Raw genomic sequence first — 117,394 nt, 5'->3', positions numbered from 1 at the left:
GAGAGAGAGAAACTGATTTCTCTCATATATAAAGGTTTCAGAGGAAATTAGTACCAGGTAAGAAAGATGGATGCCCATTCACTGGCAGTTCAGACTCCTGCCTCTCTTGTTGTCTGTCTATCCATTCAGTCATACATAAATACATACTTCTACCTAAACACTTAACTGTATTTCCTAAGGACAAGGCATTCTCTTACATAACCTTAGTAAAATTATCAAAATCAGCAAATCTACAAACCTTAACAGATTTCACCAACTGTCTCATTACTGACCTCTACAGCAGAAGAAAATCTCTGCTCACCTGTTCCCTCCAGTTGTCTTTTTCATTCCCTTCAATGGGAACAGTTTCTGAACATTTGTCTTTCGTGACCTTGACATTTTTGAAAAATATAGGTCAGTAGTTTCATAGAATGTCCTTTGATTTGGGTTTGTCTGATGTTTCCTCACGATTAGATTCAGGTTATACATTTTGGGCGGAAATACCACAGAAGTGGTGCATCTTTCTCAATTAGTTCCATCGCTAGCAATGTTAACCTATTGCTCAGAGGTACCTGCCAAGTTTTGCACCTTAAAGTAACTATTTCCTCCTCTGAAATTAAGAGTTGTCTTGGGAGGGACTTTGAGACTTTGCAAATATTCTTTTACTCATCAAACTTTCCATTCATTTACCATCCATTCTTGTCTGAATCAATTACTACTCACTGGGCATTTTTAAGAAAATCAGAGGATATCACACCCTCTCATTTGTAAGTACTCCACTTTTTATCTTTAAAAGAAAGCAACACTTTTTTTTTTTGTTTGTTTGTTTTTTCAGGGCCACATCCTCAGCATATGGAAGTTCCCAGGTTAGGAGTTGAATCAGAGCTACAGCTGCTGGCCTACACCACAGCTCACGGCAACACCGGATCCTTAACCCACTGAGCGAGGCCAGAGATCAAACCTGCAACCTTGTGGTTACTAGTTGGATTCGTTTCTGTTGAGCCACTATGGGAACTCCAAAAGCAACACCTTTAAAAAAAAAACTCAACTACAATGCTGTGATCATACTTATCAAAAGTATTAATCTTAAAATTTCCCATCTTTCTCAGTTTTTTTTTAATTGACATACAGTTGATTTACAATGTTGTGTTAGTTTCAGGAGTCAGTTTTCTTTTTTAACATTTTGATTGAGTCAGAATGGGGTCCTCACATGGCATTTCATTAAGGAATCTCTGAAATATTGTTTAACAAGTTTGTTTAACCGGGTTAAATTTAACCCGGTTAAACCTATTTAACCTTGCTTTACAAGATTTCCTCTCCCTCTTGTTTTTTTTTTTTTCTTTTTCTAATTCATTGGTTTAAGAAGTCAGATTGTTTGCCCTGCAGTGTTTCCCATAGTTTGGTACTGGCTGAGGTCATTTAACATGTTCTTTTGTCCCCAGTCAAATTCAGGATTGATATTTTGGGTTTCAAATCTTCCTAGGTGGTGCTGGAAACTTTCACCAGGAGAACATGGTGTCTGACTCTCTCTTTTAGTGAGGGCTAAGACTGATCAAGGGGTTCCCATGCTTTCAGCCTGATCCTGTCGCATCTCTAACTCTCTGAGCCACAAGGGAACTCCAATCCTGCCTTTATAAATTCCCAATCCAACTGTCCCTTAACAGTTTGATCATGTGTGGACTCTTACCTGGACCTGTCATTTCATTAGGTGTCTTCACAGGGTTTCTAACCTACCTCCTCATCCTCACATTCTGGACCATGTTCCTCATTTGTCTACAAAGCAAATGTACTTCCTGAAATTCAGATGTCTGACATCTACCGCCTTTTCCTATATGTCTTGTCCAAGAATTGTTAAATCTGTCACGAAAGGGAAATGAAGTTGGGTGGATATGACTCAGTGTCAGCGTCATTTGCGGTGTAAGTTTCAAGGGTGCATACTCCGAAAGACAAAAAAAAAAAAAAAAAAAAAAAAAAAAACGAATCTCCCATCCAATCCTTGACAACCCAAGTGGACTTTCAATAAGTCATTTGACAAGTCTCAGCTGGTTTCATCATCTGTAAAATGAAATGGTAGGTTAATAATCCCAACCTTGAATGCAAAATGGCACTGCCACTTTGGAAAGCAGTTCAGTAGTCTCTTCAAAAGGCAAACACAAAATTACTATGTGACCTAAAAATTTTACTCCAAATATCTACCCAAGAAAAATGACCACATATGTCCACACAGAGACTTATATGTGAATGCTCATAGCAGCACTCTTCATAATAGTCCCAAAGTGGAAACAATTCAAATGTACATCAGCTGATGAATGGATCAACAAAATGTGGTTCATCCATACAATGGAATATTTTTACTCAGCAATAAAAGAAGAATAAAAAAGGAGTTCCCATCGTGGCTCAGTGGAGACGAATCCGACTAGGAACCATGAGGTTGAGGGTTCGATCCCTGGCCTTGCTCAGTGGGTTAAGGATCTGGTGTTGCCATGAGCTGTGGTGTAGGTTGCAGACGAGGCTTGGATCTGCCATTGCTGTGGCTGTGGCATAGGCCAGCGGCTACAGCTCCAATTAGACCCCTAGCCTGGGAACCTCCATATTCCGAGGGTGTGGCCCTAAAAAGACAAAAAAAAAAAAAATACTAACTCACATAATAACATGAAACTCACAATGATTATGCCGAGTGAACGAAGTCAGACCCCAAATATCACAAATTGTATGGTCCAATATATGAAATGGTCCATTGTATGAAATATCCATAAGAGGCAAATCTATAGAGATAGAAAGTAGATGGGTGGTTGCCTGGGCGTTGGAGGTAGGAATTAGGATTAACTGGAAACAGGCATGAGGATTCTTATTGAAGTGATGGAAATACTCTAAAATTGGATTGTAATGATAATTGTACAATTTGGCCATTTACTAAAAAACATTGATTTCTTTGCTTAAAATGGGTGAAAATTTTGTGGTATAAAAATTTTACTTCAATAAGGCTTTTAAAAAAAATGCTAACCTTTCAAAATACGTTTCGAACACTCTATTTTATTTCTACCTTCAGCAATCTTATATTCCAGTAGGGGAAACAGACCATAAAAGTAATTATATAATATAATGTTAGGAAGTTTCCATTACGGAAAACAGTATGGAGATGCCCCAAAAGATTAAAAATAAAACTATCAGGGGTTCCCATTATAGCTCAGCAGGTTAAGAAACTGACTGCTACCCATGAAGATTCAGGTTTGATCCCTGGCCTGGCTCAGTGGGTTAAAGAATCTGGTATTGCCACAAGCTACGGTATAGGTCTCAGATATGGCTTGGATCTAGCTTTGCTGTGGTTGTGGCGTAGCCGGGCAGCTGCAGCTCTGATTCGACCCCTAGCTTGGGAACTTCCATATACCACAGGTGAGGCCCTAAAAAGACAATCAATCAATCAATCAATCAATCAATCAGTCAAACTATCATATGATCCAGCAATCCCTCTTCTGGATATATATTCAAAGGAAATGAAGTCAGTATCTTGAAGAGGTATCTGCACTCCCATGTTTATTGCAACATTATTCATAGTAGCTGAGATGTGGAAACAATCTACGTGTCCATCAATGGAAGGATGAATAAAAGAACATGATACAGCCATACGCATATATACACAGGGAATTATATTCAGCCATAAAGAAGGAAATCCTGCCATTTGCAACAATATAGATGAGCCTGGAGGACATCATGCTCAGCGAAATAAGCCAGGAAGTTCCCTGGTGGCTCAGCAGGTTAAGGATCTGGTGTTGTCACTTCTGTGGCTCCTGTCACTGCTGTGGTGCAAGTTCAATCCCTAGCCCAAGAACTTCTGCATGCTGAGGGTGTGGCCAAAAAAAAAAAAAGCCAGGCACAGAAAGACAAATCCTGTATGATCTCATTTACAGGTGAAAACCTAAAAAAAAAATTGAACTCACAGAAGCAGAGAGTAGGATGGTGGTTGCCCAGGGCTGGGGGATGAGGGAAATGAGGAAATGTTTGTCACTTTTGACCAACTTTCAGTTACAAGATGAATAAATTTTAAGGATCTAATGTATAGCAGGATGATTAAAAAAAGGCTACCAGGGAGTTCCCGTCGTGGCGCAGTGGTTAACGAATCTGACTAGGAACCATGAGGTTGCGGGTTCGGTCCCTGCCCTTGCTCAGTGGGTTAATGATCCGGCGTTGCCGTGAGCTGTGGTGTAGGTTGCAGACGCGGCTCGGATCCCGCGTTGCTGTGGCTCTGGCGTAGGCCGGTGGCTACAGCTCCGATTCAACCCCTAGCCTGGGAACCTCCATATGCCGCGGGAGCGGCCCAAGAAATAGCAACAACAACAACAAAAAAGACAAAAAGACAAAAAAAAAAAAAAAAAAAAGGCTACCAGGTGAGGTGATGGAGGTGTTAATTAATTTGGCTGTGGTTATTATTTCACAATGTAGACAGATATCAAATCATCACATTGTAAACCTAAAATGTACGCATTTTATTATTTTTTAATTTTTATTTAATTTTTATTTTTTGCTTTTTAGGGCAGCACCCGTGGCATATGGAGTTTCCAAGGCTAGGGGTCAAATCAGAGTTACAGCTGCCAGCCTATACAACAGCCACAGCAACACCAGATCTAAGGTGCCTCTTCGACCTATATCACAGCTCACGGCAATGCTGGATCCTTAACCCACTGAGCGAGGCCAGGGATAGAACCCGAAACCTCATGGTTCCTAGTCGGATTCGTTTCCACTGTGCCACAAAGGGAAATCCTAAAATATACGCATTTAAAATTTTTTATGGCTGCCCCTGTGGCATATGGAAGTGTCCAGGCCAGGACTAAATACGAGTTGCAGCTGTGGCAACGCAGGATACTTTAACCAATTGCACTGAGCCCAGGATCAAATCCAAGCCTCTGTAGTGATTCAAGCCACTGCAGTTGGATCCTCAAGCTACTGCACCACAGTGGGAGCTCCCAATACAGGCAATTTTTATTTATACTTCAATAAAGCTGGAGGGAAAAATGCTTTTTTTTTTTTTTTTTTTTTTTTTTTTGTCTTTTTGCTATTTCTTGGGCCGATCCCGTGGCATATGGAGGTTCCCAGGCTAGGGGTCTAATCGGAGCTGTAGCCACCGGCCTACGCCAGAGCCACAGCAACGCGGGATCCGAGCTGTGTCTGCAACCTACACCACAGCTCATGGCAACGCCAGATCCTTAACCCACTGAGCAAGGGCAGGGACCGAACCCGCAACCTCATGGTTCCTAGTTGGATTCGTTAACCACTGCGCCACGACGGGAACTCTGGAAAATGCTTCTTAAACTTTCACAGTTGGGGAGTGTGTAAAAAAAAGAAAATAGAGAGCTACTTGAGCCCTACCAGGGCTCCAGAGAATCTGACTCTAGGGCCTAGGACTCTGCATTTTTGCTCTGTACCCTTCCTGATGGGATCCATCCATGATTTAACCTTTTTTTTTTCTTTTTAGGGCTGAATTCGAGGCATATGGAGCTTCCCAGGCTAGGGGTCAAATCAGAGTTACACTTGCCGGCTTACACCACAGCCACAGCAACACCAGATCCAAACCATGTCTGCGACATACACCACAGCTCACGGCAATGCCGGATCCTTAATCCACTGAGCAGGGCCAGGAATTGAACCCGAAACCTCATGGCTACTAGTCAGATTCATTTCCATTGCACCACAGCAGGAACTCCCATGACCTAACCATTTTAAAAATGCTGATCTGGGGCCGAATTTCAGCTGTAGGATATTACCCAAAGGACATACGGCTGGGACAAGACCATTGCATTATCACTTCCACATGGCTAAATTGGTCCCTCTCTTCCAGGGTGACTCCACGACCCCCAGAGGACATTTGGCCATGTCTGGAGACATTTTTGGTTGTCCTTCCTGGGGGTGGGGGGATGCTGCTGGCATGTAGTGCGTAGAAGTCAGAGATGTCCCTAATCATCCTGCAATGCACAGGACAGTCTCCCGTGACAAAGGCTTATCTGGCTCCAAGGATCTGAAGGGCCCAGGTGGAGGAACAGTGCCTGCCCTTCTGGTTCCTTTCATCTGATTCAATTGGGAATGTGGGGATGCCCCGCTTGGAATCCCTCTTTGCCAGGTAATTGTAATAACTTGGTGATTGCCTTTGGAGAGGCAGTGGTGGTTAATTAGCAATCATTTCCGGGAGGGAGGGGCTTCAAATGAAGCCCTTCTGATTTAATGGCCAGGGCAGGCCCATTTCTCATCCCTGCTCATTGTGGTGAGGACGATTTTTTTTTTTGCCGCTCGGGAGCTGACGTGGTGTGTTTTCACTTTGTGTCTTGGGAGGTAAGTGATGCCTTGAGGTCTGACCACTGTTTTTCTCTAGGGTTAAGTGGCTGCGAATGAGTAGTGGCTAGGGGAACTGGGCAGACTCAAAAGGATGGGGGTGGGCTGAGGAAGGCAAAGCAGGACATAGTTGTCTTGGAAGGAAGAAAGGAAGGAGGCCCAAGCTTGGAGTGAGTGAGTGAGGGAAGTAGGGAGAAATACCTGGACCAAAGTACCCATTCTGGGAATAGAATTACCGGGTCAGAGCATAGGAGTGCCTTTGTAAACATTGCCGAATAATCTCCCACTGTGGCTGTACCATTTGGGGCTTTTCCAGCAGCACAGGAGAGTTCTGGTCTTACCAACACTCCCAAGCTTTGGCCACCTTGGAGTGTTAGGTGTATGTGAGAGCTGATAATCACACAGAGGCTTCATTTCACAATGAAGGTGAGTAGCTTCCCATTCGAGTCTTGGCCATTTGGATGTCCTCTCTTTTGACGTGTCTGTTCAGCTCTTTTGTCTACTTAATAAGAAAGAGATTGCCAGGCTTCTTATTTAATTCTATACGTATTGTAAGAATAAGTCCTTGGTTGGTGGATCTATGTCTGACTTTTCTTTTAGTGGTATTTTTCGCTGAACAAATTCATCTTAATACAGCCTAACATATTTTCCTTTATGATGAATGTGATTTTGGTCCTACTAAAGTAACACTTGCCTACTCCAAAGTCATGAAGATACTCTGTGTTATTTGACTTTTTTTCTGTGTGTGTCTTTTCTAGGGCCGCACCCATGGTATATGAAGTTTCCCAGGCTAGGGGTCTAATCAGAGCTGTAGTCGCCAGCCTATGCCAGAGCCACAGCAATGCGGGATCCGAGCCCATCTGTGACCCACACTACAGCTCAGGGCAATGCCGGATCCTTAACCCAATGAGCAAGGCCAGGGATCGAACCCACAACCTCATGGTTCCTAGTCAGATTTGTTAACCACTGAGTCATGATGGGAACTCCCACCCTGTTATTTGAAAAGTTTTCTTGGGAGTTCCCACGGTGGCTCAGTGGGTTAAGAACCCCACATTGTGTCCATGACGATGCAGGTTCAATCCCTGGTCTCGCTCAGTGGGTTAAAAATCTGGCATTGGCACAAGGTGCAGCATAAATTGCAGATATGGCTTGGATCCAGCGTTGCTGTGGTGTAGACCACAGCTGCAGCTCTGATTCAACCCCTAGCCAGAGTATTTCCATTTGCTGCAGATGTGGCCCTAAAAAGACAAAACTGTGTGGAGAGAATTAAGGGATTCAAGAGAAAAGGAGGAAAAGTGCCCCCCACCCAAAAACTTTCTTGACTTGGCTTTTCCCCTTAGATCCTCAAGAGAGCTGGAATTGGGTTTTGTTTATGGTGTGAGGGTAGGGATCAAGTTTCACTATCTTCCATGGAGGCTTTCTGTAGATCCAGACCATCCCATTGCCAATGCTCTGACAATTATTTTTGTGTGATGTAGATAATATAGACAACATGGTCCAGCATTCAAAAAGGGCAAAAAGATTCTGAAAAATTCCTCTTCCAGCAGCTCTCATCCTGCTAATTAACATTCCTTATTTCCAGGAGTTTATCCATTTCTTGTTTCTTTCCCAAGATTTTAAGTAAGAACATATAAATAAACATATTCCTTACATTTCCCCCTTTTTATGTAAAGAGTAGCACACTATGTATTTTACCCTACTTCTTTTTCTTTTCCACTTACATACAGGAAACAATCTCTAGGATGTTATGTAGAAAAATATCCTTTTGTTGTTGTTATTGTGGGGATCTGTCAGTGTATGAATGGAACAAAATTCCTTTAGCAAATCCCCCACCGATGGAGAACGAAGTTCTTGCCAGTATTTTTCTACCCACAAAGCTCAATGAAGGGCTGTGCTCACTTCTCATTTTGCACACGTGTGTGAGTATCTCTTAGGAGAAATTTCCTGGAAGTAGAATAGCAGAATAAAAGGGTTGTGCACTTGTGGTTTTGATGGATGTTTGCAGACTAAGCATTTAATGTAGGGGAAGAGACATCACATCGTCATCCAGGCAGGGCTCCATGAGTCTTTGTTGTATGAAGGCTACATCCTGGGCACTTTACTAGGTGCTAGCAGAAAGCTATCACCCCAAACTGTGTGATCAGCTGAGGTAAATACTCTGTAAGAAAGAGCTGTCAGACACCTGATAGGATTGGAGGAGATCAGGAAAGCTCCTTGAAGGAAGCAATGGGTGATCCAAAATAGGAATAATGACTAGCAATTCTCCAGGCAGAAGTGGACACAGGAGCAGCAGGGCTTTGCAGGCTAAGAGAACAGCAAGTGTTGAAACCTTGCAATGATTGTTTACAGCTGAGCAACAAAAAGCTCCACAGTCTAGTGGCTTAAAATACCGCCACCCATGTATTCTCTCTCAATGGTTTCTGTAGGCTGGGAGTTGGGAGCAGCAACATGAGCAGTTCCAGCTTGAAGGGTTTCTTGAGGTGACAGTCATATACTGGCTGGGGGCTACAGTCATCTGAAGGTTTGACTGGAGCTGGAGAGCCACTCTCAAAGCCGCTCTCTCATATGGTTGGCAGATTGGTTCCTCTTCCCCAAGGGCCTCCCAACAGGGTGGCTTGGGCATCCTTACAACATGGTAGCTACCTTCTCCCAGGAGAACAAGGTGGAGCTGTGTTTTATGACCTAGGCTTGGAAGCCCTGCACATTCACGTCCACCATATTCTCTTGGCCATACAGGCTGGCCCCGATTGACTGTTGGAGAGAATTCCTCAAGGACGTGAATGCTGAAGGACAAGGGATATTGAGGCCCTGTTGGAGGTTGGCTACCACAGCCCTTAGGAAGGGGCTGGGAGGGATTCAGGATGCAGCTCAGCTGGGCTGAGCAAAGGGCTGATGTGGGCAGGGCTAGGCCTAGAGGGGTGGAGTTGACCCTGAAAGAGTACTAAGAAACCATTCAGGTACTTTCAATGGGGGTAGGGAGGCAGTGAGATGATCAGATATGGATTCTGAGAAGATGCTTCCCACTTCCTTGTGGAGAATAGTGGGGAGAGGGCTGGATGGTGTCCAGGAGACAGGGAAGGATGACCTGAGCCGGGGCCGTGGCCCCGGAGGGGCAGATGTGTTAACTGACTCAAGGGTTGTTTGAAGGAAAACCCTGCCAGGCTTAGCAGCCAGCCTCCTTTGATCCCAGAGAGAAAGCTCTTACCCTGCTCAAGGGCCCTGCGAGGAGCAGGCGGGCCTGCCCAGCACACTCCAGAGATGGTTTCCCGTGATCCGATTCCTGGTCACTTGAGCCTGGAGAGAGAGCTTGCTTGTGAGGCCTGCCCTCATGGTCTTCCTGCCTGGCCACCTGCCCAGGGTGAGAGTGGCAATGTGTCCCTGTTGAATCTTTGAGTGCTGCTGTCACTGCCAGGGCCTTTGCTGGGCCAGTACCAAGTGAGAGCTCAGTGGCCGTGACTAATTCCCTAGTGTGTGGCGTGACTCAGCCTTGGCCTTCTGACTGACTGTGGCTCAGGACACGTGGCCATCCCTCCACCAGCCCTCTGGGCCGCCCAGACCTTGATCGGGTGGACACCCGACCTCTCCTGGTCTCTGGAGGGTAGCCCTCCAGCTGGAGGCAGGAATGGGGTGGGGGGGAGCAGGGAGCTGAGGTCTGCCAGGAATCATGAAGGGTTTGTGAACGCTACTGAGAGGTGAAGGCAGAGTAAATGCCTGCAAGGGCTGAACCTGGCTTGTTCTGGAAGTTCTATTTGTTTCTTATGGGATCAGCCCATCATCTCTAGGTGGGGAAGGGGGGAGGTGTCTGATCCAACAAATCACTCTGGAGGCTCCTGGAAGCCATCCCTAGCCCTTCCCCTTGACCTTGGCTGACAGTTTACTGGTCGGGTAAGTTGAGTGAAGCAGGTGATTGAGGGACTAGAGACAAAACCGATCAGGTTTGGGCCTCACTTTCCCTGTTTGTGAAAGGGAAATCACATAGTTGGCAGGGAAGAAAAGGGCTCTACACCTACCAACATTTGCGTCAGGTGCTTTCAGAGTGCGACCTCTCATGTCCTATAAGTTTATTCAGCTGATACTTGGATTCCTACTGAGTGAACCTTAGGGGGGTCTGCCTCATTTGCATCTCTCTTTCCAAAGTCCTTGCCCTTTGGAGCCTATAGTCTCTGTAGGGGTCAGCATGCTAAGGCCCAGATTTTTGGGAATAAAGTTTTATTGAAACACAGCTATACCTATTCATTTGCGTATTGCCCATGACTGTTCTCATGCTCCAGTGGCAGTGTTGAGCAGTTGTGACTGAACACATGATCCTCAAACCTAAAATATTTACTGTTGGATCCTTTATAGCAAAACATATGACGTTCCACTCTGCTCTAGTGGAACAGAAAAATTACGATAGAAAGAATCTGACAGTGGGAAATGCTATTTGGCCACTGGGTAATAGGATAGAGTAACTGGGGTTGGGGGGTGATGGGTTTCTCCCACGTGGCCAGGGTGAAGCCTCTGGGTAGCAGCAATATTTGAGCTGTGAATCTCCCAGAAAAGTGGCCCAGATAGATGTGATGGCAAAGGCCCTGGGGCACTTAAATAGCTTGAAAGACTGCAAGTGGGTCCAGGAAGCTGGAGCTCATTAAGGTGGGGGAATGAGGGGAGTTCTGTCTTGGCTCAGCGGAAACCAACTTGACTAGCATCCATGAGGATACAGGTTCCATCCCTGACCTTACTCAGAGGGTTAAGGATCCAGCATTGCCGTGAGCTGTGGTGTAGGTGGAAGAGGCAGCTCTGGTCCCAGGTTGTTGTGGCTGTGGTGTAGGCCGGGAGCTGTAGCTCCAATTGGATCCCTAACCTGGGAACCTCCATATGCCAAGGGTGTGGTCCTAAAAAGCAAAAAAAAAAAGGGGGGGGGAATGAATTCTCTTCCTTCCCTTCCCCTCTTTCTTTTCCTTCCCTTCCCCTCTTTCTTTTCCTTCCTTTCTTTTTTTCCTTCCTTCCCTCTTTCTTTTCCTTCCCTTCCCCTCTTTCTTTTCCTTCCCTTCCCCTCTTTCTTTTCCTTCCCTTCCCCTTTTCCTTCCCTTCCCCTCTTTCTTTTCCTTCCCTTCCCCTCTTTCTTTTCCTTCCCTTCCCCTCTTTCTTTTCCTTCCTTCCCTTCCCCTCTTTCTTTCCTTCCCTTCCCCTCTTTCTTTTCCTTCCCTTCCCTTCCCTCTTTCTTTTCCTTCCCTTCCCTTCCCCTCTTTCTTTTCCTTCCCTTCCCTTCCCCTCTTTCTTTTCCTTCCCTTCCCTTCCCCTCTTTCTTTTTTTTTTTTTTTTTTTTTTTTTTTTTTTTTTTTTTTTTTTTTTTTTTTTTTTTTTTTTTTTTTTTTTTTTTTTTCTTCCCTTCCCTTCCCTCTTTCTTTTCCTTCCCTTCCCTTCCCCTCTTTCTTTTCCTTCCCTTCCCTTCCCCTCTTTCTTTTCCTTCCCTTCCCTTCCCCTCTTTCTTTTCCTTCCCTTCCCTTCCCCTCTTTCTTTTCCTTCCCTTCCCTTCCCCTCTTTCTTTTCCTTCCCTTCCCTTCCCCTCTTTCTTTTCCTTCCCTTCCCTTCCCCTCTTTCTTTTCCTTCCCTTCCCTTCCCCTCTTTCTTTTTTTTTTTTTTCTTTTCCTTCCCTTCCCTTCCCCTCTTTCTTTTCCTTCCCTTCCCTTCCCCTCTTTCTTTTCCTTCCCTTCCCTTCCCCTCTTTCTTTTCCTTCCCTTCCCTTCCCCTCTTTCTTTTCCTTCCCTTCCCTTCCCCTCTTTCTTTCTGCACGTGGAAGTTCCCAAGCAGAGGGATCTAATTGAAACTGTAACTGCAGCAACACTGGATTCTTAACCTGCTGTGCCACAGAAACTTCAACATGCTTTTATCTTATACCAAGGGCACTGGGACAGTCTAAAAGGTTTTGGCAAGGACAGGGCTGGTTTTTTTGTGTGTGTTTTGTTTTTGAGTTCTGGTTGCAGTGGTCTGGGAGACTGGGAAAGAGGCTGCTAGAATACTCCAGGTGAGCCATGATGGCAGCCTAGTGGATAAGTAGGAAGACCTGGGTCTAGTTCAAAAGAAGAAACAGATTACTGAGAGGAGGAGGAGAGGAAAGAGGTGGAACCTGGCTGGAGTTACCTTGTAGCTCAGTGGGTTAAGGATCTATCAGTCATTGCAGTGGCCTGGGTCTGATCCCTGACCCAGGAACTTCCAAGTGGCCATGGGTACAACCAAAAAATAAAAAAATAAACATAGAGGTGGAACCTGGCTTTCTGCCTCTGAGCAACTCGAGGAGTTGGGCTGAGGGCCCTGGAGCAAATCTTTGTCCCTGAGGCCTTGCCCTATCTGTAAAATAGGTTGAATCATCCCTTGGCAAGGGGATGACAAAGAGAATCTACCTGAAAGGGAGACTCCAGTAAATGCAGCTGCTCTCCTGTGAGCTGAGGCTCCTGAATGGGAGATCTGTTCATCTGTCTCCCCTCCTTCTCCTATCCTGTCCTCCCCTTTCCCAAAGGTGGGTTAGGGGCCCGGATCCTGATGCCAGCTTCTGACAGGTTTATGGGGCCTGAGCCTCCATCTGGTGAGACTGTTCTCTACCTGCCATCCCTTTTCTGCCCTTTCTCCTTAGTCCAGTTTCCCCCAGTGTTGTCTCTAGACCTCCTAGGGGGCCCAAGAGCTGGCCACACTGGGGTCACTCTTGCACATTCAGGCTCTGGAGCTAGACACCTGGATCCATGGTCTCCACTGCTTACTGAGCCTATGGTTGTGGGTAAGCAGCCTCTGAGCCAGACTTTTTTAAATCTTTTTTTGTTTTTTTCTTTTTTGGCCACCCCAAGGCATATGGAGTTCCCATGGCCAGGGGTCAGATCTGAGCCACAGTTGCAACTTAAGCTGCAGCTTGGCAATACTAGATCCTTAACCCACTGTGCTGGGCCAGGAATTGAACCTGTGTCCCAGCACTCAAGATGCTGCTGATCCTGTTGTGCCACAGTGGGAACTCCAGAGCCAAACTCCTCTGAAATAAATATCCTAGGCCATGCAAAATACAGGTCCTGATACCTCCCTTTATGGTGGTTAATGATTCAATTAAATAACTCTTAAAAGAACCTGAGACAGTAAGCACAGAAGTGCTGATTAACTATTGATAGCTTTTTTATTCCTAATATATCAGTTCTCTGGGATCCTGCTTTGGGTTGGTAACCCATAGCAACCAGAGGGCCTGAGGTCCACTTCTGGCCAGAAACTCTTCACCAGCTGTTGCAGGAAACAAGTTTGTGTGTCACTTGTAAATTGTGTAATACAGAAATGTAAATTTTTATTTTTTGCTTTTTAGGCCTGCACTTGCAGCATATGGAAGTTCCCAGGCTAAGGGTTGAATCGGAGCCATAGCTGCCAGCCTACGTCAAAGCCACAGCAGATCCGAGCTGCGTCTGCAACCTACACCACAGCTCATGGCAACGCTGGATCCTTAACCCACCAAGCAAGGCCAGGGATGGAACCTGCGTCCTCATGGATGCTAGTCAGATTCATTTCTGCTGAGCCATGATACGAACTCCAAAAAATGTAGATACCATAACTTGGAACTCCATTTCTGATGCTTTTTTAAATTGAAGTGTAGTCAATTTCCAATGTTGTATTAATTTCTGCTGTCCTGCAAAGTATCTCAGCTATACATGTTTTTTCATTTTTTTCCATATGGTTTACCACAGGATAATGAATAGCATTCCCTGTGCTATACAGTAGGACCTTGTTGTTTGCCCATTCTAAATGTAATAGTTTTCATCTACTAACCCCAAATTCCCTGTCCATCCCTCCCCCACCCCCTGATGTTTTTTGGTGGTATTCTGGCAGAGTTGCTTTTTAATTTTATTAACGTATAGTTGATCTACAATGTTGTGTCAATTTATGCTATACAGCAAAGTGACCCAGTCATACATATATACATTCTTTTTCTCATTATCTGCTATCATGTTCTATCACAAGTGATTGGATATAGTTCCCTGCGCTGTACAGCAGAACCTTGCTTATCCATTCTTAATGTAATAGTTTGCGTCTACTAACCCCAAACTCCCAGCGCATCACTCCTCCAGCCCCCTGATGCTTTTTTGTTGTTGTGGCAGATAGTTTTTTGTTTTTAAACTCAGCCCTAACTTATTAATGGTTTGTTTCTTTACTGTAGTAAGAAACACAGAGCATTTACCATCTCAACCATTATTGTACAGTACAGTAGTATTAACTGCATACATGTCCTTGTGCAGCAGAGCTTGAACATGATTTCATTGTGTAAAACTGAAACTCTGTTCCTATGGAACAACTCCCCGCTCCCCCTCCCCCTAGTCCCTGGTCCCCCCCATTGCTCTTTCTCTAAGAGGTGACTAAATTAGATACCTCGAATAAGTGTGATTTTCCCCCCCGCCCCAGCATTTGTCTTTTTGTGCCTGGCTTATTTCGCTTAGCATAATGACCTCAAGTTTCATCCAGGTTGGCGCAAAAGGACAGGGTTTCTTTTTAAAGCTGAATAATCCAGTGTATGTATATGCTGCATTTTCTTTATTACTTCACCTATCCAGGGACATCTGGGTTGCTTTCATCTCTTGGCTATTGTGCATAAAGCCACTGTGTAGACTGGTGTACAAATAATCTCTTTAAGATCCTATTTTCTATTCTCTTGACTATATATTCAGAACTGGGATTTCTGCATCATATGATAATTCTATTTTTAGTTCTTTGAGGAACCTCCACACTTCTACCGCTGCTGCACTACTCTTAAATCCCCACCAGCAGGGCACATGGGTTCTAATCTTCGCGTCCTTGTCAATCCCTTTTGTTTTTGACAGAGGCTACCCTAATGATGTCAGGTGACCTCATTGTGGTTTTGATTTGCATTTCCCTGATTAGTCATGTTGAACATCTTTTCATGTGCTTATTGTCCATCTGTATCTTTATGGAACTGCTTATTCAAATCCTTTGCCAGTTTTTTAAAATCAAGTTGTCTTTGTCGAGTTGTAGGAGCTCTTGATGTAGTCTGGATATTAAGCCCTGATCAGATGCATGGTTTGTAGACATTTTTCTCCCATACTATGGGTTGCCTTTCCACTTTTGATTCACTTGCTGTGCATAAGTTCACTTAAAGGTAGTCCCATTTGTCTGTTAGCTTTTGTGGCCTGTGCTTTGGGGTCATTGTCAAGCCCAGTATCCTGAAGCTGCCCCTTCTCCTCCCACATTTTCTTCTAGGAGTTCCATAGTTTTAGGTCTAGGTTTAGGTCTTTACTCCATTTTGAGTTAACTTTTAAAAAAATATAAGTATAATTGATTTACAGTGTTAATTTATGCTGTACAGGAAAGTGATTTCAGGTATATATTATACTTTCTTTTTTTTTTTTTTTTTTTTTTTTTTTTTTTTGCCTTTTTGCCTTTTTGCCTTTTTGCCTTTTCTAGGGCTGCTCCCGCGGCATATGGAGGTTCCCAGGTTAGGAGTCTAATCAGAGCTGTAACCACCGGCCTATGCCAGAACCACAGCGATGCAGGATCCAAGCCGCATCTGTGACCTACACCACAGTTCACGGCAATGCCGGATCCTTAACCCACGGAGCAAGGCCAGGGATCAAACCCGAAACCTCATGGTTCCTAGTCGGATTCGTTAACCACTGAGCCACGACAGGAACTCCTTTTTTTTTTTTTTTCTTCTTAAACCAAGGCTGCAGCATGTGTAACTTCCTGGGCCAGGGACCTGGGCACTGCAGTGGCAAAGCCAGATCCTTAACCTGCTGCACCACAAAGAAACTCCTATACATTCTTGTTTTCCATTCTTTGCCATTAGGGTTTATCACAGGATGTTGAATATAGTTCCCTGTACTATAGACTAAGACCTTGTTTATCCACAGGTAGCAGTTTGCATCTGCTGACCTCAAACTCCCATTGAGTTAACTGTTTTACCTAAGGTGTAAGTTAAGGGTCCAATTTTATTCTCTTGCATGTAGATATCTGATTTGCTTAGCACTACTTTTTTAAATGGCGGCACCAGCTGAACCTGTGCCTCCACCAGACACTGGAGCCGCTGTAGTGGGAACTCCCTCTCAGCACCATTTGTTGAAGAGACTATCCGTTTTAAGCACCCTGGGCTGTGGCAGTGGCCCAAATTTCCCTGCCCTGTGGGATCTTTGGTGCCAGCTATTTTGTGCATCCTCAATATTTTCTGGAGTGTTATTAGAGCCTTTTCACAGACATAAGGAAACTAGGGCTGGATCCAAATGACCTGCCCAAGGTTGTTATCGTGAGCAAATAGGTGTAGGTTGGAACTGAGTAATTGAACTCTAGAGCCCACACACGGAAATCCCATGGGGATACTCCTCATTTTATCCCTAGCTTGTGGGAAAGAATGAATGAATGTCTCAGGCAAGGCTCCCAGCAAACAGAAGCTTGGACCAGCCCACTTCTCCGCGCGGGGGTGCGCGCCCGCCTCGCGCATGCGCAGCCCCTGCGCACAACCAGCTCCACTGAGTCGGCCCGCACGTGGTACGGCCTCTCTCAGTGTGGTACGTCCCGCCTTCCCCCACGCCTGGGCCGGGATGGTACGCGCTGCCTCCGCTCGCCGCCCCTCCCCATCGGTTTCCGCGCGAAAAGCCAGGGCTGCCTGTGCTGCTGCTGTCTCTGCTGCACCTTCCAAGATGCCTGCCCGTACCGCCCCAGCGCGGGTGGCCGCTTTGGCCTCCCGGGCGTTCTCACTGCCTGACGATGTCCGCAGGCGGTAGGTGCCGCGGGGGACTGCGAACGTGGGAGGGTGGCAAGGCGGTGGGGGTGGGGGAGTTGCTTCCCCTCGGGGTAGCCCGTGGCCGCTGACAGACGGGCGCGCATGCGTGGGATGGCGCGGCGCGCGGCGGCAGTTGGCGCGGGCAGGGTGGCACTTCCGGTCGCGCGCGCCCTTGGCCGTTTGGCGCCAAAATGGGCCGAGGCCCCTCACGGCTCCCTGATGACTAGGAATTTGGGGTCTCTTCTGATCTCAAAGTAGACCAAGCTTTGGGTTTGCCGTGGGGAACCCCCTTTCCTGAGTAGCCACGGGCCCGGCCCCTGCCGCCAGCCTGGTCGCGCAGGAAGTGGGCAACCCGCGGCCTCAGGATACCCCTCAGGCCCAGCACTTCGGCCTCCACTTCCGGTGCCCGGTCTGCTGGGGGGTGGGGGTGGTCGGGCCATCCAGGTCCCTGGGGGCATTTGGGGGGGCCCCCCTCAGCGCCCCTACACTACGCATCCTGATGGCAGCCTCCAGAGACCGACGTCGCCGGTTGGGTCCCGGGCGCGGCCGGCTCAGGTTTGCGAGCCCTGTCTTCCCCGGGGGGCTCCCTCCATCACCCCACACAGTTAGGGAAGTAGCATCCTAGAAGGAATTCTGACCATGCAGTGAGAGTCGGGCTTGGGCAGAGTGAAAGCGGAGTGGTTTCTGCTAGTAAATCTGTGCCTGTGAGCTGTGGGCAATAAGGAAGCCTTGCCAGGGAGAACCGACCAGTTTCGTGTGTGTAGGGGGAGTGAGACGGCAACACTTAATATATGGACCCTGCTACAGCTATTCGGTGCACATGGATGGGCCGAAAGACCGTTGAGCCCCGGCTTCATGTTCCTGAAGGGCATCAATTTCACTCCTGAAACTTGCAGATCTCACTTGGAGCCCTAGTCTCAGGATCCTTGACCAGCCCCAAACACTTCCCAACCAGATTTGTGAAACCTGATTTTGCCATTCCCACCCCCATCCCGTGCTTGTTTCCCATAGTTGTGCCAGGCCAGTTCTGATTTGGGCTTTGGGGGTGGGAAGAGTAGGTGTTGGGAGAATTTGGCTCTCCCTTTCAAGTGTCAGGCCACTTCTTGATGTGTTTGTGGGAGAAGGTGAGCGCCACGTCTTACTCTCCGCCATCTTTTTTTCTTTCTTTTTGCCTTTTCTAGGGCTGCACTCTCAGCATATGGAGGTTCCCAGGCTAGGGGTCTAATCAGAGCTGTTGCTGCTGGCCTGTGCCAGAGCCACAGCAATGTGGGAACCGAGCCACGTCTGTGACCTACACCACAGTTCATGGCAACGCCAGATCCTTAACCCACTGAGCAAGGCTAGGGATCAAACCCGCAACCTCATGGTTCCTAGTCGGGTTCATTAACCACTGAGCCACGATGGGAACGCCTCCTCTGCCATCTTGATCCTTTCCCCAGACCACCTCTTAACCACAGTTAGAGGGTGGTTCTTTTTTTTTTTTTGTCTTTTTAGGGCCACACCCAAGGCATAGGGAAGTTCCCAGGCTAGGAGTTGAAGGTTCCCAGGCTAGGGGTTGAATCGGAGCTGCAGCCACCGGCCTATGCCAGAGCCACAGCAACGCTGGATCCGAGCCGCGTCTGTAACCTACACCACAGCTCACGGCAACGCCGGATCGTTAACCCACCGAGCAAGGGCAGGGACCGAACCCGCAACCTCTCGGTTCCTAGTCGGATTCGTTAACCACTGTGCCACGACGGGAACTCCTAACATGGGCTTTAAAGTGGTGCTGGATTAAATGACAATCTGCCCTGGCACATGAAGCCCTTCATGTTAGCACTGTTAATTGACTAATCTGGTTTTTCCCAGTTCTGCTAATTGTATAAAACATTTTATATTATCTCACTTAATCCTTAAGTGTTCTCTAGAGTGGTTGCCATAGGAGCTCACTGTGAGGAAACAAGGATTCCCACTGAGGTCTGCTTCTTGTCAAAACCTTTCCCTTCAGCTATGGCTTTTATTGGGCAAGAGAAGTATTGTGTTTGGCTGAATTTGAATGTTTTTAGGCGAGTGTTACAATCCACCATTCACCCTAGGTTGCATATTGCTTTGAACTAGAATTGCGTATTTTAGGTATGGAGTTTTGGGTTTCTGCCTCAGAGCATTGACATTGTCAGCTTATGTGACCCTCTCAACAGCTTAAAATTTTGAATTTCAGTGTACCAAACATACACATAAACATAGCATTCATTATTCCCTTAAATCACTTCCTTAGTGGAGTTCCCATTGTGGCTCAATGGGTTAAGGATCCTGTGAGGATGTGGGTTCCATCCCTGGCCTTGCTCAGTGGGTTAAGGATCCTGCGTTATTGTAAGCTGTGGCCTTGGTCAAAGATGTGGCTCGGATCCCATGTTGTGGTAGCTGTGGCATAGGCCACAGCTGCAGCTCCGATTCAGCCCCTCGCCCAGGAACTTCCATATGCCGCAGGTGCAGCCATAAAAAGGGAAAAATTCCCTTATCTCCTTGTTAATGAAGGTGTAACTCTTCTCAACTGATGGAGTTTCCTGTGGCCTAGCAGTTAAGGATCCACCCTGGTCACTGCTGTGGCTCAGGTTGGATCCCTGCCTGGGAACTTCTGCATGCTGTGGGTGCAGCCAAAAAAGGAAAAAAAGGAAAAGGAAAAATTCTAGAAGCGGTCTATATAACATGAGGTACCTAAGTCCAGTAGAATACTCTGGGAACAAAATCTAGGCCTAGTCCTCAGTGAGGTATTTGTCACTTATACTAGTGTTTATGGCAGCATCTTTTTATTTATTTTTTTGCTTTTTTTTTTAAAAGAGTCTTTTCTTGTCTTTTATTTATTTTTTGTCTTTTGCCATTTGTTGGGCCGCTCCCGCGGCATATGGAGGTTCCCAGGCTAGGGGTCTAATCGGAGCTGTTGACGCCAGCCTACGCCAGAGCCACAGCAACGCGGGATCCGACCTGCATCTGCGACCTACACCACAGCTCACGGCAACACCAGATCCTTAACCCACTGAGCAAGGGATTCGAACCCACAACCTCATGGTTCCTAGTCGGATTCGTTAACCACTGCGCCACGACGGGAACTCCTATTTTTTTGCTTTTAGGGCTGTACCCTCGGCATACGAGTTCCCAGGCCAGAGGTCAAATTGGAGCTACAGCTGCTGGCCTATGCCACAGCAGCGCAAGATCTGAGCCTCATCTGCAACCTACACCACAGCTCATGGCAATGCCGGATCCTTAACCCACTGGGCAAGGTCAGGGATCGAACCCATATCCTCATGGATACCAGTCAGGTTTGTTGTCGCTGAGCCACAACAGGAACTCCAATGGCAGCATCTTTTAAAAGTCAGTTACATTAGGTGTGTAATGATACTAAAAGGTATTTTTTACACTTGAATTTTTAAATCTAACTTTTTTGAAGTATTTTATACCCTAAGTCTTGTAAAAATCATGCCTTTCAGGACAAATCACTTTTTTTCCACTTGATTTTTCTTACTAAGCCACCGTCTTTGTATAGAAAAAGCAATAATCTCCCACTTGTCCTTCTATTGCTACTCAGGTCTGTTTTCTTTAAGTGGAAACCATGATCCTTTACAACCTAAGTTGATTCCAAAGGTTTTCCTGCCCTACAAACTGCCTGGTGCACTTGGCCTGAAGTCCAGGATCTCTGTCCATTGCCCTGACTCATCTTGTGCTCTTTTCCTCACAAGCCATGCAAGCTACCTTTTTAAGTTCTTAGGGCCTGAGGCCATGCAAAGCAACCAGTGTGACAGTGGGCTCTACCTATTGCTTCCCCATGCTGGTTACTGTCCATTCATCTGTAAGAATGTTCAGAAAGACAGTCCTCTTCTCATGGGGTTCCCTGGTGGTCTAGTGGTTAGGATTTGGTGCTTTCACTGCTGTGGTACGAGTTCAGTCCCTGGTCTGGGAACTGAGATCCCACATCAAGCCACTGCACGCACTGGTCGAAAGAAAGAAAGACACTCCCCTTTCCTGCCTGAGAAGGATGTCAAATTCTGTCAGCACATCCAGTTTGCTGCCTTTGTAGTTTTGGAGTTGTTTTGTTTGAGCATGTTTGCCTCATACATCGCATCTGCAGCTTGGTGTCTGGTAGACTCTTGAATGCTTGTATGCCAGTCTTTCCCCTTCAGTGAAGCCTGGATTTACATATTGTTTCCAGCCACCTCCTTGCACAACTGATTTAACCCTTGTAATTTTTTTTTTCTTTTGTCTTTTCAGGGCCACACCCATGGCATGTGGAGGTCCCCAGGCTAGGGGTCTAATCGGAGCTACAGCTGCCAGCCTACGCCAGAGCCACAGCAACACCAGATCCGAGCCGAGTCTGTGACCTACACCACAACCCATGGCAACGCCGGATCCTTAACCCACTGAGTGAGGCCAGGGATCGAACCTGCAATCTCATGGTTCCTAGTCAGATTTCGTTTCTGTTACGCCATGATGGGAACTCCTAGCCCTTGTAATTATGATAGTTTTCTTTTCTGCTAGCCACTCTGATTAAATTAGGCTGAGTGTTGAAGTTCATGTCTAGTTCCATGGCTCCTGGGTAGATACAGAATAGGGCAAAACTAACCTACCGTTTCTAGTTGTCCCTGCAGTAGGATTCTAGAGGCACAGATTACTGGGGTTTAATTAAATCTTGCCTTACCATTTGCCAGCAGGATGACTTGAGTCGTCTGACTTCCTGGTGCTTTTTTTATTTTTATTTTTTGTCTTTTTGCCTTTTCTGGGGCCGCTCCCGCGGCATATGGAGGTTCCTAGGCTAGGGGTCGAATCGGAGCTATAGCCACCGGCCTATGCCAGAGCCACAGCAATGCAGGATCTGAGCCGCGTCTGCAACCCATGCCACAGCTCACGGCAACGCCGGGTCCTTGACCCACTGAGCAAGGGCAGGGATCGAACCTGCAACCTCATGGTTCCTAGTCAGATTCGTTAACCACTGCACCACAACGGGAACTCCCAGGTGCTTTATCTGTAAAATAGGACAGAAGTGCCAGTTCCACTGGGGCTTTGTGAAGTTTGAGCTGACAGTTGTAAGCATTATAGGAGAGCACCTCAACAGAAACCACCTTCACTGCTTACCACATGGTCAGCTGTATGTTTCATTTCCATGATGGGGGAGGGCATAATTTGAAGGACCAACATGCAGATACTAAGGCACATGTTAATAGAGCAGTGTATGCCTGCTTATCATTCTGACCTTCCTATTTGCCTGGCTTCCAATAAAATGCCTGGACTTGCTCTTTTTGCTGCCACCTTAGCTTAGCTGTTGTGCTATGTACCCAGTCCTGCCTTTGACCAAGCAGACTTTAGTTAAGGTGGCTTTCTGTCCTTTTTCATCCCAGTATCTTACTACTTAATTCTTTGTATCCTTGTCTCTTGTTTACTGCCTGTTTTACTTCCAGGGAGCCTCTTCCCTGATTTCCTCCACATCCCTTTTCAGGTCTTGGACTTTATTGTCTTCAGTCTTAAAGACTTCCACTTCCAGCAGTTGGGGTTGCCAGGAGGGGTACCTCTTTGGAGAGACAGTTCTAAAAAATGCCATGCCTTTCTGGAGGCTCTGGGGGGAGAATCTCTTACTCTCTCTTCCAAGTTATTGGTAGAATTCATTTCCTTGTGGTTATAAGACTGAGGTCCCACTTCTCTTGCTGGCTCTGAGATGAGAGCCATTCCCAGCTCCTGGAGGTGATGGCATCTATTGGTTTGTGGCCCCATCTTTAAGGTCAACAAAGCCTGTTCTCGCATCGCATCTTTTTTGGGGTGTGGGGGGATGGCTGTGCCTGCAGCATGCCGAAGTTCCTGGGCCAGGGATCAAATCTGCACCACAGCAGTGACCAGAGCCACCGCAGTGACAACGGGTCCTTAACCCTCTGTGCCACAAGAGAGCTTCACATTACATTGTTTTGACCCTTCTGTAGTCACACTTCTTGAAATGCAGCTGGGAAGTTTTCTGTGCTCTGTTAAGTGAAGATTTAAGTGATTTGATGGGGCCCACCTGGATAATCCAAGATAACCCTCCCCATCTCAAGGGCTATAACCTTAATCACATTTGCAAAGTCGCTTTTGCCATGTAAGGTAATATATTCACAGGTTCTGGGGAATTGAGCATGGACATCTTTTGGGGGGAGGGGTGTCTCTTATCCTTCCTGTCACAAATTCTATCTCCGGTAGCCCTGCACCACTCAGAATGCAGCCAGTTACAAGAGGCAGAGTTAATGGAGCTTTGTAATTTCTCCAGCATGTTCTCAACTCCTGCTAAACCATGTTATAGACCAGCATTTCTAGTTTAGCTTAGATTAGATAGGGTAGTTTAATCTTATCTTTTTCTATCTAATCTATATTGTATATTTATGCCAGATTTTTTTTCCATAAAGCATGACTATCATATCTTGGGTTCTACATCCCCTTTGACTTTTTTTTTCCCTCTTTTTAGGGCCACACCCATGGCATATGGAGGTTCCCAGGTTAGGGGCTGAATCAGAGCTGTAGCTGCTGGCCTGTGAAATAGCCATGCGGGATCTGAGTTGTTTGTGAGCTACATACACCACAGTTAGCAGCAATGCTGGATCCTTAACCCACTGAGCAAGGCCAGGAATCGAACCCACATCCTTGTGGATACTAATTGAGTTTGTTAACTTCTGAGCCACAATGGGGACTCCCCCTTGACTCTTCCAGTGATGTGTTAATATGGAACAAAATCAGTGATTTTTAGCCTGACATTTCTGACCTCTCTCAGACTAGTAGCCAGCCTCTTTCTCCGAACTTGCCTTTCTTACCCTGTGAGTTTCTTGGGTTTACTCTGAGCCAGCACCCCTGCTATGCTGCTCCTATTCAGGCAGCTCCCTTTGCCCAGTATCCACCAAGCTCTCAACTTCCCAGATCCCTCCTTCCTGATGCTGTTGATACCCTTTCTCTTCAGAAGCCTCAGAATTGGAGTGTATTTAACTTCATGGTTGTCCTCTGTATATTTTATCTTTAAAGAAACTGCTCTGAGGGAAGCAGTTAGTGAATGGTGGGATCTGGAGTGGAAGGGTGCTAAGATTTCCTCTTTAGGCTGTTCTCCATGACTCATCTACCTGGTCCTCCGTGTCCACTGCTAATTCTCCTGGCTATGAACATAAAGCAGATGGGAAGTGATGCCTCCAGTTTTTCTGAGGAAGGGGGGGGACTCGCCAGTGAAAGCCTGGGTGTCAGGAGAGACACATTGGCCATCCTTCTTCTTGCCACACCTCTGGCTCTTCAGTGCCTGCCCTGGGCTTGGACCTTTCATTCTGGGACCAAGCAGATTAAATCCAATCTTCACAGGGCAAGACATTTTATTTTATTTTATTTTATTATTTTTATTTTTATTATTTTTTTTGTCTTTTTAGTTATTTCTTGGGCCGCTCCTGCAGCATATGGAGGTTCCCAGGCTAGGGGTCGAATCGGAGCTGTAGCCACCGGCCTACACCAGAGCCACAGCAACGCGGGATCCGAGCTGATTCTGCAACCTACACCACAGCTAACGGCAACGCCGGATCGTTAACCCACTGAGCAAGGGCAGGGACTGAACCCGCAGCCTCATGGTTCCTAGTCAGATTTGTTAACCACTGCGCCATGATGGGAACTCCCCGGGCAAGACATTTTAGATTTTCTGAAGGTCTCTTTGTCTTTCTGCTCCTTTCTGTCAGGCTGAATATCCCACTTCATAGGACAGGTTCAAAGAACTCAGACTCACAGATTTGTCTCCTGCCCAGATATAGGAGTTGTCAGCATTGTAGAAATGTCCCTTTGATGGGTTCAGTCTGAGTGTTGTCCCTGCCACCCGAGGTGACCTGGTTGAGGTTGGAGCCATGTCTTGCTACAGTTTTGTGAGCAGAATGACTGAAGGCAGGTAGATGTAATGCTCCTGCAGCAGCATGTGCACCTCTGGCTCTTGATTTCTGCAGTTGTCTGCAGCTAAGTTTCTCCCAGGACCCGACTTACTTGAAGGGGCTTCTTTTGCCTGGAAGGGGCTCCATGTGCTTCTGGAAAGCTTGACTCTGAATCTCAGTCCAGGTTACAGTGATAATATACCTTATGTTACAATGTTGTATATCTGTAGGCTGCTAAGTCTTTTCTATAGAAAGGCCTTTCCTGACCATCTAGCAAATCAGGAGGTCCCTGCCTGGTAGTGCCTATATCTCATCACTCAGCGCGTTGCCTGGCATAGGTTAGACACCCACTGATGGGAATGGTTGTTGAAGCCAGAAGCAGGGTCCACATGCACACACAGTAGACACTGTCATTAGTCTAGCAAAGCCTGTTGCTCAAATTCCTGGCTATGCTGCTTACACTTGCCCTCTAGGAAGGCTGTCCTGGAAGAGCTCTGTTCCAACCCTTTGGGCTTCTGATTATGAGGTACTCTAGTCTGGGTGCCAGAGGAGAGGACCCACAAATGGTAGAAGCCTGGTCCCTGCCCAGAGTGCTCCCCCTCTGCTGACAGACACTTGTTAGCTGGTTAGACCTGTTTTTGCCCCACTGCCCACAGTCAGCACCCAGGCTTAGAACAACACAACAGCCTCCCTACTTTTCTCAGTGTCTTTTTTTTTTTTTTTTTTTTTTTGCTTTTGCTTTTTAGGGCCTCACCCGAGGCACATGGAAGTTCCCAGGCTAGAGGTTGAACTGGAACTACAGTTGCTGGCCTATGCCACAGCAACGTGGCACCTGAGCCATATCTGTGACATGCACCACAGCTCATGGCAATGTCAGATCCCTGACCCACTGAGTGAAGCCGGGGATAGAACTCGTATCCTCATGGATACCAGTGGGATTCGTTTCTGCTGCTCCACAATGGGAACTCCCTCTTGTTTTCTTTATTCTTTTGCTCTCTTCCCCCCTAAAAGAATGATACTAATACCCAATAATCTGTCAGACCATTACTTTCCAGCTAAACTCCTTTGATAGTTTTCTGCACTTCTGAATAACTTGGTACAAACATTTGGGAGGATGAGATATTGGGTGAGGTGCCAGCCAGCTTTTCTAACTTCATTTATCTCACCTGTGTGTGGGCAAGCCCCCTGCCCCAGTACCTTGGCTCCATTTTATATATTCCTCATCAGAATGCTGCCATCCTGGCCTTTGGGAGTGTTAGCTGGCTGTTCTCCACAGTATCCTGTGGCCCTGGCCTCCTTGTTCAACCCTTCTGTACCCTTCTGTGGGATCTCGTCAGGTCCAGTTGGAGGAAGACCATCTGTAGTTCACTTAACTTGGGAAGGATCCTAACTGTGTAACCTGTTTCCTGTTTCCATTGTCTTTTTTTTTTGCTTTCAAGGGCCGACCTGTAGCACCCAGTGTCTTCTAAAATAACATTGTATTATAGAGCTCCTCTGTCATCTCTTATCTCCATCATCATCAGAATGCCCCCCCCCCGAGTGGCACAGTGGGTTAAGGTTTTGGCATGGTTACTGCTGTGGCGTGGGTTTGATCCCTGGCCTGAGAACTTCTACATGCTTTGGGCATGGCCAAAAAAAAAAACCCCTTCCCCCTACCCCCCAGGGAAATTGCATCCTGATTGTAATGTGTAGGCATTACGGGAGGGCATTCTAGATGTTCCGGGTGTGAGAGAGGAACCATTGTATTTCTTTCCTAACATTGATGTTAAACTTATTTCCCAAGTTCTTTAAAACTGTGGTGTATTAGGTAAAGAACATTGCTTAACAAGTGTTTCTTTCTTCCTTTTTTTTCTTCCCTCAGGCTCAAAGATTTGGAAAGACATAGTTTAACAGAAAAGGTAATCTCTACCTTAAACAAAACTTATTGTCAAATGTAACTATTGGACAGATACTCTAGCTCATAAAAACAAGTTTAAGTGGAATTGACCTTTTCCCTAAAGTTTTGAGGGTAACTTGGGCGTTTTTGTCTAATGTGCTGTATTAATATGCTATTCTTAGTAGGCTTTTGGTAACTCAATGAGTTTCCCAGTCTAGGTTTCATACAATCAAGTCTGGATTGTAAGTTGTCCTGGTTACCCTGTTTTTGAAAGCATAATTTTGGTCCAGTATACCATTGTGTGTGTTTTCATCTCAATCTGCCCATTTTTCACTACTCTGGAGATGGTGTGACATGATCTTAAAGGAAGCATCACAAATGTGTTTTGTGAATATTTCATTTTCTTTTTCGCTGACTTAGCATTGCCTGCCATTCAGTCATTGTTATGTGACCAGGTAGTATAACTATTTGTGTATTAGGCCCCTAGTTAATAGCTTGGGAGCATGGGGACTTCTAAACCTATATCCTTCCCTTAGGAATGCGTGAAGGAGAAATTGAATCTCTTGCATGAGTTTCTGCAGACAGAAATAAAGAATCAGTTATGTGACTTGGAAACCAAATTACATAAAGAAGAATTATCAGAGGTAAGTATTCAGCATCCTGGTGTCTAGAAATTTCCTCTCATGTAACCTGTCTGTGACCAGGGAGGCAGAATAATCCCAATTCTCCTTGTTACCTGACAGTTATAAAGGAAACACATGTTTCCTTGTTCTCTCATTGCCACTTGTTTACATTCACTGCTACTTAAATTATCCTTTCCTGCTGTAGGAGGGCTACCTGGCTAAAGTCAAATCCCTTTTAAATAAAGATTTGTCCTTGGAGAACGGAGCTCATGCTTTCAGTCGGGAAGTGAATGGATATCTAGAAAACGGGAGCCAGACAAGTGGTGAGGACCGCAGAGTGGAAATGGCAGAGGAAAACAAGTCCCCCAAACCTGTTTCCAAACTTGGCCCACCCCGGAGAAGCAAGTCAGATGGAGAAGCAAAGTGTAAGAGCACTTGACTTGTCTGACCTTGATGGAGACCGGTACCACCTAAGGGGACAGTTAGACTTGGAGCCATAGGTGCCCCCCTGCCACGGACAGTGTTTCTTGTGTATACTTCTAACTAGCTCGGATATATACTCCCTTCTTTTTAGGGCCACACCCATGGCATATGGAGGTTCCCAGGCTAGGGGTTGAATTGGAGCTGTAGCCACTAGCCTATACCACAGCCACTGCAAACCAGATCCAAGCCGCACCTGTGACCTATACCACAGCTTACGGCAATGCCGGATCCTTATCCCCTTGAACGAGGCCAGGGATAGAACCTGCATCCTCATGGATACTAATCAGATTTGTTTCCACTGAGCCACGATGGGAACCCCTCGATGTATACTTTAAATTTTGTCTTTGACCAAGTTATAGAGCATTAGATCGCCAAACTTGGCTGAAGTTGAGGTGGAAGTTAACAGGGGTTACTAATAGTTATTACGTCTAATTGATATACTTGTTTTAGCTAAACAGTTATTCTTAGACTCTCCCAATTGGTAGTCAGAGTTGACTCTTTGGAATTTTTATTTGGAATTTTTAAATAAGAGCATGGGGCTTTAAGAACATGGGACTTGAGCTCAGGTCAGGGTCTTGGCCACATCGTCTCGTGAGAATACAAGCAGAGGTTGTTTCCTTGTCTGTCTCAGGATTGGGCCCCTCGTATAAGAGCTAGTGTTAAATGGCTCAGCACATGGGCAAGTGCTAATTGGCTGATTTTTATCAAGATGGTGGTTGCTTAGAATAAGAAGAGAAGGATACTTAATCCTCAGAACCTGGTCTCTGCACCAGCTTGGTAATGCTGAAGAACTGTACCTTCGCTGTGAACTTTTTCATTCATAGTGGCTTTTTTTGTTTCCTTTTCTTTAAGCAGCCGAAGTCTCATCTAGTCCCAGGATTACAAGGCAAACTACCAGGCAGACCACCATCACATCTCATTTCACAAGGGGGTCAGTATATAATGAATGGACAGCCCCCCTTTTAGGGGCCAACTGTTTTTGGTAAAACACGTATAGAATGCGTTGGGTGTAACCTAGTAATCCTTCCACATTACATAGGCTTTCATTTTGAACTTTGGTTCATCAGACATTCACGAACGTTTCTGAAGACCTCGTCCATTTTTACTCTTAGCAGAAACTTCAAATACATGTACACAAAATTACTGAAGGTAGTAAAGAACCCCTGAGTACCTTTCACCCAGTGGCAGCAGTCAACAGCTCCTGGCTGTCATTTCTTCTTATACCCCTATGTGCTCCAACTGAATTCTTGCAAATGGATTACAACTCCATACACACCCATGTTGCCCCAGTTGGATTACTTTGAAACAAATCAAACATGTTATCCATAAATATTTCATTATATTTCTAGATGACAAGGTCTCTTTGAGTTTTTTATTCATATTTTGCTGTAATTGCCTAAACTTAGCAAGTGGTCTTTTTAAAAAGACAACTATGACTTAAGCCTTATAATGTAACTGTCCCTTACTACCAAATAATACATAGCAGTGTTCACACTTTCCCACGTGTAAGAGTTTGGTTGATTTTAAGTTATATAGAGTCCTTATTTTCTTGCCGTTTATTTAAAGAAACTAGGTCATTAGTCTAACAGTTTCTAGATCTGACTGCATCATTACAGTGGTTAATGTGTTCCCTTGTCTCCAGTTTCCTGTAAACCGGTAGTTAGGTCTAGAGATGTGATCAGATTCAAGCTTTTTTTGAGACTTGACTGGTGGTGTGGGGCTATCCAGAGGCATGTAATGTCTCTTCAGTGATGCTAGTAGCTGTTGATCAAAATCTAGATCCATGATTTCTTAAGGTTTGCAAAATGGTGGTATTCTAAACCTGTCCTTCAAAGAAACATTAGACCCGAAGCCTCTTTTAACCTGTTAACAACGAGGGCTTCTCCTTGGAGGGAAGAAAGTACCCATGCAGTAGATCTTCCTAACAGAGGGTACTCTTGGTAGGGAGAGATGTTAAGTTATTTCATGCCCACTGGAGGTCTAGGGTCTGGCCAGGCTAACAATTGGCTTTACTGTGTGTGACAGCCCTGGCAAACGGAAACCTGAGGAAGACACTGCAAAAGCAAAACCAGACAGTCCTGTCGAAGAAGAAGAAAAAGACCAGGTAAGGCTGGCATTGAAGTTTCTTTTTTCTTTTCTTTTTTTAATCACATCTGTAGTTGTATAATCATAACAATCCAATTTCACAGGATTTCCATCCCATAACCCAAGCACATCCCCCCACCCCCAAACTGTCTCCTCCAGAGACCATAAGTTTTTCAATGTCTGTGAGTCATCATCTCTTCTGCAAAGAAGTTCAGTCTGTCCTTTTTTCAGATTCCACATGTCAGTGAAAGCATTGGATGTTGGTGTCTCATTGTATGGCTGACTTCACTTAGCGTGATAATTTCTAGGTCCACCCATGTTGCTAAAAATGCCGGTATTTCATTCCTTTTAATGGCTGAGTAATATTCCATTGTGTATATGTACCACATCTTGATCCACTCCTCTGTCAATGGATATTTAGGTTATTTCCATGTCTTGGCTATTGTAAATAGTGCTGCAATGAACATTGGAGTACATGTGTCTTTGCGAGTCATGATTTTTTCTGGATAGATGCCCAGGAGTGGGATTGCTGGATCAAATGGTAGTTCTATGTTTAGTTTTCTGAGGAATCTCCATACTGTTTTCCACAGTGGTTGCACCAATTTACAATCCCACCAACAGTGTAATAGGGTTCCTTTTTCTCCACACCCTCTCCAGCACTTATTGTTTGTAGACTTTTTTTTTTTTGTCTTTTGTCTTTTTTGTTGTTGTTGTTGTCGTTATTGTTGCTATTTCTTGGGCCGCTCCCGCGGCATATGGAGGTTCCTAGGCTAGGGGTTGAATCGGAGCTGTAGCCACCGGCCTACGCCAGAGCCACAGCAACGCGAGATCCGAGCCGTGTCTGCAACCTACACCACAGCTCAAGGCAACGCCGGATCGTTAACCCACTGAGCAAGGGCAGGGATCGAACCCGCAACCTCATGGTTCCTAGTCGGATTCGTTAACAACTGCGCCACGACGGGAACTCCGTTTGTAGACTTTTTGATGATGGCCATTCTGGCTGATGTAAGGTGGTACCTCATAGTGATTTTGATTTCTCTAATAATGAGTGATGTTGAATGGTATTGAAGTTTCTTAACTCTGCCTTATTTTGGTGCACTTGCTAGTAATGGTGAACTTAAACTTGTTATGTCCAAATGGGCTTAAAGTGAATGAGAAGGTTTTGGAACACATGCCTGGACCCAGGGAGTTAGACGTATATCACAATTGGACCCAAGAGCTCAGCAGGCCCCCAACTTCAGTCTGTTCTCTGCCATCTACCTTCCTACCTCTCTAGCAGTCAAGATTTGACAGTCAGACCCCAGATAGGACGTATCTAAAACATTTGTTTCTGATGTTAGATAAATTCCTTTCCCACATCTAATTTCTCTTTTAAAGGAAGGTTGTCATGTTACATGTATTATAATAATGCTGCATAGACTTTAGTAGTTTGTTGTAGGCTAATAAAGAAAATGTCCATCTCTGGCACTGTCCTATGTGATTTGAGGGGCAAACTTAGAAAATACTAGATGTTCAGACGCCAGCTATTTTAGTTCTGCCATAGGATTAGCTATGTAAGTTGGGAAGTCTGTTTACAGGTCGGGAATAGATGCCTTCTTGCTACCTGCTAAAGATGATTATCCATGGTTGACTCTAAGGCAGCGTTTCTCAGCCAAGGTGTTGACTTTTGGGGGCAAATAATCCTTTGCTGTGGGGTGTCAGTCCTGCACATTGTAGAGTGCTGAGCAGCTTCTCTTCACCTCTGCTCACTAGATGCCACTAACATTCTCCTTCTCCCTTCTCAGTTGTGACCACCAGAATCACCTTCAGACTCATATGACCATATGTCCCCTGGGCGGGGGCAGAATTTCCCTAAGTGAGAAGCACTGGACTCAAGGCTACCGGTATCATTGAGGTAGACTTGAGATCCTGTTGTAAGACATGCTGATTCTCCTGTTTTATTCTTAGAAATTGGATGTCACTGTTTGTGGTCTTTGTTCAGATGTCTGTAGTTGGGTTTGGTTGGTTTCCCACCTATGAGTGGGTAGTCTAAACAGGGAAACAGCTTGTCCAAGTGACATGGCCAAGTTTCTCGCCTCCCAGGAAAACATGTCACAGGGGAAAGGAAGTTGACTCTTACGATACCGATAAGTCTATTTTTATAAATGTACCAGTTCTAGAGTTGTTTCTTGCACGCTAATCTTTTGGAGGGCTCACATAGCCTTTTCTGGCTTCTAAAGAAACAAATCAGGGCACTGTGTCCCAAGCAGGAAGCAGTTTCACTTGCAGTGTGTGAGGCCTCGGGGACTGTGAGGAGTAACACTGGTAGGAATAGGGTTTGTTGGAATGTACTAGAGTAAGATTAGGTGCACGAAATCGGTGCTATTGCATGGTATTGGTTGGATAAGTACTAATACAGAGGGAATCTTTAGTCAACTTAAAAGTTGAGATTTTACTGTGTTTTGAAAAAAGGGGTATTACATGGCATTGGTGTAACGGTGCAAAAGGCTGTTTAGTACCTAGGGTCACTCCTCCTTCCTGACCTTCCTTCTAGAGACAAGCATTTATCAGCTTCTTCTATATTGTTTCAGATTATGTATATATACTAGTTAACATAGTATAACATCTATTTTAGAGTTCTTGAGAGAAGTAGAACCAGTGATAAATATGAGATAAACTTAAGCAACTGATTCACATGATTTTAAGCTGGCAAAGTCTGAAATAATGCAGGACAGGCCAACAGGCTAGAGACCCAAGGGAGAGTTTTTGTAGCTCAAGTCTATAAGGCAGTCTGGAAGGCAAAATTTTACATAGATGTGTACATGCAGATTTATATATACATTCCATATAATAGGTTCTATGTAACTCACCTGACATTCTCCAGTGGTAGTTTCTCACATAACTAATACAATAGCAAAATCAGAAAATAGACTTTACCGATTTTATTCATATTTCGTGTTTTCATTATACATGTATAGTCACATGTATGCATGCATGGGTTCTTGTAATAACCTCCACCTCAAACAAGACGCAGATCTGTTTCATCACAATATTTTTTATCCCTTTAAATACATAGAGATATCCTAGAGATGGCAAGTGTTGTGAATGTGAATGAATACGCTAATGCACTATTTACCTGAGATGACCTGGGGTCCAGTTTAGCTTGTCATCATCACTTCCTAATGTGAATCCCAAACTACCACTTTGCTTTTCTTCCTAATATTAAAAGAAGTCCTAACATGAGATGGATCTTTGATTTTACGTAGCAATTAGGCAACCTCTAGCACAGATATATGCAGGGCCAACTCCTGGGCCTCCCCTTTGTTTTGAGGGTGATGGGACATCAGTACCAGACTTATGGTTGCCCAGATCTCCCCCAAACCCAGATTACCCCCACCCCCATTTTTAACCATATCAAATGTGTATAATACTTTAACTCATGCTTTTGGTTTTGATCTTGTTTTAAAATGAATATTCTTGTCTTTTTCTCTTCCCTTCTCTTCACATAGGAGGAAAAGAGACGTAAAGTTACATCCAGAGACTCGTAAGAATAATATACCTTTTTGTTTTGTGCAATATAATTTTGATTACTGAAAAGTACTATTCCGAAATGTTTTAAAGAGAACTTTATGCAGAACAGAAACAGCCTCAGACTGTGAACAACTTATGGTTTCCAAAGGGGGCAGGTGGAGAAGGGGAGGGATGGACTGGGGTTTGGGGTCGGCATATGCATCCTGAGGTATATGGAATTAGCGGCCAACAGGCACCTGCTGTATAGCAAAGAACTCTACCCAGTACTCTGTGATCTATGTGGGAAAAGAATCTGAAAGAGAATGGGTGTGTATATGTATAACTGAATCACTTTGTTATACAGCAGAAATGATGACAACATTGTAAATCAACTACAATAAAACTAAAAAAATGAAAAGAAAAATAAAAACTTTATAGTGAGTTATAGGGTGACATAGGTAGCTTAAGGATGCCAAGTATGGGGTCAGATTATTAACCTTTTGATTCAAGTACAATTTTCATTGCCAAGAATGAATTGAGAACAACTGGGGAAATTGTTTGCAGAACGATATATAAAGGTCATAGTAAGTGCCTGTCAGGGCTTCTGAGATGAAAATTGATTTGGGGGTAGGAAGGAAGACCTTATGAAAACTGCTTCTGGGGAGGAGTCCCTGAGAGTCATCCTTTGGGTATGTTATTTTGCTTGACAGAGTTGCCGGACTGCTCCCTACAGAAGAACCGGAAAGAGTAAGACCAGGAACTCACATGGAAGAAGATGATAAAGTAAAGCCTGGTCACCTCTGAGTTTGTCACTTCCACTTTAGTCTGAGTTCGCATTTGGTTTTAAGAACGGGGTGGGGAAACATGTAGGAACAGAATGACTTTAATGATCAAAATAACCTTAGGAGTTGCCTGGTGGCCCAGCAGTTAAAGATCTGGTGGTGTTACTGCTGTGGCTCAGGTTACTGCTGTGATGCGGGTTCACTTCCTGGTCCAGGAACTTGTGCACACTGTAGGCACAGCCAAAAAAACAAAATGATCTTGACTTTGGCTAAAATGCTCTTCAAACTTTTCTGCTGATTCTCTATGTGGAAGGTGGGTTATGCAGCTCTAGTGATAGTAAGTACATCAGTAGTAGGCCCAGAGATCAGCTGGACCTCTGATCCTAGAACAACCAATCAGAGCTTCGGTCTATCCCCTTGCCTTCCTGCCCCTCTTCCCTTGAGATCTTTATGAAGATCTCATTCTCAAACACATGAGGTGCTAAAATCCTATAGCGTCATCCAGATAAAAAGGTGCATTCTTAAGATTAGACCCATTCTTTCCTCAGACCCCTAGCTCCTTTGTAAACTCAGAGTTTGTTTCTGTGAAATACAAATGTACCACCAGAGCAGATAAGAAAAAAAAAAATTGGGGGTCTAATACAGGAAGCTTTACCACTGGACAGCACTGCCTATGTTACAAAGGGCTGACATTGGGCAGTCACAGGGGGTGAAACTATATTGATCCCCTTTGGGTTTTAAGACATTGGTTAGAATTTTCTTGGAAATGTGAATGGAGCGCCTGTTGCAGAGGATGAGTGTTTGTTTTGTTCTAATGGGGGAATCCACTAAAGTATGATAATTACCGATAAGTACGATAATTGTTGAATCACTTGATGCTTAAAAGTAGTCTTGGAGTTCCCGTCGTGGCGCAGTGGTTAACGAATCCGACTAGGAACCATGAGGTTGCGGGTTCGGTCCCTGCCCTTGCTCAGTGGGTTAAGGATCTGGCATTGCCATGAGCTGTGGTGTAGGTTGCAGACGCGGCTTGGATCCCACGTTGCTGTGGCTCTGGCGTAGGCCGGTGGCTACAGCTCCGATTCAACCCCTAGCCTAGGAACCTCCATATGCCGCGGGAGCGGCCCAAAGAAATAGCAAAAAGACCAAAAAAAAAAAAAGTAGTCTTTAATCACTTCCTTACCCTGATCCTACTTCAGATTAGCAGCAGTTAACGGTTGGGACACATGTTGAATTCGTTTTGAGAACAGGCATTTCTAGTGGGCTAGCTCCATCACCACCTTTCCAAGAAGGATCTTTGGGCAAGATTGAATCTCCTTTCTGTGGCCAGACTTCCAGGATCTCTTCTTGGAGTAGGAAGGTCTGCAGTGTGTTTCGACATCACCAGTGTTTGTAATCCCCTTACAAAGTGTGTGGGGTTCTTGAGGCTGACCTCTCTGGATAGGTGTGTTTAGCTCTCTAAATTCAGGCTCAAACAATTTGTTGTCCATGTTTGAGACAGAGCTCTTGTTGAGTTTGTCATTCTATTTTGTGTGTGTGTGTGTCTTTTTAGAGCTACACTCACAGCATATGGAAGTTCCCAGACTAGGGGGTCTAACTGAGCTGTAGCTGCCAGCCTACAGCACAACAATGCCAGTTCTGAGCCTCATCTGTGACCTACACCACAGTTCACGGCAATACCATATCCTTAACGCACTGAGTGAGGCTAGGGTTTAAACCTGCATGCATGCCAGTGGCGTTCGTTACTTCCGAACTCCTTTATTTCATTCTTTTTTTTTTTTTTTTTGTCTTTTTGCTATTTCTTGGGCCGCTCCCGCGGCATATGGAGGTTCCCAGGCTAGGGGTCGAATCGGAGCTGTAGCCACCGGCCTACGCCAGAGCCACAGCAACGTGGGATCCAAGCCGCGTCTGCAACCTACACCACAGCTCAAGGCAACGCCGGATCGTTAACCCACTGAGCAAGGGCAGGGACCGAACCCGCAACCTCATGGTTCCTAGTCGGATTGTTAACCACTGCGCCACGACGGGAACTCCTATTTCATTCTTTTATTAGATTTCTAGTTATCTATGAGATTGTCAACACTCAGTCATGACAGGTGATAGTATTTTACCCCCAAATCCCTCTTAGACAGTAGGATTGAGAGTTCATTTCCTGCCCACTTAACCCTGCCAAAGAGATTTATTATCTTGAAGGAAGAGAATCTTTACACCCACCAACTAGACTGTAGCTTAGGTTTAGGTATTTTATTTCCATAAAACTTTTTAGTAGGAGGTCCCATTGTGGCTCAGCTGGTTAAGAACCCAACACAGTGTCTGAAGATGGGGGGTTGATCCCTGGCCTCACTTAGTGGGTTAAGGATCTGGTGTTGCTGAGAGCTGTGGTGTAGGTCACAGATGCGGCTCAGATCCTGCATTGCTGTGGCTGTAGTGTAGGCTGGCAGCTGCAGCTCCTGTTTGACCCCTGGTCTGGGAACTTCCATATGCCACAGGCGTGGCCTTAAAAAGGAAGAAAAAATCTTCCTAGAAAAGGTCAGAATCAAATGGGGAAAAAATTGACTAGTCCTTTCCCCCCCGCCTCCTTCCTTCTCCTTAGGAAGAAAAGAGACTCAGAAGTCAAACCAAAGAACTGTAAGTATAGTTAACATGCCTTGTACTTTGTGAAGCTTGTTGCTAAAATAAGTGTTCTGGTAAAAATAATGAATTGGACAGCATAAAGTGCATTGATCACACATGTAATATGTGGTTTACTTGTGCTTCACCACAGTGAAGGCTGAGGTCAGCTGAGGTTTAGCTGACCTTCACCCCAGGCCCTTCCTCAGTGGTGCTTATACAGCAGTTTGTCTGGTGGTTATAGGGTATCGAGCAGCTGTCTCTTTGCCGTGGCTGCAAAGATGATGTATAACAAACTGCCCCAAAGCTCAGTGACCTATGATAGTAAACATTTTTTGAACTTATATGTGGAGCTTAGTGGCCACCAGCTGATCTTGGCTAGGCTGACCTGCTTTGGCCCCAGCACTTGGCAGCCTGGGTGCACTGTCACGGCAGTGGCAGCATGTGAGGGCAGAAGTGGAAAGGAGCCCCTGACATGCAATGGGCTGAAGCAGATGTTGAGACTGGGTGTCCAGGGTGGTTGAACCAAGTGGCTGGGTGCTGGCAGGAGAAGTGAAGATACCCCTTGTGCATTCGGCTTGCCAAGGTTGCTGGTGCAGGCCATACATCAGGCCAGCTTGCAAACCCGCATAGGAATCCAGCTCTGGCAGGATTCCCACCAGGTTACAAGAAATCAGAAGAGCCATGTGTTTTTGCTTTTTTTTTTTTCCTTGTGGTATTTTTGAACTACTGCGTGTCTTGGCAAAATGCATGTGAGGTCTTGATGACACTTATGAGATCATTAAGTTCTGAAGTAGTAAATGCCTTTTGGGTTTTTTGCAGTGAAGACTTGCCCTATAAGTCTGGGGAGGAGACCATGCTTTAAATGGAGTCAGGGCTCTCTGAACTGACTATTTTGTTTTGTGGCAGAACACCTAAACAGAAGATTAAGGAGGAGCTAGACAGAAGCACGAGGCCTGGAGGAGCTCAACCTGAAACGAATGAAGAAGACAAAGTAAGACTGACTTACTTAACTACCTGATCCTTATATTCCCAGTTGGTTGGGAGAAATGGCATGGGGTAGGGGCTCTGCATTCAGACCAGCCCTGCCTCCCTAAGGGGTGGGTCTGAGCAGTTATCTGCTGCGCCTTGCAGGGGTTGGTGGTTGTCACCCCATGTCAGTGCTTGATACATAGTGAGTGTTATCTATTTATCATAATGGTGGCAAGAGCCCAAGTGTGCCTTGATTTAGAGGTGTGGAACCAGTTTCTCTTTAGAGCCTCTGCATTGAATGGCCTAAACATGTCACCCCACATACATGTGTCATCACGTCTGTGCTGCCTTACCAGCCAGTCTCCTGAGTTCTTCTGAGTTCAGCTCCTCCCATCCCCACCAGCTTCCCCACTTTAGCTAAATGAATACGCTTAAACCCTAAAATGTTGTACTTTGAGCCGGGTGGGCCAGTGTAGAAGTATTCGGTGGCAGGCTTATCCACAGGGCTACCCTGCTCCCTGAGCACTGGGAGCAGTTGGTGGCGGGGGGGCGAGCGGGGGAGGTGGAATACATGTGCTGGGGGCCACAGCACAGGAATCTTATGTCCTTATAGCACTTTGGTCCCTAAGAGAAGACTGACTTGGGTAGTCCCAGGGTCTGTCTGAGGTCTAGAGAGCAGAGCCTGAGGTCAGACTTACTGGGTTGTGAGCATTTCTTCTTCCAGCCTGGCCGGCAGTGGACACCCCTTGTTCTGTGGCAAGTGATCCTTTCAGTGTCGCCTCCAGCTTGCGCTAAAATCTTACTGTCTCTCACCTTTTCTATTTGGACGTTTGTTACCTTACTGTCAGCACTTGCCTGGGATCCCTTCACATCTAGAGAGATCTTAGTGCTGGTGTTGAACCATCCATTCTCGGCAACTGGCAGGAGTTTTAGACCACACATTTGCCTCATGGCAGGAGAGAACAGAAGGATCAAACACTGGATTTTGTCTAGTACTGTTGAATTTTCTATTTTATTTTAGTCTTTTCCAGAGCTGCAACCGTGGCATATGGAGGTTCCCAGACTAAGGGTCTAATTGGAACTGTAGCCACTGGCCTACGCCAAATCCACAGCAATGCAGGATCCTAGCCGTGTCTTCGACCTACACCACAGCTCACGGCAACGCTGGATCCTTAACCCACTGATTGAGGCCAGGGATTGAACCCGCAACCTCATGGTTTCTAGTCAGATTCTTCAACCACTGAGCCACGACAGGAACGCCAATTTTCTTCTATTTTAACTTGTATATCTCTTGCTTTATAAAGGTGACATATATCAGACAGGTATTTTTTGTATGCAGGCTCAGCCGTTTTTAATGAGTTGGTGACCAAGTTGGATTTCTATTTCTTTGCCATACTAGATTCCAAAGTTTAATGTTGTCAGTCCCCCCACTCCTGCCGTCCCTGTCTATATGACATCTTCACCCCTCACCAAGTGATAGGTGGAGCTGTAGGCATTTTGGCCAAGATAAGCAAAATGACTATAATATTATGTTAAGCCACCTTAGGACAGAGGTTGGTAAACTAAGATCCAAAGACCCTCTGCTTATTTTCATAATTGGAACGCAGCCATGCCATTTCACTTACATATTGTTTCTGGCTGCTTTTGTGCTCTAATGGCAGAGTTAAGTAGCTATGACAATCTTCTGACTTGTAAATCTGAAACTGTGTTTTTGGCCTTAGTCTGCCAATTCCCGGTCAACTGTTTATAGACATTAGGGACCCGAGTTAAAATTTTTGAAGCCTCACCTCTACTCGGGTCTACAACCCGCCTAGATTTCTCCTGTTCTCTTGTTCCACAGTGCTGCAGTCATTAACTGTTACTTTGGGGTTTTGTCTCAACTCTTGCTTGGAAACTAATTCCCCCCCCCTTATTTCTCCACCCACACTTTCCCCCTCTCAGGATGAAAAGAGGCACAGAAGTCAACCTAAAGATCTGTAAGTGGTTAAAATGCTTGCGCTTTTCTGCTATGCTTTATGTAATTTAAATTACGAAAGTAACTGTTGGAGACCTGTGACATAGAGGTTTACAGGGAACTGCTTGTGCTGTTGGAAGCTTGGATCAGTTTGAGTGGGGTTGGATAAGAAATCAGGTTACCTCTGCCATGTGGGTCACTGCCACCCGCCCTCCCATCCCTGCAGTCATGTGTCTTAGTTTCCAGACCTCCTCTCATCAGGACCCACATGTGAGGGGTCACATGGGGCTTCCAAAGGCCTTGTTTCAAGATTACAGGTTAGCGATGTGCCTTCAGAGCCACTGTGACAAAGGGACTTCCTTTTTTGGATAGGAAGAAAGTGTCTGTTCATCAGTTCTCTTCTGAATATTTTGCTTTTCTTGAGGGAGGAATTAGTTTGTCACTTTTGATGTGAACTAGCAATTTAGTTTTATGTGTGTTTAAAGCTAATATTTGGCTAATTTGTTTATTCAATAGAGCTGGCAAACGGAGACCTGAAGAAAAAGAACCTGAAAGAATAAAACCACAAGTTTCTGATGAGAAAGATGAGGATGAAAAGGTAAGGCCTGATTTTTCAGTCCTACTGTTTCATATATCCCATTGGCTGGGCTATGTTAAAGTGATATTAAAAAAATTTTTCTAACATTCAGACGTAGCCAAAAGTAGGCACAATGGGGCAGCAAACCCTCAGTTCTCAGTCTTCAACAGTTATCAACCCGTGACCAGGAGTGTTTACCCACGCCTTGCTCATTCTCCTTTCTCTCCCTCACAGTGATGATAAACAAATCCCAGACATATTACTGAAATGTTTATAGAAATGCCTCTAAAAGGAAAGGAATCTTTTTAAAACATTACCACAATGCCATTACCATAACACAATATCAAAATCTAATCTGTGGTGGAGTTCTATTGGGGATCTGGTGTCCCTGCAGTGGCTTGAGTGGTGTGGGTTCAATCCCAGGTCCAGGCATTTCTGCATGCCTCGGGAACAGCCAAAAAAAAATCTTATGTTCAGATTTCCCTGATGATGTCCATTTTGTTCTACAGTTTGATTCAGGACCTCAACAAAGTCTGTGCAATCTACTTGCTTGCTCTTTGTCCTCAGTGTGTCATCTCCAGTTTCACCTCTCTCCTCTTACTCATTTATGGAAGTAGCCAGCTCACCAGTAGCATTTGCAGGTTCTCAGGTTTGGCACCTCCCTTCAGTCCTATCTCCCACAGACTGGTCATTAGTTCAGAGGCTTTACCAGAGCCAGGTCTCTTTGGTTCCCAGAGGACTTCATACCGGAAGGCAGGGTTGTTTCTTTAAGGTGTGAGGTGACCATTGGTTTTAGTTGCTGTCTGCCTGGTGTATCCATTATAAAATTGCTTTCAGCTTTGGAGTTATGGCACAATGGGTCTAAGGTTTCAACATAAGAATTTGGGGGGAGATGCACACAACTCCATCCATGGTTCTCCTCATCAGTTATATACTTGAGGTACCACTTGTACAGGAAAACTTTAGTTTGAAAAAGAAAAAACAAAAACAAAAAACTGGTCTCTTATGAGTCTTTCAAGGAAGTCTTTGGTTATAAGAATTTTGTTGACAAGACTAGATACTGGAGATGGCTTTGGTCCTACTGGTTCTTTGACTGCCTTCCTTCTTCCAACTAGGTTTTGTGATAGCCGTGTGTGTGTGTATACACAAAATTCTTAACTCAGAGTGCCCTGGTGGCACTGGGTTAAGACCTGGGTTAAGACCTGGCATTGTCATTGCTATGGCTTCGGTCCCTGCTGTGGTGTGGGCTTGATCACCGGCCTAGGAACTTTTGTAGGCTACTAGTGTAGCCAAAAGAAATAATTCTGAGGCAGTAGCCAGATGTAAAATACTTTTTTTTTTACCCTTTACTCTTTTGTTTTCTCCCTTTAGGAGGAGAAGAGACGTAGAACTACATACAAAGAACCGTAAGAACTTATTTTTCTCTTTCTACAAAGCGCATCATTATAGTAAAATAGCTGTCGTAGAAAGAGTGATAAAGAGGTTTTTAGTGAATTCCTGGAGCAGCCTTAGTTTAGTATCTGGCTTGTGAGCACAGGCCCAAGATACCCTAATTCTGCCGTGTGAGGCAGGTCCCCTCCGTTTAGTAAAGACATGCTTGTGACCTCATGCCTGGCCCCTTCATGTGACAGATGGTGCTCATCTGTCTAGATTAGGTATCACATTAAGATCCTGATAGGTTCTGAAATGGCTTAAAAAAAAAAAAAAATCTGCTTTGTTCCCAGAACTGAGAAGAAACTGGCTCGAACCAAAACGGCAGTAGTGTCCACCAAGGTAAATGTCAATCTGGGAATAAAAGTAGTTGTGCAACACTAGTGGGACTGCTTAGAGCTGCTTTCTGAGCACTGTCTGTGTTCATGCTCCACAGGCCGACCCTCTGAAGTGCGTTCAGTGTGGACAGTACCTGGATGATGCTGAACTAAAATATGAACAGCATCCTCCTGATGCAGTAAGTTTCAGCTCTGTGTTCAGCCTTCTATTTCTGTCTCTCATGCCTCTACCTAATGGTCCGATGTCTCTCAGGTAGAAGAGATACAGTTGTTGACAAACGAGAGACTGTCCATCTTCGATGCCAATGAATCTGGCTTTGAAAGTTACGAAGCTCTTCCCCAACACAAACTGACCGGCTTCAGGTAACTGATGTGCTTCTGCTTCGCTGTAACAGGATGCTTCCAGAAAGACAGCCAAGTTTTTAATAACCTAGTAAAGTTTTTAGCACCTAACCCGCAATGTTAAGCTGCTAGTCCTTCATGGATAAGGGGCACAAAGCTGGTAGACGTGTAGTAGATCTTTCCTGGGGTTTGTTACTAAAACTGCATATGTTAGGGAATTCCCTGATAGCCTAGTGATAAAGGATTTGGCATTGTCACTTCTGTGGCTTGGGTTTGAGCCCTGGCCCAGAAACTTCCTCATCCTACAGTCATGGCCAAAAAAAATAAACATGTATATACATGTTAGATCTTCTGTAGAAACATTCTCAAAGGTTATTCATTCAAATGAGGGCCAGCTGTGTGCCAGGCCCCTGGTTTCATGGAGGCAGAACAAAAATTAAGCCTGTTAGGTAGTAACAACTTTGACAAATGTGAAAAGCAGGGAGAGTAGGTGGGAGAAAGCTGTTCAGAATGGAGGGGGAGGGACTTGAGCAAAGAGCTTGGTGGCATAAAAACAAGCCGAGGGGACAGTGAGGGAAAGGCATTCAGGAGGAGGGAGCAGCAGGTAGAGGCTGGGAGGTGGGTGATGGGCTGTGAAAGGCTAGGTGATCAGCTGTGTGGCTGGAGTAGGAGTGGGGGTGAGTGGTAGCAGATGTGGTCAAGGAGCAGGAGCCCGGGGAGGGGACTAGATTCTGCAGGGCTTTGCAGGCGATGGCAGTGATACTGGGGTTTCCTGGGTGGAGGTCCATGTGCTTGGACTCTACCTTTGGCAAGGCTCAAACAAGCCTGTGACCAAACAGAGTCCCTGTGCTCTCCAGCTCCCTTGGTTCAGTTCTCTCACCACCACTGGAGGTGTTTCACTTTGCTTCTTTGTGGGAAGTGGCCTGGCTCCGGGACCAGCCTGTGTCTCCTTACAGGCCTTGGCACATGCTTTTCCTCTTCTTGGACAAGAGTGGTGGGAGTGGCAGGACTGCCTGTTGTAAGCCTTATGTGGCGTTGTTTATGGCCAGCCTTTCTGACACTCCTGTCCCACAGCGGGTTGGGGGCCTCTGAGTCCAGGGAAGCCCAGTATGTTTCGTTTATGGTATTCTATACACTCACTGTGGTTGGTGCCATCTCCCACCCCCCACCATCAGGATCCTGATCCGTACTGTGATTTCTGTCCATCTATCAGGAATCCCCTGGCTCAAACTCTGCCTGACAGCATAGATGAAGCATACTATTGGCTCACTGATGTTCACAGCTTCCCTGTGGCATTCTGGGACAGAGGCTCAAAAGAACCAGGGCCTGGAGCTGCTGCAGTCATGAACATCAGGGCGGTGGGGACTCTTGGTCACCTCAAGAACAGGGTCTGCCATAGACTCATTCATATAGGTTGGGAGGGTGGCAGTAAGGACACGCTTCCCAGGAATGATGGACATGTCTTTTAGCATCAGGCTACTGCAGCCAGACCACCTGGGTTAGTTAGGGACTCTGTTTACTTCTGTACTTGGGCCGAAAGTAGCATGTGGAGACAAATCCATCCTGTGAACCTGCTTTTGGGACTAGTCATGTCACCTCTCCTGAGGGAGCCCGAGGACACCCCATCAGGCTGGGCAATGTATCCTCCCCTTCTGTGTGGCAGGTTTTTTTTTTTTTTTTTTTTTTTTTTGTCTTTTTGCCTTTTCTAGGCCTCTCCCATGGCATATGGAGATTCCCAGCCTAGGGGTCTAATCGGAGCTGTAGCCGCCAGCATACACCATAGCCCCAGCAACGCGGGATCTGAGCCATGTCTGCGGGATCTGAGCCATGTCTGCGACCTACACTATAGCTCACGGCAACACCAAATCCTTAACCTACTGAGCAAGGCCGGGGATCGAGCCTGCAACCTCATGGTTCCTAGTCGGATTTGTTAACCACTGAGTCACAACGGGAACTCCCCGGATCCTTACCTTCTGTGGGTCCGCAGCGCCCTACTCTCCCTTGATGTGTGTCCATCTTTCCTGCGTCCTCAAGTCCTGAGAGCAAGCTGTGACCCATGTCTGTCTACCATGCCTGGTAGAGGAACTTCAAAGTCACGTTTAAAGTGTTTAAAAATTTTAGGAAATTCCATGAGAATTTTTGGCTTCCAAGGGCTGAGGCTGTGTAAGTGTGATGGAGCTGGTCTCAGACCTACCTGAATCCCATGCGACCTGTCGAGGACTCTCAGGGATAGCACAGCACCTCTGGTGCAGAAGGGTGGTCCTCGAGGTTGGCATGGTCCACACAGAACCTCCCACCCCATCATGTTAAGTTTGGCATCCTGCTTAATGAGGTGCATTCTCTCAAATATCAAAAAGCATCTCTAGGTAGTAGATGCCCTTCAACTTGAGACTTCACCCCCAGAGGGAGGTGGAAGTCCTCCTTTCCCATGTCCTTGATGCCCCTTGCTTTTTATTCTGTTACATGATATGCTTTAAATTATCTTTTGAGATGAAAGTCATAGAACAAAATCAAATATGAAATATTGTGGAAGTTCTTGTTGTGGCTCAGCAGGTTAAAAACCCTACATACTATCCGTGAGGATGCAGGTTCAGTCCCTGGCACTGCTCAGTGGATTTAAGGATCCAGCATTGCCATCAACTGTGGTGTAGGTCGCAGATGTGGCTTGGAGTCTGCATTGCTGTGGTGAAGACCAGCAGCTGCAGCTCCGGTTTGACCCCTAGCTTGGGAACGTCCATGTGCCGCAGCTGTGGCCCTTAAAAAAAAAAAAAAAATTGTGAGTAAGCAAACCCATAGAAACAAAGCAGATTGGGATCAGTAGTTGCTGGGGTTGGGGAAGGAATAGGGAGTGATAGCTTAATGGATGTGAGGTTTTATTTTTGGCAACAAGGACATTGTGGAGCTGGAGGTTATGGTTGCACAACTCCGGATAGAATGTGCTTGAAAAGCCAGTGTTTCTCTACTAGCAACTCACCGAAGGGGAGTGTACCTAGTGGCTCCCCTGTGAGATTTCCTGTCATCCCACTGTCTTGCTTATCTCTGTTTGTTGTCTTTTCAGACTCTTAGACTTTTGATGCGTGGGTGGGCAAATCAGGGAAAGCTGTCTGGGTGAAAGAACATGTGTTCTGGCAGCCAAGTAGATAACTGAGGCTAGTAATTGCATGTAGTCCACCTTGTGTCTGAGCTTGACTGTGCTTGGACCCGCCTTCGCTGGTCAGCAAGTAAATGCTCTCTCGCCTGTCTAGCGTGTACTGTAAACGTGGTCACCTGTGCCCGATCGACACTGGCCTCATCGAGAAAGATGTCGAGCTCTTCTTTTCTGGTTCAGCAAAGCCAATATATGAGGATGACCCGTCTCTTGAAGGTAAATGGAACATTCCAGATTGTTTGGGACAGATAAGTTTACAAACAACTCTCAGAACAATATTCAGCTGGGACTACCACCTCTTAAAGTTAGGGCTTGAAAGCTGTACTGTGAACAGCTACAAGCAGACTGGCTCTGATTAAGGACTGCCAGGTCAGCTGGTAAGAGATGACACCTCGGGTGGGCCTTCAGTGCCACTTTGACATTTTGGGTTTTTGAAAGTCTACTTCTTTCAGGAAACTTTCTCCCCTCTTTTAGGTGGTGTTAATGGCAAAAATCTTGGCCCCATAAATGAATGGTGGATCACTGGCTTTGATGGGGGTGAAAAGGCGCTCATAGGCTTCAGCACCTGTAAGTATGTGACTACTTGAGGATTGTTCTGGAATCTGAAAGGGGCCTTTGCTCCTGTTCCCCAGGGGGTATGGGGTAGGCTCTGGAAAGTCTCATGCTCACTTGACTGTGTGGGAAGCACATCAGGTTTGACTGGGATGGCCTCTCATGAGTTACAACTGGCCCTGGAACTGAACCTCCAGTATAAGAGCAGGTCATGTTCTTACACCTCAGACCCAGACCGAATTCCAAGCACCACAGACGAGCTAAAGAAAAGCCACTTGGCCAGTTTTGTTCTCTAGCTGACTCGGACAGGCCCCTTCTGAATGAGCTAACTCTGATTGTACTTCATGTGTTTTGACATTGGGTATGGAACGACACTTAGATGTTCCATAAGCCTCATCCCTACCCTTGGCCACTGTAGCTGCCATCAGGTTCAAACCACTTTTTTAAAATGTTTGTTCACTCCAGGAGTTCCCGTCGTGGCGCAGTGGTTAACGAATCCGACTAGGAACCATGAGGTTGCGGGTTCGGTCCCTGCCCTTGCTCAGTGGGTTAACGATCCGGCGTTGCCGTGAGCTGTGGTGTAGGTCGCAGACGTGGCTCGGATCCCGTGTTGCTGTGGCTCTGGCGTAGGCCAGTGGCTACAGCTCCGATTCAACCCCTAGCCTGGGAACCTCCATATGTCGCCAGAGCGGCCCAAGAAATAGCAACAACAACAGCAAAAAGAAAAAAAAAAAGACAAAAGACAAAAAAAAAAAAAGCAGCAACAACGACGACAAAAGAAAAAAAAAATAAAAAAAATAAAAAAATAAAATGTTTGTTCACTCCAGCATTTGCCGAGTATATTTTGATGGATCCCAACCCAGAGTATGCACCACTGTTCAGCGTGATGCAGGAGAAGATCTACATAAGTAAGATAGTGGTTGAGTTCCTGCAGAACAACCCTGACTCGACCTATGAAGACTTGATCAATAAGATTGAGGTAAGATGGAGTTCCCGTTGTGGCTCCGTGGGTTAAGAATCAGACTAGTATCCATGAGGAACCAGGTTTGATCCCTGCCCTCGCTCAGTGGATTAATGATCTGTCATTGCCACAAGCTGTGGTGTAGGTCACAGACGCAGCTCAGATCTGGTGTTGCTGTGGCGTAGGCCAGAAGCTGCAGCTCCTATTTAACCCCTAACCTGGGGGCTTCCATATGCTGTAGGTGTGGCCCTGAAAAGAAAAAAAAACAAAATTGAGGAAAGAGGTTTAAGTTTTTTGTAATCTGAGATACACACCTATTTACATGCGATACAAATGTGTGAGGAAACATGTCTAGAGTCAGCAGAAACAGTTTCTGTTCAATGTAGACCAGTTTTGCATAAGCCTACGAGAAAGTTCTGAATTTTTTTTTTTTTTTTTTTTTTTTCAGACCACTGTTCCTCCTTCTGTGCTCAACCTGAATCGATTCACAGAGGATTCTCTCCTTCGACACGCCCAGTTTGTGGTGGAACAAGTAGAGAGTTATGATCAAGCTGGGGACAGTGACGAGCAGCCCATCTTCCTGACGCCCTGCATGAGAGACCTGATCAAGTTGGCCGGGGTCACCCTGGGGAAAAGGTAAAGGACAGAGCAAGAATAAAACTGAAGATGTGGGACAGAAGTCAGGAGGGTTCTGTGCTTTCTTTCTAACCTACCTCTCTCTCAGGCGAGCTGAAAGGCGGCGGACCATTGGGCATTCTACCAAGGAGAAGGACAAAGGCCCCACCAAAGCCACCACTACCAAGTTGGTCTACCAGATCTTTGATACTTTCTTTGCGGAACAAATTGAAAAGGATGACAAAGAAGACAAGGAGAATGCTTTTAAACGCCGGCGGTGTGGCGTTTGTGAGGTAACTTTGCCTAAGCCTGCTCTTCCACCCCAGAAATGATCCAGCTCCCTTGTAATCTCTTGAGGAATTCTTTTCTTTCTTTCTGGCTTGAGATTCTCATGCTCAAATGTGACCCCTAAAATAGGAGCTGGGAGAAAGAGTTGGTGATCTGGGGGATTTACTGATCTAGGGGATTTACATGTCTCAGGGCACAGATCGACAAGACAGCTGTGGAAAGAGGTGTGCTCTGGCACCTTGTTGTCATTGCCACTATTGTTGCTACAGAACCTGGTCTCCTGGGTGCCTTTGCTCTGCCCATATCCCACTATGTCCAGAGACCTTGGTGTGAGGGCAAGGGGAGTGACTACCCCAAAGGCTGCTTCCTCCCACAGGAGACCTCCTCCCAGGAGCCTGCCTTGTCTCATGTTATAACTTTCCCAGGACTGGGACCTTGTCCTACTTAACTCTGAGGGCTTCAAAGACCTCTATTGGAGTTGCCATTGTGGCTCAGCAGTAATGACCCCAACTGGTATCCGTGAGGATGCAGGCTTGATGCCTAGCCTTACTCAGTGGTTTAAGGATCTGGTGTTGCTGTGAGCTGTGGTGTAGGTTGAAGACATGGCTCAGATCCTGCATTGATGTGACTGTGGCATAGGCTGGCAGCTGCAGCGTCAATTTGACCCCTAGCCTGGAACTTTCATGTGCCGCAGATGAGCCCTAAAAAGTGCAAAAAAACCAAACTTTTGGAATTTAATATATATTTACATCACTCTAGAAGAATTAATCCCCTTAATTCTGTGACCTAGGGATCAATGTGTTTTGGTATCTATTTGACTTATTTTGGGTGAAAACACAGCAGCTGCCTTCAGAACCACCCTGTGTTCACGCTGGATTTGAAGCATCTCCTTTGTTTTGGTGGCTGCACTTAATAGGAATTTGCCTGTTCTCACCATTGTTGTTTTGCTTTTACTTTTCATCTAGCACATGTACCCAAGCTCTGAATTTTTTTTAATTGACATCTTTCAGGAGTTTCTGTTGTGATTCAGCAGCTAAGGAACCCAAATAGTATCCATGAGGATGCAGGTTCAATCCCTAGCCTTGCCCAGTTACTGGAGGATCCAGTGTTGCTGTGAGCTGTGGTGTAGGTCTCAGGCACAGCTCAGATCCCATATTGCTGTGGCTATGGTATAGGCTGGCAGCTATAGCTCCGATTCGACCCTGAGCCTTGGAATTTCCATATGCCTTGGGTGCAGCCCTAAAAAGCAAAAATAACTTTAAATTGACATCTTTCATAATTATATATTGATAGAGGTCAACACTTAAGCATTCCACAGTATTTTATTATGACTCTCCCAACTTAATACTATAAACAGTGCTATAGTGACGTCCTTGGATGAGGCTTCTTGTGACTGCTGAGGAGTTGCTGGGGTGTAGGTCATGTACTTAACTTTGACACAGAAAACTGTTCTCCAGAATTGTGGCAGCAGTTTAATTCTTTGAGGATCTTGAGTTATTTTCCCACACCTGTCCCAATGCCACATGTCAGGCTTAACTTTTGCAAATCTCATATCTCCTGACTCTTACTTCCCTAACTTCTAATGAGGCTAAATATACAACTTTTTAAAATTCATCAAAAACTGGTTACCAGCTGTTACTAATGGCTGTTTTATTCACTTTTAAAAAATGTGTTTTAGGTTTGTCAACAGCCTGAGTGCGGAAAGTGTAAAGCCTGTAAGGATATGGTTAAATTTGGTGGTAGCGGACGCAGCAAACAAGCTTGCCAAGAGAGAAGGTAGGTTTGGCCAACACTTGACCTTGAAGTAGAGAAAAATGTCAGCTAGGCCTTTTGTGGTTCGGCTGGGGTGACATGTACAGAGCAGGCAGGATCCCTTTGCCCTGCACTGTCACCAGCCTTTGCTCTGTTTTCTGCCTAAAACACCTTTAGTTGGCTTTACTTGTAAAGGGGACCTTGCTTATAACAAGTGATTTTGTAGGTGTCCCAATATGGCCATGAAGGAGGCAGACGATGATGAAGAAGTTGATGACAATATTCCAGAGATGCCGTCACCCAAAAAGATGCATCAAGGGAAGAAGAAAAAACAGAACAAGGACCGGATCTCTTGGATTGGAGAAGCTGTCAAGGTGATCCTGGCCTGGCTCTCATCTTTGTGCTGCCCTTCATAGAAGCAACTTGTCTCCTGGTGTCTTGCTGCCAGGTGTCTTGTGCAGCCTGAGCCCTTGAGCTGCGAAACCTGCTCATTTGCCCTGTGAGCAGAGCAGGGCTAGCCGAGAGGCTGAGGCCCATGTCAAGCACCACAAATGCATCTTTGCTTATACACCCAAACACTCAGCTTTCCTCATGCTCCAGAATGGGCGTTTTGATACTGTTTTAGGGCTGTCAGGCTGGTTCCCCGTCAAAGCTTATGTAGCAGAGAGCCATCACGGCCCTCTGGCCTGGGAGTAGGGGTTCGGGAGCAGTAGCAGACTGCCTCTCTGTGGTTCTGTGGTCACCTAAGGGTCAAGTCCTTCGTCAAAGCTGGAGAGAGTGTCTTCTCAGCATTGTTCCCTTGGTGGCATAAGTCAGGTACGGTCAGTTCCTCAGTGGCGTGAGGCCTACCCCTGCTGGGTGTGCTCTAGGCCTGGACATGGCTACGCTCCTGCCTGTGACACATGTCCTGTCAGGCAGGTGGGGGGAAGGAAGGAGGCTGGGCCCACAAAGGCTTCTTTATGAAGGTGACGTTTGGCTGAGACCCAAAAGGTTGAAGAAGAGCCAACTGCCTGAAGGTCTCAGGAACAGGGCACGGACCTGAGGTGGGAACCAGCTTTCCTGTGGGAGAGAGGGAAGGAGGTCTGTGTGGCTGAGGGAGGATGAGGGGTGGGATGCAGTGCTGTTAAAATCGAGTGCTGGATCCCGTTGCTACTGATACAGGAGGGCAGAGCTGGCAATGGAGGGATGCGAGCGCCTGTTGCTGCAGCCAGGGGAGGACGATGGTCTCTGTAGTAGCTGGCTGGTAGCACCCATGCCTTCTTGGTGACATCATTGTGAGTCATGCTTTCCCGTAAAGTAACAGGAACATGCAGGTCCAGCCTGGCACAGACCTTCAAAGCCATCCTCACCTAAAATTAAGCTCTTCTTTACAGACTGATGGGAAGAAGATTTACTACAAGAAGGTATGCATTGACTCAGAAACCCTGGAAGTGGGGGACTGTGTCTCTGTTATTCCAGATGATTCTTCAAAACCGCTCTACTTAGCCAGGTTTGTATCCTTCCCTCTGCTTGACCTCAGCCCACACTTTCTGTTGAACAAGTAGGAGATGCCTATTGTGCAGGAACACCAGCAGCTCTTCACCCTAGACTAAACCCACAAATACATATCCCCCTAAGTAGGCTCGGTCCCCCTAAGTAGGCTCGGTCCCCCTAAGTAGGCTCGGTCCCCCTAAGTAGGCTCGGTCCCCCTAAGTAGGCTCGGTCCCCCTAAGTAGGCTCGGTCCCCCTAAGTAGGCTCGGTCCCCCTAAGTAGGCTCGGTCCCCCTAAGTAGGCTCGGTCCTGATCTGCCACTCGGGTTAGAACTTTCATCCCACCCCTCTCTGGCTCTAGGGTCACAGCTCTGTGGGAGGACAGCAGCAACGGGCAGATGTTTCATGCCCACTGGTTCTGTGCTGGGATAGATACGGTCCTCGGGGCCACATCGGACCCCCTGGAGCTGTTCCTGGTAGACGAATGTGAGGACATGCAGCTTTCATACATTCATAGCAAAGTGAAGGTCATCTATAAACCTCCGTCAGAGAACTGGGCCTTGGAGGTGAGTGCCTGGCGCCTCTCATGGGCCCCTCCTCACTTCAAGAGGCTGTATCATGGCTGACAGTGGCCTTGTCCCCAGGGAGGCATGGACCCCGAGGCACTGATGTCGAAGGATGATGGGAAGACCTATTTCTACCAGCTGTGGTATGACCAAGAGTATGCAAGGTTTGAGTCCCCTCCAAAAACTCAGCCAACGGAGGACAACAAGTTCAAGTGAGTGCCGGGCCTGGGCTTCTTGGGGCCGCTCCTTGGTGCTCTCTGAATCCCTGTAGCTTTTCCTGTGGTTCTGTCTGCTGGGTTTGTCTTCCCTACACCTCTGATTGTCTTCCCAAGCCCACTGGAGGCCAGCCTCATTTGGTTGCAGTGGCTGCAAGTGTGTGGACCACCTGGTGGGGAGTTAGCCTCATGAGCAGCTGTCCCATCCAAAGACAGGCTGTGTCCTGTGCTTCTCAGTGTGTACCCCAGGTCTTGTCTTTTCTCACCAGTGAAATCTTTGATTCCATTTTATCCTAACTGGTGGTTGAATGCTTTTAGGGAGCCTTCCTAAAAAAACGTTTAGTGCCCCCTGCCTTCCATTTTAACCTTGGTACCTCACTTGGTTTTGACTAAAAAGTGGCAGCTGGCACCTGTAGAGCAAGCAACATGTGGCAGTAAGGCTGATGGAGCTGAAGCTTGGAGGGCTTACTGAGATGCCTCTGGTGTTTCTCCATTCATCCTGGGGCTGCTTTTTAGCTTGATCTATTTTAAAACAGTCTCTAGGGAGTTCCCGTCGTGGCGCAGTGGTTAACAAATCCGACTAGGAACCATGAGGTTGCGGGTTCGGTCCCTGCCCTTGCTCAGTGGGTTAACCATCCGGCGTTGCCGTGAGCTGTGGTGTAGGTTGCAGAATCAGCTCGGATCCCACGTTGCTGTGTCTCTGGCGTAGGCTGGCAGCTACAGCTCCAATTCGACCCCTAGCCTGGGAACTTCCATATGCCACGGGGGCGGCCCAAGAAATGGCAAAAAGACAAAAAAAAACAGTCAATCTTCCTTTAAGAGTTTATTAACCAGAAATCACATTAAATTTTACCAAATAACCTTTCAGCTTTTAGGGATAAGTGTGAGCCTCCTGACGTTTTGAGTTCCAAAACTTTACCACTGTGCATTCGCATTTAGAGTTCTTAACCATATTTTTAGATTGTTAATGCCTTGGGGATTTTTGTTTGATTTGAAGCTATATACTTTAGGGGGTGGGGGTGTGTGGCTGCAACACATGGAAGTTCCTGGGCCAGAAATTGAACCTGCACTGCAGCAGTGACCCAAGCCACAGTGGTGACAACACCAAATCCTTGACCTGCTAGGGTTTGTTTTATCTTTTCAGGGCCATACCTGTAGCATATGAAACTTCCCAGGCTAGGGGTTGAATTTGAACTGTAGCCTCTAGCCTATACCACAGCCACAGCAACACAGGATCTGAGCCTCATTTGTGACCTACACCACAGCTCATGGCAATGCCAGATCCTTAACACACTGAGTGAGGCCAGGGATCAAACCTGCGTCCTCATGGATGCTAGTCAGATTAGTTTCTGCTGAGCCAGGACAGGAACTCTAAGTCATAGGGTTTTTAATAGCAACTACTCAAAAAAATGGGCTTAGCTTGTCATTTTCCTATTAAGTGTATCTTTCAGCTTTGGTACCAAGTAAATGTGAACTTAAAAGTGCAGGAGTTCTTATTGTGGCTCAGTGGGTTAAGAACCCGATGTAGTGTCCCTGAGGATGTGGGTTCAATCCCTGATCTCAGTGGGTTAAGGATCTGGTGTTTCTGTGAGCTGCAGCAATGGTTGCAGATGCACCTCGGATCCGGTGTGGCGTGGCATATGCCGGCAGTTGCAGCTCCCTTTTGATCCCTAGCCCAGGAACTTTCATGTGCCACAGGTGCGGCTGTAAAAAGAAAAAGTACAGGAAGGCCAGTTCCTTCTAACATCTGTAAATACTTCTTTTTCATCACCAGAGTCTGGATTAAGCAGGTGGCAGCTGTTGCAGTCACTGCCAGCCACTTAAGGGCTTTTGATTTTTGTCCTTCACTACTTCAGGTTCTGCGTAAGCTGTGCGCGCCTGGCTGAAATGAGACAGAAAGAAGTTCCCAGGGTCATGGAGCAGCTTGAGGACCTGGATGGCCGGGTTCTCTACAGCTCAGCCACCAAGAACGGCATCCAGTATCGAGTGGGTGATGGCGTGTACCTCCCCCCTGAGGCCTTCACGTTCAAGTGAGTCATGGCCAGGAGCTCTGGGTCTGCACAGGACTGGCTCCACAATGTCACCCACCCCACATCCCAGTACAAGCTGCTCCCAAGCCATCACACTGTCATCTATCATGGGCAGACAGTATCCAGCTACCCAGTGCAGAGCAACTAATTTTGTGGCAGTGAAGCTGAGTCTGTGAAAGAAGTCATAGATCCCGCTGGCTAAGGGAGGGTGCTGCAGTCAGTGGTGGGTTCCTGCCCAGCTGGTCACGGTAGAGACCACCCCCTCCTAGTTCCCATCTATCAGATGGGAAGAGGAGTAGCCTGTCTGCCAGGCCTCGAAGGAGTAAGTAAGTAAAAGAAAAGTGCTTATTAGCACAGTGACTTGGAGTAAAGGCTGGCTGATTGAATTTCTTGGTAAATAGAATTGCATCAATAAGACATGCATATCAGGAGTTCCCCTTACGGCGCAGGGGAAACGAATTCTACTAGGAACTGTGAGATTGAAGGTTCAATCCCTGGCCTCGCTCAGTGGGTTAAGGATCTGGTATTGCCGTGAGCTGTGGTATAAGTTGAAGACACGTCTCGGATCTGGCGTTGCTGTGGCTATGGTGTAAGCTGGCAGCTATAACTCCACTTAGAACCCCTAGCCTGGGAATATCCATATGCTGCAGGTATGGCCCTAAAACACACAAAAAGACTTGCATAGCAGAATTGAGGCTCTTCAGGGAAAAATCAAAGCCAGTTGTTTTCCAGACTTGATCCGTTCCTCATTCATTCTAAGGACTAGTATGTGGTTGGATTTACAACCATCATTTTCCTAGCTTAGCTCAGTTTCCTGGTTTGCAATTCTGTTTTTCTAGAGTCCTAATTGGAACCCACTCCCCAGGCCTCAGTTCAGTCACTGAATTACAAAACCTCCATCCTTCCAGACCCCCACAGTGGGTGTGTGTCGCCCCTTTTAGCAGTTCTAGGTGTGGAAGGGAAGGGGAGGACTCCTTGTGGTGGTCTTTACCATGTGCTCCTGGTAGAGCCCAAGGGAAAGCACAGGTCCTCAGATGTGCCGTTGGAGCCGTCAGACTGTGGGAGGCTTGGTGGGAAAGCACAGCAGCTGCCTTCCAAGTGTGCAGCCCTGCAGTCTCTGTGGCTGAATCAGATGACTGGCTTTACTGCAGTATGTGGTCAGGCCAGATTCTGCTTGCCCAGACTGTGAGCCTTCTTTCCATGCCTCTCTAGCATTGCCTCTGGTTCAGCACCTCAGCCAGAGTGCAGGTTATGCTACGGTGACAACTCTAAAACCACAGAAGTTTACTTCTTGCTTATACTGTGTGTCTGCTGTGGTTCCGGGCACTTGGACTGACAGAGCCTCTGCCTTCTCAGAAGTTGCTGGTCAGAGGTGAGGGGAAGTGCCTTGGAGGCTCTCCTGCCAGTTGAGTGCTCCTGCTCCAAGTGCTTGGGCGTCACCTCTACTCACAGGCACGGAGCTGAGCGGAATCATGTGCCAGGAGGTATAGTCCTCTCGTGAGGCTGAGAGCGGGGAATATTTGAATTTAGCAACTATAGCCAGGGCACAAATGGAGAAATACCCCTTTCCATCTGTATAGAATGAGACTTAATCTCTAAGTCTATTCTGAGGTACTTAGCTGTGTTAGTTTAGGGTGTCTGAATTTAAATGGTTGTCACTGATCTGTCATGTTGAACTGTTTATGGCTTCATGTTCAGTCATTCACAATGGTTGCTTCTCTGTAGCATTAAGCTGTCCAGTCCTGTGAAACGCCCACGGAAGGAGCCTGTGGATGAAGATCTGTACCCAGAACACTACCGGAAATACTCTGACTACATCAAAGGCAGCAACCTGGATGCCCCTGAGCCCTACCGAATTGGCCGCATAAAAGAGATCTTCTGCACCAAAAAGAGCAATGGCAAGCCCAATGAGACCGACATCAAGATCAGACTCAACAAGTTCTACAGGTTGGCGAAGCCTCTGCCTGACCCGGGGTTATAATGTAGCACACACAGGGCTGTTCTAAGAATTGGGTAGAAGTAGCTATTCTTAGTGTTTCTGACTATCTCGTGGGTACGGTGACTATATTTCATAGCTGTGCTTTCAGACCTCTATCTTAGAGCTGCAGAGCTTTGTCCTAAAATCCATGAGCAGAAGTCCAGAGTGTGACAAAAGCAGGCGAGGAATGTCCTGGGCACCCTCAGAACCCCCGTTTTGTTTACAACTGTCTGACTTCTGAGCCTCCACACCCCACCCTGCTGGTTCCCAGTTTTCCTGTTCTGGGCTTCACTCGGTCTTTTTCTGGGATCCTGATAGTGGTTAGTAGCTAATCCATACAGAGGGAGCTAAAGGCACTCTACTTATTAATTAATGTACATGAAAGATTGTATAAAGTCTTTGTAATAATCAGTTCAATAATGAGAAATAAGAAACTTGCTTAGTCTAGGTGAGAGAAAGCAGCTCTAGACAGCTGCTGCTTTTTTTAATTGCTGCACCCACAGCATATGGAAGTTCCTGGGCCAGGAATTGACTCAGACACAGCTGTGACTTACACTGCAACTGTGGCAACACCAGATCCTTTAACTCCCAGCACCAGGCTGGGGAATCAAACCTGCACCTCTGCAACAACCCAAGCTGCTGCAGTTTTTGTTTTGTCTTGTTTTTTTGTTTTGTTTTTTTTGGCCTCCCCAAATCATGTGGACTTCCCTGGCCAGGAATAAGATCCAAGCCATAGTTGCAACTTGAGCCGCAGCTATGGCAATGCAGGATCCTTAACCCACTGTGCCAGGCTGAGGACTGAATCTGTGTCCTAGTGCTCCCAAGATGCTATCAATCCCGTTGTGCCACAGTGGGAACCTCTGAAGTTGGATTCTTTTGCCTTTTCTAGGACTGCACCTACAGCATTTGGAGGTTCCCAGGCTAGGGATTGATTTGGAGCTGTAGCTGCCAAGCCTACGCCAGAGCCACAGCAACGCAGAATACGAGCTGCATTTGCAACCTACACCACAGCTCACGGCAACGCCGGATCCTTGACCCACTGAGCAAGGGCAGGGATCAAACCCGCAACCTCATGGTTCTTAGTTGGATTCGTTAACCACTGAGCCACGATGGGAACTCCTGCAGTTGGATTCCTAACCCACTGTGCTTCAGTGGGAACTCCAAGAGATGCTTATTTTTTGGCTGTGCCCAAGGCATGTGGAAATCCTCAGGCCAGAGATCAAACCCGCACCACAGCTGTAACCAGAGCCACAGCAGTGACAGGGCAGGATCTCCAACCTACTGAACCACGAGGGAACTCGTAAACATACCTCTTAACAGGAAACCAGCAGCTGTTCTTTTTTGGGCTATGTGGGGGCACAAATAGCAGGCAAACCATTTGTTGAGTTCATGGCAAGAAATCACTTAGTTTGTAGAGTTGAGTGCCAGCTAAGGGGGTTAGTAATCAAGGTGACTTATTTGGGGAGGGGCATGGTGTTTACCCACTCATCCTCTGAGGAATGTGTAACAAAGACTCTTGAACTCGCAGGCCAGAGAACACCCACAAGTCCACCCCAGCGAGTTACCATGCAGATATCAACCTGCTTTACTGGAGTGACGAGGAGGCCGTGGTGGACTTCAAGTCTGTGCAGGGCCGATGCACCGTCGAGTATGGCGAGGACCTTCCTGAGTGCCTCCAGGACTTCTCAGCTGGTGGCCCCGACCGCTTCTACTTCCTTGAGGTGATGCCCTGGGCTCACTGGAGGGAGAGCCTTCGGGTCAGACACAGCCCCTGAGAGAGCAGTTTAATTATCCAGAGAGTAAATCTATGATGTTCAAGCTGTTCTGGAATTTAATACATTAGCTTAAAACAAAATATAACACTTGATTGTCCTAATGGAACTAAAATTTACTTGAAGACTCTTAAACAGCCTTTGCTGACCCACCCAGTACCTCTAAGTTAGGCCATGGTGCCCCTGCCCCCAGTCCCTCCAGCCAGGCCTCTCTGTCTAGGCCAGGGCCATATGGCTGACAGGTGACCTGGTTATGGAGAGAGGAGCCAGGAGGCTGTTGCTGAAGCGATTTGCTTTTAAATTGTTGCAGCGTGGCTTTTCTGTGTTGGGTTATCTTAAAATGATCCATGTCTGTTTCCCCCAGATTCCAATGTGGACAGCTTAATTTTTACACTTGCCTATTTTTTTTTTTTTGTATTTCTGCCTTTTCTTGGGCCGCTCCCACGGCATATGGAGGTTCCTAGGCTAGGGGTCTCATCAGAGCGGTAGCTGCTGGCCTACACCAGAGCCACAGCAACGCTGGATCCGAGCCGCATCTGTGACCTACACCACAGCTCATGGCAACGTCAGATCAGTAACTCTCTGAGCAAGGCCAGGGATTGAACCCTCAACCTCATGGTTCCTAGTCGGATTTGTTAACCACTGAGCCACGACGGGAACTCCTACACTTGCCTATTTTTAGAATGTGTAGTCCATGTACTTAAAATAGCAGGAATTTCAATGTCAGCCACATAAAATGTTTGTGCTTATAGAATTTCTTTTCTCCATTGTAATAAAAACACTCTTATTGGTGGTTAATTGCTTATGACCATATTAGGGAGAAATTAAGTAGATCTTTATCAGGTTAACTTAAATCCTCTGGGGACCAGTGTTTTTTTCTCCAGACTACTGTGGTTCTTTCCTTCTCAGGCCTATAATGCCAAGAGCAAAAGCTTTGAAGATCCTCCAAATCATGCCCGTAGCCCTGGAAACAAAGGGAAAGGGAAGGGGAAAGGTATGTTGCTCCATGGGCCTCTTTTCAAGTCCATCTTCTATAGCTCAAGCTTCTCATGAATCACTCAGTATAAAAGAACAGCCTGTGGAGGTTACCATGTAGTAAAGCAAGTTAAGGCTCTGGCCACAACTGTGTCTTGGGTTTGATCCCTGGCCTGGGATCTTCCACATGCCTTGGGTGTGGCCAAAAACAAAAAATCCCCAAAACAGCCTCCAATGTTACCTCGCTCTGTTGCTCTCAACTCAAAACACGGCTATTCCTGAATCACCACGGTGTCGGAAGAAAGCATTTTAGGGCCCTGGTCTGACTTGTGGCCTGTCTTCTGCAGGGAAAAGCAGGACAAAGTCTCAAACATGTGAGCCGAGCGAACTGGAGACAGAAATAAAACTGCCTAAGCTGCGGACCCTGGATGTGTTTTCTGGCTGTGGGGGATTGTCAGAAGGATTCCACCAAGCAGGTACGCTCCAGGTTTTCTCTCCTCATGGCTAGTGCAGCTGGATTGAGCAGGCTCTGCCTGGAAGACCTTTCTAGCTCTGGTCACAGTTCTGCCTAAAGAGTCCCATTTGAGGGGGCTCACGGCACATCTTTGTCCTTGTGTCCACAGGCATCTCGGAAACGCTGTGGGCCATTGAGATGTGGGACCCTGCAGCCCAGGCCTTCCGGCTAAATAATCCTGGGTCCACGGTGTTCACGGAGGACTGCAATGTCCTGCTGAAGCTAGTCATGGCCGGGGAGGTGACCAACTCCCGTGGCCAGAAGCTGCCTCAGAAGGGAGATGTGGAGATGCTATGCGGTGGGCCACCCTGCCAAGGCTTTAGCGGCATGAACCGCTTCAATTCTCGTACCTATTCCAAGTTCAAGAACTCCCTAGTGGTCTCCTTCCTCAGGTAAACGGAGTAGAAACCTCTCTGCGTTCAGGGCTGTGACTGGTGTCGCAGGTGTGCCAGGGCTGAGCACTAACTACCTTAGCTTCCCCTGCTGCTTTAGGTCATGCCCTAAGGTGAGATGATGGTCTGCCCTCGGGAAGTTCACGGCCTACTCTCTGCTAGGGAGAGTTCTTGAGAGCGGGGAGCTTTGCCGACAAATGCCAAGCACTAGAGAGTGGGCTTTGGCAGAGTAGGTCTTCCCCTTCTGGCAGGGTGTGGGGTGACTCGTCTCTCCCACCTCCCACAGCTACTGTGACTACTACCGACCCCGGTACTTCCTCCTGGAGAACGTCAGGAATTTCGTCTCCTTCAAGCGCTCCATGGTCCTGAAGCTCACGCTCCGCTGCCTGGTCCGCATGGGCTACCAGTGCACCTTTGGCGTCTTGCAGGTGGGTTCCTGGCAGGGGCAGAGTGGGCCGACATGTGTGGCCTGAGAAGGGGAGCCAGCAGTTCTGGACTGTCCCAAACTGAAAATAGAGCTCAAAGGGACTGGCCTTAGTGTGGTAACCAGCAGTGTGGGTGAGACAGCTGCCAGCCCTGCATCCCCTCACGTGCCTGAGGCCTCTCTGCTGCCTCGTTTTCCTCTGTAGGGAGTGATGGGGGTCAGCTGTGAGGCTTCAGGTAGCAGTTAGGTCCCAGCAGGTGGGTGAAGAACTAAGCACAGGGCAAAGTGTTACAGGCTGAAAAACCAGGTTTTCCTTCTGGGTGAATGAACATGCTTACCAACAACTAAGAATGTGGGAGGTCATTGCAGGTGGCTACCCATGCTGGGCCTGCAGGGACAGGGATGTGGGGTGATCAGAGGGGTGAGGCCCTTTCAGGAACACAGCTACTGTGTGTACCGTCCAGTAACTGACGGCATAGCTAGAACTAAAACGAGTACCAGAATGGGAGGGAAAGCTGGCTGGAGAGTAGTGAGTGTTTGCATGTGGGGACTACCTGGTTCCCCCATTCAGCTTCCATGATGTCCCCACCTTCTGATCAAGGCCTGTTGGCAGCCCTGTTCTGTTCCTTATAACCATGAGCTGCCAGGCAGGTGGCAGGGTTCCTGGTGTCTGCTCTGGCTGCTCTTCTCCCTGAGTCACGAGACCCTGGCATCCCTCATGTGCTGTCTGAAGAGCCAGTATCACCAGCGAGGTTTACTCCCATCCTCTCCAGGGTCTGCAGCCACCACCTGGCTCTCTTGTTCTCCCATCTGGTCCATCTGCTCTTAGGGGCAAACTTGCGGGTTCAACTTGAGGCTCCCCAGGGAAGCCTCACGGCAGCCAGCCACTCCAGAAAGCCGGGTGCTGCAGCCTGGCCCTCAGGCTGGCTGGTCAGAGGTGCCCGCTGACTATGCATGTGTCTGGCCCTCCCGTGCACAGGCTGGTCAGTATGGCGTGGCCCAGACGAGGAGGCGGGCCATCATCCTGGCCGCGGCCCCCGGAGAGCAGCTCCCGCTGTTCCCAGAGCCACTACACGTGTTCGCACCCCGGGCCTGTCAGCTGAGCGTCGTGGTCGATGATAAGAAGTTTGTCAGCAACATCACTAGGTAGGACCCCCGCTTGCCTGCTGTCATGGCACTTGTGAGCCTTCCCCAGGAGGACTGGTGCTGGTGGATCTCTGGGTAGAGGTCTGAGCCAAGGAGCAGATGGCACAGCATCCAGCCTGCCCCTCATGCTCTTCCACCTCTAGTCTCATTCTGACCCCAAGTGCCCTGTGTACGGGGCATTGGCCAGAGGCCTGGCTGCAGTCAGTCAGGAGCAGGGCCCACACTATAGCCTGTCTGTCCCCTTATCAGGCGGTCTGAGGAGAACACTGCCCCTGTGCCCTCAGGTTGCCTTCTCTGGAGGAGGCCATGCCAGCAGTCTGGGCATGGTAGCCATGTGTCCCCAGAGGTGTTGATCTGTGCCCTGTCGCAGGTTGAGCTCGGGTCCCTTCCGAACCATCACTGTGCGGGACACAATGTCCGACCTTCCCGAGATCCGGAATGGAGCATCGGCGCAGGAGATCTCGTACAATGGAGAGCCTCAGTCCTGGTTCCAAAGGCAGCTCCGGGGCTCGCAGTACCAGCCCATCCTCAGGGACCACATCTGTAAGGTAATAGCACCACCCAAGGTGGGGCCTCCTTCCAGCCAACTCACAGGAACAGATCTGTGTTTGGGGTCCTGCCAGGATGGGCTTTGGGGTAGGAGGGGGAATCTGGGTTTGGGATGGGAGGTGGAATCTGATCTCAGCCCCTTCCTAACTCCTCCACTGACTTTGGCCCCTGACCCAAACCGCATTATTTCAGCTGGCCCGCAGCCTCACCACCTCACTGCCTCCTGCTTCTCCTTCCCACCCCTGCAGTACATGGTCATATCAGGTGTCATCAGAGCTACAGTCTTTGTAGGAATAGGTCCAGAGTGACACGTCTGGCCACTGCCTCCTACCACTGACCTTATCTCTCTCCACTCCCGTTCTGTTCTCCCCAGTGCACCAAACCCCAGCTCTCCCCACAGCTGGCTTCCGTCCTATAGGGTCACCCCTCCCTGTGCTTGCCCTAAGCTAATTCTTCACCTGCTCCCCCTCACTCCACATCCCTGTTCTGTTGTCTTTATGGTACCTGTGCCATCCAGAGGTTGTCCATTGTGGTTACTGTTTATCTCCCTCTGTGGGACGCGTGCCCCATGGTGTTTCCAGTGCTGAGCATCATGCTGCCCATCAACTGCACGTGCTCGGGTGCTACCTGAACTCAGCGACAGCTGGGGCCTGCTGTGTTCTCCTAGGACATGAGCGCCTTGGTGGCCGCCCGTATGCGGCACATCCCTCTGGCCCCAGGCTCAGACTGGCGGGACCTACCAAACATTGAGGTGCGGCTCTCAGACGGCACCTTGGCCAGGAAGCTGCGGTACAACTACCACGACAAGAAGAATGGCTGCAGCAGCACCGGGGCCCTCCGTGGGGTCTGCTCCTGCGTGGAAGGTGGGCCCCTTGGTGTGGGCTCCCTCAAGTTGGGTGTGAGCCCCCAGCCCCAGAAATTCTGCAGTAGTCCAGGGGCCCAGGGAAGGAGCCCTGCCTCCAGAGTTTCTTAGGACGCACTAGGGCTGTTACCTAGTAACCCAGTAGCCCTGGGTTGGGCGCAGACATGCCAAGCCTGGTGTCCCTGGTCTAAACAGCTGCCAAGGGCAGGGTCCGTAGTAAAAGCCTTGCCCAGAGAGTGGGGACTGTTGGCTACCCTCTCCCTCCCATTCTGTACTCACAACCTCATTGCAACCTTCTCTTCCAGTGGGCAAAGCCTGTGACCCTGCGGCCAGACAATTCAATACCCTCATTCCCTGGTGCTTGCCCCACACCGGGAACAGGCACAACCACTGGGCTGGCCTCTATGGACGGCTTGAGTGGGATGGCTTTTTCAGCACAACTGTCACCAACCCTGAGCCCATGGGCAAGCAGGTTGGTCTGGGGGCCGGGTGGGCCTGGGTGGGGCCTGGGAGGGGGTGGAGATACAGGCTTAGCGGGTGGGCTGGTCTCCTCACCTTCTACCACTGGATGGGGCAGGCCCACTCCCCAAGGTTCAGGGCTGGGTTTTCCATGGTACAGTTTTCTTGTCTCTTCCCCACCCCCACTGCACCACTCACCTCTCACCCCAGGGCCGCGTGCTCCACCCGGAACAGCACCGTGTGGTGAGCGTGCGGGAGTGTGCCCGCTCCCAGGGCTTCCCCGACACCTACCGGTTGTTCGGCAACATCCTGGACAAGCACCGGCAGGTCAGTAGATTCTCTCCCGGCACCTCCCACCAGGGTGGGGTTGTTCAGTGGGCTTGGCTCACATGGTCACTTCTGAGGGGAAACTGAGCCCCAAGAGCATGTTGTCTGACTGGGCTTAGCACTCCCAGGAGAGTGGTGGTCAGGAGGGAGGGACTCCTATTCCTGGGGCCCGGGATGCTCATGGGTCAGGCTGAGTCACTAAGCATGTTGATTGCCATTTATAGTTGAGGCAGATTTAGCTCCAAGGAAAGTTCCAGCACACTGAACTTGAGTGAAGGAGCAGGCTAAGTGGGCGGTGGTGGAACTTCACTGCTAGGAGTTGAACCAGTAATTCCTCACTGTTTCTCAGGATGTTGGGTTAATTAAATGCATTTCCAAGTATTACAGGCATGAGGCTGAAAAAGCCAGCAGTGCCTGAGGTTATAGCAAAACCCATTTCACCTTTTTCCCCATCCTGTGCTCTGGAAGCAACATCCCTTGGCTGGAAGTGAAGCATGGTGGCTTCCATATCTGGATGTCTAAGATTTTCTAAAGCCTTTTGAAGGCCCCCTTGTCTGGGTGGTTCTTGACCCGTTGGTGTTTGGGGTGGGCTGGGTGGAAGGTCTGAGCGCCATCGTGGTAGAGGGGCTCTGGAGGCCCGTGAGACCAGGGGCACAGTGCCCATGTTCTGAGCATCACCCTCCTTCTCTCTGGCAGGTGGGTAATGCTGTGCCACCACCGCTGGCCAAAGCCATTGGCTTAGAGATCAAGCGCTGTATGTTGGCCAAAGCACGAGAGAGCGCCTCAGGTATGGGGGCGTGGGGCAGGGCAGCAAGGGTACAGCTTTAGGCTCTGTACTCAAGCGAGTCACCCACCCTCCCTGGTAGCCTTGCTTCTGTCAAGGGGTGGCTGAGCTTGAGTGAAGGCTCTTATAAGTGCTTATAGCACTGGAGCCCAGCACCCAGGAAACACTTGCTTCTGTCCTGCCCAGGGAGTCTGGCTTGTCCGGGCCTGCCTCAGCCACTAACCTGGGAGGTCTGGAAACCTTTAGGGACACCTGAGCAGTGCCCTCTCTCTGGATGCTGATGCAGAGTTGCCACAGGTCCTCATGGGGTCATCCTTTAACATGGGCGCCTGGGCATTAACGCAGTTCCTGTTATACTTGCCCATTGCTTAGTGTAACATGTGTTCCCTGCAGTGACTTTCCCTTTATTTCTCTTTAGTTAAAGTCAAGGAAGAGACTACGAAGGACTAGTTTTGCCCTCCCATCGCCTTTGTTTCTGGCACCAGGGATCCCCAACGTGCACTGATATTGTATTTTTAACATTTCAGTCTGTCAGTTCAATGTGTTGTACACGGTGTTTGTGGCCTTGGCTGACAGTGAAACTGTTCTGTGAGGTTTGCTTATCAACTAACTGACTTAGTGATCAAACTGTGCAGTACTTTGTGCATTCTGGATTTTAAAGGTTTTTTATTATGCATTATATCAAATTTACCACTGTATGAGTGGAAATTTAAGACTTTATGTAGTTTTTATATGTTGTAATATTTCTTCAAATAAATCTCTCCTATAAATTGCCATGGGTGGTGACTCATAATTTACAAGGGGCTTCTGGCTTCCTCTCAGAGGCTGGCTGAGGGTGGGCTCCTCATTGCTGAAGGTGACCCCATGGAGGCGTTTGTCTGATGTTAGATCATTAGTGTATTGGGGGTGGGAGTTGTGACTCAAGTTCTGGCCAGTGAGATGCAAGTGGGAAAGCCTTTTAAAGGGCAGAGTTCATGGCGGCCTAGTGTTGTCACTGTGGCCCAGGTCACTGCTATGGTAGGGGTTTTGTCCCTTTCTTGGGAACTTCCACATGCCACAGGGGTGGCCAAAAAGGGGGAAAAAATGACAAAGCAGAAGCAGACAAAGATGTCAGTCACCAGCACACAACCCTGTTAGGATGTGAGGTAACAGCTGCTCCACCACCTCTACATGTACTTTTATGAAAAAGCCCTTGGTGACACTTCAACTGTAACTTTCCACTGAAGTCACAGGTTCCTTAATCATAAGACTAAAGGACTAGAGAGAATTCACAGGTAGAATTGACTAAGTTCCTTCATAGTAACGAGATGCCCTTTCTGCTGTTGTAAATACAGGATAGAAATATGAGCCAGCAATTCTACTCCTGGGTATGTACTCAAAATAACTGACAATATGTTCTCCAACAGATATTTGTACATCCAAATTCTTAACCTGATGAGCCACAATGGGAACTCCAGAGTTAATTTTTTGAGGGTGAATAATAATTCCATTATGTGTACACACATCGTGTATCCATTAATCTGTGAGTGGGCACTTATGATGTTTCCACCGTCTTGCTATTGTGAACAACAGTGGAGTAAACACTGATAAAAGCATCTGACTTCCTGCTTTCAGTTCTCTTGATTATATACCTAGAAATTTAATTGCTGGATCTGCATAATTCTATGCTTAACCTTTTTAAGGAACTGGGAAGCTTTTTTACAGCAGATATACCATTTTACATTTGCACCAGCAATGTACAAATAGTCCCAGTTTTTTTTGTTTTTTTTTTTTTTTCTTTTTAGGGCCGCACCCTCAGCACATGAAGTTCCCAGACTAGGGGTTGAATTGGAACTGCAGCTGCCAGTCTACTCAACAGCCACAGCAGCATGGGATCTACATTGGATCCTTAACCCAACGAGCAAGGTGGGGATTGAACCTGAGTCCTCATGGACACTGGTCAGGTTTGTTACCACTGAGCCAGGAACTCCCCATCTTTATACAGTTGACAAACGAATGCGCTAGGTACACTCACCCTGTGCAACTGTCAGTACCATCCACCTCCAGAGCGCTTCACCTCGTGAAACTGAAACTGTCCCCACTAAACACTGACTCCCCCTCCCCCTCCTCCATCCCTGGCACCTGCCATCCTACTTTCTGTCTCTGGATTTGACTCCTCTAGGGGCCTCACATGAGTGGAATCACACAGTATCTGCCTTTTTGTGACTGGCTTATTTCACCAAGCATCATGTCCTCAAGATGCAAAGGTACATCCACATTGTAGTATGTGTCGGGAGCTCTTTCCCTTTTTTTTTTTTTTTTTTTTTTCTTTTTAGGATTGCACCCTCAGCCTTTGGAAGTTCCCAATCTAGGGGTTGAATCAAAACTGTAGCTGCTGGCCTACACCCCAGCCACAGCAACACATGATCTGAGCCACATCTGCAACCTACACCACAGCTTGTGGCAATGCTGGATCCTTAACCCACTATGCAAGGCCAGGGATCAAACCCAAGTCCTCATGGATTCTAGTCAGGTTAGTTACTGTTGAGCCACAATGGGAACTCTGCTTTTTTTTTTTTCTCTTTTTGTCTTTTTAGGGCCACACCTAAGGCACATGGAGGTTCCCAGGCTAGGGGTTAAACTGGCGCTGTAGTCGCCGGCTTATGCCACAGCAACACTGGATCCGAGCTGCGTCTGTGACCTACATCACAGCTCACAGCAACGCTGGATCCTTTAACCCACTGATCGAGGCCAGGGATCGAACCTGCGTCCTCATGTGGCATATGGAAGTTCCCAGGCCAGATTTGTTTCCGCTGAGCCACGATGGGAACTCCTGTTCTTTAAGACTGAATAATCCATTTTATGGATGGGCCACACTTGGTTTATTCATTCATTCGTCAGTGGACACTGAGATTGCTTCCAACTTTGGGCTTGTGTGAATCATGGCTGCTATGAATTTGGATGTACAAATATCTGTTGGAAACCATACTTCTCTATTATTTTGGGTACATACCCAGACATAGGATTGGTGGCTCATAGTTCTATTCTATATTCTATTTCTAAGGTGGTTGTTTGTGTGTGTTTTGTGTTTTGTTTTTGGCTGCCTCTGTGGCATTTGAAAGTTCCCAGGCCAGGGATAGTTGTGACCCACCCTCCAGCTGCACCAAGGCTGGATCCTTAGCCTGCTGTGCCACAGCAGGAATTCCTAAGTTTTTGAGGACCTATCCTATTTTCCATAGCAGGTTTTTTGGCGTTATGTTTTGTTTTGTTTTTATATTTTTAGGGCCACACCCGCAACATATGGAGGCTCCCAAGCTAGGGGTCCAATCAGAGCTGTTACTTCTGGCCTACATCACAGCCACAGCAACAGGGGATCCTAGTTGAGTCCTCGACCTACACCACAGCTCATGGCAACACCAGATCCTTAACCCACTAAGCGAGGCCAGGGATAGAACCCACAACCTCATGGTTCCTAGCCGGATTCGTTTCCACGGTGCCACAACGGGAACTTCAGCAGGTTGTTTTTTAGTGCAATAAATATTCAAGGCACAGCTGAACCCCTTTGCGTGCCTCTCAGATCCTCATTAGCTACATCCCCAGACACAACCGCCATGAAAGTATTGCCATGTCTCCTTCCTATCCAAATTCTTCCTCATTTACCGCAGGTCCATAAACTCAGTCATTCTGTCTTTCAAAACATTAGGTTAATCTATGCATCTCCACCTATCTATCTGCAACCTGCTTTTCTCTCTCAAGTCAGTTTGTGGTTTTTAAAGAAAAGCAAGCTGTAGAAAAAAAGACACCGACTCCCACAACAGTGAAGATGAATAATCAGCACTTGTTTCCCCTTTTTGTGTCATGAGGAAGCTTTTTTAACACCCCATCACCACAGTGACCATGATCACGCACATGTATAATATGCCTGTTGGCTGTGTCCTTGTTGACATGCGGTGATCGTCTGCAGCTACTTACCAAAAATGCACACGGGCAGCACCATACAATCACTGATCTGCCACTGACCATCCCAGTCCTGGTTCTGGGGCTGGGAACATCCATAGCAATAAGGCCAATGCCGACACTTCCTGCCTCAAGAATAAAGCTGGCAGGAGTTCCTGTCGTGGCACAGTGGTTAATGAATCTGACTAGGAACCATGAGGTTGCGGGTTCGGTCCCTGCCCTTGCTCAGTGGGTTAACGATCAGGCGTTGCTCTGAGCTGTGGTGTAGGTTGCAGATGTGGCTCGGATCCCGTACTGCTGTGGCCCTGGGAACCTCCATATGCCGAGGGAGCGGCCCAAGAAATGGCAAAAAAAAAGACAAAATAATAATAAAAATAACAATAAAGAATTAAAAAAAAATAAAGCTGGCAGATAAATTCCACAATGAACTGGGGGATTTTAAAGAGTAAGAAATACTACAATCGAAATAAAACAGGGAGTTCCCATTGTGGCTCAGCAGGTTAAGAACCTGATTAGTATCCATGAGGACTCAGGTTCAATGATCCCTGGCCTTGATGAGTTGGTTGAGGATCTGGCATTGCCTCCAGCTGTGGTGTAGGTTGAAGCTGCACTAGGATCTGGTGTTTCTGTGGCTGTGGCATAGACCAGCAGCTGCAGCTCCGGTTAGACCCCTAGCCTGGGAACTTCCATAGGCTGCAAGTGCAGCCCTTAAAACAGAAGGAAGCTCCCTGGTGGCTCAGTGGGTTAAAGATCCTGCATTGTCACTGCTATGGCTAGCGTTCAATCCCTGGCCCATGAACTTCCCCATGCCAGAGGTGCAGCAAAAGCAAGCAAATAAAAAACCATTGTCAATCGACTATATTTTTTTCTTTTTATGACTGCACCCGAGGCATATGGAAATTCCCATGCTAGGGGTCAAATACGAGCTGTAGCTGCTGGCCTATGCCACAGCTCACAGCAATGTGGTACCTGAATCCTTAACCCACTAAGTGAGTCCAGGGATTGAACCTGCATCCTCATGGATACTAGTCAGATTCATTTCTGCTATGCCACAATGGGAACTCCCTATATTTATTAAAAGAGGTCATTAGGGTGGACCCTAAGCCAACATGACCGATGTCCTTACAAAGACCATGTGAAGTCACAGGGAGAATAGAGCCATATACAAGCCAAGGAGGGAGGTGAGGCCTCAGAAGGGACCTATCCTGCCAACACCTTGATCTCATACTCTTGGCCTCTAGAACAGGGAGAAAATCTATTTCTGTTTATAATCCTTTCAGTCTGTGGAATTTTGTTACAGCAGACCTAGCAAACCAATTCAAATTGTTCCCAGTTTGGGGGTCATGGTGAATCTGCTATGAACATTCATGTACATATTCTTTATCTCTGAGTCTGTTTCATACATAGGTTCATTTGTGTCATGTTTTGTTTTTGTCTTTTTGCCATTTCTTGGGCTGCTCCTGCAGCATATGGAGGTTCCCAGGCTAGGGGTCAAATTGAAGCTGTAGCCACCGGCCTACGCCACAGCAACAAGGGATTCGAGCCGCGTCTGCAAACTACATCACAGCTCACAGCAACGCCGGATCCTTAACCCACTGAGCAAGGCCAAGGGATCAAGCCGGCAACCTCATGGTTCCTAGTTGGATTCATTAACCATTGAGCCACAACGGGAACTCCCATTTGTGTCATGTTTTAGATTCCACATATAAGTGATATCATACAGTATTTGTCTTTGTCTGACTTCGCTTAGTATGAGAATCTCTAGGTCCATCCATGTTACTGCAAATGGCATTATTTCATTCTTTTTTAAGGCTGAGTAGTATTCCACTGTGTATATGTACCACATCTTTTTTTTTTTTTTTCTTTTTAAGAAGTGGAATTTCCCAAACTAGGGGCTGAATCAGAGCTACAGCTGCCGAACTGCACCATAGCCACAGCGACACAGATTCAACCGTACCTGCAACCTACCTCACAGCTTGCAGCAATGCCCGATCCTTAACCCACTGAGCCACAAAAAAATCTGTGCATATATTCTAATGCATGGCTTTTTGTGGATGTGTTTCCAGTTCTTTTTTTTTTTTTTTTTGGTCTTTTTGCTATTTCTTTGGGCCGCTCCCTCGGCATATGGAGGATCCCAGGCTAGGGGTCTAATCGGAGCTGTAGCCATTGATCTACGCCAGAGCCACAGCAACACGGGATCCGAGCTGCATCTGCAACCTACACCACAGCTCATGGCAACGCCGGATCGTTAACCCACTGAGCAAGGGCAGGGACCGAACCCGCAACCTCACGGTTCCTAGTCGGATTCGTTAACTACTGCGCCATGACGGGAACTCCCGTGTTTCCAGTTCTTATGAAGAACATGGAGAAATCGAATTCCACCGGTGAGGTCCAGAGTTCCCTGTAGCTGCTGCTGAGTTTCCAGCAGGTGGTGCACCTTGCACATCCACACTTCCTTCCTCATGCCCTTTGCAGGATGCTCTCCTGGTTGCTGTGCTGTCCTATGGAGATTTTTCTTTTTTCTTTTCCTCCATTCCTGTGGCAATGTGGAAGTTCCCGGGCAAAGGATCGGAGCCCTGCCACAGCAGTGACAATGCCAGATCCTTAACCACTAGGCCACCAGGGAACTCCTCTTTGGAGATTCTGGAAGTGGAAAGAATGTCGGTGCCGTAAGGAAGGACCAAAAGAATGGTGATTTTTTTTTTTCCCCATCCAGCTTTGGACTCAGCCTTCTCCCCACTGCTCTATACTCCTTTGGCCCCCCTTGTACTTTTCCTTGGAAAATATCCGGGTTTTTTTTTTGTAAAAATAGTACATGCTTGATGTTTAAGAAAAAGTATGCCATACAGAAAGTTACTGAAAAGGAAGGGCAGGCAGACCTTGGAGATACTGCAGTTTCATTTCCAGACAATGGCAGGGAAGCACATATCAAAATAAGTACATAAATAATATGAATATTGCGAGTCACAAATTTTTGGTTTCCAGTGTATATAAAAGTAAACTGCAGGAGTTCCTGCTGTGGTACAGTGGATTAAAAATCTGACTGCAGCTGTGCCTAGGATTTGATCACTGGCCTGGGAACTTCCATAAGCTACAGATGGGTGTGGGGAAAAAAAATTGCTTCCTAGGGATCAGCAGGAGGCTTAACCTACTGAGTGAGGCCAGGGATCAAACCCCACATCCTCATGGATGCTAGTTAGCTTCTTAACCCACCTGACAAAAATTGGCTTACAAAAATTGCTTCCTAGGGAGTTCCCATTGTGGCTCAGCAGTAACCCAACTCGTATCCATGGGCACTCGGATTTGATCCTTGGCCTCACTCAGTGGGTTAAGGGTCCAGCATTGGGGTGAGCTGTGATGTAGGTCACAGAAGAGGCTCGGGTCCTGAATTGCTATGGCTGTGGTGTAGGCCGGCAGCTAAGCTCTGATTCAACCTCTAGCCTGGGAATGTCCATATGCCATGGGTGCCAGCCATTTAAAAAAAAAAAAAAAAGTTCCTATAGCATATGTCATTTTCTAGCTTGTTTACTCTCATCTTAGACATTTATTTATTTATTGTCTTTTTAGGGCCGCACCCATGGCATATGGACCTTCCCAGGCTAGGGATATAATTGGAGCAGCAGCTGCTGGCCTACACCACAGCCACAGCAATGCAGGAGTTTTAACCCACTGAGTGAGGCCAGGGATCAAACCGCGCATCCTTATAGATATTATTCGGGTTCTTAACCCACCAAGCCAAAATGGGAACTCCAAGATATATATTTTTTTAACATGTCCCACAAATGGATCTATTTCCTTAAAGACTGCATAGCACTTATATTGATGACAGAATAGCATAACTTGCTCTATTCAACCAACCTGGAATGGACAGATAGGCATTGCCAGTTTTTGCTATCATGAACAATACTGCCTGGATAGCTTATTCTCATATCTTTGTGTGTATTTACAAGTTTTTCTCACAGGCTGAATTATTAGCTGACTCAAAGGAAAATATATATGTGCATTTAAGTTTTAGTAGATATTGTCAACATTCCATCTAAGAGTTTACATAACCTCACATACTAAGAAAATATGGGAGAGTCTTTTTCTCTACATCTTTGCTACCATTGGGTAATAGCAATTTTTTACAGTTTTGCCCATCTGCTCCATTGTTTGGATTTTGTATTTCTTGGAGTAAACTTGAGTGAGGTTGCACAAATGTTTATTGGCCCTTTGTACAAACTTTGCATTTTTATCTGGGCTGCTAGACCACCCTCTTTCTTTTTTTTTTTTTTTTTTTTTTTTTTTTTGGTCTTTTTGCTATTTCTTGGGCCGCTCCCACGGCATATGGAGATTCCCAGGCTAGGGGTCCAATCGGAGTTGTAGCCACCGGCCTACACCAGAGCCACAGCAACACGGGATCCGAGCCGCGTCTGCAACCTACACCACAGCTCATGGCAACGCCGGATCGTTAAACCCACTGAGCAGGGGCAGGGATCGAACCCACAACCTCATGGTTCCTAGTCGGATTCATTAACCACTGCGCCACGACAGGAACTCCTTTTTTTTTCACCCTCTTTCTTTCACTCATTTTCCCAGCCTCCTTCCTGGTCTCCTACTTATTTATTCCTTTCCATTCTATTCTCTACATGCTTCCAGAATAATCTTTCTCATAAGAAAATCTGATTACATTGGTCACCACTCAAAATATGTCAGTGACCATACAGCCTGCAGGGTAAAGAGCCTATCCTCCTTAACCTGATTTAAAAATTCTTTTAGGAGTTCCCTGGTGGCCTAGTAGTTTAGGATCTGGCACTGTCACTGCTGTGGCTCTAGTCACTACTGTGGTATGAGCTCAATCCCTGGCCTGGGAACTTCCAAATGCCACAGATGAGGCCAAAAAAAAGTTATTTATAATCTGGTTCCTGTCCCATCCCAAATGTCCATTAATTGAACACATACTAAGTACAGACACCCCATGGGTGTTGGGGACCCAGAGATGACCCAAATAGGCAAATGTCTGCTTTCTGCAGCTGGCATTCGTGAGCAGTTTTTCTCAACTATTTTTTCATTATTGCTCCTTTCTAGGTGAGAAATGGAATTATCCTTAATTAATTAATTTTGTCTTTTTAGGGCCACACATGCAGCATATGGAGGTTCCCAGGGTAGGGGTGGAATTGGAGCTATAGCTGCTGGCCTATGCCACAGCAACATGGGATCTGAGATGGGTCTGCAACCTACACCACAGTTCATGGCAACATCAGGTCCTTAACCCATTGTGCAAGGCTACGGATCCAATCTGCATCCTCATGGATGGGAGTCAGTTTTGTTGTTTTTTAATTTATTTAATTTATTTATTTGTCCTTTGTCTTTTTAGAGCTGTACCTGTGGCATATGGAGGTTCCCAGGCTAAGGGTCTAATCAGAGCTACAGTTGCTGGCCTACGCCAGAGCCACAGCAACACCAGATCTGAGCTGTATCTGCAACCTGTACCACAGCTCACGGTAACACCGGATCCTTAACCCACTGAGCAAGGCCAGGGATTGAACCCACAACCTCATGGTTCCTAGTCGGATTTGTTTCCGCTGCACCATGATGGGAACTCCTGGATGGGAGTCAGTTTCGTTTCCACTGAGCCACAACTGAACTCCTATCCTTAATTTAAATCAATTTAATCTAATTACATTTAATTTTCCCCTAACAATAGAAATTAAATATTCATAAGTAATATTTTGTCCTGGAGGGTTGGCTTAGGAGGGCTATAAGCCATCACAATGTCTAAGGTTTTTTTTTAAGCCATCTAAGAATTTATTTTGGCTCTCTTGGGAGCCATATCACTCCCGTTGAGAATGCTCTAGGGGGACAGCTGGATTATAAACAAGTAAATGGAAAAGATTATATTAGAGAAGCCAAGAATGTTACTAAAGGAGGGAGGGATTTTCCCCAGTGGCTCAGTGGCTTAAGGATTTGGTGTTGTCACTGCTGTAACTCTGGTCACTGCTGTGGCACAGGTTCCATCCCTGGCCTGAGAACTGCCAAAAAAAGAAACAAACAAAAAAAGATGGAGTTCCCATAGTGGCTCAGCCATAAGGAACCCAACTAATATCCATGAGGATGTGGGTTCAATCCCTGGCCTAACTCACTGGGTTAAGGATTCAGTGTTGCTGTGAGCTGTGGTGTAGGTCGCAGATGAAGCTCAGATATGGCGTTGCTGTGGCTGTGGTGTAGGCCAGCAGCTGTAGCTCCGATGAGACCCCCTAGCCTAGGAACCTCCATATGCTGCAGGTGCAGCTCTAAAAGGAAAAAAAGGAAAGGAGGGAGAATGGTTGAAGGGGCCACTTGACTGCTTGATCATTTTGAATCAGGAAAGCTCTTCCATCGCTTCTCGGCCTTTTGGCTAAGATCAAGTGTAGGAAAGCTCTTCCCAAACAAGGAAGACTAGCTTTGGTTTCTTCAGCTGTAAAATGGAAATAATTTTCTCTCCACAGTTCTCGCAGAATTCAATAACTGAGCTTTATTGCTATTAATAACTTTTTTTTGTCTTTTTAGGGTCGCATCCACCACCATGCAACATACGGAGATTTTAGGGCCTAACCCACACCCGTGGCAAATGGAGTTTCCCAGGCTAGGGACTGAATCATGGCTGTAGCTGCTGGCCTACGCCACAGCCACAGTAACACAGGATCTGAGCCTCGTCTGTGACCTACACCACAGCTCAGAGCAACGCTGCATCCTTAACCCACTGATCAAGGCCAGGGATCAAACCTGCATCCTCATGGATTCTAGTCAGATTCATTTCCACTGAGCCATGATGGGAACTCCTGTTATTAATAACTTTAAATTTTTTAAAAGGTAAATGAATTAGAAAACTATATATAGAACTACCATATGACCCAGCAATCCAACTCTTGGGCACATATCCAGAGAAAACTGTCCTTGAAAAAGATACATGCGCCCATATGTTCATTGCAGCACTATTTGCAATAGCCAAGACTTGGAAACAACCTAGATGTCCATCGACAGATATGGATTAAGAAGATGTGGTATATATACACAATGGAATACTACTCGGCCATAAAAAAGAACAAAATAATGCCATTTGCAGCAACATGGATGGAACTAGAGACTCTCATACCAAGTGAAATAAGTCAGAAAGAGAAAGACACATACTCTACAATATCCCTTGTATCTGGAATCTAATATATGGCACAAATGAAAGTTTCCACAGAAAAGAAAATCATGGACATGGAGAACAGACTGGGGTTACCAAGGGGGAGGGGGAGGGAGTGGAATGTACTGGGAACTTGGAGTTAATAGATGCAATCTATTGCCTTTGGAATGGATAAGCAATGAGATTCTGCTGTACAGCACTGGGAACTATATCTAGTCACTTATGATGGAGCATGATAATGTGAGAAAAAAGAATGTATACATGTATGTGTGACTGGGTCACCTCGTTGTACAGTAGAAAATTGACATAACACTATAAACCAGCTATAATGGAAAAAATAAAAATCATTAATTAAAAAAAGAAGATAAATGAGTTCTTGCTGTGGTGTTGCTGGTTAAGGACCTGGACTTGCTACAGCTGTGACATTGGTCACAGCAGCGGCTGGGATTTGATACCTGACCGGGGAAACTTCCATACGCCACCCGCGGGGCCAAAAAAAAATGGTTAGAACTGCGCCTCTACTCAACTACCTAGTACCAGAGCCCAGCCTCTAATAAGCCAGCGCCTCTACCTCTGTCCACAGGGCGGCACTGTGGGCGCAGCGGCCGGGCTGCTCTAGGCGGCAGAACCGGAAGTCTCGTTCTCCCCACCTTCCGGTCTTTGGCCCAGGCTTGGGCTGCGTGGGGAAGGTTTTAGCTATGCCTACCGGAGACTTTGAGTGAGTATGAGGTCGTGGAGGGGGGCTTGGGAGGCAGATTGGGGGTCCTAGGGCGTATTATGGGGCTCGGGTGCCCCGAGGCCGTGGGATCCGGGCCTCGTCTCACCCAGCCTTCCCCCGCGGCAAACTTGTCCCCGCAGTTCGAAGCCCAGTTGGGCCGACCAGGTGGAGGAGGAGGGAGAGGACGGTGAGTTTGCCCTGTTGCCCAGGATCACCGCAGCCAGCCCCCAGCCCGTCACTGCCGCCTGCTCCAACCCCACCACCCCGACCCTGGCGCCGTTGTCTGACCCAGAATCTCCCTTCACGGCCAGCCCCTGCCCCGCGCCATCCTCATCAGGCCAGCCTGTATCTCCCATTACAGTTGTTCACCGGCCAGTCCCTCTTCCTCCCATGCCACCGTCAAAGTCCTTGGTACCAGCCTAGCTGCTCCCCTGCTCCGGGGAGGAAGTTGTCACAGCCTCTCTCCTGTCTTTGTACTAGCACGGGGATGCCTTTGGCCCGCCCCTGCCTTCATGCCTGGGATCCTCTATGCCGGGCATTGCTGGAAGTCACTACAGTCAGCTCCATGTCCCTGCACGACTCTCCCAGGACACTTCCTGGCTAGTCCCCTACCCTTGGTCCCACCTTTCTTAGCTCCCGGGAGGGGCATCATCCCAAAGGTCCCTCCATTTCAGCTTGGGAGCTCCCCCACCCCCCAGCTGACCCCAGCTCCCCACACTCCCTCTCACAGACAAATGTGTCACCAGCGAGCTCCTCAAGGGAATCCCTCTGGCCACCGGGGATACCAGCCCGGAGCCTGAACTACTACCGGGAGGTGAGTGACAACCTCCCCGCCATCCCTGGGTTGCCTCTTCCCCTGCAGAGTTCCTGCCTGGTCCCCAGTACCCAGGGCTCAGTTCCTCTGTCTCTCCCCCTCTCCCAGCTCCACTGCCACCTCCCAAGGAGGTCATCAATGGAAACATCAAGACAGTGACCGAGTACAAGATAGATGAGGACGGCAAGAAATTCAAGGTGAAGGTTGGGGGAGGAGGTAGATGCCCTTTGCTTGGGGGCTCTTGGACTAGGAGAAAGTGGTGTGTGCTGGGTGGGTTGATGAGGAAGATACCCTGGCCCAGGCCCTCGGAACCTTAAGGAGCAGGAAGCTCAAATTTCTCCCCTCTCCTACCCACAGATTGTCCGCACCTTCAGAATTGAGACTCGGAAGGCCTCAAAGGCTGTGGCAAGGAGGAAGGTAAGACCCTCCTCATCCTGTCTTGGGGCCTCCCCCAGGGCTGACTCAGAGAAAATAAGAATCCTTTTCCCCAGTGCCTGTATTTATTTGGCTATGCCCGGGGCATATGGAAGTTCCCGGTTTACGGGTTGAATCAGAGCTGCAGCTGCCAGCTTACACCACAGCTACAGCGACTCGTGATCGTAGCCACACCTGTGACCTAACCCACAGCTCAGGGCGATGCCGTGTCCTTAACCCACTGCGCAAGGCTGGGAATCGAAGCCATGGATACTGCTGAGCCATAATGGGAACTCCTTAACTGTACCAATTTTGTTGGAGCGGAACTGAGGCCTAAGGGTGTTTGCACTCTGTCGGGGTCCTGAAAAGCCCAGCATGTGCAGGAGTAGGGGGGGTTGTCCGCCAGCAGAAACAAAGCCAAGTCCTCCCCTGAGATGGTCGTAGCAGAAAAAGTCATGGCAGTAAATACATTTGGCACAATTACCTGTGCGCTTTCTCTGCGTTAGACCCAAGCTCTTTGCAGGAAGCGTTTTCCCATTCAGTTCCCCTGGAATTCCAGGGAGGTGGGGGTCCATTGGGGTCCCTTTTCCTGGAGGAGGCAGCTAGGGTTCAGATTGCTTAGCTAGCTCTGGGCCCCTGGAAGTCTGGGTGACCCCTACGCACCCTTGAGCATCACTCCCTGGTAGGAGCTGGTCCGCTACCTGCACCACCCCAGCAGGAGTTGTTGGCTGTGGAGGGGATTGTCCCTGAGCCTCAGTCCTCTAATCTGGAGCATGGAGCCTAGAGCTGCCCTTGCCTCTGGAACTGGTGTGAAGCTAGGGCCTGGCATGCGCTCAGGGAACAGGAACTGTCTTTGTCACTGCTCTGAGGGTCATTTGGGGGAGGCTGGAGAATGGGGTTCAAGGCCCTGGAGCAGACATTGTAAGTCTAGGGAGCCAGCAGAGGGGTCCTGCTTGGCCTTGCTCTGACTTGTCTCTCATCCCACCCTGAGCTCAGAACTGGAAGAAGTTTGGGAACTCAGAGTTCGACCCACCAGGGCCCAATGTGGCCACCACCACGGTCAGTGATGATGTGTCCATGACATTCATCACCAGCAAAGAGGTAAGTAGGCCAGGAGGCTGGGGCCAGTGGCCAGGGTGGTGGCGGCAGTGGCGGGGGGTGCGGCAGTCCCGTCTGAGCTGCCTCTGCCTGCCCTGCCAGGATCTGAACTGCCAGGAAGAGGAGGACCCAATGAACAAGCTCAAGGGCCAGAAGATCGTGTCCTGCCGAATCTGCAAGGGCGACCACTGGACCACCCGCTGCCCCTACAAGGACACACTGGGGCCCATGCAGAAGGAGCTGGCCGAGCAGCTGGGCCTGTCTACTGGCGAGAAGGAGAAGCTGCCTGGAGGTGCTGGGGCCTGGGGACTCGGGGGACAGGGATTGTGTTCACCTCCAGGAGAGTTGTAGGTTGTCACCTGCTGTCTGAACAGGGCCACCGCTGTTGGCAGTTGTCATCTCCCACACAACAGCAAGGCTGCAGCCACAGTCCATGCTTGTGTGTGTGTATGAGAGAGACTGGCGGTGGCTGCTGTGACTGCTGGCGATGTCCCCTGTCCTCTCCTCATTAGGGGCTGTGAGAGCGGCTCGTGTAGGCTTGCACATAATAAATACACTTTGCCTGCAGTGTCTGCATGCACACACCCAGGGCAGACTCACTCATGTGACTGTAAGTTTGAGTCTGGACAGCTCTACGCCCCTGACTTATGTGTGCGACTCATTTGTCACCTGCCGTGTGTGTGTTGGGGGACAGGGGGTGGAACCTGGGGACTGTCCCTATCCCGTGTACCTGTATTTGTGTTCCTATGTTGTGAGACTGGGTGTCACTGTGGGTTCTCACTTCTTGTGCTGCTGGCGGGTGTATAAATGACGTCGGCTTCCCGGATGTGACTTTTAAGTTGTGGCCCTCAGGCCTCGAAGGGCCCAACCGTGTGTGTGGTTTGACAGACGGCTCTTGGGCTGGATGGTGGCCAGAGCTGCCGGCATCCTGGGGCAGATGGGTCCCTCCATCTGTGCCGGGAGAGGCTTGACCCGACCTTGTTGTCCTCCAGAGCTGGAGCCTGTGCAGGCCACACAGAACAAGACGGGCAAGTACGTGCCTCCAAGCCTGCGGGACGGGGCCAGCCGCCGCGGGGAGTCCATGCAGCCCAACCGCAGAGGTGAGGGCACCCAGTTGCCGGGCCGGCGGGGGCGGGCACTTCCCTGTATCCTGTGATCATCCCACGGGCAGGCGCGGCCCCTCACAGACACCTCTCCTTGCCCACTCAGCCGATGACAATGCCACCATCCGTGTCACCAACCTGTCTGAGGACACTCGTGAGACCGACCTGCAGGAGCTCTTCCGGCCCTTTGGCTCCATCTCCCGCATCTACCTAGCCAAGGACAAGACCACTGGCCAGTCCAAGGTGGGCTGGTGGCCATGGGGATGGGGAGGGATCCTTGGTCCTGTCTGTGCCCCATGTGCCCCTGACTCCACCCCCTCCTCCAGGGCTTTGCCTTCATTAGCTTCCACCGCCGTGAGGATGCCGCCCGTGCTATTGCTGGGGTGTCTGGCTTCGGTTATGACCACCTCATCCTCAACGTCGAGTGGGCCAAGTAAGACCCCTGCCCCTCCCCCCACACAGCGTCACTGCTGACACTCAGGCTGGCTGCAGGCCCTGCACCAGGTTAACATTCACCATGCCTGTCCTGGGGCACAGATCATTTATTGTCCTTTTCCTCTGGTGTGGAGGGTTGGGGCAGGACCAGGCTGGTCACTGCCGGTCTGTCTCTTTGTGTGTCCTGGGCCACCACCTTGTCTCACTCTGCCCCACCCCCCATCCCTTTTGAGGTCCCTATTGTGTGTGGCGGTGGGGGGTCTTGGGATTCTCTTAGGGGTATGAAGCCTCTCCGCTAACCATTCTCAGCCACCTCACGTCTCTCTCTCTCTCTAGGCCGTCAACCAACTAAGCCAGCTGCTGCTGCTCCGTCCCCAGCCCTGGGATCCTTCAGTGACCGAAGGCTGGGGGCAGGGGTCTCCAAGGGTAATAAAAAATCTCCAGTTGCCCAGTGCTGTTCCATTTATTCACAGATGTCGCTCACACTGTTGGGGGGTGGGGCCATCCTGCCCTCCTTCCTCCCCCTCCCTGATGTGGGTTTATTTCCTGGCCCTGTCCAGAGTTGGTGCTGTGGCAGAAGTTCCTGCCACTCTGGCTTCAGTGCTCCCTGGTCCCACTCTAGACCTTTCTGTGGAGGAGTACGCTTAGGGCCTATTGAGGATTCAGGGCCAGGGGCCTGCTGTGCTCTCAGCCCCTATTCTTTTGCCAGGTCCCAGGATCTGGTGATGAGGAGGGGGCTAGAGATGGTCCAGGTCATGGGCTCAACTCAGGGGACTGGGGCCCTGAGGTTTTGGGAGTAGCTGTGACATTGAGTGGCAGGGATTGGCTGGAGCACTCGGCCTTCTCCGGGGTCTGGCCCTCCCTGCAGCCAAGGCAGTGTTGGCGGCAACAGCCCAGGCTGGGCACCACCGCCATGTAGAGCAGCGGGTGGATGCAGATGGCCAGGGGGATGAGGCCCCGTGTTACCTGGTAGGCCACATATGTCCTCCAGTCCAGTGCCTTCTCAGCCTGGGCTGTGCTTGTGAAGCCTGGGCAGAGGGCCCTCCAGCGCTGCCGGGCATACACGTTGAGCACCTGTGTGACATAGTAGGGCACATAGGAACTAGCATAGAGGGCCACACCACTGGCTACCAGCACTATCACGTGCAGCTTGTTGGCCGCTGTCATGCCGTGGCTACGCCGCACGGCCCGCCCCAGGGCGCCATAGGCTGCCAGGTTGAGCAGCAGCGGCAGGCCACAGCCCAGGGCCAGCAGCACCAGGCCATAGACTCTGTAGGCCTCAAGCTGGTTGTCATCTGCCGTTCCTAGGCACTTGATGCAGGCCTCCGGTGTGGCCACAGTGCACCTGCCTTCCTGCTTCGGCCTCTTCAAGTGGGAGAAGCTGAGTGTGGGTGCAGCCAGCAGGGCTGCCAGCACCCAGCCAGCAGTGCTGATGGCCCAGGCGTGCTTGGGCTGCAGTTGGCTGTGGGTGAAGAAGGGATGGACAATGCCCAGATAGCGGTTGAGGCTGATGCAGGTGATGAAGATGACGCTACCCAGCAGGTTGCAGGTGAAGAGGAAGCGCTCCAGGCGGCAGGTGACCTCCCCATAGCGCCAGTGTTTGGGTGGGTAGAAGTAGGCAGCCAGCGGGGGTAGTGTCAGGGCATAGAGCAGGTCGCTGATGGCCAGTTGGGCGGAGAAGATCACGGCTGGGTGCCATGGGCGCTGCTCCCGTGTGCAGAAGCGGTACAAGGCCAGACTGTTGCCAGCAAGGGCCACCAGGAACTCAGCTACCAGCATGGGCCACAGAAAGTCTTCCTGGAAGCCACTGAGGATGCGGTCAGCAGCCGCTGAGAAGTGGGCTGGACAGTCCTTATCACCTGTGGGCAGAGGGTGTTGCTGAGTGAGCCCTGTCCCTGAACCTGGCACCTGCTCCCTTCAGAGTTCCAAGTGCCTCTGGCACCACATACCTACCACAGACTGGGCCTGCATCAGCCCTATGCGAGCCCAGTTTCACTGAGTGCTTTTTCACACCTGGCAGTGGGCACCAGCCACAGCTCCTTTGTGTGGAGGAAATCGGAGGCCCGGATAGAGGCCTTTCATTCAGCTGATGGTTACCAGGTTCTCTTTGTGTCCCGCACCATCAAGAACCAGCTGGGGAGAGTTCCCATTGTGGCTCAGTGGGTTAAGAACCCGATTAGTGGCCATGAGGATGTGGGTTCGATCCCTAGCTTTGCTCAGTGGGTCAGAGATCCCATTAAGGAGTTCCCGTTGTGGCTCAGTGGAAACAAATTTGACTAGCATCCATGAGGATGCGGGTTCGATCCCTGGCCTCACTCAGTGTGGGTTGAGGATCTGGCGTTGTGATGAGCTGTGATATAGGTTGCAGACGCAGCTTGGATTCTGAGTTGCTGCGGCTGTGGTGTAGGCTGGCAGCTACAGTTCCAATTTGACCCCTAGCCTGAGGGGCTAAAAAGACAAAAAAAAAAAAAAAAAAAAATCAAATCCCGTTAAGATGCAGCTTGGATCCAGTGTTGCCGTGGCTGTGGTATAGGCTGGCAGTTGCACTTCCAATTTGATCCCTAGCCCAGAACTTCCATTTGCCATAGGTATGGCCATTAAAAAAAAAAGAAAAAAAAAAGCTGGGGTGAGAAACCATGGATACATGTAACCTGGTAGTGATGACTCAGAGCTCTCAGATGGAGCCCAGGGGAGTATCCCCTATCCCACCAACTACACAACTCTAAGTGCCATCTGTCAGTAAGTTTCCACCTTTGGAGTCTGTCACCCGCTTAGTGAGTGCCACGGAGTCCAGCTCCCACCATCTACCTGGACCAGCACAGTTGGCTCTGCCTGAGTCTCCCTGCTCCCGCCTTCACCCATCTTCTCTAACAGCCTCCAAAGGGCACCCATGGACACCTGAGTCCATCACATCCCTATGCTCCCAAGCTTCCCAGGCTCCCCCCTCACATGGAGGAGAAACCAGTGCTCACCTCATCTCATGAGGCACTGAAGGAGCTACTTCCTCCCACCCTACTTGCTCTCCTCTCCCTCTCCCCTGACTCAGTCCTTCCCACGCTTGCTCGCTTATGGAACAGCCTGCTTCAGGGCCATTGCCGTGGCTGAGTCACCAGCAACAGACTCGTTAAGGCTGCCCCACCTCACCCCTTCCTGGTCTCTGATCCTGGGAATGGCCATTGTTAGGGAAGTGCCCTAATACTGCAACTGCACCCTGTGGCCCCTTACCCTGCTTATTTTTTCTCTACAGCTTCTATCACCATCAGATTACAAGAATATCCCCCCCTGAGGAGTGGGAAGTGTCCTGCTACTGGCTTCCCAGTGCACAGAACAGCACCTGGGACACAATAGCGTGGGGGAGAATTGGTGCTTTACACACCCGACTCGGCCTCTGCTCTCCAACTGAGAAATAGCCTGTTCCTGGTTGGTCTCGCCACAAGCTCCAGGCGAGAAGCATATATCCGTCCCCTGTGCCAGACAGCTTCCTCTCACTTCTGCATTCCTATCTCATCCCTCCGCCATGGGAGGAAGTCTGTCAAGACGTGATTCTTAACCCATCTCCCCTCCACCTTCCCAGAGCCAGCCACCTCCGCCCCTGGGCATATGCCTGGCTCAACCAACCCAGCAGTGTTTGCTCCTCACCTGAGGTGGTGGCAGCCATGGCGCACATGCTCTGCAGTGCCCTCACTGTGCTACCCTGTCCCTTCCTGAGCTACCAGCAGCACCACTGGCTCCTCCCATTTCCCAGCAGCACCGACAGCCTTAAGAGTGGCTCTGGGCGGGCACCTCACTCCCACCCCCAGTTTCCTTCCTCTTGACACCCACGTCTCTGGAGCTGTCTGCTTGCAGGGTCCTTGGTTTGGTGAGACACTGGGGAGGGGCCTAGAACCCCAAGGCACCTGACCTGGGGTCAAATCTGTCCGTCATCCTAGCCTGTAAAACAGGGGCCCACACTTCCACTGCCCAGGATGGGGAAACACGCCGAGGTTTGGAAAGAAACCTGATTTCAAAAGCAGATGCAGACTCACGAGAAATCGGTTTATTAGAGGGGTAGTTAGGGAAACAGCTCTCCTTTATGAAAGGAAACTGAGGACCGCACCTGAAGGCCCACCACAAGCAGAGCCCAGGGCAGCATCTCTCAGGCCCCAATCTGGGGCATTCCATCTATCACTCGGGCTTGGCTTCAGGCTACTCTTTTAGGTGGCCAAGATCGGCCTCGTCCACGGTCCCTGGCAACTCCCCTGGGTCCCATCTTGGCCTGGGTCCCTGGGGGTCTGCCCTTAGCCTTGGGAGGCCTCTGGTCACTGCCTCGGTCCGGCTTCCGTTCCTTTACCCGCCGCTTCTTGCCTGGGGGCCCAGTGGGCCGCCTCCACTTGGTTGCCTTCGGGAACATGTCTGTGGGGAGAAGCTGTGTCAGGGCTACCAGGGCATGGGAACAGGCCCATGGTGCCCAGCTGCCCTGACCCCCGCCTGACACACACCCTCATCAGGCTCCTCGCCCACAGCTTGTCGGAAATACTCAGCCTCATCCTCCTCTTCCTCTCGAAGGCTGGCTCCCTCTGCCTCTGGGGGGGCGCCAGGGTCCTCGGCATCGCTGTCCCCGTTGGCCTCTGCCCGTGCCCGTTTCATGCCTGCCAGGCTCTTCTTTCTGGAGGAGGAATGGGGGTCAACATGGCAGTGTGCGCCCACGACCCCGCCTCACTCACCTGGTGACCACTCACTTATGGGCCTCTCGCTGTTCCCGCTTGCGCTGGATGTTCTGGGCCTGCTGGTCCTGCCTCTGGGCCTTGAGCCGCAGCTTCTCCTCCTTGGCTGCCAGGATAGCCTGCAGCTCCTCCTCCGTCTTGTGCACTTAATAGAAGAGATGGCCACTGAGCTCTTCACCAAGATACAGGTGAGTCCCCCTGGACCTCTTGACCCACCTCTGATCTCCTGAGACCCCTCTGTCCCCAGCCCCGCTCTCACCGAAACTGTGGAACAGCACGTTCCCCTCTCCAACACCCTCCTGGATCTTGATGAGCTGCAGCGTCATCCGAGGCCCGATCTGGAGGAACACGGGGGAGAATCAGTCCTCTCTTGAAGCTGGGGAAGCCCTGGGACCCACCATGGGCTGGCCAGGCCTCACCTCTGTGAGCCTCACTGCACTCTGCTGTGCCCGCATGTTGCCACGCCCTGCCACAGCCTGGGGCAGCTCTGTGATGTTGTGCTCGCCATCTGGCTCTGCCTCACTCTCAGACAGCCCTGCGCCCCTGTGTAGGGCACAAGTAAGTGGGGCTCAGCAGGGGATCCTATTCTCCTGGGACAGCTTTGGGAATCCCCTGGTCTGCTGTCCCCCATCCCTACCCCCAGCCCTCCTCACGTGGCCAGCAGCTCACTGATGTCCTGCAAGCGACTCATGTTGGGGAACTTCTCTTGGAGAAGCTTCTTCATCCCACGACTTGCACCCACAGGGACAACTTTGATGCTACTGCAGAGGCCAGAGTGAGTGGATGGGAGTTAGGAACCATGGGGTTGGGGGTTGGCTCTACCAGTCCCACCCCCAACCCTTTCCACAGTGCGTCAGGGCGTTTACTTTGAGACTAAGCAATCACAGAGTCTCAGCAGCAGTGCTGTCATCAGCCGCACAGAAGCAACACCCCCGCCTCACCCAGAGGACTCACTAATGGCGGAAATCCAGCTCCTGGGAGTCGGGGTTGTAGTTGATGAGAAGGCAGCGCTTGATGGTGTTCAGGTTCACCTAGAAGGGAAAGAAAGAATGTTGGCCAGAAATCCTGGTTCTGAGGCCCACTGAGGCCATCCACACCAGATACTCTTGGTGATGGCACTGCACAAGACTAACTGGAGAACTGCTGCTGCCGGGGATTAAGAGCAGGGGGTCCGGAGTCAGACAAATTTTCAAAATCCAGTCCTGCCTCCTTGCCCCTTGTATCTAACCTGAGACTTATGACTTAACCTGTCAGCCTCAGTTTCCCCCTTTACAAAATGGAACCACAGTACACACAGCTCTGATTAGGCCAGCACTAAATATACACTTAGTAGATGAAGCACCATCACCATCATTTTCCACTGGCCAGATGGGACGGCAGCTCACAGGCGAGCCTCTTGCCCCACTGTCACACAACACGGGAGTGGGATTCAACCTCTGGACTTGAAGCTCTCAGCCTCAGTGTTTGGAGGGGAAGACTGGCAATCAACTCAAGTGCCTGTGTGTGGCACCTGTGGCCTGCCCCACCCACCCTCACCTGCCACACCGGGCCCAGCACACCTTGTGCACATTGATGGAGGGGAACAGGTTCTGGAACATGGTGGCCATGAGCTTCACGTGCATGCCGTGGGGACCAAAGCTGTTGAGCACCAGGAGAGGTGGATGGGCAAACTGCTGCTCATGCATGCGGTGCCGGCGTAGCGAGGAGACTACATCACGCACCAATGTGTACTGTGGGGCAGGGTGAGGAGTGGGTGATGGCCAACCACAGGTGGCTGGTGCAACCCCCAAACCCAGCTCCTGTCCTACAGGGGCACTGGACCGTCTCCAGCCCTTACCTTGTTGATCCTGAAGGTTAAGGTGGGGCCTCCTGGGAGTCGCATCAGCTTCTACAGAAGAAAGGATCAGTGAGGGTCGAGGGGTCTAACTACAAAGCAGGGGGAGCAGGAACCTCTGCCCCAGCTCTTCAGAGCGTTTACTTTGAAGCCAGAATCATGGCAGCTCAGAGGCATAAAGGTTCATCATGAGAGTTGGGGGAGGAGGAGGGTGAAGGGGATTGTGGGCGAGAGCATCAACTCACAAAGTAGATATTGGTCTCTGTTCTGCTCAAGATCAGGAAGTGTGTGACCCCAAGGGGCCCGGCCACTGCCACGCAATCTTTCAGAGAATTTTTCTTTCTTATCTGGAAATTACAAAGAGAAAAAGAGATGATCATAGATATCCCCTTATTGAGCAAAACCTATAAGCTTAAGTTGTCATGTTCTTTCCTGCATTTAACCCTTAGGAGAAACAGGGAAGGGGGGGCGGGAAAGGAGTGTAATGCTTGCTCTTGGCCTCTAGAGCCAAAAAGACTTAAATTGGAGCTCCATCTCTGTCCCTCAACACTGCGTGTCAGCATAATTTTTCAGATGAGCCAAATGAAGCCCAACAAGGTTAATTAAGTAACTTGATCCGAGCCTTTGAGAGAAGCCAGCTTTGCTGACTCCAGAGTCCCCTCTTGATTACCAGCCTTAAGCATCCAGCCAAGCTCCCAGCTGGGTGCGTTCACCTGCTCACTCTCGCTGCCGCCCCTCAAAGCCCTCAGAGGCAGACATTAAGGTCCCCATAAGAGTTCCTTTCTTCAGCCAGGGAGACAGGCCTCATGCGACCTCGAGGGTGGAGCCACCCCGGTAGCCAGGAAGACAGGGCCCAGGCTGGGTGGAGGCGTACTGGTTGATGCAGACCTGCAGGCGGGTGGCGGTGAGCGGCTCCATGACCCGTCTCAAGTCCAGACTGAGCTGCCGGACGCTGCGACCAGCGCGGCCCCGAGCGAACACGAACGAGTGTGGCTGCGCGGCATAGGCCTCGAGGTTGCGGAGGTGTGCCTGGGCGCGCGCGCGCTTCTGGTGCCGGGACTGAGAGAGCGAGAGCCAAGAGGTGAGCGCCCCGCGCTCGGCCAGGCCCCCGCCCGGGCAGCCCGCCTTCCCGACCACAGCGCCTCACCCGCCCGGACTGCCCCATGTCGCTGTCTTCTCCACGAGGCCACTTCTGCCGGCTGCTTCCGTCGCCGCACGCTCATTTCCGGCGCCGACGAGGCGCTTACGTAAAGAGACGCTGCGTGATGACGTCATAACACGGGCACACGCACCAGGTTGGAAGGCGGGGGAAACGTCGGAGGCGTTACTATGGAGACACTGGTACTCGTTTCCACGGAAATCAGGGCGGGGCTGCACCGCGCGGGGAGCTTCGGAGAAATGAATTACTACAAGTTCGAATCCCACCTCGGCCATTTCCACCAGCTGTGCGATTTTGGGAGGCTCCTAAAATATCCTGAAGTGAGAATGATAACCATTTCCTTCCTCCCTGATCCACAAATTAAGAGAGATGACGTATGCACAATACTTGGCGCACTGGCGCCAGGCACTTGGGGGCCTGAGAAGGGGGTAGCGCCTTGGCAGTTATTGCTTATTTGGGCCCCCAGCTGTCCTCCGCGGGAGCCTTGTCTGCGGACGGGCTGAGGGATGGAAATTCCACATCACCTTCTGGAAATTCAGGGCAAGGCGGGCGCTTAGTGAATAATTCACCCCCTCCCAGTTTCCGCTCAAATCCCCAGCCTTGGCCTCAGGCCTCTGGCTTCTTCCCCAGAACCTTGGGGTGGGGGGAAGGGATCCCCTCAACATCTCTCTCCCTATCCCATCTGTTTCCTTCCCTCATTTGCTTCCCCTCCCCCAACTGTCTCCCCCACCATTTGCCTCCCCTCTCCATATCTCCACTCCAGTTCCTTCTCCTCTTCCCTCTTCTCCCCCCATCTCTGTCTTCTCCCTGTCTCTGTCTCCCTTTCCCCAGCTGTCTCTGCCATCAACTGTCTCCTTCATTCATCTATACATTTCCATCTTTCTCCTCTTTCTCTGTCTCTATCCTCATTTCTCTCCTTGATGCCCATCTCTCTCCCCATCTCTCCTTCTCTGTCTCTCAGACTCCCTCTCTCTCTGTTGCCAATGGGGGAAGTCAGAGGGGGCTATGGGTGGGGGGCCAAGGGGCCCAGTGTAGGGGGGCCCCCCAGCCCAGGCCGGGAGCCCAGCCTGGCAGCCTCTCTCAGATCTGGGACGACCATTTCCTCTTTCAGCCCGGGAGGCCACTCGGGTTACGAGTCCAGAACGAAGAACTGAAGAAGACGGAGAAGGAGACTGCTCCCTGAGAGTGTGTCTGCTGGTCGGGGAGGCCTTCCTACAAGTCGGAGACCCTAGCCTGGCGGGGCCTCTACGTGAGTCACTTTGTACCTCTGCGAGATGACTGTGTAGTTACTTCTGCCTGTTTTCATCCCTGCAGGATTTGACCTGTGTGAGGATGTGAGAGTGTGTGTGGGAGATAAATGGAAACTTGCTGAGGCTGGCAGGCATCAGGGGCTTGCTGTGCACCTGGTTTGTGTCTCTGCTCTTGCCAGTGTGTGACCTCGTGTACCTGGGTGTCTACGTGTCTGACGCAGACACAGATACAGACCCACTCAGCCCACAGGGTGTTTTCCTTTAAGTCCTGGTTGTGTTTGTGTGTGTGTGTGTGTAACCACATTTTGAACACATAATTGCTGCTCAAATCTGTGCTGTGTTTCCAGTTGTGTCTAAAAAATTATGACTTTTTAAATTTTATGGCTGTGCTTCGGCATATGGAAGTTGCTGGGCCAGGGATTAAATCTGAGCCACAGTGGCAATCTACGCCATGGCTGCAGCAACACCAGAATCTTAACCCACTGTGCCCTCCCAGGATCAAACCCGCACTTCCGCAGTGACCGGAGCCACTGTGGTTGGATTTTTTTTTTTTTTTTTTAGGGCCACTCCTGAGGCATATGGAAGTTCCCAGGAGGCTGGGGGTCACATTGGAGCTACAGCTGCTGGCCACAGCCAGAGCCATAGCAACGCTAGATCCAAGCTGAGTCTGCGATTTACACTGCAGCTTGTGGCAGCACTGGATCCTTAGACCCAGTAATCGAGGACAGCGATTGAACTGGCATCCCCATGGATACCAGCTGGGTTTGTTTCCACTGAGCCACAATTGGAACTCCTGCAGTCAGATTCTTAACCCACTGTGCCATGGCGGGAACTCCAATTGTGTGTATGCCAGGCAAATCCATAGACACAGACACACACATACACATTCCATCTATCTATGTTAACTGCTTCCTGGGTTGGTTTGGATGTTTCATTGGGTATCTGCATATCTCTGTGCTACACTGTTATGTGCACATGGGTGTGTGTATGTCTGTCTTGGTATATGTGTCTGAGTTCTGGAGTCATATTACCTGGGCTGAATCCCATTGAGGACACTTTCTTTGGCTGTGTGACCACAAGCAAGTTGCTGACCCTCTCTGAGGCTCAGTTTTCCTTGCTGTAAAATATGGCTACATACAGAAACCAGTTCAGGTTGCTGGGATTTAATGAGCTACAAAAGGTAGAGTTTAGAGTCATGCCTGACAAGCAGTAGGTGCTGCTGATGTTTGCTATTATTATTCTCTGTGGCGTGCGTGTGTGTGTGTGTGTGTGTGTGTGTGTGTGTGTGTGTGTGTGTTTGTATGTGCATACACACACAGGCATGTGTCTGAGGCTAGGATTCCCCGCAGCCTCTTGGGGCCTTCAGCCTCCCACGCTCTATGCTCTGCTGTAGGGGGAACGTCCAGGACACTGACCTGTGTTATCAGGCTCTGGTGGCCTGGGCAGGGGAGTCTGGCAATTCTGCTTCAAGTTCTCATGTGGGAAATGCTAAATATTTACACTTGGGGCTCCAGGACTTAGCATCACACTCTAGTCCCAGGCTCAGAGTGGCCTGGAGTGGTTACCAAGCCTCCTCCCTCCTGCTGTCCCACCAGCCTCTCCCCTTCTCCAGTCCAGAGGTCCTGCGGGACCCTTGGCTCATCCTTGGACTTCTTGTGCCTGCTGCAGGCCTTACTGGACTCAGGGTCTTGGTCGTGAGAGGTGAGACGGCAGGAGGGTGGGAGGGCAGGTGGAGGCTGAATCTGTTGGGAAACCTGGGCTTTGGCTTGGCTGGGGGGCTCCCCAGGCCTCCTCTTCACCCCAGGCTGAGATCCTGGAAGGCAAGCAGATCCAGGATCTAGAGTATAGATCCTACACTCTTGTTCCAAGGAGTCTGACCCATCTCTGTTGTGGGGGGCCTGGTGTTTTTGAGGGGGTCAAGGAGAGGATCCGGCTCTGCCCTTGGGAGTTGTGCTTGGTGTATAAATACGGTGGTGAATATGCCTTTGTCCAGCTAAGAACCCTCCATGGCTCCCACACGACTCAGAGTAAAACCCTGAATCCTCCTTGAAGCCCACAAGGCCCTCCACACTTGGTCCCCCCACTCACCTCCTTGTCTTCACCTCCTCCTTCTCTCCCCCTCACTCACTCTGTTCCAGCCTGATTGGCCTCTCTGCTATTCCTTGGGCATGGCAGCTAAGGTTCCCACCTCAGGACCTTTGAACTTGCTGTTCCCTCTGTCTGAATGCTCTTCCCTTTCGCTCTCTTCCTTCAAGTCTTTGCTCCAGTGTCATCTGCGTGAAGTCTGACTCCCCTATTTACCTGTATGTCTATCTTTTTTTTTTGTCTTTTTAGGACTGAACCTACAGCATATGGAAGTTCTCAGGCAGGCCAGGGATCGAATCAGAGCTGGAGCTGCCAGCCTACACCACGACCACAGCAACACGGGATCCCAGCCATGTCTGCGACCTACACCAGAGCTCATGGCAATGTGGGATCCTTAACCCACTGAGAGAGGCCAGGGATTAAGCCCATGTCCTCATGGATGCTAGTTGGGTTCATTACTGCTGAACCAGAATGGGAACTCCTATTTTTTTTTTTTTTCTTTTTTGACTGCCCCAAGACATATGGAGTTCTCAGCCAGGGATCAGGTCCAAGCCAAAGTCTTGACAGCAGCTGCAGCAACGCTGGATCCTTAACCTACTGTGCCGGGCTGGGGGGGGGTCAAAACTTCGTCCTAGTGCTCCCAAGATGCTGCTGTTGATCCCATTGGCCACAGCAGGAACTCCCTATCTATCTATTTTGGCTGTGCATGCAGAAATTTCAGGGCCAGGGATCGAACCCAAGCCACAGCCGTGACCTGAGCCATAGCGGTGAAGACAACAGCCTCCCAATCTGCTGAGCCATCAGGGAACTCTTGACTTCTCTATTTTTTCTTTTATTTATTTTTAAAATTTACTTATTTATTTATTTATTTTTGTCTTTTTGTCTTTTTCTAGGGCCGCATCCACGGCATATGGAGGTTCCCAGGCTAAGAGTCTAATCAGAGCTACAGCTGCCGGCCTACGACACAGCCACAGCAACATCAGATCTGAACTGCGTCTGCAACCTACACTAGAGCTCATGGCAACGCCGGATCCTTAACCCACTGAGCGAGGCCAGGGATCGCACCTACAACCTCATGGTTCCTAGTCAGATTGGTTTCAGCTGCGCCCTAGTATTTTTTATAATACTATTTTTTTCTATTTATAGCTGCTTTACAGTGTTCTGTCCATTTCCCACTGTACAGCAAGGTGGCCCAGTTACACATACATGTATACATTCTTTTTTTCTCACATTATCATGCTCCATCATAAGTGACTAGATATAGTTCACAGTTTTTTTGTTTTTTTTTTTAATGGCCACATCTGAGGCACACGAAAGTTCCCAGGCCAGGGACTGAATCTGAGCCACAGCTGTAGCAATGCTAAATCTTTTAACCTATTGTGCTGGGCCAGGGATTGAACCTATGCCTCCACAGTGATCCAAGCTGCTGCAGTCAGATTCTTTACCCACTGTGCCACAGCAGGAACTCCCTGACTCCTCTATTTAAAACACCCAGTCCCCAGGCCAGCTCTCCCACTCACTTCCCTATTTTTCTCCTAAGCACTTATCAGCCTCTGACCTCCCCACTGTCTGTTTTCCCAACCTACTCCACCAGGGCAGGCACTTTATCTGTGTTGGTCACAGCTGTGTCCCCATCTCCTGGAACAGCTTCTGGCACACAAAAGGTGCTCAAGGAATGTGTATTGGGTGTGCAAATGAGGCAATGTGTGTGACAATGCAGACCTCAAGACACATGCCTCTGTGGCCAATGGATGTGTGGGTTTGGACATAGCGGACACTGGTGCAGACAGGGATAACACGTGGAATGTGGTCTGAATGTCAGCAAGTGCACATGGGAGGGAAGTATATCCCCATCTTCAAGGCTGCAAGTTTGTGAATCCCAGGAATGAAGACAGTGGGGACCCATGTGTGATCCTGCAGGGCTGGGGGTTAGGTAGCACTGTTTTAGGCTCTGGGGACAGAGCAGAGGACAAAACCCAGACACAGCCTCTGGGAGCTGATTTTTTGGTGGAGAAGTTCAGACCATAAACAATGGCAAATAAATGAAGCAGCTGCAGAGTGATAAATGCTAAAATGAAAATGACTGTGGCTTGGTGGCGTCTTAACAGAACCAGGATGCAGCTTTGATCCCCAGCCTGGTACAGTGGGTTAAAGGCTCCAGTGTTGCCATAGCTGTGGTGTAGGTTGAAACTGTGGCTCAGATCTGATCCCTGGCCCAGGAATTCATATGTCATGGGGCAGCCAAAAAAGAATGATGATAATAATAAAAAGACAGGTGTTCCCGGAGTTCCCATCGTGGCTCAGTGGTTAACGAATCTGACTAGGAACCATGAGGTTACAGGTTCGATCCCTGGCCTTGCTCAGTGGGTTAAGGATCTGGCATTGCTGTGAGCTGTGGTGTAGGTTGCAGACACAGCTTGGATCCTGAGTTGCTGTGGCTGTGGCGTAGACCAGCAGCTACAGCTCCGATGAGACCCCTAGCCTGGGAACCTCTATGTGCCGGGGGAGCAGCCCTGGAAAAAGCAAGACAAAAAAAAAAAAAAAAAAAAAAAAAAAAGACAGGTGTTCCCATTGTGGCGCAGTGGAAACAAATCCGACTAGTGTCCATTAAGATTCGGGTTCAATCCGTGGCCTCACTCAGTGGGTCTGGGATCTGGCGTTGCCATGAGCTGTGGTGTAGGCTGCAGATGAGGCTTGGATCCCAAGTTGCTGTGGCTGTGCTGTAGGTCAGCAGCTGTAGCTCCAATTTGACCCCTAGCCTGGGAACTTCCATTTGCCATGGGTGTGGCCCTAAAAAAAAAAAAAAGATAGATCATGACAGGGAGTACCCAGGAGAGACAACTAAATGGAGTAGTCAGGGTGGGCTTCTGAGGAGGAGACAGCTGAGCTGAGACCTGAATAAGAAAAGAGAGGTAGCCATGTTAAAATTCAGTAAAGAGGAGATCCCTGGTGGCACAGTAGGTTAAGGATCACAGCAGTTGTCACTGCTGTATGTGGCTTGGGTTGCCGCTGTAGTGCAGGTTTGATTCCTGGCCTCAGAACTTCTGCGTGCTGTGGGTGTAGCCAAAATGAAATGAAATGAAATAAATTCAGGGAAGAGTACTTCAGGCTGAGGAAGTAGCAAGTGCAAAGGCCCTGAGGCTGGAGGGTGTCTTGTTTGTTGGAGGAAGAGCAAGGAGGCCAGGGTGCCTAGAGCAGATCAAATGAGATGAGTGGAAGGGAAGGCAGGGAGGGAACAGGGCAGAGCAGGGAGGGCCTTGTGGGCTACAGGGGGGACTTGGGCTTTTCCTCTGAGTGAGGTGGAAGCCACAGAGGTCCTGAGCAGATGAGGGACTTGACCTGATTTGGGCATTCACAGGCGTCCTCTGGCTGCTGTGGGAGAAACCCAGCAGAGGTTGAGGACAAAAGTCTGGAGAACTGGGAAGTAGCTGCTTTAAGGAAATCCAGATGGTGTCTTGAGCTGGGTCATGGGAGGGGGTAAGCATGGGGAGGAATGTGGAAGAATTCAGGGTCTAAACACAAGAGCCGACAGGCCTGGGTGATGAGTTGGATCTGCTGTGAAGAAAGAGACATAGATGAGGAGTTCCCACTGTGGCACAATGGGATTGGTGGCATCTTGGGACTGCTTGGACAGAAGTTTGATGCCTGGCTCCTGCATAGTGGGTTAAGGATCTGGTGTTGCTGCAGCTGCGCTTAGGTTGAGACTGTGGCTCTGACCTGATTCCTGGCCTGGGGAACTGCCTTGGGGCAGCCAAAAAAAAAAAAAAAAAAAAAAAAAAGGACATGATGATGCTGGGCGATGGAGGGTCCACTGCTAAACTGAGGTAGTGAGATGTTCCCCTCAAACCCCCTCATGCCCTTCCACATGTTTTCCCATGGCTTCTGCTCCAGCCTCTTCCAAGTTTCTCTAATACATCAGTCAACCAACCTAAGGGCCTTTGCCCATCAGTTATCAGATCCAACCTCAGGGCCTTTGCCCTCCCTTCCTCCCTTCCTTCGAAGTTCCCAGGCTAGGGGTCAAATTGGAGCTGCAGCTGCCACCCCAGCCACAGCCATCGCAATGCCGCAGTTTGTGGCAACCCTGGATCCTTAACTCACTGAGTGAGGTCAGGGATGGAACCTGCATCCTCATAGATACTAGTCGGGTTCTTAACCCACTGAGCCACAACAGGAACTCCAGGGCCTTTGCACTTTCCATTCCCCTTGCCAATGACCTCTTCTCCCCAGACACCCTAATGGTTTCCTCCCTCACCTCCTTCAGGTCTTTGTTTAAAAATGTCATCTTCGGAGTTCCTGTTGTGGTGCAGTGGTTAACGAATCTGACTAGGAACCATGAGGTTGCAGGTTCAATCCCTGGCCTTGCTCAGTGGGTTAAGGACCCGGCATTGCTGTGAGCTGTGGTGTAGGTTGCAGACACAGTTCGGATCCCGAGTTGCTGTGGCTCTGGCATAGGCCGGTGGCTACTGCTCCGATTAGACCCCTAGCCTGGGAACCTCCATATGCTGCAGGAGCGGCCCTAGAAAAGGCAAAAAGACAAAATAAATAAAAAATAAAAATGTCATCTTCTCCAGGTCTTTCCTCCTCTCAAGTAGCCCCTGCCATATCCCCATATCTGCCCTTTACTGTTATCTTTTTATTTTTAGCTATGCCTGGGCATGTGGAAGTTCCTGGGCCAGGGATCGAACCCAAGACAACGTAGTGCCCATAGCTGCTGCAGTCTGATTCTTAATCCCCTACACCACAGAGGGAACTCCAACCCTAACTTAATTTTGTTCCCTGTTTACCACGGCAGGGATTTTTGTGTTTTGTTTACCACTATTCCCAGCACCTAGAATTGAGGCAGCACACAGTAAGCACTCAGTGAACACTTGCTGAGTTAATGCTGTGGCATACTGTCTGGGAGCTTGGAACTCAGTGGAGAGGGCAGGGCTGGATCCTATTAGAGTACCTATCTACGGCCTCCGGGCAGGGAAAGGGGTGGAGGTGGGATGTGTGGACCTGGATCCACGCAGGTACAGACATGCGCGTTCCCGCGTGGGAGCAGATAGGTCTGGCCCGGCCTGAGAAACGGGGGGTCTAGTCTGGGTTAGGAGGTCCCCCTCCTTTAGATTTATACTCTGCTCGCAGGTCCACCATGTCGGCACCCCGGCTGTTTACGCTGCAGCTGCTGCTCTTGCTGGGCGCGTCGGGGGCGCGCGCGGCCGCCCCGCGCTGCACCTACACCTTCGTGCTGCCCCCGCAGAAGTTCACCGGCGCCGTGTGTTGGAGCGGGCCGGCGGCCGCGCGCCCGGCACCCGAGGCTGTGAACGCTAGCGAGGTGGAGGCACTGCGCCTGCGCGTGGGCCGCCACGAGGAGCTGCTGCGCGAACTTCAGCGGCTGGCGACCGCCGACGGCGCCGTGGCCGGCGAGGTGCGCGCGCTGCGCAAGGAGAGCCGAGGCCTGAGCGCGCGCCTGGGCCAGCTGCGGGCGCAGCTGCAGCATGAGGCGGGCTCGGGGGCGGGGCCGGAACCCGCCGCCGCGCTGGCTCTGCTCGGGGAGCGAGTGCTCAACGCCTCGGCCGAGGCGCAGCGCGCCGCCGTCCGCTTCCACCAGCTGGACGTCAAGTTCCGCGAGCTGGCGCAGCTGGTCAGCCAGCAGAGTGGTCTTATCGCCCGCCTGGAGCGCCTGTGCCCGGGGGGTGCGGGCGGGCAGCAGCAGGTAACTCCAAAACGCGGTCCCACCCCCCTGCAAATCGCAGCCACTTCTTGTGAGCATCGTCAGGAAGATGGGCCTCCTGAAACTCCGGGATATCTTATGCGCAGTTCTGAAATACAAAAATTCCAAAAACCGGATGCCTACCTCTCCCCCAATAACTCATTTGAGTTAAAACGCGACTAGTGGCTACTTAAGTCTTTACCTATCTATCTGATATGAATACCTATAGGGTCCTGTAAACAAGCAAATTAATATGTGGATAAAGACCAAAGACCTCATAGAGAGTGTTAGGTAATATACATGGTGACTTTGTATTACTAACTCCTGCCATATTATCCTGAATTCTGGACTGTCTGGCCCTGAGTTTTAAGAGATTATTGCTTTGTGACAGTGCCTACCTTACAGGGTTGTTGGGCAGATTCAGTTAGTTAATATTCAGTGTTGGATGTACTAATTATCCCTACTTTGCAGAAAAGTTTGGAGGCACAGATCAGTTATGCTGTGAATGCAAGAGCAGGAGTTTAAGCCCAGCTCTGTCTCTTTTTGACCACTAGAGACTCAATTGGAGAGGATCAATCCATGCCCTATCCTTCTCCCTGAGTGCTGAGAGATTTAGGAGCCCGGAGCCTTCTGGGCTGATGGTTAATCCAATCATATGTAACTCTCTTGGTTATCCCAGGTCCTGCCACCGCCCCTGGTGCCTGTGGTTCCAGTCAGTCTGGTGGGTGGTACTAATGACACCAGCAGAAGGCTAAACTCAGCCCCAAAGCCCCAGAGAGACCAGACCCTGAGACAGCAGGTGCCCTTGGCCTCTCCTCTGCCCTCAGGGCACCCTGCTGTACCTACCAAGCCTGCAGGTAAGACAAGGGCAGGGTTGTTGGGGGTCTGAGGAGCCAGGAGATTCCCAGTGCAGCATGAATCGAGGCAAATAACAAATTGTACTTAAATGCCATATTCTTCCCATGGAGATGGGACTGGAAGAAATAATGCTTTTATTCTGATTATGATGGAACTCTTATTCTGATAAAGACCCAAATTGTTACTGTGGTGTGAGAATAGGATTGGTACTCTTATTTTGATGAGGGGGGCAGGGAATTTAGGACTGCTACTTTGGTGAGAATTTGAGGGAGTTCAGAGGGCCATGCTCAGGATCTCTCTTCTGGCGAGGAGACCAGAGAAGGATTTAAGAATCCCAATCTCCACATTTGGTCTAGTGAGAGAAGAGTGACATAGTCTTATTTAGATAAGAAAAGGGGCATTGAGGCTCTTATTCTGCAGAGAGGGTAGGAGAGACAGGACTGCTATTCTGGTGAGGGGACCAGTGAGAATCAGGACTCTTTACCCTTATAAGGAGTTATTGGTCCAGACTGTGTCTCTTTCACATCCTTGTGCCCATAGGGCCATGGAAGGATTGTGCAGAGGCCCGCCAGGCAGGCCATGGACAGAGTGGAGTATATGAGCTACGACTGGGCCGGCATGTGGTATCAGCATGGTGCGAGCAACAGCTGGAAGGTGGAGGCTGGACTGTGATCCAGAGGCGGCAAGATGGCTCTGTCAACTTCTTCACTACTTGGCAGCACTACAAGGTGGGCCCAGGTGTGTGGGACAGGGCTGGGCAGGGAAGAGGACTTGCTCCTGACTTCCCTACCCTGCCAGGCCGGCTTTGGTCAGCCTGATGGGGAATACTGGCTAGGCCTTGAACCTGTGCATCAGCTGACCAGCCGTGGGGACCATGAGCTACTGGTTCTCCTTGAAGACTGGGGAGGCCGTGGGGCACGTGCCCACTATGACAGTTTCTCCCTGGAGCCTGAGAGTGACCACTACCGCCTACGGCTTGGCCAGTACCATGGAGATGCTGGAGACTCTCTTTCCTGGCATAACGACAAGCCTTTCAGCACTGTGGATAGGGATCGAGACTCCTATTCTGGTAAGGAGCTCTTATTCTGCTCCTGGTGGTGGTGGGGATAGAGGACTTAGTGAGGAAATGAAAGGGGGTGGGGTATGACTTCCCCTCGTAAGTATCAGGGTAGACAAGGAAATGGAGGACAGGACTCTTATTCTGGTGAGAGGGTGGGGAGTTGCAGATTCATTCTCTGACGAGGCAGTAAGAGTCAGGACTCCTACCTTGGTAAAAGGTGGCAGGTGGACTGGGATGAGGTGAACTATGAGAACTAGGATTCTTATTCTAGAAAGGAAGTAGAGAAGGTTGTTTTCCCTGATAAAGGAGTGAGAAGTAAAGCTACTAGTTTGAAGAACAGTAGGGAAAATGTGACTTGTACTGTGGTAAGGGGATAAGGAAGGAATTAAGGCTCTTACTCTGAAGAAAGTTGGGGGGTGGGGTGGGCAGAGAATGCCTGGCAAAAGCCTTGTACTAATGAGATGTTGGTAGAGGCTTTAATTCTGGTGAGACAACACGGATTCTCTCTCCCTTCAGGTAACTGTGCCTTGTACCAGCGGGGAGGCTGGTGGTACCATGCCTGTGCCCACTCCAACCTCAATGGTGTGTGGCATCGTGGTGGCCACTACCGTAGCCGCTACCAGGACGGTGTCTACTGGGCCGAGTTTCGTGGTGGGGCTTACTCTCTCAAGAAGGCGGCCATGCTGATCCGGCCCCTGAGGCTGTGACCATCTATCCATCTTTCCCCCAGGTCCCAGGGGGATGTTTGTTAGCAGGAGCCCAAGTTGTCCTGGCCACACCTCCTTCATGGCTCAGTGCAGGCCATGTCCCACAGACCTCTTCCCATTGTGGATCTGCTCCTGGGGGCCCTGAACACAGGACCCGGGAATCCCCCTGCCAATATCTCAGACCCAGACCGCTCCCCAAGGGCATTTAGATCTCCGTTTGAGCTCACATTTTATAACAACACAAAGTATCCACAGACCGTGTCTGGTTTGCATCTGCACCTGGCAGGGGTCACTCCCCATGCCCACCCTCCTCCTCCTCCTCCTCCTCCTTCAGGTCCTCCAGAATGAGGTTGTCCAGGTCTTCCAGGAGGCCCCCCTGGCTCAGGCAGGTGGCCACTGTGGAGCCACTGCTGATGTGGGGGTTGCTGGGGTGCAGGACTTTGGGCAGGTGGTTCTGCTTCCGGCTCTTGGGGTGCGCACAGGAGGTCCCAGGCACGTGGGGCTCTGGGGAGGGAGAGGTTCTGAGGTCCTTGGACCTTGATGCTACATGAGACTCTGGGGGCAAGGAGGCTAAGGCCACGGGGAGCTCTGGGGAAGGAGGGGCAGAGGCTATAGGCTATGGGCCAGAGCTACAGGAGATTCAGAGGCGAAGGTCACAGGTGTTGAAGCCACCAGAGACTCAGGTACATGGGCGTCACCTGAGACTATGGGAGACGAAATGGGAGCCAAGAACGCAGAGACCACAAGGGCAGAAGCCACAGGACACTGGGGTGTGGGCCACTGGAGTGAGACCACAGAGCCTATGGGTAAGACAATGGAAGGTGGCCAATGCCATGGGAGGTGGGTGTTAGGAGGGGCAAGGGTCCTGAGGGACCTGGAGGTAAGGAGACTTGGAGGACCATGGAAGATGTAGAAGGAGGGGCAGATGCGCTGGGAGACAAAAGGGCCTCCAGGACTGATGTGGCCTTGGGAGGTGTGCAGAAGAGGCAAGCAGAAACCCTGGTACTTAAATCCCCAGGGTGGATGTCCCAGGAATCAAGGCCAGGTAGACTGCCCAGAGTTGGGGAAGGCCACGGGGACACACCAGGCCCTCACCTCGCCGGTTGTAGCAGTCCTCAGCTGAGCAGGAGTGGGTGTGGTTGCTGCGGCGATCCGTGTCCCAGTCCCAGCGCGGAGGGAGGATCCGTGTTGGAAACACGGGGAAGCCGCACCCATAGCAGGGGGATGTGGACCCCATTTGCGCCCAGCCCCTGGGGGCGGGGAGGGCCGTGAGGGTCCAAGGGCTGCCTGGGCCAGTGTGGGGCCGGGGCTAGGAGGGGCAGGGGTGGGGTGGGGCGGGGCCGAGAGTGGGGACTAGAGGTCAGAACCCTCACCAGAAGTTGTGCCCTCACCGGAAGTTGTGCCGACATTTCGGGCAGTGGAACTCAGCCACGCCCCACATCTTGTCGGGTGGCACTGGCTCGTAGCGCTTCCTGCATTTCCTGCATCTGGACACCTGGGGGTGCGGAAAGGGGAGCCGGCTTGAGGTCAGAGGTAAGTACCAACAGCTTGATGTTGACCACAGTGAGATTTACACAATGGAAATTGGCAAACACTATAAATCCGGGGTTGCCTCCACCCCACAAGAGCTGGCTAATAGGCATTTACCAGAAGCACACCACTGGTCAAGGGGTTCAGAAGCCAGATATAGGGTTGTAGTTGCGGGGGGTCAGGTTTGACTTCTGCGGTAGCTGTCAAACTATGTAATCCGAGATCAGGCTCTGGGGTAAAAGTCGAGCTTCTCAAGTTGAAAGAGAAGTCCAGTCGGGGTTGGGGTATGCGATTCGGGTTGATCTCTGAGGTTGGAGGTCGGGGGTTGGGTTCTTAGAGGCTGATGTTCTTCCGTCAAGGGTTTGGACACTGAGGTTGAGGGTTGGGAGTGGAGTCAGGACAGAACCAAGGTCAGGGGTTGGGTTATCACCTCCTTCCGCTGGGGCACGCGGCGCCACCAGACGTGGTCACAGGAAGAGCAAGCGAACTGCCGGTCCACGGCAGGGATGAGGTCTTCCTGGGCACGCTGGAACATGCGTAGGTTGGCTTCTGTCAATGGCAGGAGGGAGGTTGCCACTGCCTGTAGGATGGTGTAGGTGGGGATGGGAGGGTTGTCAGCCCTCTTTTTCCCTTCCTCCCCCTACAGCGTCCCTCGTCCTCACCTAGGGACCTCCCCATGGATGTCCTCCCTGCTCACCTTCCCGTCCCACATCCTGGACTCACCTGGATGTCACGGTCCTGCTTCATATCCTCTGGGGGGTCCTAAGTGGAGACACCAGGGCAGAAACTGGGGATGTGGCTCATGCATCTTTTCTGTGGGTGGGGCTTCTGGGGAGCGGGGGTTCTGGCCCCATATTAAGAGTAGGGTGTCCCTAGGAGTTCTTGCTGTGGAACAGCCAGATCAATGGTGTCCTGGGAGTGCTGGGATGCAGGTTTGATCCCTGGCCCAGCACAGCGATTTAAGGATACTCCATTACTACAGCTGCGGCTTAGGTTGCAACTGAGGCTTAGGTCTGATCCCTTGCCTGGGAACTCCACATGCCGTGAAGTGGCAAAAAAAAAAAAAAAAAAAAAAAAAAGCAGGGTGTTCCTAACTCAGGAGGAGTTGATTGACTGAGAAGTATCTATTTCCTCAGGGCAGGATGTGTGACTTCAGTTGTCCTTAGAGCAACCCTGAGAGGTAGGCATATTTATTACCCCCATTGTTCAGATGGGGAAACTGAGGCCCAGAGCTGGGAGAGGGCTTGCTGAATTTACCCTGAGTGAACCTGGTGGGGCAGGCCTGGACCCCATGCTCCTGTCCTACTCACAAATGCCACACATTTGTTGGCATGGTGACAGGTCACCTCTTTGAGGCCATGCTGCTTTAGGCTAAGTGCTTGGGCTCTGGATTTAGGGAGATGGGGGTTGAAATCCTGGCCTCATTACCTCCAGCTGTGGGGGTGTAGCCAAGCCATTCCCACTACTGAGGGACATCTAAGAGCCCAGGTTCTGACTCTAGGTGGCGGAGGTTCAAATCCCAGCTGTCACCTGCCTTCTGCATGAACCTGGCAAGTGGCTTCATCACCCTGTGTCTCAGTTTTCTCATCTGTAAAATGGACATGCTAGTATCTTAATAGGACCTGTCTCATAGGACCTGTGGCAATGAAATCAGTCAACAGGTAAAAGTCCTGGAGTCCTGCCACAGGGGAAGTGCTTTATCAATGACACTCTTTGCTATTTTATCATACTCATCATATGTATAAATGTAAATATATGAATGTTAAGAGTGTAATTCATCCTTTATTACACTTTTTAAGAACTCTATGCTGGGCCTTTTAGACAGGTGAAACCAGTGCACCAGACACCAAAGCCATCTAAGGGGCAAAGTGGCCCTGTTGTGTCTATGCCTCAAAGCCTTTCATTCATTCATTCATTCATTCCTTTGGGATCCCCTGCCCCTCTCTCCTCCCCCACCTCCTGCTCATCCCAGCCTGTCCGCATGTTCCTTTGCTCGCACAGCCTCCCTCTTCCAGGAAGACCCTTTCTGACTCCTCCCCTTCCCAGGGATGACTCCTCCCTGATCTTGAACAACTTCCTTCCAACTCCTCCAGGAAGCCTTCCCTGACCTCTGTGGCTCCTCTGTAAATGACATTAATCCCGATTCATTTCACTGGCTAGTTTCTTGTCTCACCCCCACTGAATACAGTCAGCATGTAATGAGCACCTACTGTTTGCAGGCCCGCCAGCCAGATACAAGACTGAGAGGTGAATAAGTGAATGAGGCTGTACCATGAGTTGTGGACTGACAGTGCACAGCGGGGGCTCAGCGTGAATGAGCTTACCCTTCTGTTCTCCCTCCCCTTAGCACATCCTTTGAGGGAGAGGGACAGTTTACCTGGGCATCCAGGTCATTACTCAGTTCCTGTCCATCTTTCTGCTTTACCCCTGGTGGGGAGAGTAAGTGTAAGTGAAGGGCCCTTGAAAGATCTTGTGGGAGTTTCAGTGTCCCCAGAACCCCTGATACAGACCGCTCCCCAAAGAGATGATCTCATCGCTTCTTTCTACCCCCAACACAGACCACACCCCCCTCCAGTGCTCCTCTGCAGAACCCCCACCAGGCCCTCGATCCGGCCTGCTCACCGTACACGATGGAGCGCCCCACTCCGGTGTGGTCGCTGCCAAATTTCCTCATCAGAGTCCCCGCCTTCTTGGGGGATACCTTCCCATGAAACTTCTCCCGGAGGCGCCGGACGCTCTTCTCCAGCTGGGGTGGGGACAGGGGGCTCCGAAGGAGGAAGGAGAGGAGCGATGGCCCTTCCCCCATCCCTAGGCATCCTTTTTCTTGGCCTGAACTTGACCCTTGGTTTTGGCTTCTGCACAGCACCCCCCCCCCCCCAATCCCTCTACTGCATTTCCTGGAAAAAGCCAAAGTCCCTACAAGGCACTGGGGGAGGGAGCGGACCAGGGTGAGCGTCCTAGGCTAAGAGAGGAGGCCCGCCAGGTAACCCCTGGCCTCTGACCCTTGACCCAGCAGCCTCCGCTTTTCCTCGAGGAGGCCGCATTTCGCTCTAGGGCATGTGGTGGCCACTCTCCTTTCTGAGGGGAACGAGTGCCAGCCTAAGGATTGGTCTGGGTTTCAGATGGAGTCCCCAGGAACTGCGAAGCCCCTTTCGCGCCCCGAACTCCTCCCCAGCATCTCTCGCAGGCCCCCGGCCCACTGGCAGCCATCTCCTACCTCCACACCTTCCTGAGACATGGTGGCGGCGCAGGTCCCAGCGAGGGTCCGCACTGCGCGCTCAGCGACCCCCTACCTGGGCGCGCCCGTCGGTCCTGCCGCCGCGCAGGGCAGGGGGCGGGGCCTCCAGGCGGGCTCCGCCCTTCCTTTCCGGCCCTCCGTTTCGCTTTCGATAGGGAAAGGGGGGACGGGGCGCGCTGGCTCCGCCTTGGCTCCGCCTCTGCTCTTGCGCCCCAAACCCAGGCGGGCGCCACCGATCTGCACCCTGCGGCGGAGCGCGCAGACCTCGGGCGGGGGAGGCAGCGCGGCCTCTGCAGTCGGTCACATGTCCCCACGCTGCGCGGGGTCCGCGTCTTCACGTCCCTCGTGGGGGTGGGGCCGCATCGGAAGGCCGCGGCGAGTTTCCGCGCCCCCGTTAGCTCGCGCCCCCCCATTTCATTGTTCCATCCCCTCCCCTCCCCGGGAATCAGGCAGTATTCAGCACCTGGACCCCTTTCTTGCTCTGAGTCTCTTACCTGGCCACGTCCCCTTTCTGAACCTCAATTTACTCCTCTGTAAGATGGGATGATGGTAGTGGCTACAGTCTGGGTGTATTTTGGCGGCGGGGCGGTGGCGGGGGCGGTGTGTGTTTGCCAGGATTCGATTCCCTGCGTAGAGCAGTTAGTAGCGCCTGGCAGGTTGTAGACACTTAACTGGTCACTGGGTCACCTACTATGTGTAAGATAAGGAGGGGCAAGCAGCTGGGGGGAAGGAAGAGATGCTTGTTAAGAACACAAATTCCCGGGGTCTCTAGCAGTTGTCCAGAGTTAGGCTGTCTAGGGGATTACAGGGAATTTACACTGTAAATGGGAAGGTTGAGAACCCCAGGGGTCCGAACTTTTCTAACCTAGCAGGGGGCGAAGAGGGGGCTAGAGGAGCTCTTAGGAAGGGCTCTGGCCCAGCCTGAAGGCTTCAGAAATGGCTTCTCTGAGGAATCCTTGAAGTATGAGGTCTCAGCTAAGCGAAGAATGGAGTAGGGAAGGAGGGAGCTAGTCCTGCAAAGACCCCAGAATCAAGAGAATCTAGCGCTTTAATCTAGGGCTTCTCAACCTCAGCTCTACTTGGGGCTGGATGGTTCTTTGTGGTGGGGACCTGCCCTGTGCATTGTAGGGTTTTGAGCTGCATCCCTGGCCTCTACCCACCAGATGCCAGTGGCACACTTGCCCCAGTTGAGACAACTGAAAGTGTCTCCAGATGCTGCCAAATACCCTCTGAGGGGCTAAATTGCATTAGGACAAATGACTCCAAAAATCATTTTTCAGTGAGCACCCCTATGTTCAAGCTCCATCCCCAGGTGGCTATTTGTGTATAAACTATATACAAATACAATTATACTGAGAGATTCCATAGATTATTTAATAATAATGTATTCAGTACATAAAGATATTCCTCAGCAGACTAAAAAAAAAAGGACATTAAAAATAGAAATGTTCCGGGAGTTCCCGTCGTGGCGCAGTGGTTAACGAATCCGACTAGGAACCATGAGGTTGCGGGTTCGGTCCCTGCCCTTGCTCAGTGGGTTAATGATCCGGCGTTGCCGTGAGCTGTGGTGTAGGTTGCAGACGCGGCTCGGATCCCGCGTTGCTGTGCCTCTGGCGTAGGCCGGTGGCTACAGTTCCGATTCAACCCCTAGCCTGGGAACCTCCATATGCCTCGGGCGCGGCCCAAGAAATAGCAACAACAACAACAACGACAAAAGACAAAAAGACAAAGGCAAAAATAAATAAATAAATAAATAAATATTATTAAAAAAAAAAAAAAAAAAAAAAAATAGAAATGTTCCGGAGTTCCCACTGTGACGCATCGGAATCGGTGGTGTTCCTGGAGTGCTGGGATGCAGGTTCGATCCCCGGCCCTGCACAGTGGGTTAAGGATCTTGCATTGCCTCAGCTGCAGCATAGGTCATAACTGTGGTTTGGATCTGATCCCTGGCCTGGGAACTCCATAAGCCAAGGGGCTGCCAAAAAACAAAAAAAAGAGAAGTGTTCTAATGTGTTCTTGAACCTCAACCTTTTGTTTGTGGGGTCTATGCACCTTTCTCTGGAGCCTGCTCTATTAGTGAATATAAATAGTTCACAGTTCTTTGTGGCTGGCCAGTGGGATTGCAAGCAGGGATGGGGGCCTTTAGGCAGCACATAGGACCTGGGATTTTATCCTGAGGGAAGTGGGGAGGTGTGGAGGGGCTCTCCCATTATAATTGCCAATTACTCCTTATCCAGTGGAGGGGGAGGGCATGGCTACATCCCATCCCTTGGTTAGGGTGGGCATTGAGCAGGTAGGAAACGGGTGGGAACCTAAAACAGCCCTGTTACAAGTCAGGTCTGCTAGATTCTCATCATAATGGCCACCATAGTGAGAACTTACTCTGTGCCAGCCACTGTGGACACAGCACCAAATAAAACAAATCCTCATCGAGCTAGCATTCTAGTAGGGGAGACAAGAAACAAGGATAGGAGATAAGTGCCAGGAGGAAAAATGAACTGGGTAGGGGGATGGGTAAAGGGAGTTTAGAAATGGTTGTGGGAAGTAACAGCTGAGGGGAGATCTGAAGGATGTGGCGAGGGGGAGAATTCCAGGTAGAAGGTGGGAGCCTGGGACTGTTGTTACCAGGTATTATAATTCTCTATTGCTGCATAGCAAATTATCCCCAAGCATTAGTGGCTTAAAACAAGAAACAAACCCAACTAGTATCCATGAAGATGTAGGTTCAATCCCTGGCCTCACTCAGTGGGTTAAAGATCCGGTGTTGCTGTGAGCCGTGGTGTAGGTTGCAGATGCTGCTTGGATCCCGTGTTGCTGTGACTGTGTCTATGTCCAGCAGCTGCAGCTCCATTTTGAACCCTATCCTGGGAACTTCCATATGCCGAGGATGTGGCCCTAAAAAGCAAAAAAAAAAAAAAAAAAAAAAAAAAAGGAAACACGTTTTAGTTCATATAGCTTTTTGGGTCAGGAATCCAAGAGTAACTGGGCTTTCTGACTCAGGGTCTCTATAACGTTATAATCGAGATGTTGCCTGGGACTTCAGTCATCTGAAGTTTTGACTGGGGCTAGAAGATCTTACTTCCGAGGTGGCTCATGCACATGGCAGGTATGTGGCTGCTGGTTGTTGGCCGGATGCCTCAGTTCCTCCCTAATTGGGCTGCTTGAGCTTGATACTCTCAACTTGGCAGCTGGCCTCCTCAGAACAAGTGATCCGAGGAAGGAAAGCCAGGTGGAAGTTGTATCTTTATAATCTAACCTCCAGAGTCACATAGCACCACTTCTGCTGCTGCATCCTCTATGTTAAAATCCAGTCACTAGATCTAGCCCATGTCTAGGGATTGGGGGATAAAGACGGTCCTCTTTCTGCTCCTCCCCTACCATTTCCTGCTGGAGCCTTTCACTGGCTGCACCAGAAGGTAAGGAAAGTAAGGGAGTCAGTCACACAGTTAGCCTCTCAGGGCTCAGAGCAGGGGGAGAAGGGTGAGAGTCAATCTGGAGGGACAAAGATACAACCCAAGTGTTGAATTTTGGCATTTGTAGGTGAACAGAAAAACAAAGATTCCCAGCGATCACGTGGGGGCGCTGCCTGCCTGCCAGTAGCTCTGTTTGAGCTTTGTGGCCATCTTGGGCTGTTCAGATGTGGCTGGTGCAGTGATGTGAACTTTACTGCATTTTATCCTTTATTTTCATAAAAAGGCATAGAAGGGGATGAAATAGATGTGCCGATAACAGTGATAAGAAGTGTAACCCCAGAGTTCCCACTGTGGCGCAATGAGGCTGGTGGCTTCTCTGCATCTCCAGGATACAGGTTCGATCCCTGGCCTGGCAGGGTTGCAAGTGCGGCTCAGATCTGATCCCTGGCCCAGGAACTCCATATGCTGTGGGATAGCCAAAATAGGACCCCCCCCCCCAAAAAAAAAGAAGTGTAACCTCTGGTAATTTAGTCTAATTGAGTCAAAGATGGAGCCATTTGAGCCATCCGTTCATTAATTTGACATGCATGCATCAAGCGCCTCTTACGGGGGGCAGACACGGTTCTGGGCATCATTTCTACCATTCCCGAGTCATAGTCTTTTCTTTCTTTCTTTTTTTTTTTTCTTTTTAGGGCTCCACCTGAGAAGTTCCCAGGCTAGGGGTCAAATCAGAGCTGCAGCTGCCAGCCTACAACACAGCCACAGCAACACGGGATCCAAACTGAGTCTGCAGCCCACACCATGACTTGTGGCAACACCTGATCCTTAACCCACTGATTGAGGCCAGGGATCAAACCTGCATCCTCTTGGATACTACCCAGGTTCTTAACCAATTGAGCCACTATGGGTACTCCCAGAGTCCTCTTAATGGGAAAGAGAAACATGAAGCAGATAATACTGTAAGTAGTTATTTAATTATATTGATAGTATATGAGACAGAGAGGGAAAATAAATGAGAAATCTGTGAGAAAGGATAACACCTCAGAACCTGATCTGCATAGGGTGGTCAGGGAGGGCTTCATGTGATCTGCATAGGGTGGTCAGGGAGGGCTTCATGGAGGAGGTGCCTCTTGAATTGAAATCTTAGCACTTTCCGCAACATTGTGTCAAGTGTTTTATTTTTTTTTTAATTTTTTTGTCTTTTTGCTATTTCTCTGGGCCGCTCCCGCGGCATATGGAGGTTCCCAGGCTAGGGGTCGAATCGGAGCTGTAGCTGCCAGCCTACGCCAGAGCCACAGCAACACGGGATCCGAGCCGCGTCTACAACCTACACCACAGCTCACGGCAACGCCGGATCGTTAACCCACTGAGCAGGGGCAGGGACTGAACCCACAACCTCATGGTTCCTAGTCAGATTCGTTAACCACTGCGCCACGACGGGAACTCCTGTGTCAAGTGTTTTAAACTAGGTATCCCTTTGTATCTTCCTAGCAATCCTATAAAGGTAGTAATATTATTACAAAAGGGAAAACAAGTTCAAACCCAATAAAGGGTTCCCTCTAAAAAGTGAATAGGAACTAGAGAAGAGGTGCAGGGCAGAGGAAACAGTATGCGCAAAGGCCCTGAGGTGGGAAGGGACTTGATCTGTTGTGGGAAACTAAAGGCCACCGTGGCCTGGCCTTGCAAGCAGGGAGAAGAGGAAGCTCATGCCCCAAACCCCAAATCTTGAACTTCAGTTAGACTTTTTGAGGTATACACTGGGTGACAGTATGTTTCGGGGTTGGTTTTTTTTTTTTTTTTTTTTTTTTTTTTGCCATACCCATGGCATGTGGAAGTTCTGAGGCCAGGGATCGAATCCGAGTCACAGCTGTGACTGAGGCACAGCAGTGACAACAGCTTATCCTTTACCCACTGAGCCACCAGGAAACTCCCCACAGTATGTTTAATTGTGGAGGTGATGGACACAATTGGAGTATGTGTGTGCTTTTTGGAACCTAGTCAATTTCCCCCTCAGTTTAACGAAAATGAAGAAATTTGGGATGCCCAGAATTGGTGGTCTTGGAAATGGGAAAGCTCCAAACTGTTCCTTAGAAAAGTGTCCCTTATTAGAACCTTTGGAGGGGGTAGTTCATCAAAACTTATTAAAGCATTGTGTGCTATTTTAACAGTTTCTTTCTTTTCATTCATTCTCTCTCTCTTTTTGTCTTTTTAGGGCAGCACCATGGCATATGGAGGTTCCCAGGCTAGGGGTCGAATTGGAGCTGCAGCCACCAGCCTACGCTACAGCCACAGCAACTTGGGATCTGAGCCGCGTCTGCAACCTACACCACAGCTCACGGCAACGCTGGATCCTTAACTCACTGAGAGAGGCCAGGGATCAAACCCATGTCCTCATCGTTGCTAGTTGGGTTTGTTAACCACTGAGCCACGACAGAAACTCCCATATTCTGGTGCTTTGACAGCTGGGGCCTCGCCAACCCTCCCTGGGCACACACCCAAACCATTTGTGAATATTTCTGCATGTGCATCTCCACCACAGCACCTTTACCTTCCACATGGCATATTTCTCTAACAATCAATTTTTTTTTTGCAATAAGCATCTATCACTTTTGTAATCAGAACCAAGAAAATACACAATAAGACAAATCCAATTATTTTAAAAAATAACATGTATGAAATCCTGGAAATCTGTCTTTAATAATGACACTTAAGAAGTGAGAAGTAATTTGGGATTTCATAATTTGTGTAGTCCTTAGAATGTCCTTTACAGCCCAGAAATCTATTGTTTGAGTTTTGCGAAATCAATTTCCAGGAATGCATTATGTGCAAAAGTTGGGTGGCTTGTTTGGAACTCTGTTCAAATGAATTTTGTGAGTGGAGACATCGCAGCAGCTGAAACAGGCTAAGTATCCTCAGAGCCAGCTGGGTTCCAGGATCTCTGTGGGGTGTCTTTCAGGCTTCAGGCTATCAAGTCATCTCTCAGCCTTCTGGCTTAGGTGCCACTGTCCCTTTTTTTCTTTTTTGGCCACCCCAAGGCATATGGAGTTCCCAGGTCAGGGATCAGATGGAGCAGGAGTTGCGACCTACCCACTGTGTTGGGCTAGGAATTGAACAAGTGCTCCAAGATTCTGTTGAGCCACAGCAGGAATTCCACCACCAGCCTTTTTATCAGATGAAGAACCTGAGTTTCAGAGTGATTAAGAAAATAGTGCGTGGCTCAGTCGTTAATGAATCTGAGTAGGATCCATGAGGTTGCGGGTTTGATCCCTGGCCTCGTTCAGTGGGTTAAGGATCTGGCTTTGCAGTGAGCTGTGGTGAAGGTTGCAGATGCAGCTTGGATCCCACATTGCTGTGGCTGTGATGTAGGCTGGCAGCTACAGTTCCGATGAGACCCCTAGCCTGGGAAAATCACATGGGCACCTGGCTTATAACTGGCAAAGTTAGGACCTCTATGCTCTTTCAAGCTGGAATTGAGGAGAAATATAGAGGTCAAGGAGGCAAACTTTGGTACCAGACAGTCTGAGTTTGGGTCCATTGCTAGTTCTTTGAGCAATCTCATCATCTTTCTGGGTTTCAGTTTCCCCATTTCTTTTTTTTTTTTTTTTCTTTTTCTTTTTTTTTTCTTTTTGCCTTTTCTAGGGCTGCTCCCGTGGCATATGGAGGCTAGGGGTCGAATCGGAGCTATAGCCACTTGCCTACGCCAGAGCCACAGCAACGTGGGATCCGAGCCACATCTGTGACCTACACCACAGCTCATGGCAACGCTGGATCCTTAACCCACTGAGCAAGGGCAGGGATCGAACCTGAAACCTCATGGTTCCTAGTCAGATTCGTTAACCACTGCGCCGCGACGGGAACTCCTCAGTTTCCCCATTTCTGAAGTTAGAATAAAGGTGTGAAGGTTCTGTGAGTTAATGTAGATAAACTAAAACCTATGTACAAAGAGTAACATAAATGTATTTATGTACAAAGATAGGTAAACATATCTATACCCAAAGAGACCCACAAACGTAGAGAATGGACTTGTGGTTGCCAAGGGGGAGTGGGGAGGGAGTGAGATGGATGGAGAGTTTGGGATTGGTAGATGCAAACTATTATATTGAGAATGGATAAGCGATGAGGTCCTATTGTACAGCATGGGGAATTATATCCAGTCTCTTAGGATAGACCATGATGGAAGATAGTATGAGAAAGAGAATGTGTATATATGTATATATATATATGTGTGTGTGTGTATGACTGGGTCACTTTGTTCTACAGCAGAAACTGGCACAACATTGTAAATCAACTATACTTTAATGAAAAAATATTAAAACACTAGATAAACCGTGTAGACCTGTGCGGTCTGAAAGGTTAACCTCTGGCCACATGTAGCCTTTGAGCCCTTGAAACATGGCAGGTCCTAATCCAGAGGTGCTGTCAGGATCAAATGCACACTGGATTTCAAAGATTTATGTTAAATAACACACCATTGACTTTTTGTTCTAATTACAGGTTGAAGTGATACTATTTCAGATGCACTGGGCTAAATAAAATTATCTTCAATTTCACTGGTTTCATTTTGCCTTTTTATTTTTTATTTCTTTCTTTCTTTTTAGGGCCACACTCGCAGCATATGGAAGTTTCCCCCCAAGGGGTCAAATCGGAGCAGCAGCTGCCAGCCTATACCGCAAACACAGCAAAGCCACATCTGAGTGGCGTCTGTGACCTACACCACAGCTTATGGCAATGCCAGATCCATAACCCACTGAGCGGGGCTAGGGATTGAACCTGCGTCCCCATGGGTACTAGTTGGGTTCATTAACCAATGAGCCACAACAGGAACTCCCTCATTTTGTTTTTTTAAATGTGATGACTAGAAAATTTAAAATTACAGATGCAGCTTCCATTATATTCTTATGGGATTGTGCTGATTCAAGGATACAAAACACAGTAACCCTCCCAGGAACGCGTAGCTATTTTTATTACCACACCACCTTGGTTTATGTTGCTTTTCCCCTGGCATGAAATGTGGGGAAAACAGTCCTCTGCTCCAGCCCTGAGCCTGGTGGCTCCCTGTCTGCTCCTGGCAGCAGACACATCCACAGTTAATCATTGATCCCACCTTCCAGAAAGCTCTCAGGAAAGTGCATGTGGTAATCTTAGCTCTGGGAGTGGGGGTGTTCAGGTGACTTCAGCTCTTTATATCTCACATTTTGAAATTTCAAATTTGTAGAACACCCCCCAGCCCCTGTGCCCCAAAAAACCCACCCCAGGACACTGCCTTTTTTCTTTTTTTTTTCTGGTTGCCAAAGTGAAGTGTGCTGGTTCTAAAAAATATTAAGAAAGATTTTATTTAGAAAGAGGAAGTCTTTATATACACAGCAAAATAAAACCTTAAGTTAAAGCTTTGCCTGTGGCCATCGGTGTCCAGAAACACACAGGAAAGAGGGCACAGGGTGTGCCAACAAGCCATGGACAGTTCTGCTTCCTGGATGGGGAGGCTTTGGATGGGGTAATGCATTTTCTTTCCTATATCTCTATAATCTGGGGAATCTTTTTGCTAGAATGTCTTCATGTATCATTAATAGTGATAATGATAATAGTAATGATAATAATGATAACAACAACAATACAAGAAGGGTTGGTAACTCCTCATTACCCTGTCCCCAGAATAAGCCCCATTACATTTGATGCATATTCTTCCAGGTCTTTTTCCTTTGAGCTACTTCTTTTTCTTTGTTTTTTTTTTTTTTTTTTTTTTTTTTTTTAAGGGCTGCACATGCGGCATGTGGAGGTTCCCAGAGCTACAGCTGCTGGCCACAGCCACAGCCACAGCAACGCCAGATCTGAGTCATGTTTGTGACCTACACCACAGCTCACAGCAATGCTGGATCCTTAACCCACTGAGCAAGGTCAGGGATCGAACCCGCAACCTGATGGTTCCTAGTCAGATATGTTTCCGCTGTGCCACAACAGGAACTCCAAGCTACTTGTTTTTCTATCTGACTTCATAATAGTGATAACTAAAGGAAAAAAGTGACTTAAAATCAAGGGTAGGGAGTTTCCACTGTGGCGCAGTGGAAATGAATCCCACTAGTATCCATGAGGTTTTGGGTTTGATCCCTGGCCTCACTAAGTGGGTTGGGCATCCGAGTTGCCCTGAGCTGTGGTGTAGGTTGCAGATGCAGCTCAGACCCCATGTTGCTGTGGCTGTGGCGTAGGCCAGTGGCTGCAGTTCTGATTCAACCCCTAGCCTGGGAACTTCCATATGCTGTGGGTGCAGACCTAAAAAATAAAAAACAAAAACCCAAAAAACGAACAAAAAAACATGTCTAGGAGTTCCCACTGTGGCACACCAGGATGATTGATGCCTTTGCAGGGCCAGGACACAGGTTTGATTCTTAGCCTGGCATAGTGGGTTAAAGAATCTGGTGCTACCACAGAAGTGGCTCACTTCTCTCTACCCATTCCATTTCTTGGCATCCCTGGTCCTCTGGCTGGACTGGGGGATAAAAGAACTCACTGAGCTTGGATGTTCACACCCAGAGCACAGTCATTGAGGTAGAAGAAAGTCTTGTTTGGTTTCAGCTGGACCCCAAAAGACGGGAGCACTGTGTGGAGTAAACCGAGTGTCACCCTAGGAGTTCCCGCTGCGGCTCAATGGGATTGGCACTGTCCTGGGAGCACTGGGATGCAGGTTTGATCCCTGGCCCAGCACAGTGGGTTAAAGATCCAGCGTTGCCACAGTTGGGGCATAGGTCGCAATTCAGTTCTGATCCCTGGCCCGGAAACTCCATATGATGTGAGGTGGCCAAAAAAGAAAAAAAAAAAAAAAAAAAAAAGTAAGTCCAGATTTCTAAATAAACAGAGTTCCAGATCAAAAGCGGAAGTTATTTTGTTACTGGGTACTCCGGGAAGATATACACACTCTCCGTGCCTTTTTTTTTTTCTTTTTTTTTTTTTTTTTTGTCTCTTTTTTTTTGCCTTTTCTAGGGCCGCTCCTGTGGCATATGGAGGTACCCAGGTTAGGGGTCTAATCGGAGCTATAGCCACCAGCCTATGCCAGAGCCACAGCAACGCGGGATCTGAGCTGTGTCTGCAACCTACACCACAGCTCACAGCAATGCCGGATCCTTAACCCACTGAGTAAGGCCAGGGATTGAACTCGCAACCTCATGGTTCCTAGTCAGATTCGTTAACCACTGCGCCAGAACAGGAACTCCACCGTGTCTTTGTTTTTTCACTTAAGAAATGGGAAGGAAACAGTCCTCGCCTCCTAGAGTTGCTGGGAGAAGAAAGCCATTAATGTATAAGAAGTGTTTTTGTCAGAGCCTTCCCGACATAGGGGTTCAGTAAGTGTTTGTTTTGACTCTTTTACAAGATGCAGGTTCAGTTCCTGCTGTGGCGCAACTGAATAGGCAGCATCTCTTGGGAGCTCTGGGACGCAGGTTTGATCCCAGCCCTGCACAGTGGGTTAAGGACCAGGCCTTGTTGCAGGGGTTTAGGTCGCAACTACAGCTCAGATCTGATCCCTGGCCCAGGAACTCCATATCCACGGGGTGGTCGAAATAAAAAGATGTAGGTTCAAACCAGAGTCCAAGATGTCTCCCTGCCCAAGGCTGAAACTTACTGAAGCCCTTTGTTTGCTCATCTGCAAAATGGGATCACAGCACTCGTGCGTATTGTAGGATTAAGTGAGAGATGAGACCCAGGAGTTACCACTCTGCCCTCCAGGATGCCCCACTCCAGGGGTGCCAATAAACAATAAGCAATCATAATGTTCCATACAGATGTCCAGGGTAGGGGAGGAGAGAACATGTGGGCAGTATTCCAGAAGGAAGTGGTACATGTGACACAGGGTTGGGTGGGGAAAGGAGGAAGAGCTGAACTAGGAGTTCTCAAGCTCTCCAGAGCATCAGGACCTCACCAGGGGCTTGTTAAAAAAGGAAACTTCCCAGTGCTCACCCCAGACTTATGAGAAGTGCCAAGGCAGTGCAAAGACACAGGATTTTTTTTTAAAGCTTTTTAGGGCTGCACTCAAATCATACGAAAGTTCCCTGGCTAGGGGTCAAATCAGAGCCGTAGTTGCCAGCCTACGCCACAGCCACAGCCATGCCAGATCTGAGCCAAGTTTTCAGCCTACACTATAGCTCATGGCAACACCAGATCCTTAACCCACTGATGGAGGCCAGGGATGGAACCCAAGTCCTCATGGATACTAGTTGGATTCATTACCGCTGAGCCAGGACAGGAACTCCAAGACAGGGGATCTTATCTATTTAATAAATGCTGAGTTCCAGACATTGTTCTGGTCCTCAGATCCTTTCCCTTCAGGAGCTGACATTCTAATGGTGGAGAGAGTTATGTGAAGGTTTCCTGATAGTGGCTGTGGACAATGGGGATGGTGACAGTTATGTTGAGAGCATAGAAGGAAATTATTGTTATCATTCTTCTCCCATTTTTTTGTTCTTTGCCTGTGCCTGAAGCATGGAGGGGCTCCCCCAGAGATGGAACCTGCACCACAGCAGCGACCCAAGCCACTGCAGTGACAATGCCAGGTCCTTAATCCACTGAGCTACCAGGGGACTCCTGGTTAAGACATGTCTCTTTTCCCCCCATTTTTTCTTTTTTCTTTCTTTTCTTTCTTTCTCTCTCTCTCTCCTTCCTTCCTTCCTTCCTTCCTTCCTTCCCTCCTTTCTTTCTTTCTTTCTTTCTTTCTTTCTTTCTTTCTTTCTTTCTTTCTTTCTTTCTTTCTTTCTTTCTTTCTTTCTTTTGTCTTTTTGCCTTTTCTAGGGCTGCTCCCATGGCACATGAAGGTTCCCAGGCTAGGAGTCTAATTGGAGCTGTAGCCACTGGTGTACACCACAGCCACAGCAACTCGGGATCCGAGCTGCGTCTGCAACCTACACCACAGCTCATGGCAAGGCCAGGGATCAAACCCGCACAGTCATGGTTCCTAGTTGGATTCGTTAACCATGGAGCCACGACGGGAACTCCTCCCCATTTTTTCAATTAAAATTTTTTTCTTAAAAGTTTTTTTCTTTACAGCTGATTTACAAATTTCTGTCCATTTCTGCTGTACAGCAAAGTGATCCAGTCATTCTTTTTCTCATATTATCTTCCATCATGTTCTATCAGACATCACTGGATATAGTTCCCTGAAGTTCCCAGGCTGGGGGTAGAATCAGAGCTGCAGCTGCCGGCCTACACCACAGCCACAGCAACAGCAACACAGGATCCAAGCCGCATCTGTGATCTATACCACAGTTCACAGCAATACTGGATCCTCAACCCATTGAGTGAGACCAAGGATCGAACCTGTGTCCTTGTGGATGCTAGTTTGGTTTGTTACCCCTGAGCCACAATGGGAGCTCCAAGACATGTCTCCTTTTTGTCTTGCATTATATCTAGAGAAGCAAGATGCATGCCAACATGGCCAAGCACTCAAGGTCTGCAGTGAGACCATCCTGCAATCCTCTACCTACTCATTATTGGCCATTGAGTGACCGATTTAACTTGGCCATGCTTGAGAGGGGCAGGGAGATGGGTCTCTGATGAGAGTGAGAAGTGAGACAGGCTCATTGAAAGATCTCAAATAACCCAACAATGCTAGACGGGACTCAGGTGGCAGCAGACTGTTTTCCAAAGGCAGCCACTATATTGGCTAGCTAGTGCTGCATAAAAAATTATCCCAAAATGTAATGGCTGCAACAACAAACCTTTATTTTCTTGTGGTTCTTGTGGGTCAGGAATCTTGGCACCACTTAACAAAGTGCCTTTGCCTCAAAGTTTCTCACAAGGTGGCCATCATCACTGCCATCATCTCAAGGCTTGACTGATTTGGTTGAATTCGGGGCTACTGTTTTATTATTTATTTTCTGTTTGTCTCTTTTGTTTTTCATTCTTTTTTCTTTCTTTCCTTCATTCTTTTGGATTACTGGCCTACTTTGAAGATACTACAGATC

The 117,394-nt window shown here is 48.9% G+C and overlaps 6 protein-coding genes across 17 annotated transcripts; 3 read left to right on the top strand and 3 right to left on the bottom strand.

The window, feature by feature from the left end:
• On the top strand, positions 6,223-65,023 carry DNMT1 (DNA methyltransferase 1). Of its 10 annotated transcripts, none has more exons than XM_021082042.1 (41): positions 6,223-6,300; positions 26,771-26,807; positions 27,322-27,429; positions 27,614-27,833; positions 28,744-28,822; positions 29,917-29,995; positions 33,465-33,499; positions 34,176-34,248; positions 36,838-36,872; positions 37,764-37,848; positions 39,768-39,802; positions 40,297-40,378; positions 41,729-41,763; positions 42,082-42,130; positions 42,225-42,305; positions 42,380-42,489; positions 45,714-45,832; positions 46,091-46,183; positions 46,996-47,147; positions 47,578-47,765; positions 47,854-48,037; positions 49,711-49,808; positions 50,011-50,158; positions 51,158-51,273; positions 51,616-51,820; positions 51,899-52,032; positions 53,892-54,065; positions 55,791-56,012; positions 57,572-57,764; positions 58,725-58,809; positions 59,138-59,266; positions 59,414-59,696; positions 59,983-60,124; positions 61,100-61,266; positions 61,637-61,814; positions 62,483-62,678; positions 62,983-63,149; positions 63,347-63,463; positions 64,160-64,250; positions 64,434-64,544; positions 64,666-65,021. In XM_021082042.1, exons 4-40 carry the CDS (start codon positions 27,752-27,754, stop codon positions 64,526-64,528), a joined length of 4,536 nt encoding a protein of 1,511 aa, XP_020937701.1. In that variant the 5' UTR covers positions 6,223-6,300; positions 26,771-26,807; positions 27,322-27,429; positions 27,614-27,751; the 3' UTR covers positions 64,529-64,544; positions 64,666-65,021.
• Positions 75,939-80,366, top strand: EIF3G (eukaryotic translation initiation factor 3 subunit G). Its single transcript, XM_021083783.1, has 11 exons — positions 75,939-76,051; positions 76,192-76,238; positions 76,782-76,865; positions 76,974-77,062; positions 77,223-77,282; positions 78,276-78,380; positions 78,480-78,669; positions 79,370-79,477; positions 79,587-79,723; positions 79,807-79,913; positions 80,252-80,366. Exons 1-11 carry the CDS (start codon positions 76,032-76,034, stop codon positions 80,265-80,267), a joined length of 963 nt encoding a protein of 320 aa, XP_020939442.1. The 5' UTR covers positions 75,939-76,031; the 3' UTR covers positions 80,268-80,366.
• On the bottom strand, positions 80,363-83,591 carry P2RY11 (purinergic receptor P2Y11). The gene is made up of 2 exons (NM_001204436.1): positions 83,555-83,591; positions 80,363-81,774 (listed from the first exon to the last, which is right to left on the bottom strand). Exons 1-2 carry the CDS (start codon positions 83,580-83,582, stop codon positions 80,669-80,671), a joined length of 1,134 nt encoding a protein of 377 aa, NP_001191365.1. The 5' UTR covers positions 83,583-83,591; the 3' UTR covers positions 80,363-80,668.
• On the bottom strand, positions 83,930-87,681 carry PPAN (peter pan homolog (Drosophila)). Its single transcript, NM_001204435.1, has 12 exons — positions 87,600-87,681; positions 87,341-87,511; positions 86,698-86,799; positions 86,456-86,506; positions 86,178-86,348; positions 85,573-85,649; positions 85,272-85,379; positions 85,038-85,161; positions 84,878-84,956; positions 84,634-84,763; positions 84,394-84,560; positions 83,930-84,307 (listed from the first exon to the last, which is right to left on the bottom strand). The coding sequence occupies exons 1-12, from the start codon at positions 87,615-87,617 to the stop codon at positions 84,096-84,098; spliced, it is 1,410 nt and encodes a 469-aa protein (NP_001191364.1). The 5' UTR covers positions 87,618-87,681; the 3' UTR covers positions 83,930-84,095.
• ANGPTL6 (angiopoietin like 6) lies at positions 87,767-99,520 on the top strand. 3 transcript variants are annotated; one of them, XM_005654853.3, is made up of 7 exons: positions 87,767-87,931; positions 88,723-88,860; positions 96,074-96,644; positions 97,321-97,498; positions 98,040-98,227; positions 98,298-98,568; positions 99,076-99,520. In XM_005654853.3, exons 3-7 carry the CDS (start codon positions 96,081-96,083, stop codon positions 99,264-99,266), a joined length of 1,392 nt encoding a protein of 463 aa, XP_005654910.1. In that variant the 5' UTR covers positions 87,767-87,931; positions 88,723-88,860; positions 96,074-96,080; the 3' UTR covers positions 99,267-99,520. The 3 variants fall into 3 exon arrangements, with proteins under 3 accessions (XP_005654910.1, XP_013842881.1, XP_003123274.1); XM_013987427.2 differs by lacking the exon at positions 87,767-87,931 and having other exon boundaries at positions 88,668-88,860; XM_003123226.5 differs by lacking the exons at positions 87,767-87,931; positions 88,723-88,860 and adding an exon at positions 90,367-90,562.
• Positions 99,480-104,341, bottom strand: C2H19orf66 (chromosome 2 open reading frame, human C19orf66). Its single transcript, NM_001244321.1, has 8 exons — positions 104,014-104,341; positions 103,419-103,542; positions 103,174-103,223; positions 101,520-101,558; positions 101,227-101,376; positions 100,658-100,761; positions 100,362-100,516; positions 99,480-99,770 (listed from the first exon to the last, which is right to left on the bottom strand). The coding sequence occupies exons 1-8, from the start codon at positions 104,032-104,034 to the stop codon at positions 99,556-99,558; spliced, it is 858 nt and encodes a 285-aa protein (NP_001231250.1). The 5' UTR covers positions 104,035-104,341; the 3' UTR covers positions 99,480-99,555.

The sequence above is a fragment of the Sus scrofa genome, chromosome 2, assembly GCF_000003025.6.
Source record: "Sus scrofa isolate TJ Tabasco breed Duroc chromosome 2, Sscrofa11.1, whole genome shotgun sequence".
Classification (NCBI taxonomy): Eukaryota; Metazoa; Chordata; class Mammalia; order Artiodactyla; family Suidae; genus Sus; species Sus scrofa.
Note: the sequence above shows the minus strand (reverse complement) of the source record. Positions and strands in the feature narration are given on the sequence as shown.

Excerpts from the sequence above, each read along its gene's own strand:
- DNMT1 (XM_005654828.3), top strand. The coding sequence starts at position 16,854 with ATGGTACGCGCTGCCTCCGCTCGCCGCCCCTCCCCATCGGTTTCCGCG. Across the intron at positions 27,430-27,613 it reads ATAAAGAAGAATTATCAGAG|GAGGGCTACCTGGCTAAAGT; the intron begins GTAAGTATTCAG and ends TTCCTGCTGTAG. Across the intron at positions 61,815-62,482 it reads TCAGGGACCACATCTGTAAG|GACATGAGCGCCTTGGTGGC; the intron begins GTAATAGCACCA and ends GTGTTCTCCTAG.
- EIF3G (XM_021083783.1), top strand. The coding sequence starts at position 76,032 with ATGCCTACCGGAGACTTTGA. Across the intron at positions 76,052-76,191 it reads ATGCCTACCGGAGACTTTGA|TTCGAAGCCCAGTTGGGCCG; the intron begins GTGAGTATGAGG and ends TTGTCCCCGCAG. Across the intron at positions 79,478-79,586 it reads CATGCAGCCCAACCGCAGAG|CCGATGACAATGCCACCATC; the intron begins GTGAGGGCACCC and ends TTGCCCACTCAG.
- P2RY11 (NM_001204436.1), bottom strand. The coding sequence starts at position 83,582 with ATGTGCGCCATGGCTGCCACCACCTCAG. Across the intron at positions 81,775-83,554 it reads CATGGCTGCCACCACCTCAG|GTGATAAGGACTGTCCAGCC; the intron begins GTGAGGAGCAAA and ends CTCTGCCCACAG.
- PPAN (NM_001204435.1), bottom strand. Across the intron at positions 85,162-85,271 it reads ATCAGTGAGCTGCTGGCCAC|GGGCGCAGGGCTGTCTGAGA; the intron begins GTGAGGAGGGCT and ends TGCCCTACACAG. Across the intron at positions 84,308-84,393 it reads GGGCGAGGAGCCTGATGAGG|ACATGTTCCCGAAGGCAACC; the intron begins GTGTGTGTCAGG and ends TTCTCCCCACAG.
- ANGPTL6 (XM_005654853.3), top strand. The coding sequence starts at position 96,081 with ATGTCGGCACCCCGGCTGTTTACGCTGCAGCTGCTGCTCTTGCTGGGC. Across the intron at positions 96,645-97,320 it reads GTGCGGGCGGGCAGCAGCAG|GTCCTGCCACCGCCCCTGGT; the intron begins GTAACTCCAAAA and ends TGGTTATCCCAG. Across the intron at positions 97,499-98,039 it reads TGTACCTACCAAGCCTGCAG|GGCCATGGAAGGATTGTGCA; the intron begins GTAAGACAAGGG and ends TTGTGCCCATAG.
- C2H19orf66 (NM_001244321.1), bottom strand. The coding sequence starts at position 104,034 with ATGTCTCAGGAAGGTGTGGAG. Across the intron at positions 103,224-103,418 it reads GGGGCGCTCCATCGTGTACG|GGGTAAAGCAGAAAGATGGA; the intron begins GTGAGCAGGCCG and ends TCTCCCCACCAG. Across the intron at positions 100,762-101,226 it reads GCGTGCCCCAGCGGAAGGAG|GTGTCCAGATGCAGGAAATG; the intron begins GTGATAACCCAA and ends CCGCACCCCCAG.